This window comes from Python bivittatus, unplaced genomic scaffold, assembly GCF_059951505.1.
Source record: "Python bivittatus isolate LINGU-HERP-01145 unplaced genomic scaffold, Pbiv_v1 ctg000680_np1212, whole genome shotgun sequence".
In the NCBI taxonomy this organism is placed as follows: Eukaryota; Metazoa; Chordata; class Lepidosauria; order Squamata; family Pythonidae; genus Python; species Python bivittatus.
Genome location: NW_028277095.1, coordinates 8,657,446 through 8,781,272, shown reverse-complemented (window position 1 = coordinate 8,781,272; position 123,827 = coordinate 8,657,446). Strand labels below are relative to the sequence as shown.

At 45.8% G+C, this 123,827-nt stretch overlaps 3 protein-coding genes across 3 annotated transcripts; all 3 read left to right on the top strand.

The window, feature by feature from the left end:
• Nucleotides 1-13,230: 13,230 nt before the first annotated feature.
• On the top strand, nt 13,231-73,682 carry ADD2 (adducin 2). Its single transcript, XM_088151972.1, has 15 exons — nt 13,231-13,371; nt 47,432-47,642; nt 49,612-49,747; nt 51,576-51,727; nt 53,675-53,755; nt 54,676-54,825; nt 55,675-55,818; nt 56,026-56,124; nt 59,695-59,871; nt 61,455-61,712; nt 63,166-63,285; nt 64,366-64,455; nt 65,809-65,965; nt 66,216-66,347; nt 71,891-73,682. The coding sequence occupies exons 2-15, from the start codon at nt 47,460-47,462 to the stop codon at nt 72,199-72,201; spliced, it is 2,190 nt and encodes a 729-aa protein (XP_088008098.1). The 5' UTR covers nt 13,231-13,371; nt 47,432-47,459; the 3' UTR covers nt 72,202-73,682.
• A 7,003-nt stretch (nt 73,683-80,685) lies between these two features.
• SNRNP27 (small nuclear ribonucleoprotein U4/U6.U5 subunit 27) lies at nt 80,686-92,879 on the top strand. The gene is made up of 6 exons (XM_088151968.1): nt 80,686-80,790; nt 82,087-82,207; nt 84,081-84,193; nt 85,242-85,321; nt 90,606-90,670; nt 92,540-92,879. Exons 1-6 carry the CDS (start codon nt 80,754-80,756, stop codon nt 92,592-92,594), a joined length of 471 nt encoding a protein of 156 aa, XP_088008094.1. The 5' UTR covers nt 80,686-80,753; the 3' UTR covers nt 92,595-92,879.
• A 2,227-nt stretch (nt 92,880-95,106) lies between these two features.
• On the top strand, nt 95,107-109,011 carry MXD1 (MAX dimerization protein 1). The gene is made up of 6 exons (XM_088151909.1): nt 95,107-95,317; nt 95,620-95,722; nt 99,208-99,237; nt 104,255-104,369; nt 104,789-104,948; nt 105,069-109,011. Exons 1-6 carry the CDS (start codon nt 95,239-95,241, stop codon nt 105,257-105,259), a joined length of 678 nt encoding a protein of 225 aa, XP_088008035.1. The 5' UTR covers nt 95,107-95,238; the 3' UTR covers nt 105,260-109,011.
• The last annotated feature ends 14,816 nt before the right edge of the window (nt 109,012-123,827 follow it).

Here is a 123,827-nt window from a genome sequence, read left to right as displayed (position 1 = left end):
GTTAGCAAGAAAACCTCACCATTTTTTTTTTTTTTTTATGATCCTTGATAGCAGAGAAGGGAGTGATCTTCAGAGGACCTTCACCAAAAATCTCCCTGATGCAAGCATCTGATAACTGAGGAGATATTCTTTTCAGCCTGACGTTCCCGTCATGCTTCTTTTAGATGCTCAGCCCCTCAGTCCAATGAATATTTCCTTCATGCAAATGGCACAATTACGTTTCCTTTAGAAAGGAAAAAGAAGCATGCCAGCCCAGGCAGCGAAGCCCGAGGCTAGTCTAGGACTGGACGTAGGATATGGTGAGGCCGAGCGGCTGGCAGCCGGACTGCTTTCTTGGCCTCTCTTCTGGGGTCTGTGAAGGAAATCCAGCGTTTGTCTCCCCTTTGCTCTGCTGCTGCTGTGGGGAGGGGCATCTAGGTCAGCCTCCTGTGACGGCCCTTTTCCCAACGGGCACAGGGGGCAGGGATGATATGCTGCTTTCCCTGTCCCTGACACGTTTATTCCCACTTACTTCTCTCAGGGGTATGCATTAAGCCTATACATATTGGACGGGGGGAGAAATCAGCAGAGCTGAAACTTAAAAATACTTGTAAGCGAAGTATGAGACGTAAGAAGTACGCTTGCAACCAAGCAGTATGTTTTTTTAAAAAAACAGTTCAAAATAAGAAGGTGATTGAGGCAAAAGTTAGATAGCCTACTCAGTACTGCTTACGGCGCGTTTTTTAAAATGGAATCTTAAGGTGAGAAGGTGAGAAGATCCCCGCGGTGGAATTAGGCCCAGGCTCACCTGGTCCAGCCTTCTGCAGCAGACAAGGGCCAGCCAGCGTGTCTGGAAAGCTCCCGGGTCTGGGCCAGAAGGCAAGAGCGCTCTCTTCTGCCATTCCCAGCAGCCTGCTGCCGGGGATAAACGAGCGACTCGGATCAAATCAAATCTATTACCACCATTGCAACTGCCAGCATAAAGGAGAGAGGGACTTGTGGGATCCTGGGGCTGGAAGGGGCCTTGAAGAACTTCAGACCAGCCCTCTGCCCAGGGTAGGAATCTTCAGCCCATCCCAGACAAAGGGCTGTCCGACGTTTGCTTAAGAACACCTAGTGGTGGAGTTTCCATGACGTAATAGCTCTCACGGTCAGGAAATTTCTCCTTATTTCGAGCTGCATCTCCCCCTGTAACTTGTCCCATCCTCAGGAACTACAGAGATTAAATCAGCATCCTCTTCCTCGACAGTCATCCGCATCAGCAGCTCTTGAGAGCCACCCTTTCTACAACCATCCACGTGCCTGCCATTCTCACAACTCCTGGGAACGATTCCACAGTTTAACTACACACTGCATGAAAAAGTGTTTCCCTCTGAACCCCCCATGCTTAGTTTCAGTGGAAGACCCTGAGATTGTGCGAAAGGGAGGAAACCTTTCAGCCTTTGTTGTCCGTCAGGCATGATTTTAAATGCCTGTCTTGGGTCTCCCCTTCTGAGCTAGAGCCCCAGTTGGGGTAGACTTTCCTTTAAGGAGGGCTGTTTTCAACCCCCTAGTGATTTTGGTTGCTCTTTTTGCACCATTTCTAGCGCTTAGTGTCCTTCTTCAGGTGCAGTGACCAGAACTGAACCCCACGTGTGGTCTCGGTCGACATTGTTATGTCAGCTGTGCTGTTTCCCTTCCCAACGATGCCAAGAATGGCATTTGCCTGGATATGGAGGAAATTCCTCCCTGCCTTGTAGACTCTTTGTGGTCTTTTGGCACTTTCTAATCTTTCCAAGGCTTTTAAAGAACAAGCTTAAACAAATGGCTTTGACAACTTTCATGTGGTTCCTTAATCAGTGCTGCTAATTATATTGTTCTACCTCTATAGGCAGAATAAAACAATTTATCTTTACCTTTATTCCATTTTTTTTCTGTTTGTAGTTACTGTATATTGTATTTTTTTGCTCTGTAGGCCAGCCAGAAAATGTTTTGTGATACCCAAAAGGGTATCTCAAGGAGTAACACATGTAAATTGTCTTTCAGAGGCCCATTTATGAATGAACAGAAGATCTCTTCTTCACCACTGAGCACTTTTGAGTACCCCACTCTACCCACTTTATGTTACTCCCTTCGTTGGCACTTCTTAGGTTTAAATGATAATAAAAGAGCCATATTAAGCATTCTTGTTTTGCATGTGTAGAATCACTGGAGAAAATTCACTGGGGGTGGAAAAGCCTTCAATTTACCTTGAGTTCACTCACTCATATCAAGAAGTTCATGGTCTTCAAAAATGCCCTACTTCTGCTCCCCTCTTGTGTTTACTGGCTGGTGAAGTTTCTGGGGAGGCAACATGTCAGAGGATTTAAGCAAACATTTAGCTTCACCTAATTAGGACCCCACCATTGGCAGCAAGTCAGCGATGGGGGCAGCAAAGCTTACCCCAGTGTGATTTTCTGTCTGGGTGGAAGATTGTCATGAGCAATGGGGAAAGGCCTATTGGAATTCTCCCAACAGCCCTGGGTCAATGGTGGCCTTCCCCAATGTGCAAACTTCCAACTCCCCATGAACCTGTCTAGTCACCTGAGATGGAGATCCTGGATGGGCTTAAGAGGGGCCACAACTGTTGGGAAGTGACTGTGCTCACTGGGAAACTTCTTCCTTAACTGTTCCGGGTGGAAGAGTATCATGAGCAATGGGGAAAGGCCTATTAGAATTCTCCCAACATGTTCATTCATTAGGATTAAGAGTGCCTCTGGGACCTCTCAGCCCAACTTCAAAACAGCCACATGATGCTTCGTTTATGGAATATACTTCTTCCTTTGATATTCTTTGTTTCAAGAAACTTGGGCTCCTGAGGATCTATTAACACCTGGATATATTCTCTTTACTCTGAATGCAGTGCCCAGTACAGAAAAGGGCAGACCATCAGGTGGCCTGTGTTCTGTGGTTTCTGTTAAACTTAATGTCCCAGTATTTATGCTGGAGTCTTGCTCAAACACAGCTCTAGCCCTCCTACTCTGTCTTAATAGTTAATTTACATTTTCCCCCAGTTCGTGGGCATAGAGAAATAAATAAATTATGGGATCAATTTGATACTTACATAAATTTATTATGTTAGTACCCAGACTCTATAATTATAATAGCCAGTGACTTTAACACATGTATTGGCCAATCTGATGACCTTTTGCAAAATTATGTTAAATGGCCAGTGCCCCCTTAAATGGATGTGGGCTACTTACTGGCCAGACAATCTAAAGACCAGCACTGTAACATTGCAGGATTTCGTTTGACCCAACTTGTGGACAGTTTAGATCTAGTGGCGCTGTCAGGGGTGATATAAAAGGGGAGCTTATATTCTGGCCCAAACAGGGCCAGTGTGGTTGATTATATCATGATTTCCCAAAATGTTATTCATCATATAGATGACTTCTATATTGAAACTCGCCCTGATACTGACTACTTTCCAACTAATTTGTCTTTTTGATTCTAAAACAAATCTTGAATCATTAGAAGTAGCCCACTGCCCTGTTGACGTTACAACAAAGGGGTGAGTGCAGAACAAGCGGTCTCAAGGTCTGGCCAAAGTTCCGTCTGGGCTCTTGACCTCAGAGGCCCTGCTTCAAATGCACTCCCAAATCTGCTCAGCTGATTCGTAGGAACAAGTAATGTCACTGTATCACTCAATTGTTGCTAATCTCCAAGTCCCTCGGACAAGATTTTTAACAGCCAGTGGTGTTTATCCACATAAAAGGTCTCAATCATGGTATGAAAATAACTGTATTACGGTTAAAGAGGCTCTCTTAAATGCAATAACTTCCTTTTGCCAGGAAAATTGAGCGCTTCTAAATTACTTAAGAATAAAAAAAAATTATAAAGATCTCTTGAAGATAAAGAAACGGCAGGCTATAAGAGAGAATTAGAGGAATTTAATTTTAGCAGCAAAGCTTAAGAACTCCACTCGGTTCTGGTGCTTAATAAATCAATCTCTTGCAGATAGATGTTTTGGTCCTTTCACACAAATATCTGCAGATACTGTAAATGGGAGGATCATTTCTATAACATCTTTCAGAGGGAATCTGCTGTATTTTCAGATGTGATTCCCTCTTGTGATGACCTCCCAAACTGGCCGCCAGTGTCCATAGCTGAGGTTAAAGATCTTATTGCCCAATTAAAACCAGGTAAAGCATCTGGAGGTGATTTTATCCCCCCAGAATTAATAAGGGAAAATAAAGATTGGTGGGCCCCAGTTTTGGCCACCTTATTCACAAAATTTCCAATATACAAAAATAAAGGAAATAAACTGGACCCTACAAATTATAGACCCATTAGTTTATCAAACACAATAAATAAACTTTATGACAGATTTCTATGTCTAAAATTAGTGGATTGAGTACAAAATGAAAATATTGCTGAAGAACAGGCCGGATTTAGAGAGGAACGATCGACATTAGATCGCTGGTTCTCCACCATTTGGCAGAAAAATACTCTGTACCCCTCGAGGTTCCCTTTTTGTAGCCTTTGTTGGTTTTAAGTCAGCTTTTGACCTAATACCAAGGGAGAGACTGTGGGATAGTCTGAGACCTTCCACTGTTGATAAAAGACCACTCATGCTCATTCAATCGCTTTATTCACAGACCTCCCAGAAAATTAGATGTACTCCTTGGGGACATTTATCTAAAGCAGTCCCAACTTATAGAGGTGTAAGACAAGGTTGCATTTAGCTCCATTACTTTTCAATTTATATCTAAATCCAATAATTCAAGGGCTTGCGGTTCCAGCCCATCACCCACCCATTTGGGCTGATTGTGCGATCCCAGCATTACTGTATGCCGACAATGTAGTTCTTATGTCTCCTTCACAGGTGGGAATGAGAAAAGCACTTACGGCTCTAGCTTTATTTGCACAGAACAAAAGCTATCAACAAACTATCAGAGAGCCACAGTTTTAGGGTTTGCCCAACGTTATCATAGAATTCACAAATGGCAAATAAACAGGATTCAAACTGAACAGGTGCGCACCTATGAATACCTCGGAGTACAGTTCCATGCTTCCTTGTCCTGCACTGCTCATTTTTTCTACCAAGCGAGCGTCGCTCAGTGTACCTCTTCGGCTATTGCAAAACTTTACCATTCAAAAGGAGCCCATTATATCCCTGCAGCTTGCAAAGTCTTTCAAGCCAAGGTGGTCCAGCTTCTCTGTGGGCCTCAAATTTGCTCTTTTGCAGAGCTTAATATTAATTAAATCATTCAAAATAAGTTTATTAGAGCCATACTGATGGTTCCAAAAAGCGTCAAAAATGCCATCCTATGTGTAGAAACAGGTAGTTTCGTTGAACGCTAGGGCATAGTTTCTTCTTCTTACCTTCTGGTTAAAGTTAATTCCTATAGGTTTAGCCCCGTTAGTATTTAGAGATCGCTTTAAATCCTCATGGCTTAAAAAAGCCTTAGATAAAATTCAGTTACTGGGCTTCTCTATGGAACGTCTGTGCTCATTAGGTTTTGATAATGCTAGAACTGCCCTTAAACAACGAATCTGGGATATAGACCTCCAAGCAAACTTAGGTAAGGTGCTACATCCCTGTATGTCTCATTTTCTCCCAAAAGGGTTTGTTGCAACCTCCCATTTATCATCCATTACAATTCTGAAATTTCGTGAGGCCTTCACCTTAGCCAGGATGGACGTTTTGCCTCCAGCTGTCCTTTGTGGCCGTTTTAAGGGCACTCCTAGGCACCTCTGGTTGTGTCCGTGTGGCGATGGCTCAGGAGAAACTCTAAGCCACGCGCTGCTCTGCTGCTCCCTCTATAAGGACTCCAGACAGACCCTTATAGATCCGATCTTGGGGAAGCATCCAGGTAGGAAATGTGATTTCTACTTAATGTTACTTCTTTCAGACAAGGACTCAAAAATATCCGCCCACGTTTTGCGCTGCCATCTGTTCGATACGCCACACCTTTACCTAGGTTTGGAATTTCTTATAATAGTATTTTACTTTGATTTATTTTAGTATTTTTATTCTTATTTTAGACCCTATTATATTTACTGTTTTTCTGTCATATGTATGTATGTATGTATGTATGAAGAATGTAACACTGCCATTATTAGATATTTTGACTGTATCTGGCCTTCGGGCTGTAATAAACTCAATTGATTGACATATGATGAGGAGAGTTCTGTGCCTCCTATCCAAAAAATAGTTTAGAATTATATATTTGACTTAGGCCGAGACAAAAGACATTGATGGCAAATAGGATAATCCGTAAGTTTAGACTCTGTTCCTATTCTTGCTTCAAAAGCTACTTCCATTTTTTTTAATGTATTGCCCCCAAACCACAGAATTGCAGAGTTGGGAGGGGCCGTTTAAAGCAAGAATCCCGGGTGGATGGCTGTCTAGCCTCCGCCTGAACACTGGACAGCAGAAAAAATGTTGGAGAGAAAAAACTAAAGTTAGGAGTACAGCTTTTATTAAAAAAAATATTGTTGAGGCTGTATAAAGCTATCTGTTATCAAAAAAGGGTTATGTGATCAGGAGACAGGGAGATTTAATTATTAGGAAGAAAGAAAAGATTTTTGTTTTTATTCCAAAAGAGCATTTGCCAGTCTGCAAACCAGGCAAATCTATCAAGCAGGCTGGCCACTTGTGTCCACACAGCAAGGAGATCTGGCTCTTCTGAAGGGCTGAACAAGACAATGGTTCCTTGGGTGAAAAGGTGGCTGGACTTTCTAAACAACGGCTGCCCGAAAGAAAGAGGACACAAGAGGAATGGGACTCTGCAAACCAAAAGGCCGCGGGATAGATACTTCCCTCCTGGTTCGCACTGGATGCGCAAACAGCAAAAGATGTTTCGAGCAGGGTCTGCTTGGGCAGAGCAGCATGACTTCTCAAATATGTTTAACATTGCAACCATATTACTAGAAACTCAAACTTGCAAATGAATTATCGCCTCATATGGGTTCCTTTCTGGAAAATTTAAACGAGCGGTAAGCCAATACCTACAGTTTACCACAATAGCTAAATAAAGCTGTGCGAATCTGAAGAAAAATGTACAGCCTGTGTTAAGGCAAATGCTTTTAATGCCATCTACTGGCCATCTCAGAGAAAATAATAAAAAAGACCTGGGAGCTGATTCATTTAGACCAATGTTTCCTAAAGTATGGTCCTAGGACCCTTGGGGGCCCCCCAAGACCCTCTCGGGTCTGTGAAATCAAAATTATTTGCCAGATATTGAAGATATTTGCAAAAGTTGAAAGCAATGTCATTCTTCTCATTATTTTTTTTATTAGTAAAAAAAAATAGGGGTTTTATGTTAATATCTAATGGGTTTAATCTTGTTATTTTTACATGATTCAATAAATAAATATTCTACAAATGTGTCAGTTTTTATTTTTAATATGGTAAATATCGATAAATATAACCCATACAATGAAAAGCTCTTTTGGGATCCTCTCTAATTTTTAAAAATGGGAAGGGGTCCTGAGAGCAAACAGTTTAAGAAACACTGATTTAGACTAATGTAAACTTTTAAACGTAATGAATTATTTCCTGAAATTGATTGATACTTTCAAAATGCATTTTCACCACCAAAAGAAAAAAGTGGAGATTAAAAGAATATTGAAAATCGAACAATAAATTTGGAAGGAAGCCTAAAACTTTGCTCACTGACAATGGACGTGAATGTGCAAGAATAAAAATTGATCAGTTTCTGAAATAATGCAGACTAAAATATGGGAAAACAAATCCATATATCCCAGAACCAAGTGGTGAGGCTGAAAGGAAAAATAACTTTACTGCAAATGGCCAGCACTAGGCTGGCAAAGAAACAGGAATGGCCGCAATGTGCCTGCTAAACAGGCTACGTTGCAGCCAAAAAAGAAAAGTGCGGCGTCTTTGCAGCTGTGGAACGGGATCAAGCCAAAGGCAAAACACGCTGAAGTTTGGGACCCAAGGCCTGCGCCTACGTGCCTAAAGAGGAAAGGAGCCAGTTAAACTGCAGAAGCGAAGAAGGCATCTTTCTAGGGCAGCGTTTCTCAGCCTTGGCAACCTTAAGATGGGTCTTAAAGCTGTTAAGGTTGTTTTAGGGTATGGCTTAGGATAGAAGAGATACTGAATTCTCCCTCCTATCGCAAAGCAAAGACCAATGCCAACGAACTGTCAAGGTTGCGTCTGGGGATCCCGTCAAGGCAGCGACAGAGCAGCATCCTAAGGAGGAAGAAATGCTGAGCCTTGATGCAAGGCTTGCCCCTTGGAACCTCAGAATATGCCAGTGCCAGGCAGTTGTAGCTCTGCAGCTAATATGGGGAGGTTATAATTAACTGTCATGCATAATTGCTTGAATCGCTGTTTTATTCTAGGTCTCTGCTTAGTTATAAGCAGTCTACTACCAGGCTCAGAGGTCAGTGGGGAACTTCAGCCGGAGGTAAGATCCTCAGGCAGTCCTAAGAAAGAGGTGCCACCTAAAAGACTGGCACCCTTAGCCAAAGAGGATGAGACCACATCCTTCCACACAGAGGGGATACAAGACACCGGGAGCAGCGGGGGGAGTGGCTGCAACCTGCAGGAGAGGATGCTAAATCTCTGTGCAAGAATAAAATGTGGGCTCTCAAAGAATTACCAAAAGGGAGAAAATCCATTGGAGGCAAAATGGGTCTTTGCTACCAGGCAAGATGCAGAACGGGACATCCGGTGTCACAAAGCCAGACTAGTCACCAAGACATACTTCCAAAATATAACACAGATGAAACCTTTGCACCAGTAGTGAAGCCCATTTTAGCTAAAACACTCCTCAAGAGGAACGTATGTTCGGCACATAAAAACAGCTTTCTTGGACAGGACATCCACAGAAGCCATATAGATGCAAAAGCCACCAGGATCCAAAGAAAGTCTTGTGTGCAAATGCAAAAGTCTGTTTATTGGCTCAGACAAGGAGCAAACGCTTGGAATGAAAAGCTGAAGCAACTGTTTGATGAGGGACTCACACAGCAAAGCTGATACCAGATGTAGGAACAAGAAATGGACGTATGTTTCAACTTATGTTGAGGGTCTAATTGCGTGTTGGGAGGATGAAAAAGAAAACTAAAGAAATCACAGATCATCTCAACAAAGGAAGAAAGGTAAAACTGCTAGGAATTACCTTTGAATTCAGAATGAGCAAGAAGAATATGGAAGCTTCTTTCTCAGGCAGAAGCATAAAACAAAGGAGCCTAGAGAATGCCTTGGACTGGGCGAAGCCAATGAAAAGGAGACCCGTTTCTTTCGTGGCAAAGAAACTCTACGGGCAACTGCTGCTTTAGGACAGTTGGCGCTCAGCTCTGCACGTACCAATTCATCCCAGCAACAGGAGGGGATCTGGGCGGGCAGACGGGGGACGCGTCACCAGCCCCACCTCCACCACCACCACCACCACCACCTGCGGACTGCAGCCGAGGAGGGGGAAGACACTCAAAGGGAGCTATTGAATATCCCACTACCACCAGGAGGCGGTATGTGTAAGGTCTATCTAAAGTAAAAATACCACACAGGATACATACATACTGTGTAAAATAGAGAAACTCCCCACTCAGGAGGGGGACGGAGGTCAGGTAAAACCTTGGTCGCGAGGCCACAGCACAGCGTCCCCCTCTCTCTGCCCTGGCAGCTGAAGGGAAAGCAGGCTGTATATACTGTGCCAGTCTAAAGGCAGACTCGAAAGCAGGGTCTGGACCCGATTACCCCTTCCCCAAAAAGACTCGTTTTACCCACCTATCTCAGCACTGGCAGTCCCAAACTGGAGTCTCGACTCACAAACAAGCCATTACGAATTGCTCCATTACCCTCAGGATATGCCCAAATTTCCCCCTTGGGGGTCATTACCCCCAGTTTAAGAACCACTGCTCCGAAAGAAACTGCAGATTTAAAATTATTGTTACCTGCAGACAGTAATCCCAGACTCGCGGGCTATATGGGCTATAGATATATACTGTATATAGATATATATACATACTTACACACATACATACACGGGCTATATACAGAGGGCAGAAAATAACCAGCAGAACCCAATTTTATCAGGAAGGAATTGAGTTTGACCAGCATAAAGCAGTCAATGGTTGCCTGGTCATCCACAGAAGTAGATGTATCTGCACTACAAGCTTGCCTAGAGCTGGATTGGCTATGCAAAGAAATGCTCTTGGAATACAGTTACATGTCCGTTTAATTGACATGCTATCTACTCTACATTTAGTTAGCTTACTAATCAGCATACGATGGGATACTTTGTCAAATCCTTTTCTGAAGGTAAGATATATTATGTCTCCAGCACTCCCCTAAGGAAGGTATCTTGTCAAAAAATGAGATGATTAGTTTAGCAAGATTTGTTCTTGACGAATCCATTCCTGACTCTGACTTCTAGTAACTACCACATTGTTTTTAAGGTGCTTAGATCAATTTCTTTATGATCAGAAAAAAAAACCATCTTTAAATCTTTCCAAGGATCAGTGTCAAGTCTGCTGTTTTCTCGACCATTAGCTCTCCCCCTAGTCATTTCCCCAGTTCTCTAGGATTTCTGAAGGATAGTACTGAAAGATTCAGCCAGATCTTCTGGCCCTCAAGGCCGAACTCATTTCAAGTAAAGAGGTAAACTGTGCCCACGTTTCTGCCAACCTGAAGGCTAAATTCTGCCTTTACTGCCTGCTCTTCCCAGTTCCCTGATGGAACCCATCGCTTTCACTCTTTGCTTTCACCCACTCCTGTGAGCCGGAGTGCAATATTCGCTATAAACCCGGTGCCCTAAGTGTGTTAATGCCACGTGTTTCAGGGGGATCCCAGAAATAACGAAGGGGAAAACCTCGAGGAGCTGCCTCTTGCCTACCACGCAGGGTGCCCGTGCTGGGACTTTGAAGCCCTTCGCCCCCGGCAAAATGGTGGAAAGACAGAGAGAATTTCCGCAGCTGAGAGTCGCTGTGTTGGACAACAACGCGGCTGCCCTGCGGACCAAACTGCAGCCATTTCCAAAGGCATTCAGCATGCTCAGCCACAACGTAACTTGTTTTGGGCTTACTGTGATGCACAAATCAGGTCTGGGAATAAAACGGTAGCGTTTGTGGGACCCAAAACACATTTTTTGTCATGCATTTACTGAGCTAAATGGTTTTGGGGACACACACGCCATGTGTTTGCAGTCGCCGGCTTTTCCTGGCTGGGCTGAGCTCTTTCCAAGCAGCAAACTAACCCAAGGCTAGAGCAGGTCTGAAAATAGCAGGAAAACACCCCAGAACCGGCCAAGAGGAATCCCGCTGAGGCCTACGAGCAGCCCCAGTTGGGGAACAGAGCAAAGTCCCGACAGCTGCATCCTGACCCTCGTGCCTGGCTCTGGGGTGCCCACTTAGGCGACCCCGGGAGCCCCTTTGCCACCCTCCACCCCCCTGCAAAAATATGCAAAATGTCTTTGCGTTCCACGGGGTTGAGTGGATGACAGCGGAGCTGGGGCAGGGAAGACCCTCAGTCGGAGGAGTCCCAGTTGCAGCCGAGCCTGGTTTGGACGCCACGCGCAGCCTTGGGATATGCGCAAATTAGCACAACTCGCAGGCCCCAACTACGATTAAAGCTCTCTTCTGTAGCCACGGTTTGACCCACCCTTGGCATTCAGAGGCCACCCTGGTTTAGCACATCATGCAAACGTGCTCACAACCCCTTTGCTTTGCTGGCTTGTTCCTGGCTCGTTCAGTAAACCATGGGTTAGCATGATGAGCCTACGTCAGGTTCCATTTTTCATAGCTGGAAAAATAATTTAGTAATTTACATGTGTTTTGCACGCTGCTGCCCCTCGCACACAGACAGAGGCTGAACGAAGCATGGGTGGGACACACTGAAGCTTTCTCCTAGCCTGGGGGAGCAGCCAAACATACCGGACCTCACCGGCATAGCATTGCTCAGCCCAGCCTCTGGCCCTTTTTTCCAGGGTGACACAAAGTGTAGCAGGATTTTCAAACTAGGTTCTGCAAGAATTTGATCGGGCTCTGTAAAAAACTAAGGCATTTGTAATGTCTTGGTGCGACGTAGTACGTGTGAATCCAACAGAGTTTCTCTGGTCTAGCATTATGCACGAACCAGGCCGTTATCACTTACTAAGTAAACCAGGGTTACTGTAAACCGTGGCTTAGTCAGAGCCATGACCCCCCACAGAATTCTGACTCTCTCTACCGATTCCACAGACAGCTCTTCTCCCTTCCCCGAATTTTCCTTGCAGCGTCACCGGCGGCCTTCTTGTCTGACTGGGTTTGCATGTGCCGCTAAACCCTGGTTTGCTTAACCGCCGTGCGGCGAACGAGCTACGTGGGCTAAGTGGCCACAACCCGCCGGGCGAAATCACAGCCGCGTTACGGTGCCGCCGGGCAGCGGGGGGCCTCCGCTCCGGCCCTTCGGCTCCTCCTGAGGCAGCCGGGCGGGAAAGGCCCGCGCAGCGCCTTCCCTGCGGGAGGCTGTCCGGGCCCGCGTCTCTCTCGCGCTCTCCCCGGATTCTGCTTCGTCTGACGGGGCCCCTCGCCACCGAAGCTGCTTCCGAGGCCGCGGGGCCGCTCCTCAGCTCCTCCTGCGGGCCCCGGCGCTCCTCCGACGCCCTCCGCGCCGGGTCTTCCGCGCCGGCCCCTCGGCTCCCCGGACCGCGCGCCCCACGCAGCAGCGCCTCTCGGCCGGCAGCGGCGGGGCGCGGCGGGGAGGCGCGCCCAGAGCCTGCTCGGCGCCCTCGCCGGGGAGCCGCGCGCGGCGGCGCTCCCGGCCAGCCGGCCCGCCTGCCTCGCGGGTTCGCCGGGCCAGCGGCCGACCCCGAGCCCACCGCAGGCTTCGCGCCGGGCCGGAGGGCGCGATTCCTGCCGCCGGAAGCCGGGGCGGCGGCCCGTCCCCGGCAAGCGAGCGGCGCCCCCGGCCCGGCCCGGCCCCCTCGGCCGCAGGACCCTCCACAGCGCGGGGCGGCGGCGGTGGGTGCCCCGAGACGGCTCGGGCTCCGAGCGCGCCGCCGCCGGGCCCCTCGGCGCCCGCAGCCGCAGCGCCGCGCAGCCCCCCCACCCGCCGCAGGCGACCCGCCCGGCTCCCGCGAGGCTGAGGCGGCTCGACCCTCCGCCGGGCGGGGCCCGCCGCCGCCGCCGCCGCCGCCGCCTGCTGTTGGGGCCGTCTGCCGAGGGGGGCGCCGGCCAGGGGGGAGGCGCCCTTTGTCGCCGCGGCGGGCGGGGCCGCCGGCCGAGGAGCGCGAGGCGGGCCGCGCGCGGGATGCTCTGAGGCGGCCGCTGGGCGGAGCCGGCCCCGCCCCGGCTCGCCGGTGGGCAGCGCAGCCGGCCGCGGCTTCGCCTCGCACCTGCGAGCGAGCGAGCGAGGGAGCGCGCGCGCGTGACCGCGGCTGCCGGCCGCCGTCCGTTCTGCAGCGGCGCCCGTGCGAGCGTGCGGTAGGTCTGCGGGCGGGCGGGCGGGCGGCGCGAGGGCGGGGAGGCGACCGCCGGGGCTGCCGCGCCGCGCCCCGCGACAGAGCCGCAGCCGCGGCGGAGACCCGGCCGCTCCTCCTGCGGCGGCTGCGGCCGGCGCGCGTGCCTGCCCTCGGTCTGGCCGGCCGCGGACCACGCGGCCCGGGGCGGCTCGGCGATCGGCGGCGCCGGCCCCTGCTCCCAACGCTCGGCAACGCGCTGGGTCCTTTCTGGGCGCCGGGAAGCGGCCGGTCGAGGCACCGGTGCCGTCCCAGGGCTCATCGGCCCCCGCCCTCGCTCGGCCCCCTCAAGCCTTTCTTCCTTTTGTCTTCCGCCTCCCCGAGCTGCCCCCCAGGGGGCTGCCCCCCAGATCGCCCGGCCCCGCTTCTCCCCTCCTGGCGGGCGGCGTGAGTCACCATCCCCGGGGGGAGATCTGGACATGCTCCGTGGAGATGTTTTCTCTTTCGGCAGCTTCCCTCCGGAACAAACGAGTCCCCGGGTGGGGTGGGGTGGGGTGGGGTGCGGGCCCCTCTTGCTGTGGTTAGCCAGCGTCAGCACGGGATGGACGTGCTGGGTTATTGGGGCAGAGGCTTGTCAGGGAGGTAGGATTTGCCCCCAAATGTCTACCCCTTCCCGGATCACTCCAGTATTTGTTTTGTGGCTCAGTGTTTGGCCTAGCAGGCTGCGATCCCCAAGGGCAACTCCACACGATGGCTCGCCGCCGCCGGCATTCAGGATGGCATTGTCACTCTGAACGTGGAAGCCCTGATGGCCTTTATCGAACGGTTCGTGCTCTGCTTCTCCGGTCCCACCAGGAGGCTGCCCGCCTCCCTTGCAAAGCCATCAGCCGCATCCCGTGGCAAAGAGTCCATCGGAGTAAGGCTGGCAAGGGACGAATGGATTCCCAGCCCGTTTTGCTGGATGAAGCCCAATATGAGCCTGATGGATAGAAGGAGAGGGAGAAATATCGTCTCCCACTTTCTCCATACCGTTCAGAATTTTATATACTACATTCTCCCTCAAAAACGGTAACTTTTCCTCCCCTTCCACCTTCGGCTTACTGTATTTCAGTAGCCCGTCTCCCTGTGCTATTCCAGCTCTAAGGTGCGCTTCGTGAGATGGGCTACCAGAGCTACGCGCCTGTGATTGCAATGGTGCAGCATATATTTTGGGGGGTCTTGACAGTGCAAGTATTCTTCCCCCAACCATTCTCTTTCATAAAAATTGCCACATGCTGGGGCGGATAAGATCTTTCTTGGATGGTGGAAGGTGACAGATCTGAAGGCGCAATTATTTTGTTGCAGGGTTAACGCTGCTGGAGGGGACGTAGTCTTTCCTTGGGGGGGTGGCTTTTTTGTATTCCATCGGGAGGAGGAGAGCTGTGTAAAAGGGTTCCTCAAGGCAGACTCTCAGCCCTGCCGTCAGACCTCTGCGATGCGTGCAAGAAGAGGTGGTGTCCTCTTGGCTGTTTTCTTGTGCTTCTACGCCCTTGATCAGCCGCCCATCAGTGGAACAACGCATGGCGTGAATAAAAATAAGGGGGGACTCACATCTAGACAAGAGGATAAAACTCTTCATTCCAGCAGTGAAACTTCAAATATAATCCCAAAGAATCTGGGGCTTCCCCATACACTCACTTGATGGAGCCCAAAAATTAATGGAGGCAAAAATGCATCCGTGGAGAAAGGAGAAAGAAATGGAAAATTCAGATAGCCCATGGGGTTTTTGAAGGCCTTCCAGAGGGTATCTGTGTTACTTTTAAGATTATAGACATTCCTGGTATGTGGGTGTGTGTCAAAAAAGTCAACATGGCAGTCGTGCTTCTACAGTTGAAACTCCACCTGCATGCGATGCATGTAAAAAAGAGCAGAGCTTCAATCACACAGTGTGACCATCATTAGCTTGACTTTAGACATCCTGTTTCAGACTTCTCTTACATGGATGGAATGTAACCTGTGTTCGCAGAACATGCAAACCAGGGTTAACTGAATTATAGTCTACTGACTATGTTGCCTGGGTTCACCCTGAGCTCCCGAATAGCAACGGTTTTGCTAGCACGTCGTATACCAACTCAGCCCATCTCCCTTCAGAGAGAGAGCAAGAATACCTTTCTCCCTTGGAACTGACGGTGATGGGGGCTTGACTTTTCCACACCAGGTATCTCAAAGCTTCTAGATAGCTTGGCCCTTTTTAAGATACAGGAGCTGCTGCTGTCATCATGCTGAACAGTTGAGCAGGTCAGATGAAAACATCTGCAGGGATTAAGGTGACTTTTGATCTGTCACTAGTAAAGAAATGCCCTCTTTTTGCTTTCTGGATACAAGTCAATCCTCCATTTTCTGTAGTGCATGAGAGGCAAAGCAATAGCTCCTGTTTGTCTGAAGGCTGCGAGGGCTCACCTGATTTTGTTTCAATGTACACACCTGGATGCAAGCATTAATTCAATTCTATGAGAGGAGCTACAGAGGCATGCCGTAATTAAAGGTTGCCAGGGGACCTGCAGACAGACTTCCTGATGTAAGATACAGGTGGCCTGTTTCTCATCTCTCTCTCTGGCTTTAGAGCTTGACTGTTGGAGTATGAAACACCGCTGTGGTTGACTTTGCCACCTCCTTGCTGTCCGGCCCTTCTTCTCGCTGGTTGGTCCCTTGCTGCCTGGCAAGAGCCAAGAATGTCTTCTCAGCCTCCCTCTTTGGCCTGAACAGTTTCATTTCATGTCTTGCCTGCAGAAACGGTTGCTTAGGCCTTTCCGTCCTTCCACCTCTGTCTCCTTGTCACATCACACTGAATGAAGGAGTGATATTGTGCAATCTCCCTAATTGCACAATATTTCCTTGCTATGATAGGTTTTAGCTCCCAGCACTCTCTGTGTCTTAGAAAAAGCCACATCTCTGTTTCCATGGTTATGTTCAGCTTTAAATACTCGTTGATGCAAGAATGCAACAAACACATGCAGAGCGGTGGGGAGTTTCTGCCTGCAGATGCTTTTAAAGCGTGGTTTCTCTTCCTGAGAGAGGTGGTCCCGTGGTCCTTGCGTTGCCCTCATTCCGTTGAGTCAAAATTATGACCGTTCCATCGGAGAAGTAGGGGAGCCTGCAGAGTCCCCCTTGGAGTGGGATTTTTCCAAAAGGAAATCCGATTTTTAACTCAGTGGGAATACTGGGAGGGTGTCATTCTGAGAACCTGAACACTTGGCAGTGCAGGATCAACAGCAGAAGTTGTGTCTGTGGACATGAAAGGGGGTCCTCCCCCATTCCGTCCCACGTTTCAGCTTTGGCAGCTTCATGCGGAGGGGAGAGAACAGCTCTAGAAGATGGGGGCAAGAGCGGGGTGGCCTTTCCCCCTTTGACTCTGCTTCACACAGCAGAGGAAGCTCAGCTCCTTTCCGCAGCTCCAAGTTCACTTTGGAGCCTGGCCCAGGAGCACGTGGTCAGCAGAGTTAAGACCAGGCTTCTACTTAGGGGCGTGGAATCAGACATCCAAGTTGTGGAAATTTGAAATGTACTTGTTGGAGGAGGCAGGTTTAAGCTCTGCTTAAATTCATGTGCTTGTGGGTTTTTGGCCACTTGAAAGAACAAAATGCCCAAGGCAGCATGGCACTTGGCCCTATTGGGTGGGAATTACAGGATTTATAGTATTTATAGAATTTTATCTCTCACTGCAGTACAGGAGCTATTTTTCCCCACAGCACCAACCCTGTGAGGTTGAAGGGGAAAAAAGTGACCCACATTCTCCCAGGAGGCTGAGGGGAGACTAAACCCAGGAGTCCCCACCGCCGATCCTGCACCTTCACCACTGGACCAACCAAAAAATCAGTTTGCTTTGTTCTGTTTCTTCGCTACATTTACATCCCACTTTCTGTTTTTAGTAGCTCGAGACTGACACAGCACTTCCCACTTTTCCCCGGAACAACAACCTTGTGGGGTGAGTTGGGCTGAAAGCAGTTAGCTTCCATGGCTAAGGATGGACTGGAACCTGGATCTCCCTGGTGCCAGTCCAGCCCCTTCACTCCTGCACCATCCGAGCTCCCTAAATTGTGACCTGCAGTCTCAACACACATCTGGAGAGTGCCAGCTGGGGGGGAGCTGGGCTGATAGCGTGAATGCTGACACCTTTCCCAGAATGTTCAAGATGGCTGTTCTGATCTTCTTTCCACTCACACCATTTTCTCCCCTGAAACAATCCCAATATTATTGGCCTTTCCTGAGCAGCTGCTTCATGATCCTCTCCTATTGTTGTTGGAGGAGACCTGTGTTAGTCTACTGTGGCAAAAAGATTAGGGGGAGTCTGGGGGCTACCAGACTCCTTGATTTTTTTACCCACAGCAGTATATATTTTCTGACTCCCTCCAAAGCATAATGGAGTTGCTGCACAGTGAAGCTGCCCGTGGGTGTGTCAAAGAGGGAGAAGGTGCTTCTTTAACATGGGAACAGTTGAGGACCACAGAAGCCTGTCTCCCTTGTGAACTGGGGATGAAACAAAGGCAATGTCTTGGGGACATGGCAGAAAAAGAGGCGGTCATGGCATATTGGCACCACAGATCCAGGCCAGTGGGGAAGGGCCAGTAGGGAGAAGGCTGCTGAGTTCTGCCCCCCATTTCTGGGGTCGACCTCTCTAGATGCATAGGCTTCCTGGCTCTGTGGTACGATTCCCTGGGGGGCATCCCTGTGTGCATGGGCACTGCCAGGGAGAGGCAGAAATAAAAAGCTGTCTTTAGTAGTGGAAGGAGACCTTTTGCATTAAAAAATCTCTGATTTTGGAAAAATGCTCCAAGCATGGAAGAGTTGTGGTCTGTTAGAGTTGGTAAGAGTGGGTGGAAGTTGCATTCATCTTTTTTCCTCCCCAAGTTAGTTAGTTATTGTATCGTAAGATGCAAATAATAGATTATAGAACAGGGTTCCTCAACCTTGGCAACTTTAAGACGGGTGGACTTCAACTTCCAGAATTCCCCAGCCAGCAAGGAATGCTATAGAATACAGATGTTAGCTTAGTACAGGAGTATTTATGGAATTTAAACTTGAGACTGTTAACACTATAGCAATTTGGATAACTTGCAGCCTTAAAAGATAAGGAAAATAAAAGTTGATAGCAACGTTGACTATGAGGCTGGCTTTCTTTGAGAGGATGATCACGGGCAGTCGCAGACAGTGAGATCTGTGGGTCTTGGTTGCCCTTGTCCAAAGTCCATATCTGGAATGGGGGTTCCTAAACCTTTTGCCATCACTTTTGCCTTTACTGTAATCTTAATGTATGCACCTCCCCTAAAAATCCAAACACCACAATGAATACAAATGAACAATGACACTTTGGGAAAGGTGAATTTATTAACTGAAAGGTTCTTCACACCTCCCCTGGACTCTGTCTGCGCCTCCCAAGGGAGATGCACCTGGCATTTTGGGAAACCACGATCCAGAATCTCATGGCGTGAGAGCAGCACAGCACATCTTTCTGCAAGGGAGAGCACTGCCCTTCACTTCAGGGACCCTGGTACCTACCACAAAGGATAAATTCTGTGGAGGAACGGGCTCCAAGTCACCAACAAGACAGGAGATGCATCTCGTCCTCTGCTTCGTGAGAGGAGGTCTGTCATCCTTCCCCTGGCTGCCTCTTAGCTCCAGGCAGAAATGTCCCTCGTTCCTCTCGCCTGGTTTTCCACTTCGCAAAACCACCAGCCGAGATACAGGAGAGAACAGGCTGTGGAGAGACCCAGGTTCAAATCCACCCTTAGCCAAGGATGCTTCTGGGGGCCTTTGGGTCGTGCTGTCTCTCAGCCCAACCCACCTGGCAGGGCTGTGGTTGTGAGGAAAAGTGGGATGAGGGAGTGCTGTTTGTGCCACCTTATTATTATATTATTATTCATTAGTTTTAGTGTAGCCATCCACTCCAGTGGGCTCCATCTTGAGCTTCTGGAGGAAAGGCCAGATCTATTCTAAGAAAAACATTTAAAAGTAAGTACACAGGAGTTTGGTGCACACGGGTTGTGTCCGGCCTGTTTTAGTCAGCGAACGTGAGTTGAACGTGTCACCATTGCCACTGCAGTGTTGTCAGTGCAGTTGGACTAGAATTCTACTTTATTGAGATAGGCTAAAGGAAATCCGCCTGGATTTGCCCTTCCCTCCCTCTTATACCCCAGGGAGTTGCGGGGAGCCAATCTGAGTCTCTTTCTAATACTTCCCTGCCCCCCTGGGCTTAACGCATGCTTCTTCTGCCCCTGTTGCTGTCCTGACAACTTCTGGATACCTTCTCTAGGGTCATTTCCATGGCTCCCTGCAAGTGCTCAGGAAATGAGAGCAAGAGAACTATAAAACCAGCCACTCATCCCTCCATCTGCTCTGGTCAGGAAGAAAAGCCGAAGGGCAGCTGGCTTCTGGCATCTCTGGATTCAGCCGCACTGCCCCAAAGTTCAGCTTCCTGGGGGCCATTAGAACAGCAGCATCATGGTTGGAAATAGGTGGGAAGTTCTCTGGGTCAGACTTTGGAACCACTTGTGATTCCGCAAGGAGAAGAATTGAGCTGTGCTGGAACCAGGAAAGCCCCACGATCTTTCACACCAGCCTTCCCCAGCATGGGAGGTTCAGTTCGGGCTGAAACGCCCATCAACCCATTCCCTGTAATCGAAGCTTATTGATTGCTTATCCTAATGCCTGGAGTTGCATCCGTCTCTCAGTTGGAGAAAGGGAATTTTGACTCTTTAGAAGTTCAGTCTTTTGTTGGTTCTGCTGTTCTTTACTCAGTTTTTTTTGCATTTTAGTTTTCATTTTGAGTGTAGATTGAAGGCATTGGAAAAGTTATGTGGAAAAAGGAAATTACATGTTGATGCTAGTCAATAAGTTGACTTTCAACTCTGAAAATCCTGTCTTGGAGCTCTTTGGGCATGGCCCCAAAAGTAGACAATTCACATCTTTTATAGAGCCATGGAAATGCTTTGACAAAACTGTCCATTTGAACATTTCTGTTTGATACTTTTTTTTTGCCTTCTCTTTGTCTCTTCTTTTCCTTGAATGGTCAACATAAGAACAGTCTTGTAATGCTGAGAACTTACTGTTATTCTCTCTTTAAGGTAGTCACAGTTCTAGAATAACTGGATTAGAAAGCAAAGACCATTATGTGGAGAATGAGGATTTGCTAGGTATTAAATCTGGGGTGCATAATTGCTGGGGAAGAAATGAGGGCCAGCCCTATCTATTGGCATGTTAGGGACCGGAATTCCAAAAATAGGCAGGTCCGGGACAAAGATGACTCAGTCAATGAAATGTATAATTATTTTTAGATGTAATGTGTAATTAAATATAATTAAATAATAAACGACTTCCCTTTTTGTCACTTGAAAATTTAAAATTAACTTCTGGAGGTATGTGGAGCCACACCCAAAGTTATGTTGTGTTGGTCTTAAATGCTTACAATTTTATTTAGTTTTAATTATTTTACTTAATTAAGTGGGACACATTAATATGTTGTGTTAAGAAGCAAATTGCTGTACATTCTTCAAACTGAAACCTTTTTTCCTCAATACTGATGGCCCAGTCCTCAAACTGGTCATTTGTACATGATGGTAGTATTGACCACTTGTCAGAAACATTGCTGCGAGCTTCTGATCAGGATGGTACAGCAGGAAATATTTGTGAGGAGAAGCTATTACCTCGTGCTTACATGTGGAATCGTCTCTGCTCTTAAGTCCCATGTATTTTGTTGTAAGCTTGTTTACTGAGCCTCATGTTTAATCTTTTTGTACAGCTGTGAAAATGATAGGTGTATTCTATATAATATTAGCTGTTCTAGCTCTGTGACCTTTTCAATCTACTCTTTTTTTTTCTTGGTCTGTGCTCAGTCATTGCTGACCCTGCAGTGACTGCTTGGACGAGTCCTTGCAGTTTTCAAGGCAAGTGTTTCGGAAGTGGTTTGCCAGAGCCTCCTTCCTAGAGCAGAGCCCAGCTGGCGAGCGCGGGAGGCGGGGTTTCCGTTGCTTCGCGCCCTTTTTTTTCGGGCGAGCGCGGTTTCACGTTTACCGGCAACTGCTCCCGACTCCCGTGCAAGGCGCCGCCAGCATTTTTCCTCCCACTGGAGTGAGAGTACCCATTTATCTATTCACGTGAGTTTTCGACCTGTTGGGTTGACAGGAGCTGGGGAGGAAACAGGAGCTCACCCTGTTTAGCGCGAAGGCTGGACTCGAACCGCCAAAGCGTCAGCCATTTCTGGCTGGCAACTTTCAGCGTCATTAAGCCGCTGCGCCACCGCGTCCCCTCAATCTACTCTGCTTCCTACTTATTCCTTGAGCATACAGGCAGGTAGGATTGCATTTGAACTTGCAGGATGCCACCTATCTAGAGCTTTTAAAATTTCCGTAAATATGGTGGAGAATAAATCTGATCTTGGAATCTCAGGAAGGTTGGCTGTGTTTAGTGCTTGGATGGGAAATCCAGAGCTGTAGGCTAGAAAGTTGAGAAAAATGTCCCAGAAGAAAGCGGTGGCTCACCACTGCCATAATACTGCCAAGAAAACAACATGGATGTGCAACTCTGGAGTCAAGGTGAACTTGAGGGGGTTTTTGTCTTTCTATCTTTCTTCTAGACTAGACTAGACTAGACTAGACTAGACTAGACTAGACTAGACTAGACTAGACTAGACAAATTAGAATTTTAATCTGTGGGTAGCTATTTACTGAATCAGTCCTAAAGCTTTAGATAAGTTATTAGACTAAGACTCATCACCTGATACCATAACTGGAATGAGAACCATGGTGGGCAGCTTTTAAAGTCCTTTTGGCTGCTGACCAGTGAAGAAAAGAAGATTCCTAGGTTGGGTTCATCCATTGTGCAAGGTCATAATGTAGTTAATTTGGTCTTGGTTGAGCTTGTTTTATGAACCCAGTTCCTGCTAGCTATAAATTATGGTTTATGCTTAGCATGATGTGTGAACCTAGCCATGTATTGTTTATTTGACAAACCATGTTTAAGCAAACCATGTGTCCAATCCTGTGCTCCTGGGCAAGACCAAGGAGTCAAAAGCTACACAGTCTTAAGTAATATGTCTTCAGTGCTAGTCCGCGGTAAATACAGGTAGTCCTCACTTAATGATTGCTCTGTTTAGCAATCGTTCAAAGTTATGACGGTGCTGAAAAAGTAACTTTATGACCAGTCCTTGCACTTACAACCATCGCAGCATCCCTGTGGTCATGTGATCAAGATTCAGGCACTTTGCAACCAGTGCATGTTTAAGATGGTCACAACATCCCACAGTCATGTGATCGCCATTCACATGCCTTACAGCCAGGCTTCCAACAATCAGAATCGATGGAGAAGCCAGCAGTAATATTGCAAGACATGGTATATGATGTCTCGTTTAACAACCACAGTGGGAAGTGGTGTAGGCCCATCGCAGTCATGTTTCACTTAGTGACCATGTTGGTCCCCCTTGTGGTCACTAAGCAAGGACTACCTGTACGAAGTCTTAGAAGTTGCAAGAGAAAATTCATGAGTTCAGTAAGTCAGAGTCTCTTTGAATGCTTTGAAATGCACCTGGGCTGAGTTGCCGTGTATGAGATCACCTGCCAAGAGACATATACACACCACCCCCACCTCTTGATTGTTTAGGTCTGCTTTGCCTTCCATTCCCAGCCTCCCCATGTCTCACATCATGACTTAGCATGATGTGTGGATCCTGTCTTAGTGCTTATAGATTGAGGACCAGATAATGGAGCTCTTAAAATGTGACCTATGGTGAATTTACTCAATGCATATGGAAGGAATTCCTGTTAAGAGGGCAGGTCTGGTCCTTGTCTGCTGACCAGTGATTGACTCTGGATGTAGTTGCTGAGTTCTTGCGCCAAACGTTCACTCTGCATTTTTTCAATTTCAGTTTGATGAAGGGAAAAGTTTTCAGAGGAGAAGAAAATGTTGATGAAATTCTCATAGGTGGGATGTCATAGCACTTAATGCTAAGACGCCAAGGGATGGGTGTGGATGGCCTGTCTATCTCTGCCCAGGCCTCTCTCTAATGGCCTGCAGCCTCTGCTAGTTTGCCAGACCTCTATGAAATCTGAAGGAAGTTTTCTTCCAATTTTTTTTTTTTAGAACAGGCAACAAGGAAAGACAGGGAGGCTGGAGAGTGTGTGATCTAGCAGAACTCAATACAACAAACTCACTTTCTGCCAGGTCACAACTAGCAGAACATTTTTGAGAAGCTAAAAGATGGGTATTACCTTTGACAGCCCAAGCATATTGCCTGCTGGAGGTTCACCCGTGTTCTTAGGGCAGTAGTGTTGCAGAAACAAAATGCCATTGACTAAAGTGCTAGCAGTGCAAATGTACATGGAATAATATCCAGGTGAGGTCATGATTGGTCAGGTTGGGCTGAAGCATCTTTCGTCTCATGCAAAATTAAGGTGCCTGTAATTTTTTCAAAACACTGGTATTGAAGCCTTAATAGGCGGTTATCAGATGGGTAGAATGGGTTCTCTTAGGAAGACAGTGGATTCCCTGGTTCTCTGGGGCATGTTTGACAGCCTTTATTACTGCAGTTATGGGCTCCAGTTGCTGCTGTGTGTGTGTGTGTAGATGTACAGATCTGTACAGAATAATAGTTTTGTACAATATAATAGTATAAAGTTTAATAAAAATGAACTTTGAGGATTTTCATGGCTCCACAGTTTTGGAGGGATGTGTTTCATAGAATCATAACATTATGGAGTTAGAGGGGATCACAGGCATCATCTGGTCCAACCCTTTGCAATGTGCAGAAAAATCAGTCAAGGCATCCTCAGTAGATCTCTGTTTAGCCTCTTTATAAAAATGTCCAGAAGTGGAAATTTACAACCTCTGTAGGTAAATTCTTCCACTGTTGTACAGATATTATCCAGGTTTTTCCTTATATTGAAATGAAATATAGATAGCTGCAACTTTTACCTCTTATTTCTTATCCTAGTTTCAGTAGCAATGGGAAAAAGTCCCCGAGCATCTTCTCTAGGGCATGCTTGTATGTACTTAAACCCTGGTATCGTGTCTCCCCTCCATCTTCTTTTCTCTAGACTGAACGTGTCCCCAAGTCCCTGTTTTATCTTCCTCACCTTTTCTGAACCTGTTCAAACCTGCCATAATCCTTCTGGAAATGTGCTACCCAGAATCATGCAGAGTACTCCAGGTGTGGGCTCCCCAGTGCAGAGTAGAAGGAATAAGGACTTTTTGCATTTTTGGTAGAGTGATTCTTCTAGAACTGCATCAGTCCTTCTAGAGCTGTCTCACGCTGCTGAGTCACGTTCAGCTTGTTGTCAGGGTCCACACCCAAGTCTTCTCTGCTGTTGTGCTTCCAAGCCATGAATCTCCCATATTGTATATGTGTCCTACATTTTTCTCCCTAAATGTAATTCCTTACATTTCTCCCTTTTGAAGGACACCTTGTTCCTCTCAACCCAGGCTTCTAACCTGCTAGATTAAAATGCAATCTCATTCTGTCATTTTAGCCAGACCTCCCGATTTTGCGTCACCTGCAAATATGATACGCAGCCCATGAATCCTGTAATTCAAGTTGTTAATACATTTGTTGAATAATGCCAAATAATGTATAACATACCTGACTTTGTAAGAAGCCTGCTGGGCTGTCTCCTCTTGAATGGGGAGATTTCTCACTTGTTCCCCTTCAGCAGAGGCACCTCTGCTCTGGCCCTCAGAGGAGATGCTTGCCCAGTTCCCACCCCCAGGAAGGCCATTTCTGCCCCTTCATCTGTCTCTAAAGCCAGGTTTGGAACCTGACCCATCAGTCTGAACAGAATTAAAGCACAGTTGACTTGGCCCTGCGTGACATTTGGGAAAAAGTTTCAGAATCACGTGTTGGACTATGTAACGTGCCTAGTGAACGAGTCAGAAATCTCAGCGACAGTTCCACCTGGAGTCAAGTATCAAACCAATTTTATTTCCTTCTGAGCCACCTGCCTCCCTTAAAAAGTTGCGTTTGCCCTTGCTCTTTAAGTGGTAAATCCAGTCCTGCAGAGGGATGACTTTCTTTGCTTCCTTTTTCTCATCAAATGTGTTTTTTGCAAATGCCAGCCTTGTATCTGTTTTATGCAGCATTAGAACCAGAAACAAAGATGGTGTTGATGAAATGTAATTTCTTGGCAGACGGTACAGTATTTTCATGTGAAAAATGAACAGCTTGAATTTTTATATGATTGCTCCACCCCTTCCATTTCTCCTCTTTTGTCCCCATATTGATCTTTTCCTCCCCTTTGTGCTCAGTCTTTCAATCCCTGTTAATCTGTTTTGATTAGGTCATAATCTAAAGTGCCCTCCCGCCTTTCATGCAGCTGGCATTAAAAGAGGAGTTGCTGCATCCCAGGAAAAAGGCAGAAATCATTAGGAAATGCGATTGCACAACTCCTCACTTAACTGGGTTTGTGAAGAACATCTTCAAGTCTCCCCAGTTTGGCTCCTTGAGTGGGGTACAACATTTTTAGGCTAAAGCAACAAGATTGCTTGATTTCCAGTCCTGTTCATCAACTCAGAAGTAAGTCTCTCTGGATTTAAGGGGATGTATATTTTTGTACATTCTAAGTATGATTTAGAATTGCCCTGTGGAGATACACTTCGAAGTACATTTTCTCTATGTAGCACCTAGGTGGTAGCACCTAACCAACCTTGGCTGATCTGGATGAAATGCCAAGGGAGCAGAACTTACTGGTACTTGGATGGGACACCACTGGGAAATTTCAGACTGAGAAGTAAACAAAAATCTAGAAGAAGGCAGTGGCATCCCATTTCCAGATGGTTGCAGGAAAACTATAGTCATGCTGTGGAGTCACCCAGGTATGGCCAAGAGCTGAGCTCAGTTTGAGAGTGACTTTTGAAATCTCTCTGTCTACTGCAAAAGAAGACTGGTTCCCTGGTAGGAAAATGTAATATGCATATTTAGATGTTTAAACTCTGCACAAATTCCAGCTATTCTAGAACAGGTCTATGCAGTTTTGGATCTGATTCCAAAAGGAACTTTGGAGTGCTCAGGGGCTCAGACGTAGCACCTCTGGGTGTCTCTTTAGGGGATTAGAGATCCATTTGGCTCCCACCCCAATGTTATTCCAAAAATCCTTGAAAACCTGGCTGTCAGACCCAGCCCAAGAACAATGGTGAAACTGTCCAGTTGAGTTCAGTTCCTTTATTTGCTTACACCTTATAGACAGAATCTTGCCAAACTAAATCTATACTACAGCAACTAGTGGATCTACGCTGGGAGATTCTAGGGAGTGGCAACCCTGAACCTCTTACTCTTCCCACACTCCCCCTGCGGACTGTATTGTCTCTTGTCTCCTTTCGCCTGCTGGAATGCGCCCCCTCCTTCCGGATAGCCTTGATCTCCCACATCACTCTCCTCCTCATAGATACATTCCATCACACTGGCTGTTCTCCCAGGCTTTGGGATAGGGTGGTTGTTGAGCCCTGTCAGTTTTCTTTGGTGTTTGGGGTTTGTTTTCTCCAGATGTGGATGGTTTTTTCTTTTTATTTCAATCTTCTCTACTTTTATAAAGTGCAAACCACCTAGAGTCAGTTGGAGTCAGGTGCCCTCTAAACTCAATAAATAAAATCATTATGAGCGGGCCCTGTGGAAAACTATAAACAGATTTCGGCAGGGTTCCTGTCCATTTCATAGCTAGTTCAGAGCTGGGATTTCTATCTGGTTCAGCTTCCCTTCAGGGATAAGCAAAGCTGCCTCTCCTGATGCCATCTTCCCTGCAAGCAGGAAGAATCTCCTCGAGAACCTTGCTCGCCTTTGCCCTGGGTCTTTCTCCTCACCTGAGTCATCTCCTAGCCTTGCAGAGTGATGAACACCCACATAAACCAGTCCTCTGACTTTAACCTTGGCCAAGACTCTATTTTCCATCTGTAGATAGAAGGACCCAGCTGAGAGGTTCCTCTGTCGCTTGCGTCTCTGGAAAGTGCGCCAGGAGCAGACCTTTTCATTACTGCAGATTGAAAGTGAAACGTTTCCCTGTAGCCACAGCTGAGATAACAAGTGCAGCTTCGTGGGCAAGCCAAGATAATGAAATGCCCTTTGCTTGAAATGGTGATGCTGCACTTGGAACAGGACTAGGTAAAAACAGGACAGACTTAAAAGCGCTTGTGGTAATAAAGCAGTCAGCCAGCAGGACTTCTAAGATTGGCCAGCCTTTGGGCCTAAAGTCCATTGGTGGCCTGGGGTTGGACATGGCAGCTGGGACTACAGTTTTCTGGGCTCCTTCTGTTTGGGCCACTTGTGAACCCCCCAGACAGAGCACCTTCTCTTTCTTAGCACCCGGTGCATCAGTCTTCCAGAAGGTTGACACACACGCAATTCCTGTGCTTGAAATTGGCCACCTGAGACACCCCTTCAGTTGCCTTCCCAGCAGGACCTTTCCAGGGGCGCAGTTCTTGGCCTTGGCCCGTGAGAAATGAAGTTCTCTGTGCGCAGCAACCAAGAATACTTACAGAGTCTTTCCACCAAAAGTGTAGAGCAAGAGAATGAAAAGGTTCAGAAATGAAATTGGAGTTCTGTTAAGTATCCCCGTTCCTTATGCTTGCTATTTACTTATTAATTCCATGCCTTCCTTCCAGGAGTTCAAGGTGATAGACCTAAATGTTCTCTCCTCCACTTCCTCCCTCCCTGTGAGGTGGACCAGGCTGAGAGGGAAGAACTGGCCCAAAGCCACTCAAGGGTGTTTCCACGGTTGAGGGAGGACTGGAATCGGGTCCCCCCAGTTGTGGTCTGGCACGTTCCCCGCCACCCCAGCATGCCGCCCTTTTAGCTCTGCTGGCCTTCCCGGCCTGCAGCCCGACTCCCTCGGAGACCTGCCTTCTCACCTGCTTCGCAGCCCAGGGCTTCGTCTCTGGTCCGCAGCTTCCTTGCTGGCATTTTGGGAGGGAGCCCAACCCCAAACTGCTGGAGATGTAATTATTCTGTTGCTTCCTTGGCTTGGCCAAGCCAGGCTCGGCATTTTTCTACTGTTTCAGCACCCTTCTGACACGGTTAGCCCTCGCCGACAAATTAAGGTTTTCTGGGGCTGGCTAATCATTGCAGCTTGGACTGCCTTCTTTCAGGGAGTTCTCTATCCAGGGAGAGAAGGAGCTAAATTTGGATGTGAGAAATCCCCAGAAACAGGGTGAGGCCGTTCCACTGAACCGGAAGGGAAGGGGAGAGAAATAAAAGGCAACCTGTTTCATTGGGAAGACCTCCATTGCAGTTAATCGCGCCTCCAGGAACCACTGCTGTCCTCCTGGTCAGCTCCTGCGGCACTGACGGATGCACACAAAACCATGTTGGACCCATTCGTCCTGCCTAGTTCAGAACCCTGGGCACATTGCAACAAATATTGTGAAAATGGTATCTCTTTAAAAATTGCAAGTGCACCTCAGCCTTCGCACATTAAAAAAATCATCAGCCGACAGAAGCCGCCAAAGAGAAATAAAGATACAGTCAGATGAAAACAGCTCTGGCTTCGTCCTCAGCAGTTTTAGCGAAAAGAAGAGCTGTGGATCCTGAGCGCATGAAGAGGGCTCATCACCATCCTCCTCGGCACCTTGCTGGGTGAAGAGATGTGGCTGCCATGGAGGGCAAGAAGATATTTGATTAGTTGGGCAGCTTTAGCATTCAGGCACGCTCTTTTTCTATTTCTTTTTAGTCTAAGTTGTTTAATTTTATGTACAGTACAGTGAAGACAGTATAAAAGCAAAATACACATAGCCTTCCTTAGCTAAATTATCGAGGAAGCTTGAAGTGCCTGATAGACATTCGTTATGCCTTTGTGGTGCATAATTAATCATTTTAAACCAGGTGGATAGAAATCATCTTCTGCACCTTTGATGTCTCTTTTTGGTCAGCTTTTCCATGAAAGTGGTTTTCCCACATATTTTCCACCATATGGAAATATTCAAATCCTTTCCTGTTTTTCAAGAACTCGCTACTACCTGTCTGGCTGCAGCCAACAAAAAAGCTATCAATTATTTGTGCTCGGCGGGGTCAAGGCCCGCTCTTTTGTCAGGTTGAGGGTTTTAAGCTTTCCTGCCTGTTCTTAACAAGTGTTTGCAGGCTCTTTCCAGATCAGTGGTTGGCTGTGGTATTGCAGAGAAGGGGAGAGGGGAAGAGGTCGCCCAAGAAGCATCGCTGCAGACGCCGTCCCTTTCCCCACGGCAGCGACCAGCCTTGACGTTCTGACCACCCCCTCCTCCTCTGCAAGACGTGGACTTCTGAGCTGCTTTAAAAGAACGGCTGTGATGTCATCACTCTTCCGTGACATCACGTGTGGCCTTCCAGCTGGTTAGGGGAACAAGCTGTGATTCCCCCACCATTGGAAATTGCCCAACCCTGCTGGAGAGCAAGTTCCTCTGTAAACTTACTCTTACAATTTTGGGTCCCCAATGGATGCTCTTCCAGGTTTTCTGCTTCGGCAAAATACAAATATTTTTTGCAACAATGAGTAGTTGATAGTAAACATAGTGTAGATAGATATAGCCGTGCTTGGTGCATACCTGTTGAAATTAGTTGCGCTTAATGCAGTTGAAGCCCCTGTCTGAATTCTGAGTTCTGAATTCTGAGTATGATTATGCCTGGACCCAACCCAATATTTTTCAGAAGATAATGTTATTTTAGTCTGCAGTTACCGTAGACGAAAGACACAATATGTCCTGTCCTTCTCTGTAGCTTTGCTGAAAAAATTGGGAACTATGCAAGAACGTGGACCTGATCCTGCATAGCCTTCCAGAGAGGAGGTTGCATAGGAGATGTTCCCTGAGCAGCATCAGTCCCAGAAACCAAAAAATAAGAATAGAGAGAACTCCTCTGTTTGTAAAGACATCCGTTATTTTCACCCGGTTTTGTTTTTCAGTATTTCCTCAGAGAATTTCTCTAAATTTGGTGATAGTGCATCTGCAATATTCTTTGAACAACATTTTATTGCATCTGTTGTTTTTTTCCAGCTGTCGTTGTATATGAACTGAAACTTTGCAGATTTGGGGTGGGTGGAATTGTGTGTATAATCACCTTAATGTTCCATTTAAGTATTTTGTTATTGTCCTTTACACCAAGCACGTAAAGCAGTTTTTGCAAACTGGCAATCCAAACTCAGAAATCCAACCAGAAAGAAAGCTAGAAAGCAAATCTATTCTGTCTTGTAATTATGGGAGGGTAAATATACTGAACTGAATCTGCAGTTAAAAGTGCTTTTGCTCTAATTATTCTTTGTAGTATTTTAATGACATGAATCCAGTTATATTTTTATTGGGGACCATTTCATCTTCTTGTATGAAGGGTAATATAGAAATAAAATAAACACATGACTTACATCTCTGGAAAAAATGTGAAAGAGGAAAAATTTAAAAGCATCCAAAATACGTATTATGTTGGATTGCAGAGGAAGTGATGTTACTGCCAACATAATCCTTGTTGTGAATTAAATATAATCTAGTTTTCGTTGCTAGCGTTGTGAACTGTTGAATCACACACACGTATACATGTTTTAATTTACCATCAGCTGTTCAGCTCAATTTCCCTCTGAGGCCAATTAAAAATGGAGGGTTTTGTTTTCAACAGATGCCATATAATTAAAGGCGACTGAGAGGTTGGTGTTAGGAGGCGAGAGTCAGATTTCCAGAAGGCTGAGTTAAACAACTGAAAGGAGGTGATGGGCTTTGGGGCTCCAATTCGCTCTTTCTGAATAAGGCTTACCTCGAGCAGATCTCCTGTTACTGCACTCCAGTGCGTATATCAACAGGCAGCTGACCCCACCCTCCCTTGCACTGATGACGTTACCTAGTTGGGTCATGAAACGTCTGCAAGCAAACCACCAGGCTCAGAGAGCCCCAAGGACTGCATAGATCTCTGTCTCAGTTCTTTGGAAGAGCAAATGGTAGAGATTAGAGGACCAGCACATCTCCCTTTCAGAGCACAAGCTCTGGGCTCAACTCAAACCAGTGACCAGGCTTAGACTAAGAAGTGGTTGGGGCTACGGCAAAACTTGAATTTAAATTATTGAATGCATGTGGTTGCTTCCCATATATTCACCATTTTCTCCTTCCTGTTGCATGGGAAATTGGAGTTTATTTAAAATGATGGGCCCTGGGTGAGTACCTCCATGGCTTTATGGGTAGGGGAGAATAGGTTATGTAACCCTCCTAGGAGAGGTTGAAACTAAATACTGTTGTGCAAGTAATAGGAGAACTTAGCATTGAGGGGCTGCAAAAGGTGGGATGAATTCCCATGAAAGCTTCTGCAGTAATAAATGGTCTTGTCTTGAAAATGCCACAAAAGTGTTTTATTTATTTGTTTGTTTTTGCTGTTTCTGCTGCTACTGTTCTATTCCTGTGCTTTTTTATTTGCTGTTCTATATCCCACAGTTCTTTCTGCTGCTTTTCCTCCTTTGGTCACTACAGTGGGGGAAAAAAGCAAAAGAATTTTTAAAAATCAGACAATGTGATTTTCTGGATTTTTTTTCTCATTTTGTATCTCATAGTTGAGGTATACCTATGATGAAAATTACAGGCCTCTCTCATCTTTTTAAGTGGGAGAACTTGCACAATTGGTGGCTGACTAAATACTTTTTTGCCCCACTGTATCTGGGTGTTGATTGCTGGTGAGGAGGTGTTCTGTCTTTTTGTTTCCTTTTTATTGTCATTTTTGAATAGTGTGTAGATGTTGTTTATGTGCCGGTTGATGGCTGCCTGACTGCTAGTTGGTGTTCATGGATGCGCTCTGCTACCCTTCTGTCCTACATAGTGGCTGTTACAGTCCTTACACTGTCTGTTGTAGATGACTCCTGCTTTTTCTTCTTGGGCTACTGGGTCTTTTGGTTTGCTTAAGATGTTTGGAGGGCTTTAGTTGGTTTGTGGGCTACGGAGATGCCATGTGGTTGTAATAGTCTGTTGGTAGTTTCTTTCTGATGTATGGCAGTGCGATCCTTCTCATAGCTTGTGTTGGTTGTGTTGTAGTAGGTTGAGTGGCCAGGCACTTTTTGATAAAGTTGCGTGGATATCCATTTTGTCGGAAGATGATGTATAGGTGGTCTGTTTCCTTTTTCTGCTGTTCTGGGTTGCTGCAGTGCTTTTGCGCTCATTTGAGTAATGTTCTTATGCAGCTCCTCTTGTGGGAGGCTGGGTTGTTGCTTTGGTAATGGAGTCCTTGGTTGACGTGGGTTGTCTTCCGATAGACTTGGGTTTCTAATTTGCTGTTGTTTCCTCTGCTGACGAGGATATCCAGGAAGGGTAGCGTGTTGTCGTTTTCTTCCTCTCTGGAGAATTTTATTCCTTTGAAGATGTTGTTGATGGTTTCATGTGTCTTCTCTAGTTGTTCCTTTTTATTAAAATAAAGGTGTCATCTACATACCGGATCCATACTTTGGGTTGTATGTGTGGAAGTGCTATCGTTTCTAGGCATTGCATTACAGTCTTTGCTATGAGTCCTGAGAGTGGTGATCCCATGGGTGTGCCTCTGTTTTGTTGGTTTATTTGTCTTATAGACAAACTGACAATAGGTAGTGAGGCAGAGGTTGATGAGGTCCATGATTCTGGGTATCTCGATCTTGGTGTATTTGGTTAGGTCAGGTATGTAGTGTAGTCCTGCTGACATGGATTCTTTTGCTACTTCTGGGTTTATGGATGTAAAGAGTGCTGTGGCAACAGATGAGACCATGATTTCATCTTCATCTCTTTGAAACTTTTTTATTTTAAACAACAACAACTTTATCAAAAAGGGCCTGACCACTCAACCTACTACAATACAATCAACACAAACTATGAAAAGGATCACACTGTCATACATCAGAAATGTCTCAGACACAACCAACAGACTATTACAACCACATGACATCTCCGTAGCCCACAACCAACTAAAGCCCTCCAAAACATCTTAAGTAAACGAAAAGACCCAGTAGCCCAAGAAGAAAAAACAGGAGTCAAAAAACAGGAGTCATCTACAACATACAATGTAAGGACTGTAACAGCCACAGGCAGAAGGCTAGCAGAGCGCATCCATGAATGCCAACTAGCAGTCAGAAGACACAAAAACTCCTTAATCTCACAACACATGGACAGACTTAAGCATAGTTTCAACTGGGAAACTGTCAGCATCTTAGACCAAGCTAAATCCAAAAATGTGAGGGAATTCCTGGAAGCTTGGTATTCAGACAAGTCAGCCATCAACAGGCACATAGAGGAAAACAACATCTACACACTATTCAAAAGAGTAAAAAGGAAACAAAAAGACCAGAACATCTCCTCACCAGCAGTCATCACCCAGATAAGCAGAGATTAACACCAGATAATCAAGCAGTAAACAATATCCTAATCAAGGAACTACCAAGAAACCCCACCCCCACCAACAGTGGCAGGGCAAGCCACTGTAGATAAAGAGAGAGCAAACCCCACTCTGTTCTAGCACCGAAGATGTTACAGTACCTAGCTGGATAATGAAACGTCTGCAAGAAAACAACCAAGCTCAGAGAACCTCAAGGACTCCACAGAATGAATGAGGATAGAAGTGCAAAAGTAATGTTTGAAAGAAGAGCAAAGGGATCGAGAGGAAGAGAAAGACCAAGAAAATCACTGTTGGGTGGAATAGATGAAATCCTCAAAAATAGAACGATGAAAAGTTTAAAAAACAATGGCAGTGTGTGAAACAGGGTATGGGCATGGTTGGAAATAAGGACGGTTTCCAGGAACAGAAAGGTGTGTAGAGATAGATTGAGTTGTGTCATGTAGTTTTAGCTACATTTCCTTATTGCGTGTTTTTAATTCATTAGCTCATGATGTCTTCCTCCTTTGCATTTGGTGTAACTCTGCTTATCCAGAAAGGAAATTGTGATAGGCATGTATGTATATGTGCTTTGCTTTCAGAAAGCTTTTAACCTCCTCTGAATTCAATTTTGTGTAATGAAACAATGGCTGTCTCTGGGGCATTATGGGTTGGATTTATGGACAGTCCTGGGGATGGGAGCTGTGGACATGCTTAGACCTTGTCCATTGTGGAAGTGGGCATTTCAGTAAACCGAGTGCTCAGCAATGTTGAATCCTGAGGAGACGCTTGTTTTATTGAGTTACGCTTAATGGAACTCTGAATCGGAAGGTAATAATTCAGTTAAGTTGCTTTTTGTGGTGAAATAGAGATGTGGGACGAGCATGCATGAGTGGGCGTTGAGTACTCCTATTAAAGTTACCTCCTTTTCAGGGGCTTCGTGAAGGAGGGAGTGTCTTCTATCCTAGATCGCCTGTTTTCTTTATTAAAGAAAGTGCAGCACTAGTGTAGTTTTGGATTAGTTGAAATTATCTTCAGTTGAGTCTTTTCTGCTTTTTCAATGTCACATTAAAGAGTCAAGTTGGATAATAATAAAATGTAAAATATTGGATTTAGCAAGGGATTCCTCATAGCATTTACATACTGCATACAGTCTTTATATTTACCATGGCTATAGAATTAATGCCACTAGAGGAATTGCAGGAATAATGACCATAGTGCCCAATTTGCACAGGTGGCGTTGCGATGTATGTAGCTCCAATGGAACACAGAGCTCCAGATATTGGGGAGGGGGCTTGTAGGTTAAGAATACCGCCCCCCTGGGCCCTTGTCATCCCATAATAAGCAGCAGTGTTTTGTGCATCTTCTATTGGTCTAGGTCTGATGGTTGTTGGGTACTGTTTCTCCTTTCCGCCAAGTGTCTGCCCCGCTGGACCCAATCTGAGCATTAACGAGCTCTGGGCCTCCAGTTGCATCTCCTTCCCCAGCAAGTTTGAACACCTGCTCCACCCTTTCATCTCCTTGCTGTATAATCAGATTGCTTGCTTTTCGTATACACTACAAACTGCAATCCAGTGAAAATTATTTAACTGGCCATTTTCCTTTCCTTCCCTTTTCTTCCACAAATGCCTTTGGTCTCCTTTTAAAGTCATTCAGCTGGTTGCTGATCTCCTGCTGTGGAGAATGAATGAATGAATGAATGAATGAATGAATGAATGAATGAATGAATGAATGAATGATATCGTTGATGAATACATGAGTAAACTTTTCCATCCCAAACTCTAATGCCAGTCACTGCCATGGGGCTTTGGTATTGTAGGAGAGTCAAGGGCCCTCTTCTTTTCTACACCACTGATTGATTTTTTAAAAAGTTTTGTTTATTAAGCATTTCAGAGAAGGAGATAAACCCTGAAAAACGAAAGACATATAAAAAGAATAAGACACCAGAGTAGAATAAAAGTACATAAGCATGGGATCAAACATGTGTCATGCAAATGACAGTTTTTCAATATTTTCTTAGCTGTTTATAAAGTTAAGACACATATGGCCTTTTAGAATGGTGTTTTTCAAACTTGGTAATTTTAAGTTGTGTGGACTTCTGGGAGTTGAAGTCCACACATCTTAAAATTGCCAAGTTTGAAAAACGCTCTTTTAGAGTAAGGCCCCAAAGTCACTGTTAAACTTCATTTTTTAAAGTATTTCTCTATTGCCTTTCGGGGTGTCTTGGGGGTCAAAAAAGTCAAGATGGCAGCCCTGCCCCCTTTTTACATGTGCTATGCATGCAGATGCCCTTGCTGCCCTTCTGAAGACTGGCCACCCTGGGCCCCTGCAGCAGTTCTCTCTGGGTTTAGTCTCCTTCCAGTTCTGCCAGGAGGAAAGTGAGGTCCCCGGAAGAGCAGGATGAGCCCCCTTTCCTGTGCAGTCCTTTCTTTCCAAAGCACAGACCCCCGTGGTGTCTCAGGAGGAGTGGCCAACCCAGGTTTCCTCCAATAGACACCTAGTTTAGATCCGAAGATTGGCTTTAGCTGTGGGAGCGCCATGATGGGACCCTCCGTCATATGGTGCCCATAGGAGCAGGGAGCCCCTTTACGCCTGAGTCTCCCCATCGGCAAGCCGCCATGATACCGTCCCCACTCAAGGGGAAGTGACTGTAAAGCTGCATCAGGAATCAGCATCCACCTGAATGATAGCTGCCTGCCACAGCTGACAGTCTTCTCCAAGGCCAGCTGGCAAGACTGCACCTGTGTGATGATCGTGAGGGGGAGTAGTTGGAATGTCACTCTCTGGCAATCCAGAAATGCTGACTTAGTTTTTGGAAGCTAAAGCAGGGAACAGATGAAACATTCACATGCATTTTTTTTTTTTTTTTTTGCTTAGGCGTCGAGTTTTAACCCAGAAAAAAGACGTGCGCATGTGCCTCAAAGAATCAGAAGGAATCTGGGAGCACCGTTTCTGACTCACAAAAGTTTATGCCTTTGAATAACATTTCTTAGTGGGAAAAGGTGCTCCCAGACCTTTTTTTTTATTTTTGGCTGCCGCGGACAAACTCTCCTCCTCTACAGCGCCTCTCGTGCCTCCAGCATCACAGAATTCATCTGCTGTGTTAATGTGAAGCTGGGATGAGAGTTAATGTGCCTGAGATAATGGGTGCTAGGAGAGGAGTGTACATTTTGAATATAAATGATTGATTCAAGGTTAGAAATCCATCCCAGCCCCTGTGATTCGGTAATCTCTCCAGAGAGCAGCTCTTAAATCTGCAAGCAGCCATTCTGCTGCTGTCTCTTCTCCATCCATGGACTCTTAAATGCCAAGTTCGGTGCGGGGATGAAAAGCCGTTCCTGCACAGAGCGATATATCAAAAGTTAATTGTGCCTCTGGAGGCGTGAAGCCCACAGGCTTGCTTTATGCTCTCGGGGCGGGGGGGCTCTTCTGTTGAGTGGCCGCTGCTCCGTTTCTCTTCTTGACGCGTCAGGGTGGTTGGCTACAGGCTCTGAGGAGGAAGGGTTGGTGAAGATGACAGTTAATGCCTGTCTAGGGATTGCTGAAGACTTAGCACAGTCAAGGACGTGAACGACTTTAAAGAATGGACACTGAAATAAAACTCTGTATTGATCCTTGTGGCGCAAATCTTTTCCAGCATTTGCTTCAGTTCTGAGTCACCAGGAGCTGCCTGGACCTAAGGGATGTTTGCTCCCTCAGTGATTTCAGGCTATCGCCCAGGCTCCATGCTGGAAGACAAATCTGGCCCAGCAGCCCTCTGCCCTGAGATCAAGGCATTCAGGCAGATCTGCAGAATGAGAGGGCAGCCGCCGCAGCCGCAGCGTAGGTCAGGCCAAGGCAGGACCCAGGTTGCGATGGGTAGAGGAGGAGCGCCATATCAGCTTGGGAGCTGTCCAGGGTTCCTTGAGGAGCCCTTCATTTGCAGGAAATCTGAGCCGGTCCCTCCCTGGGCCAGAGCCTGATTTTTTTTCTCCTCCAAGAGAACAGAAAGTTAAATGATTTTCTATGCTGTGTGAACTTTGATTTTTATTGTTTATCATCAGCCTGGTTTGCCAGCCTTTGAAGCACCTAGATCCTGTTTAAACAGGTCAACAGAAGGATGTCTGGTTTGTTTCAGTAAAAAAAGCAATTTACCAAAAGACACATTCAGGAAGGCACTGATCCTTCTGAGACACCACTTTTAACACAAAAGACAACACCTGACAAGAGGATTGGGTCCTTTGGCTCCTCTTCCAGGCTTCTACTCCTCTTCCCTCTTCTCTTCCACTGCAGCTTCCAGCAGAACCTTTGTCACTGCAGCCAACACACACTCTGGCTGCTGGTTGAATCACACATAGGTTGGTGGTGGTCTATAACAGCCCCTTGATGGAGACTAAGTCCTACACCTGTGATATGTTGCAGTTCTCTGGATGATTGGAAGATGCTTCAAAGTTACAAAGAAGAAGTTACAAAAAAATTGAAGAATCTATAGGACAGCTTACAGGAGAAGTAAACAAATTAATGATAAAGTGAAAATTTTAGAAAGTAAAACAGAAATAATAAGCAGAGAGATGGAAAAGGATTTAGACAATCTGGCATTACTGGAATTGAGAGAAAAAGAATTCTGCTTGAGACTTAGAGCAGCTCCAGAGGATCTTGGAGAAGACACTCGAGAAAAGGTTGTTCGGTCTTTAACAAACTTTCTGGAATGTGATGAAGATTTATGGAGGCAGAAATTGATAAAGTTTATAGAATCAATATACAATTGGCAGAATTAAGAAATATTAAGGGAAATTCTTGTCCACTTTGTCAGGAAGAAGGCTAGAGATCAAGTTTTGCAGCAGCATTTTACTACCAGGTTGAAGATTAATAATGCAGAAGTGATTGTATTTAAAGAAATCCCTATTAGAATACTGCGTAAATGAAGAGTTTTTGTTTTTTTGTTTTTTTACTGACAAGCTTAAACAGAAAAATATACCATTTCAATGGGACAAATTGGAAGGAGTGATTTTCACTTTTAAGCAACAGAGGTTCAGACTGAATTCAGTCCAGAAAATGAGAATTTCTAGAAAAGATTAAAAGGGAATTGGAAGAAATACAAATGGAAGTGATTGAGGGCCCTAAGCAACAGCCACAACAAGAAACCGAGGAGACCACCACGTTAGGCGCCACAGGGATTGACTTCTCTAAGTTTTTGGCATAAATAAGGATTTTAAATGCCTAATGTGGAATATAAATGGAACAAATGCTCCTCAAAAAAGAAGAAAATTATTTCACTGTTAAAAAAAATGGAAACAAGATGTAGTTTGTCTACAAGAAACGCATATTAGAAAAAAGGATACAAAATATTTGATTTGCAAAAACTTGGATGAAGAATTTATTTCAGTGGGAGCCAAAAAGAGAAATGGAGTTGTTTGGTATATAAACCCCCAGTTACAACCAGAACTGATACTGACTGATGATTATGACAGATATGTGGGGGTGGAAGCTACTTTGCATGGGGCCAAGTAGAATTTATGCTCCAAACGAGGATAAAGTAACATTTTACAAAGGACTTATGGATAAACTAATGGACTTACCATATGAAAATTGGTGTTTTATGGGAGACTGGAATGGGGTAATCTGTCCACAAAAAGACAGAACCTCTGAGAAAGATATTAAAACAACACAAGGTAAATTACCATAAATGATGGATGAATGAATGATGTTTAGAGCTTGTAGATGCATGGAGATACAAAAATGGTGATGCAAAAGAATATACCTATTTTTCTGAAAGACACAGATCTTTTTCAAGAACTGATACGTTTTGGATATCTAAGAATTCGGCTACTAGTGTTCACAAAGTAGACAAATGCCAAATACTTTTTCAGATCACAACCCAGTGACTTTAGCATTTAAAAGAAAAATTAATTCTTTCAGATGGAGGTTAAACAAAATGTTACAGAAAGAAACAGTAATGGAAGTTTGCAAAAAGAAGTTTAAAGAATTTTTTGTCAATCTTAATAAAGGTACAGACATAAGAATGGTTTGGGATGCAAGTAAAGCTTTTATAAGGGAACATTTCATACAACATAATAGCAAACTCGGAGAGAGAGAGAAAACACAAGCCATTTTAAATGAGAAAGGAACAAAAGAAGAAGAATTAAAGAAATCCCCAAAACAGAAAATTGTTTCACAACAAATTAAACTACAACAGCAGCTGTCCATGTTAACAGTAAGAGAAATAGCGGTAAAAATGAATTGTGCAAAACAAAAGAATTTTGAATTTGCAAATAAACTAGGGCAATGGTTGACATACAAATTGAGGAAAGAAAAAGGGAGGAAAATGACATTAAAATTAAAAGAAACACAATAACAGATACAAAATATTCATAATAAAAATCCAAATATACAAAATCCATAATAAAGATGCAAAAATATTTTATCAATATTATTCTAAATTATATAAAGGAAAAGAAGTTTCCCTGACAAAGGTTGATGAATATTTAAAGAAAATTTACCGAGGATTCATTTTAAAGAAACAAAATTTACTGAGAAAAACAGAAACAATTAATGAATGGACCTATAACAATAAGGGAAGTTTGTAAAGCTATAAAAAAGGTCAAAATAGGGAAAGCGCCTGGACCAGATGGGTTACCAGCCTCTTATTATAAACATTTTGAAGATGGATTATTGCAAAACAGGATGGATTCGTTTTACAGGCTGGAAACATCTGAAACACAAGCCTGACAAAGATTTAAAAATGCCAGAGACATGACAGGTCAACGTATCTGGTGAAAGTTCAGGTCTTTGCAGAAACCAAAAGGCTGCGAGGGGAGTCTTCTGCCCGGGAGTAGAAGCCAGACGCCCTAGAGGTGGTCCTCTCGGGCATCCTGTGGCCAGCTCGGTTTCAAGTTCATCACAGACTACTTGCTGGGGAATGTAAGTTGAGCCTCTATGTCCAAAGCGTGTTGCAATCCTTTAACGCTCCTGAGACATCTGGCCGTCGGCTGCAGAGGGCCTGACTGGCCTGACTTTTGCCAGATGGGACTGGGATGATCTAGCAGCTCTCCTGGCTTGCAAAGCTTTTAGTCGTGAACTGGCTGAGCCGCTTGTAGAAAGCAGCACTTTAGGTCTAAGCCTAAATGAAGCCAAAATCTCTTACCGGGTTGTCAGAGGAGAGCCTCATTGGTCTATGGCAGCCAAACATCAGAAGGAGTCTAGTACTACTTTTCAAACTCCTGATTGCTGGCATCGAAGGTTTAAAAGATGAAGCGAAAGCATTTGTCAAGCAGGGGGTCAAGGTTTCCAGGGAAAAATACACTGCGCGTGCAAGGATCGGTTGTCCCAAAGGCTGCTCCAGCACCTGTGTGCTCTCAGGCCTGCAAGCTACCAGCCTCAGCATCAGGTCTGAGTTGTGTCTGCTGCTCCTGCTCCTGCTCCTGCTCCTGCTCCTGATGTCAGAGGTGCAACCCTTACGTCCAGGAAAAGAAGTCTTGAACGTTGCCTTCCCCAGGCTGGCCCCCTCCAGAGACCTTGGAGCTGCCCTGGTTGGAGAATTCTCCGCACATCTGAAGGTGGCCAGTTTGGGGAAGGTTGCCTTAGCACCGTGTTTCCTTTGTATCTTGTTTGCTGAGCAGCACCAAGACGTTTTCAGAAAACGCAGAGGAGGGAAGAGGCTTCTTTTCCTAGATGAAGATGAGGCACCTGCTGCTTACAGATCAGCCAGCTGCCCTGGGGAAATGCCTCCTATACAAAAGGCTGGCAGAGGGGATCCAGGAAGGATGCTGGACAGATGGAAAGAGCTGATCTGTCTATCTAACAGCTAATCTCTCAGTGACTTCATGGCCTTTGCATGAAATAGCATCCCTTATTCCAGATGGGTTATATCTTGAAATATTTGATGCTTTTGGCATTGCAAAACTGAGCCCTTCATTTCATCCCATTTTTCCCTTCCTAGATTGATAGGCAATCAGGATCCAGCAGATCCCATTTGATTTTTCTTGAGTTTTGTTCACAATCCAGTCTCTTCACTTGCTCTGCAGTGATAGCTCTAGTCATGTGATCAACATAATGTCTTTGTTTTTCTTGCCTGAAGTGCCATTAAGAACCCTGAGCGTATTCACTTACAATAGACCAAGCAAGTACGATGACAAAGCATGTATTTGCTTTGAATTGCCACTGACATAATCTGTATCATTCTTGAATATTTGCAGCTTCTTTTGCAAACATTAGGAGAAAAATCTTACCAACTGCAAAGGGAAAAGGCAGAAGACCAGTAGGCTTCTGGCTTGCAGGATCTACATCTCGGCCTCCATATGGTTCATCCCTTGGTTCACTGGCCAGAACTTCATGCTAGATAATGGCTCTGCACTCTCCAAGAGTGAAAATCCACCCGCTTCATCTGTGGATGGGCGCAGCCCACTGGGAACCCCTGTCTGGTCTCAGAAGGGCTTGTCAAGAAACAAGCAGTTCTTGCAGATTTCAGAGGGGCACCAGAATTAGGATTTGTGCAGGCTTCGTTTTGACTCCTGAAGGCGGTGCACTTTTGTATTGGTAAGTCACCCTCGAAGGGTAGGATGAGACTGCGTCAAAAGCCCTCCAGATATTTTGGCCTATGACTTCAGCAGCTCTAGCTGATACAGTCAGAGGTTATGGAAGTTATAATTCAAAAGGAAGGTGCTAGCTTGGAATCAAAGGGGAGAAACTTTCTCAACCTAAAGGGCACATTTCCTTAGTAGGAGACGTAGCTGCATCAAAGATAGGCGGGTCAAAGCAAAATGTGGGCATAGAGAGAGTCCATTGAGAAACCAATAGGTACTTGTGACTGGACTGGACTGACTGGACTGGATCTGACTAGACCAGGACATAGAATCCTAGCATTGGAAGGGGTCCCTGAGGCCATCCAATCCAACCCAACTCCTGTTCTGCACAGGAGTCCCAATTCAAGCATCTCCGGCCTCTGCATGAGCACCTCCAGTGAAGGGGAGCCCACTGCCTCTCTGGGTCAGTAGTTTCGCTGTCAAGCTGCTCTCATGCTAGAAATGTTTTTCTTAACATTCAGTCTTCCTGAAACTAGAATAAATTATTTCAGGTCTTGCAGTTTGCAACAATGGAAAATAGGACTTGACCTTCTTCTGTGTGACATACTTCAGGTATTTGAAGGACTATCGTAACCTCCCACTCCTCCCATCTTCTCTCTTTAAAGCTCAATCTCCTGTATTCTTTCAAATTGTCTTCTTCATAGGAGTTAATTTCCAGCTTCCTGATCATCCTCTATGCTGTTCTCTGAACTGTTCCAATTTCAGTCCTTCCCAAATTGGAGGGGGCAGGACTGGACACCAGGACTTGAGGCAGAGTCTGACCAATGCAGAATCTGGTCATCTGACATTTCACGTGTTCTCCAGGATTTCTTAGAAGTAGGCTTGACTTGGTGGTTTAAAGGCTTGATTTGGAGATTTCTGGATTGGTTTGGAGCCACTGAAGTGGAGAATGACAGTATGTCCAGGATTGCAGCGAGTGACTTATTTTTGCTAACCAAAATCTTTGGAGAACAAACGTGTGTATGCCTGCAAATTTCAGTAAAGACATTTTCCAATCCTTCCCAAATTTCAGAGTCCCTGGTCAGGGAATTCTGAGTAATATTTCAGGAGCCAACCCTATAAAATCTATTTGAAACATCTCACTATACTTTAAGTTCCTGCCATTTGCAAGGAAGGTTAATAATTGAACAAGTTTTAACCCAATTTAATTTCAGGATGTACCTTTAACGCAGAAATGGATGACATTTTATCCGGCGAGGGCTGTGTCCCATCCAGGATGATCCTCTCTGGGATTGTGCACTACCAACTTCACAGCAAGACCCAACACCAGCATCCTTGGCTTATCTCCATAAGCTAAGCAGAGCTGATTAATGCTTGGATGGGAGACCACTAGGAAATGCAGGAGCTGTAGGCTTGAGTGGGAACTTAAAAAAACACCCAGAAGGCGACCACAACGAGGCACTTTCGTATTGTTGCCAAAAAAAACTGTCCGTGAAGCTGCCAGGAGCTGAGGTCTGGCAGCGCTGCAGGTGGCTTGAAGTGAGGGGTGGGTGGGTGAGGCCAGGGGTGCCAGTCGGCGGGCTTCCATTCTTCCATGCTCTACACTCTTTTTTCCCTTATGCCGTCTCCTTTCCATTCCTTCTTTCTCCTGAGTTTCAAGATGAAGAGGTTTAAAGTGATTGCTCACAGAGGCCTTTTGAAATGGCCCTGAGGCTGCCAAAAATTAGCCCAGGGCTACGAAATAACTCCGGAGCACTGGCTGCTTGGCCCTGCTGTAAAAAAAAAGTAGATGCGAGCACAGTTACTAAACTGGAAGAGTTAACCCCAGACAGTGCAAGTGCTCAGTCGTGGAAAGACAGCGCAGCAATTGCTCTGGTGGAAGCTCTAGGAGTCGGGGGCTGTTGTGACGTCCGAAGTGCCCCTCCCTCTCTCCCACCCTCCCCTTGTTCTTTCCCGCGAGCCTTTTGGGTGCTGTGAGCGTCTGCACAGAGGTTTTGCCACCTTGTACGGTCCGGTATTTTAAAAATACTTCTGTTTTGGCAGTGGAAAGATTTTGTTTCAAAAAAAGTGTCATGTTGATACTTGTTTCTCTACCTGTATTTTCTCCTTTGCTTTTAGAGTAGAAGGAATGCTTTGCACATGTAGACATAGACAGGGGTAAATATAGTTCCTAAATGCTCATATGCCAGCCCTGATTCTGGAGAAGAAAAGAGCGCAAAACCATTTTCTAGTTTCTAGCAAATCAGGTTGAGTTGTTGCTCTTGCAGGACAATTCCATTCTTTTTATTGGGGGGGGGAGGTAATTCATCATAAATTAATCAGACTTATCAGAGCTCAGGGCGCCTGTTGTTGTTGCAAATAGCAGCTTTTTTTCATTGTTAGAAAATGCAGACATTCCTGTCTAATGACAGAAGTCAAAAAGTGCTGCTGTGTGAACATTTCTGGCAGCTTTGCTGGCTTGTTAAAATGTGAAGGGATTTAAAATGGTATAAAATGCTGGCATAGATTAACAACTCCCCACGTTACCCAGGACTGTAGGCAACCACAGGGTGTCTGGCCTGGCCATGGCTTGCTCTGGAGCCCTGTGTCTATGTGCCCCCTTCTGAAGCCACCTTCTGAGATGCTGAAGAGTTGGGGTACCATTCCTTCTCCCTGGGGAAGGCATGGGGGTCTCTTACATGCTGCCTCTTTCTCTTGATCCCTGCCTGACACCTAGAGATGCACTCATGTCCCTACAGACATGTCCCCAAGCCCTCTCCCTCCTTCCCTTCCAGGCTCTTTCAAGGGTGATTCTCAGAAGAGTTTCATGAAATCAGATGAACGTCTTGTCCTGACATCAGTCAACACCCAGGGCAGGCGGCAGCTCGCCCACCCTCCGGTATCCAGAAGTTCCTCCATCAGTGGGGCAGAACGATGGCCAAGATCCTTGGGCCATCTGGATTATTGGATTCTGATCTGGAATGGGAGCCCCCAGTCCTTGCCTTGCAAAAGTAAGAGCCAAAGCATTTCTCCTGGGGCAGATGTGGCTCCCCAGACCCACCTCCAGACCCTCTCTCTTCTGGCCTCATGCTCCTCAGCCAGGGCCTCCCCTTCCTCAACATGTCATCCTGGGGTTCACACTTAGAAGAGGGCAGGTTCAGAAAGACTTAAAATAAATCTGTGACACAGCAAATTCTCTGGCTGAAAGGAAGTCTTTTCTAGCTTCCAACTTACTTTAACACCAGTCTTTATTTTTACGTGGTTGGTACATCTGGGTAACTAGGCAACAGGAACAATGCCTCCATCTTTGGAGAGTGGGAGGCAGCAGAAGCAATTCTGTCCGGGAGGGGTAGGGAGAATTACCAGCTGGGGCCCTGGGTGATGGGGAAGGGGAGAAGCTCATTGTTGGATTTCAAGATCCCTGAAAAAGACTTCCTGGCACCCAAATACCACCTTGGGCTACATCTTGGGCTCGGGATTATGGGGTGCATCTAGAGGGTACCGAATGCATGCCATCCAGAGTGAGAGGGCAAAGGGGGGATTGTCAAATGAATGTAAAACGCGGTTGCTTTCCATGGGCTTTGTGGGGCACCAGCTTGGTCCTCTTCCTCCTCTGAGGACGCCATTGCCTCCAGGCCATTGCAAATGCTTGGTTCCTGATTTGCCCAGCATAAAATAAATGGTTATGTGGCCTATAGCATTTTTCTGAGAACCTGCCTTATGTTAAGTTTGGTTCCCTGGAAAGATTCTTCATCCCGGGAGGCAACCCAGTTAACAAAAATCTGGACTCACGGGCAGGATCCTTGCTCAGATTTCTGCTGGAAGTAAGAGAGGCACAGAGATAACTGTCTCTCTCCATGGTTAAAATTACATACTATTAGCTCCATGGAAGAGGAAGAATTAAGTGTGTAATTTATATGAGGCTTTCTGTTAACCTGCTGGCATTATAGAGCCGCATTCATTTGTGACGCAGGCAGAAAGGGGCTTTGCTTTCTGGAATCCTGGAGCTGTAAACCGTCTTTCAAGGGCTACATAGCTCCCCAGGGGACCCGGGAGATTTTACAATGGCTCTCTTATTAATTTTATCCCCTCCTGTTTTGTGTGTTTTTATAGTTTTTTGTATGTAGCTGTTTTTATGTATTTATTTTTTTAATTGTTGTACGCCGCCCAGAGTCACCTTGTGTGAGATGGGCGGCTATATAAATCTGATAAATAAACAAATAAGTAGTTTGTTCTTTTGTTATTAATTGCTAAAGTCCTGGGGCAGGGGGAGGAATTGGAAAAAAATCAATCCTTGGAAAATGATGTTTCCTAGAAACAAAGCTGTAACTCAGAAAGAAAGATGCATTAGAACTGATGCTGAGTCTCTCCTGCTACTCAGCCCCATCCTGATGTCTCACACCTCCAAACTGGGGAAAGCAATGTAGGGGTTGTTTACATATTGTTTCCCCATAGAAGGGTGTGGAAGATCAGAGGCTGTCATGAGGCGACAGCGATAGGAAAAAATTAACTGATTTGGGGTTTCTGGGAGTTACATTTTTAAAAAGCTGCAAATTGATTTTTATTTTGTTTTGCTTCTGATCTTGTGTTCTCTGGGAACTCTGTTCTTGCTATGCTTTGTTGGTTTAAGCTTCACATTTGCATTATGCTAGTTGACCGGAGCCTGATTTCAGCCAGAGGCATAGAATATAAAGGTCTCTCTTCAGATAATCAGCAAAACTGGTGGGTGTTGGAAACAGGAGGTTGGTGCAGAGCAGCCTTCAATCTAAACAAGCTGAGCTGTTTAGGGGCCTCAGTTGTGAAGGATAATGTTGAGATTGAGGGGTTCTTGCTGACCTTCAACATCCCAGGAAGCTAAAATAGGTCTATGGTGAAATTCCTACCAGAACCCTGCGTGCCCATCTCACCCATCATACAAGAGATACATCTCCAGTAACACTAGATTTGGGCAAGTGGTCTAACACACGGAGGGGAGAATAAAGGGAAGGGACTGAGAGCGAAATGGCACTACTTTGCCCTCCTGCATCCCCCACAGGACTCTGAAGAGAGAGGAATGGAGCACCCTTGCTAGGAGTAGGGAACATTATCTCTAAGCAGGATTGCACTTTTCCCTAAACAAATAAACACACTTGTTTTATTGAAAATGGATTTTTCCCCAGCTACCAAATCTGTTTATCAATTTACATGGTCTTGCACACTGGTAATGGTTTTGGTAAATGTTAATACATGAGGGGAAATTGAGGGCTGAGCTGCACATTTGATTTCCTCTAATAATGCGCTTGAATATCAGGCAGCGTAATGAATTTGGCCTTTGCATTTCCTTGCAGCTCCCCAAAGTTGACCGTCAGTTCGAAAATGAGTGACGAAACCATCCCCGAGGAGGTCTCCTCTCTCCCCGCCCAAAGTCAGCATTACTTTGACCGATTCTCAGAAGACGATCCTGAGTACCTGCGCATCAGGAACATGGCTGCAGACCTGCGCCAGGACTTCAACCTGATGGAGCAGAAGAAGAGAGTCACCATGATTCTGCAGAGCCCCGTGAGTAGACCCCGCTGGAGAGAGACTAACTGCTGACGAGCTGGGGTTGGAGGAGGACCTTGGCAATGGGATTAAGTGAGTCTCCCTGATCTTCAGGGAGGGCTGGATGATGTGTGCTGGACTGGGGCTGCCCAAAAGTTAGGGTCTGAAGATTCCTCTTCCGATTGAATCCCCAGCTAATATCTCCCAGGTCTCTGCACTGGGTTTAGATCCTGTGAAGGAGGAAGCAGAACAGATGCTCTTCATTCTGCTGCAGTCCACCTGTGGGGATGCTGTTCCTACAGAGGACTGAGACAGCACATCAGCCCTCAACCAGAAGCTCCCCAGATGAGCGCTTTGGGCCAGAGCCACAGCTGGTTTCCAAGGGTGCACAGCAGGCTCTCTTCTCTTGCTTTGGGCTAATGGTTGTCTGGCCCTAGCAAGGGTGGTTTTTGCAGGACTGAACAAGAAACCAGAGAGGTGAAGGGAAGGGAGGTGGAAATAACTGTTCTTCCTCTTCCTTGGCTAGTGCAGCTCTCATGGCTTTGCCCTACTTCCTTGTGGCTTTCTTTCCAATGATCTGTCACAGGATTCCTGGTGATTGCTGGGAGCTTTTGGGTGCAGACACTGGGTTAGGTGCTTGGCAGGATCACCAGCCTTGTTGCTGGCCCAGGGAACAGACAGTGGCTGCTGTGCAAGAGAGGTACTACAGAGGGTAGAGCAGGACTTGTTGGTAGAGCTCCAACAGGTGTGCAGTAAGTGAGCAAGAGATTTTGATTCCAGCTATGCTTCCAGATGGAAGATTCCTGAAGTTAGAGCCAAAATGCATTTTCCTGCTTGTAAGATTTTATGGAAAATAAGACAGAAGTCATGATAGGAAAATTTGGGAGGAGAGTTCTAGTGGAGAAGGATGTTGTCAGGATCCCCTATAAAGTTCCATGCTCAAGGCAAAGGGATTGCACAATAAAGGCCTTGGCTGGAACACACACACACACACACTTGGTTGTTTAACTGTAACAACAAAAATGGTATTAATAGAGGTGAATATGTGAAGCTCAGAGTTGAACTGTGGAGTCCTTGGGGTTCTCTGAGCTTGGTTCTTTTCTTGCAAACGTTTCATAACCCGGCTAGGTAACATCTTCAGTGCTGGAATGGGATGGAGTTTGCTCTCTGTTTATATACTGTGGTATGCCCTGCCAGTGTTGGGGGGCGGGGTTGTTTTGTTCCTCTGGTAGTTCCTTGATTAGGGTAGTGTTCACTGTTTGCTTGTGTGCCTGGTGGTAATCTTTGCTTATCTGGGTGATGTTCACTGGTGAGGAGATGTTCTGGCCTTTTGTTTTCTTTTCTATTGTCTCTTTTGAATAGTGTGTAGATGCTGTTTATCTCTATGTGTCTGTTGACTGCTGCCTTGTCTGAATACCAAGCTTCCAAGAATTCTTTGCATTTTTGGATTTAGCGATCAATAGAAAGAAAAGAACCAAGCTCAGAGAACCCCAAGGACCCCACAAAAATGGTATTCCACCATCCCCTGCAACATCAGCCTAACCAAGAAAGCTTGGGAGAAAACCAGGAGTGGATATTCTATGAAAGGACTTTGGACTCAATGTGGTCCTAGAGAGAATGTAAGGATCTCTGATCTATAGTAATTCTTCTAGATGCAGTGTGTGACCCATGGGGTGCCTTAAAAAAAATATTGTGGCATCTTACAAAAACAAACAAATGTTATAGCAGCTATATGAGAAGAGGAAGCCACTATCACAATTCAGCCTAGAGGTGATGGACTTCAAGATCATATTAAGGTAAATTTCAGTGGTTACTGAAGCTCCTTTGTTCAAAAATGGCCACTTCCATATCACAGATGAGTATCTGGAAGATGCTGAAGTGTTCTCCTCCTGATTTCTGAATGTCAACATGACAAATGCACCTGAATTGTACCACCCCTTAAAATCCTGTTTTGGCAGTTTGGAGAGAGATTCTGTGATGTTTTCAGTCTTTCAGGGAGGAGCTGGAGAGTCTCATCCAAGAGCAGATGAAGAAAGGAAACAACTCCAACATCTGGGCCCTTCAGCAGATTGCCGAGTTCATGGCCAGCACTGCTCCCTCCGTCTTCCCTACTTCACCCTTGAGTACGTTGGTATCCGATCGAGGGTCTTTGGGTCATGCTGGGGTTTCTGAGCAGATGCTCCTCCTCCTCCTCCATTCCATTTCTTTCCTCTTCCAGCTTGTCCCCTGAAGTTCTGTAGAGTCAGATTGGCCGAGCTCTGATTTTCCATCTGTACTGTTCCCCCACCTGGCTTTCCCTGCCCACCATTTTTGAGTGGGCTCTCTCTTGTGATGGAATGCAATAGAGTACCAGGTTCTCAGGAAGAAGGGAGCGCGTTCCAGAAGGGAAAGCGGGGAGACAAGAGCAGCACAGTCCGGAGCAGGAGTGTGGGAAGAGGAAGAGACTTAAGATAGCCGCTCCCTAGATTCTCCCAGGGCGTATCTGTTAGGTTAGCATAGTACGGATTTAGTCTGGCAAGATTCTGTCTGTATGGTGTAAGCAATAAAGAACTGAACTTGGCTGGACTGTCTCCCTGTTGTTCTTGGGCTGGGCCTGACACTCTTAAGCTTGTGTGGATGACTACAGCTGGATTGTTCTTCTAGAGTTTAATTCTGCTGATGTCTGGATTTTATGCCCAGACCTCTCCTGGGTCTCCAGGTTACAACGAGATCACACTTTTGGCTGACACTCCTCCTTGGTGGCTTTCTGTCCTTTGAAGGTCTAGGGGTAAAAATTCTCAGCAGATGGTGGGGTGCAGTGAAGACACGGTCGCCATCGGGCAACATGGGTCTCCGTTACAGCAAGTTCTGGGCTACAAACCCTCTTCCTGGCTTGTGCGGTAAGAGCCAGAGTCTCTTGCTGTGGTTGCCTCCTTTGGTGAGTGCATGCTGCTAATCTGGTTGTGGAAAAGAAGCTGGTCCGTTACCAGCATCATCTTAAGTAAATAGAGAAATTCAGAACACCCTACAATTTCATCTTCCAGTATATGCTCTAGTCCTATCTAACAGCAACATTATTATGCTGAGAAATGACATCAGAATTGAGTACGTCTAGCATCATTTGGCAGGGAGTTCCATAGTCAAGGAGATGGAACAGCCACTGAGAAGCCACTGAGAACCCCCACCCCTGTTGGTGTCAAGAGGGACTCTGAGAGTGACAAATTAAGATAATGGTCTCTCCTGAAGGTCTTACACTGGGTAATGCAGGAGATGGTGGCCTTTTCAATAATCTGCTCCCAGGTTATACAAAGCTTTTTCATCATTGTCCAGATTATGTCCAGAACGGGTCAGCCTTTAAGCGGCTGCGAAAAGGAGCCCCTTGGTCCTTTTGCTCCCCCTGGTCAGTAGTCCTGTTACAGCACTCAGCGTCCTCTGAATCCCTGGACCCTCTCCAAAGGCAGGCCCACACACAGGAGACCACAGTAGTCCAAACGGGATGTTAACCAGCTGTGTGTTGTCATGGTCAGATCAGATCTCTCTAGAAACAGGAGCTGCTAGCAGACTTGTGAATACCTTACAGCAGTGTTTCTCAACCTTGGCAGCTTTAAGATGTGTGGACTTCAACTCCCAGAATTCCCCAGCCAGCATGCCAAGGTCGCCAAGGTTGAGAAACACTACCTTACAATATAAAGGAGCATACTGTTTGAAGAATTATCTTCAACAAAAAGAAAACATCTTCTTAAATCACTGAATATGCTCTCTGAACACCCAGAGTTTTGCAAGCAACTGCAAGGGGGTTGCATCTCTGATGGAAACTGAAGCAAGAACAGGCAGGAAAGAAGTGTCCATTTCTTGAGCAGTGGTGGAGCGAGCCCATTGAGTTAGTAGCCCACCCCAAAGCTTTCAGGTCTTGCCTTGCCATGTTACTCAGTTCTGTTTTCTAGCAACTCTATGCTTGATTTTCTCTTGCAGACCTTTCCACAGTGACACCTATCAATGACCTCCATGGCACTGACTCTGTGTCGCTGGCCAAAGGGGAGAGGCTCATGCGCTGCAAAGTTGGCAGTGTCTATCGGCTGTTGGACCTTTACGGCTGGGCACAGCTCAGTGGCACCTCAGTCACGGTGAGTCATCCAATCCTCCTCTCTCCTGGCCCAGCCTTGCTGAGTGCCGCCTTTGTTATACGTCAGAATAAAACTGGGTTTCTTTTATTTTTCTTTTAATGAGAAAGTACTTTGGCCTCAAAGTAAGCAACTATCTTTTAGAAGGCCAATGTGGTGACCTCTTAGGATGCAGAGAAATGCAATAGCAAGCAGTGGAATGAACAGATAATTTGTTGGGGATTTGTCATGAGTCATTAGGCTTGGCAGAACAGGGAAAACCATATTTGAGCTATAAGTCCATCTTCCAAGTTAGCCTGGGCAATAGCAGTGCTAGCTGGCATAAAGGAATTTGTAGCTTAATACATCTGGAGGACACCAGGTTGGGGAAGCAGCGTATTTTTAACGGCCAATCCTTGTTGCCACAATCCATTCTCCCCCTGCTCTTGGAAAGTAACCAGTTTTCTCTCTTAGCTCCCTAAACAAAAAAATATGTAGGACAGTCTGTCCACCAGAAGACTGATGGGTGGTAAAGTATGTCCTTTGGCCAAGGCAAATGTAGGCATGGCTGCACCACTAGAGGGCTGGAGATGTGCTTGGTCCTTTGTCCTGGAGAAGTTTCTTGTATTGGTTGGGGTAGGGCTTAAGCAAAAGTGGTTTGAGGAGCCCTTGTCAGATGGCCTCTTCCCTTCATGGGTCTTTGTGGTCATCAAACATCTTCCATCATGCCTCTTGGGCACTGCCTCGAAAAGCAGACTTTTTAGCAGTTCCATAAGCTGCTTAAGGTGGAAGTCTTTCATAGAGTGCTTAGTGACTAGTTAATTTCACTTGCCACCAGTTTTTAATCTCAGTTTAATTGCCACGTTCCATTTTGTCTTATATTTTGGTTATATTATTTTATTTATATGTTTGTTTGTTTGTTGGATTTTGAGCCTGCCCAGCTCCAGAAAGACTCTGGGTGACTTGCAATATTTAAAAGAATACATGATTTAAAAGGAGCATGACCATCTGGACAAAACCACATAAATAACCTAAAAGAAATTGCCAGGAGCTCCACAAACACCCTAACTCCAGGCCTGGGAACAGAGCCAGATCTTAAGAGACTTCTGGAAGATTTGAAGGCTAGGAGCTGCATGTATCTCTGGGGGGATGCTGTTCCAGAGGGCAAGTGCTGTGACAGAGAAGATGTGCTTCCTCAGTCCTGCAAGGTGACATTTAACTGAAGGGGCCAGAGTACATCCACTCTACCCATCATACTAAAAAGGCAGAAACAGTTGGAGACAGGCAGTCCCTCAAATAACCAGGCCTGAAGGTTATCGAAGGGTGATGACCAGCACCTTCAGTTGCACCTGGAAGTCAAGTGGTAACCAGTACAACTTGTGAAGCAGCAATGACATATGGGCGCAACTAGAAGCACCCACTGCTGTTCAAGCTGTTGCATTTTGAACCAGCTGTGGCTTCCAGATAGTCTTCAAGGGCAGCCCCACATAGACCATGTTGCAGTAGTCCAATTATGAGGTGACCAGGTCATGAGCAACTGTCTGAAGGACCTGTTTGAATAATAATTATTCTTACTTCTTTTCCTCCTCTTCCTTGTTTATAATTTTGATTTAAATTTTGTTCACTGTGGACATAATTGATCAGTTATGATTAATCGATTGCATGTTTTTATTGGATTGTAAACTGCTTTGAGTCTTCATTGATTCTGCAGTATGCAAATTGAATGAATGAATGTCATGGAATAACCAGTTCCTGGAAGTCCTGGGGATCAGTGGCTCTTAGTCCTGATGGCAGTGTCTCTGAAGCAGTCTCTGAAGGCCCTCTGCTGGGAGATGAGTGGGCTTCCTAGGGCAATTGGTTGGCCACTGCAAGAACAGACTGCTGGATCCCCTCCAGCAGGGCACAGCTTATGTTCTTGATCAGTGAATGAGGAGAGAAAGACCCGAAATTAACCCTTCCTTCCTTTCACAGCTGAGAGTCAGCAAAGAGCAGGAACATTTCCTGGTTTGTCCCGAGGGCCTTTCCTGTCACGAAGTTACAGCATCCAGCTTGGTGAGCATGCAAGACTCTTGGGTCCAGCTCTGCTTCAGGGACTGCAGATTGCAGCTTTGCAACCAGCTGTGTTTTCTCGCTCACAGCAATCATTAAGAGCAGCCTTTCCAGAATGAAAGTGCTCGTCATGAGAAACGGGGGCAGGGGGACAAAATCCCCCGCTGGAATTCACAGAGCGTTCTCACTTGTAATTCCATAGGCAGGCTGCCCCTGAAAGACAGGTGCGCAGTAGTACAATGATATCATCAGGCACAGGTGAATTATTCCACCCATCAGAGACCTGTTTTGGATGGCAGACTCATGTTCCATATCCCTAGAGTTCTGTCCTGAACGGATCTCGCTGTACATGTGCCAGGGAGAAAGAAGAGAAATGGTGTTCCTCTAGCAAAGGAGCGTTTGGGCCAATTCAGGTTTTGCTTTTGTGACACAAATGTATTGATTTCATTTTACCATATTTATAGCCTACCCCAGTCCTGGGACCTGGGCAGGATATAACAGTTATAGGCAAAGAAGGACAGCATCTAACCTGAGAAGCCATATCCCACAGAGGAGCCATGAGAAAGGCGCCTAAGGGCACATTCTTCTGGGAACAGGCAGACCCAGGGGAGGGACTCATACAGAGATGCAAGGGGTAGCCTCTGCTAGAGGAGAGGAGCTCTGCTGTGCTCTGCTGTGCTCTGCATGGAGACACACTGGGTGCACCAAAAATTATCAAAAGCAGGCAAGCCCAGAGGAGTGGCACAGGCTGACGTTTCTGTAAGCTTGAAAAGAATTTGGAATCCCAGGATCTTCTCCCCACTTTGGGATTCATTGCTCCCCTTCCCCACTGACTGAAGAAAGCTGCTCCAGAGCCAGCCGAGGAGAGTGCCGCCTTCTTATCTGATGTCCCACCCTGCTTTCCATCCCCCTTTGCTCCACAGATTAAAGTGAATATCCTGGGGAAGGTGGTGGAGCAAGGCAGCACCAGCTTTTCAGTCGACGCCCAGGGATTCAGCCTGCACTCGGCCATCTATGCGGCTCGGCCTGACGTGAGATGTGTCATCCACCTGCACACACCAGCCACAACTGCAGTAAGCAGGGACGCCCATCTTTCTGACAGAACACTGAGAGCTTCAGGTTGATTTATGGAAGAGGCTGGCAGGCATTTCTGCTCCTTCTCAGAGGTGTTGCACAAGCAGATTGAGGGACAGAGAGGTGACTCCCCACCCCATTTCCATTCAACTCTGGACTCCTCCAGGCCCTCTGGATGCAACTCTCACAACTGCTGGATGGTTCACACATTGTATTATGCTGTGATATGTTTTGTTTTGTGTGGGTTGAGCGTGTTGTGATAGTCAGCAAAGGTTAAGCAAACCATGGCTTAATTCAGTGTGTGAACCTAGACTTTGAGGTCATCCCATAGCTGGCCTACAAGTTCTTTGCATAGGGTGTCATGGAAGCAGCCCAAGGCAAAAGAAATAATTGGACTCCTGTAAGGTGATGTTAAGAGGGAAACAAAGCAATGAACCTGGAGGGGAAACAGACTGGAAACCCAGGAAGACCATGGGAAGAAGCCATAAATGGTGCAGACACCTCATGGGTGGGATGTTGAAGAGAGCTGAAGCAACTTGTTTTAGCTTTCCTTCCATGAATAAGTAATCTTGGTGCTTATGAAAGCAGGTGTCCTTCATCAGCCCATGTCTTTAGTGTAGCTTTTCTCAATCGTCTGTCCTCCAGGTATGTAGGGGCTGCATGTCTGAGTCAGTTTGGTCAACAGCTCTGTTTGCACCTTGTAGGATATTGTAATCTAAAAAAAATGGATGACAGCTTCATTCTAGATAGTTTGGGGTGAATCTTCTATTTGAACTGGAAAGGCATACAAAGTGTGTAGAGGGTTTTTTCTGCATAGCTGAAAGATCTTTGCTTTACTTCCTTCACAGGTCTCTGCAATGAAACAGGGTCTCTTGCCAATTTCCCATGATGCACTGCTGGCAGGTGATATGGTGTATTTTGACTTCAATGGTGAAATGGAGGGAGAGGCAGACAGAATTGAGTTGCAGAAATGTCTTGGACCCACCTGCAAGGTTAGGCTTGAGAGATGTTGTTTGACTTTGAATGTAATCTTGGACTTCAACTAAATCTCTGCGCAGACTGGCCCATGGAATTTATACTTCCTTGGATTAGAACATGAGAGTGGTTCAGAACTGAGAAGAATGCAACAGGGTAAATAAAGATTTCATAATCTTTAGCTATTTATATTGGAACCATTGTCTTGCTGTTTCTTTGAGCAGGTTTTAGTGCTCAGGAATCATGGCCTGGTGGCTCTTGGAGATACAGTGGAAGAAGCGTTCTATAAGGTCTTCCATTTGCAGGCTGCTTGTGAAGTCCAGGTGAGCTCCAGAACAACGAAAAATGTACATGCCTTCTGCCTTGCTTTGCATCACAGGCAAGGCTCATTCTGTAGAACTAGACAGAATAAAATGGGGAAATGACATAATTCAGTTAAGAAGGAGATGCTAGCAAAAATAGTATGCTGGAATGGAATTTTCCTCCTCACTCCCCTCTCCTTAGCGTGTAAAAACACTGTAGTCAAAAACACATTGCTTGGAGGGAGAAGGGCGGTAGAAATGTGTAAAACACAATTTGTGTTTTCCACTTAGTTATGGGAAACATTTTTCTAGAATGCTATTTTTGGTGACATTCTCACCTTGATGGTAATTTGCAGCTCCCCCAGAACCATGTTTCCTTGCTTAAGTGTGGACTACCTGTATGCCTTGTCATACATGACAACATTGTCCCTCCCTCCCTCCCTCCCTCCCTCCCATAACTCCAAACTATCTCAAATAAGAAATATATACGGTGCTTGTTACAAAATGGGTTAATTAATAATACTGAGAACATATCAACTTATCAATAATTTATCATTGTTATAGTTTTTGAATTGGCAGAAAACAATACTACATAAAATGTGTTGCCCCCACTGGCAATTCACATCATGCCATAGGCACCTTGCCAGCTAATAGTGCTGTCTTTACGTTGTACAGAGTATGTTAAGAACGGTGGTTGGTTTCTTTGTTTCTTTCTCCTCTCGCTTAATATCCCCACTTGGCAGAAAACATTCACTAATCATTCTCCTTAACGTGGTCTGGGGAGAAAACAAATGTTAACAGATTATCAGATTGTGGATTTAAACTTGCTCTTTAAATGTGCAAGTTGTTCTGCAAGGGTGCCTTTAAAGAGTGCCTGACTATCATCAGATACTCTCAAATGGGTTAAGTGCTATTCTAGAAAAGTGCTAACCCCATGCTCTGAAGCCATAGAGTTGTGCCATAAAGCAGCAGCAGCAGCAGCAGCAGCACAGAGAGAGAGAGACGATTGTCTCGCCTTACTGTGCAGCCCTTTGCTCTGAATTGTTGCAGGCTTAAGGGAGATTCTCTAAAAGTGGTGTGAATTCCCCATTTCAAATTATAGCTTTAATCTGAACTAATTTGGAAAACTCCAAGCTGGTCCACCATAATTCTTTTAGCCCATTTCCATTTGCAGTATTTTAACCTTTATAGTTATATAGTTAGTACTGCTTTTTTAGAAAAATGCCACCTGGGGAAGATCTTGTGTTGAAACCTATAAAGGTGCCCCTGGGAACAGATGGTGGGACACAGGTTACAAGGGAGTAGGGTTAGATAACAGGTATCAGAGCTGAGCTTCTTGGTTGGCCCACAGCTGGGTGAGAGTGCTCTTCCAAGCGCCTCCTTCCAATGAAGCTTGAACGGGTTTCGGGAAAAATATCAGGGGGAGGCATTTTTTTGTCTACTGACAGACGTACTGTTTTGGTTTTTTGCCCCCAGCCCCTAGCAGTCACCCCAGAATGGGTGGGACTGAGATATGCAGAGCCTTTTTGTTTGGATGGGATAACAGAAAACATGTTGCTCCTTCCTTAAATTGTCACCATCGTGGTTTTAAAAATGCGTTGCCAAATATCATAATTTTGCTATCAAGTTCTAGCAGCATGACTTGGAAGGCTCTGGGAGCTCCAAGGGACCCACCCATTGCAGTGCCCCCCTTAATAATAACTGATAGACCTAAGCAGCCTAGTCCATTTCCTTGCAGATGTGTTTGCCTTTCTTTGCTAAATCACACAATAAATCACAACAGGATTCTAAAGAATAGGAAACGGAGTCCAAACCGATTAGAGATCCTTCATGTATTGATTAAAGACCCATGACTGGAGTACTTCCTCTGTGCCTCTCCTGCTTCCTGGCACTTGGAATAGCATCAGGGGCTTGTTCTGCCGAGGAACTGCATGGACCAGATCCACCCTTCTGCCATGACTTCTCTCCCACCTTTGCAAACAGGCAAGACTGCAAGAGGCTGCAGAGGGAAGATGAAAGGACCATTTTGCAAAGGGCCAAGACCCCCTGCCACATTGGCTGCTGGTGGGGGCAGGAGGAGAGTGGCGGTGTGGGATGTAAGAGACCTTTCCCTCTTGCTGGTGCAACTGCATTCCACTTGTTAGAGGCTGGATTCCCGGGTCATGCAGGGTCAGAATTTGCCGCTTCCAAGGAGAGCTCAACTCTGGCATTTCTCAACTGAGAATGGTGGAGAAAAAGAGAGGGAGCTGTCCTGTTTCTTTCTTTCTTCAGGGGTAATGCCCCAGTGAAGTTCCATGTGAACACACCTGTGGACACTCCAACTTTGCTTTCGAGCACAACCTCAGCTCCTCAGAGCCTTGGCTGCAAAGCAGGGGTGGCAGGTCTCAGGTGATAGAAAACTCTGGGCCCTTGCTTTTTTCCCGGCATGCTTATTTGTGTTTTGTTTCTTGAGTTTTCTTTTCTGATGGGAGAAAGGATGCTCTCCCTTTCTCCCAGCGAGCTCCGGGAGATTGCAAGACAGACTTGACGTTGAGATTGTCTTGGGGAAGAACACTTCCAGGGGGAATTGCAGAAGCATCTCACCCTTTTTAAAACATCCAAACTGCATCTCATGCTGATCCCCACCCCCCCTTGCACCTGCCACTATTCCCTTTAGGAGTAAACCTCCCACTTCCCCTAGCTGTCATTCTTCCCCAAGACAATCTCAAAACTGGTTTGCTTTCCTAGAGAGCCAGCCCCCCCACCTCTAGGACACCCCCCCACCTCACTCCTGAAGGTGAAATGTTACTTCTGTGGGAGGAAATAATCACACACCCCCCAAAACTCACCCTGTCTCACCTGTCTTCTGGCTCTGCCAACACTTCACACAACCAAGGAGCCCAAGCAATTCCAATTTTAAGATTTGAGATGAGTCTGCCCATTTGAAATGTGTATTAAACTTGTGATTTTAAAATGTCACATTCAACATTTGAATGTCAGAATTCGGAATTTTGCAAATTTGGAAATATTCCCTTCTGTTCTAGTCCTTTCTAGCAGTTTCACTGAACTTCTAACTCTGTTCCAGTCGCTGCTTTGACCACCGGGTCTGTGACCTTTGCCTAACCCTCTTATCCCAAGAAGTCCTTGGTAACACTCCTGTTGACTTAGACTGGGCTGCTCAGAAGCCCTTTCAAGGAAACCCTCCCTGGGACTTTGATTTGCTGTGCTAGAATGTAATCACGCAAATCCATCACCTTAACTTCTCTGTATTTTTCATTTCCATGACTATAAAGTGACACAGAAAGGGGCCTGCTTTTCTTGATGAAAAAATATTTTAAAGCATGTACATGACTTGAAGTAGGAGTCCTTATTCTATTTTGAGAAATGACATTCAGTATTGCCATGACCAAATGGGTCTTTGAAGCATGGCCAGAGCCTGCAAAGCATGGCTGGGGATGTCAGGAGGTGGTGCACAGAAAACGATGCTTCTTCAGGCTGCCTTCAACACCATGCTCTGCCTGGGCACAGAAGGCAGATCCTAGTAACCTCAGAGGCCATGTGCTGTTTTCTCCTATGCATCTCAAGTTCTCTTTTGTCGTCTGCTTCCTTTAGGTCGCTGCCTTGTCTAGTGCTGGTGGACCCGAGCATCTCATCCTCTTGGAAGGGGAGAAACACAGGCCCCATGACGTTGGTCTGGTCCGATGGGCTGGCAGCACCTTTGGGCCTATGCAGAAGAGCCGCCTGGGAGAGCACGAATTTGAAGCGCTAATGAGGATGCTGGACAATCTAGTAGGTTTGCGAGCAGAGAAGCTCTCATAATACATTCCTTGACCTCGTCATAAAATTGGCATTCTTCCTATTTGTAAATCACTGGTGGGTCTTTGGAGGGAAAGAGGCAAACTTGAACAGGGGAGTTTTGGGATGCTTCTGCTGGCCCATCAGATGGCTGCTGGCTATTAAAAAAAAAGAGTTGAACGATTCCAGCCTGACATCTGCACCAGCATGACCTATTGAGGGACCACATTAAATACATCCATCAGATCTGCCCCCGAAACACTCTTGCAGGATTAGAGCCATGTGCAGTTCAGGGCTCGATGCTGTCTGCCAGGATCCCTGTGAAGTTCCAGAGCCCACCCCACCCCACCCCACCCCCAGCTCTTTTTCTTTTTAGTGGTGTTTTAAAAATTGAAAGGGTTTTGCAAGGGAAAATTGGTACAGGTAGTCCTCGTTTAGCGACCACAATTGGGACCGGCAGCTCTGTCATTAAGCAAAGTAGCTGCTAAGTAGGAAATCACGTGACTACAACTGTGCTTTCCTTTTTCCCCACTCCCCTGCCCTTTGGAATGCTCACCCCAGCGTTGGGATAATTAATAAGGGAATCAATATTTGCATGTACATTCATTGGAGAGGAAGGGATTACAAGAGAGTTAAACAGGCACACAATGGGGAATACACATCGAAAGGAATGAGGTGATGCCGGCAGCAGTGAGTGCACTCAACATATAGCTGGAGTATTTCCCATTGTGTGCCTGCTTACTCTCTTGTAATCCCTTCCTCTCCAATCTCCCTAATCTGCAGAGGAGAGAGGGGACAGGAAAAAACAGGTCAGGCATAGGAGAGATTGCCTACAGAATTCTTCCCCCCACGTTGCAGATTGGAGAGATTAGAGAGGAAGGGATTACAAAAGAGTAAGCAAGCACACAATGGAGAATGGTTGGTTTGTGTGATGCGCTCGCAGCTCCCAGCCCTGAGCACACTCAGTGCTGCTGGTGCCGCTGCATTGCTTTCAATGTACATTCCCCATTATGTGCCTGCTTACCCTCTTGTAATCTCTTCCTCTATAATCTCTCTGCTCTGCAAGGGGGAGAAAAACAACAGGTCAAGCACAGGACAACACGTACTGACTATAATGGCGATCACATGACTGAAGGACACTGCAAAGGTCGTAAATGTGGGCATTGGTCATAAAGTTATTTTTTTCAGCACTGCCATAACTTTGAATGGTCGCTGAATGAGGCGGTTGCTAAGCAAGCTCTACTTAAATCTTGCAGAGACTTAAGGCTCCTTTAATCCCTTCAGTCTCTTTCAAAAATGCCTCCTGGCCTCCCCAGCCTTCAGAATGCAAGCCTTGATGTGCTCCACAAAGCCCAAAGTTGTTGAGACAACAGATGTGGCCCACACACACATCTATGTATAGGAATGCAAGCCCAAGAAGGCTTAATGAATGGGAGGCATTTCAGGACTTTTCAAAACTTCAGTCCCATTCCAGATCCTGGAGTTTGCGTGAGCTTGTTCCCAGGCAGATTTGCAGAAGACAAGCAGCCTCTCTCTATGAGTAGCAACACGGGGTGAACCCCCTTTCTTCTTTCCAGGGCTACCGGACTGGCTACACCTACCGTTACCCATTCGTCCAGGAGAAAATCAAGCACAAGAGTGAGGTGGAGATCCCAGCCACTGTCACCGCCTTTGTCTTCGAAGAGGAGGCTGGCCCCATCTCTACCCTCCGCCAGTATGCCCAGAAGCAGCAGAAAGAAAAGACCCGTTGGCTGAACACCCCCAACACCTACCTACGTGTGAATGTTGCTGAGGACAGCCAAGGAAGTGCTGGTGGCCAGAGAACCAAAGCCACGGTTAGAAGGGTGCTGAGCAGAGATGCAGGCATAGCTGTGAAGTGGGCATCTCCTTGCAGCATGTGCACAGCAGAGAAGGATGGCAGTGCAAGAGCACCCATCCCGCTGGTTACCATAGAAATCGGGGGGAGCCAGACTATTGAATCATCTTGCAGGGAGCAGATCTAGGAGCACCACAGTAGTCCAGATTGGCAAATATCTAGGAATGTGGGAATCAGGAAGGCAAGCTCAGGTGAAAAGCCAGCAGAGATGAGAGAGCTTTCAGCACGGTGCCAGTTAACTGCGGGGAAGAAATCTCAGGACTGGGCAATTTGGGAACTTGTGGGTCATCTTGACAGCAAGGCACAGGCCTGGGGAAAGTTTAGAAGTAGAATCTTCTAAGACATGGTAGAGGCATTTCACTCTTGGCCTGGCAGGTCCTTCACTGATGTCACCGATGCTAGTTGTTTCAAGAGAAGAAGGCCTCATTCTGAAGATCCAGAAGCCTCTTAGATGGGACCCTCATCCCCTGCATAAAAAACGGCCTTTCCAAGATTGCTGGATGGTGCCTGGCTTTAAATCAAGTTCATCCCAGCCAGCTGTAGTATCATAGTCAAGGAGCAGGAGCAGAAGAGGGCTCAGTTGCCTGCCTTCCACCTTGTAGGCTTCCTAGAGGCACTTGGTGGGTGCCAGAGTAGAGCATGTTCCCAGCTGGGGAAGCCACTACAACGAAGCCACTGGGATTGACTCAGATCTGTGGCCAAGACGCCTTGGAAGGAAGAACTAGAATAGAGCAGCCGTTGGAGAGTTTGGACATAGGAGAGCTAGAGGTCAAATGCTGGTGCATGGGGGCTGCAGAGGACCCAAGCCCCAGGGGCCAGAGAAGCTGAATGGAAGGTCAGAAAGCTGGAAGGCAAGGGACAAGGATGAGTTGATAGTTCCTGCCTTGAGTAAAATGTACAAACAAAAGATGGTATTTTCCTACTGGAATTACTAATGCAGTTGTAGAATCTGCCTTCTCCCCTGAAAATCTCATCAGAGAAACATTTAGCAAAACCTGTGTTTCTGATTAGATTTGACCTGATGCCTTGATTTCTACCCCATGCTAGTTGCCTGACCACATTAACCAGTACTGAGCATTGTCTGGGTCAATAAAGGGCCATTCCAGTGGAGGAAGGAAGCCAGGACATGTGAGGAGGCCAGAGGAGGGATTCCATGGTCAAGGTGCCGCCTTGGTTCCTTCTCATGGTCTACAGCCCTCTGACTGGGAGCAGAGCAGAGTTAGCCGTCTAGGGTTGCTTGGCATTATGTGCCAGGCTCTTTTGTAGAGCTCTAGCAAAAGCTGACTCGACTGGCTTGTGTTCCGAGGTCCGGACTGCTCAGTGGATTCCCACGGCTGCTCCTTTGTCCATCCTCTGGAGAGGTCCCTTCACCCTTCTTCAGACAGCCTTTGTTTTGTTTCCATTCTCCCTAGTGGATGAAAGCGGACGACGTGGAGAAGTCCAGTAGTGGAATGCCAATCCGAATTGAAAACCCAAACCAATTTGTGCCTCTCTACACAGACCCGCAAGAAGTCCTGGAGATGAGGAACAAGGTACGCCGAGGTTTGGCTCTCCCAGCTGCTGTCTGAGACGGCCCCTCCTCGGGTCTCTGCCCTAGAGCCGGAGCTTCGCTCAGGGCTTCCTGGACAGAGAAGAGACTGCGACGTGGCCTGTAGATTGCTGGTGTTGTAGGGATGAGGTCTGGCCCCACCTAGCCCTGAAGGCCACTAGGTTACTTGATTCAATCCGCATTGCGCAGCTGAGCCTACCTCTCAGGGTTGAGGTGAATGTGGTGGTTCTAATGGAGAAGGAACAAGCTATGCCTCTCTGAGCTTCTGAGAAGTAGACCAATGTAACCATGGCTAATTAAGCTAATCCCCAGCATTCCCTGGGGATTTACTAAGCATGCTTTAAATTGGTAGACTAAATGCACTCTCCAGTTTTGAAATTTGCATTACGGTCCAATGTTTTGCTGCAGGCAAAGGCCCTTTTGAGCTGGGCTTTATTTTCAGCCCTCTGTGTCACGACTTGCCCGGCATCTGCGAGAGGAGAAAGGGGAGAACCGTGTCATGCGCATCGTAGTGCAGATGACACTAACCATGTCATTTGTGTCTTGACATTATGCTACAGCTGATGCAGATGACATGATTGGCACGATGGCATCATGACACCTGGCTTGCACAGGGTGCCATGCGCTGCTGTGTGGTGTGTGCATTAGAGCAGCCTTTGTCCACCTTACAGTGATGGGGAACAGTCTGCCCCCCACCATTTTCTCTCCTCCTCTTGTTCTGGGGGTGAACTGTTTACAGGGGAGACACACACACACACACCTGCCTCTATCTTCGACCTTGGAAGGCCTCTGGGCGAGGCACAACAGAGACTTGGGGATGGTTTGGAGGTGGTCTCTCCTGGGCTGCTGGGCAGACCCATTTCCCCCGTATCCCCTTTTCCTCGGAATGGGGGTGCCGAGCGGCCTCCCCTGCCCAAAGGAAGGAAAGCAGCAGGTGAAGCCTCTCTTTGCCTGCTGGAGGCACCTGCCTCCGTCTTCCTTCACTTTCGAGCCAGGAGGGTAACCAGCGGGCTGTTCCTGCTCGGCTCCTCCCGCCATGAAGGGCCCATCTGTCTCCCTGCAGATCCGAGAACAGAACCGCCAGGAGGTGAAATCGGCCGGACCCCAGTCCCAGCTGCTGGCCAGCGTGATTGCAGAGCAGAGCAGGAGCCCGGTAGGCTTCCCTGGTGCTGGCATCGGGGCAACGGACTTGGCCTGGCAGGGACCTGGCTCCGAGGCTGGGTCCAAGCTGTGCTCTCGCATCCCCCTTCAGCTCCAGCCATGGAGAGCAGAAACAGCCAACACCCCAGATGTGTAGAATGGCGGGGCTGGAGGCAGTGCGGCCCTGACTGGACTTGAATCTCCAGCCTAGCAGGCTCAGCTCTGGGCTCCGGGCCCAAGTGGGGGAGGCTCTTCCACACCCATTCTTGGTGCCGCCCCCAGAAGGACTCACATTCCGTCCCCCTCCGTGACCCTGGTACATTCCAAGGGCCAAATCAGAGTTTTTCCGATTCTGCTCTGGTTTGCCTAGAACCCAGCAAGCAGGACCTTCTCTTGCAAGGCTGGGACTCTGAGCATCTGGCTCCTACCGCTTTGCTCTGGCTTCCCCAGGCCTCCCAGCCCCTGGGCTGAGGCAAACCCTCTGCTGGCCCCTCACTTGGCTGAAGACAGGTAGGGCACTTTTCTGGGTGAACCCCATTTTCATCCTTGTAATTAGAGTCACAAGCCCTATTTTTAAAAAGTCACCAGGCCTCATTTGCAGCAGGTGTGAACTCTTGCCTTGCCCAGCCTCTGCGCTGAAGCCAATCATCACACACACACACACACACAGTGTAAGCTACCGCCACAGTTAACACTATTGTGAAAAGAGCCTCCTTGCAAATATGCTATTGTGCTGTCTTTCCAGCATGTCCTCCTTCTAGCATTTTTAACAACAAAAAAGAATGGCACCATCATGGCGGGGGTCTCCCCCCCATAACACCCCCCCGCTTTTTTTTCCAAACTTCCCAGAGAGCATCACCCGACTGCCAGAGTGGAGGACTGTGCGCACTAGGGGCTTATTTCCTTTTACTTCTGTATCAGACAGGAATCAAGTGGGTTTTTACTCCAGGAGCAGCAGCAGCAGAGGCTGCTTGACTTGGACGCTCTCGTGGAAGAGCTGGCAGAAACATTGGTTGGCTCGTGAGATTCCCTGCCAACTTTCAGCCTTTGAAGTCGGCAAAAGTGAGGGACTGAGGGCCACGCGGGTGCCCACAGGCGCTTGCAGCCTTCGGCTGAATGGCAAAAGCAGCATTGCAGCAGTGCCTCACCACCCTCACGCCTTTCGCCCACACGGGCAGTGTTGGGGCACATGTACAAAAGGGGTGAGGTTTACTCTGCATTGCTGCTTTCCTCACTGCGTGCACCCACTCAGCTGCACAAACATGCCACAAATGCTTTGAGAAGGCTGGTTTCAGACTGCGTTGTGGGGAGTTGTGGAATGAAAGCTGCCGTGAGATAGTTACACATGATTTCTCCACTGCTGCAGTCTACTGAGAGCCATTTGGCTGATGGAGAGATGAAGGACGTATCCCGCGTGGAGGCCTCTCCTGAGCCCGAGACCCCCAACCCCTTCAGCCAGCTAACTGACCAGGAACTGGAGGAGTATAAGAAAGAGGTGGAACGAAAGAAGCTGGATCTTGACGGTAAATGTCCTGGTGTCGTGGCTACTGAGGACTGGAAACTTGAGAAGCCTGAAGGACTGCAATGAATGCAGTAGAGACGATTAAACTCAGCCACCAAGCTCTCTCATCAGCTCAGAGAAACAAGGGAGCGTTTTTAGGGTGTCCAGAAAGTCTCAGGAGAGACTGCTATTCCATTGTTCTCAAGTGATGCCATCTTTGTGTCCAGTCCAAGTTGCACATCTTTCTTCTCTTTTCTGCCCTCTCCACCCAGGTGAGAAGAAGGACATAGGCCCTGAGGAGGAAGTGACGTCCCCTGAAGAATCCACAGTTACCCCTACAGAACAGAGCCCCACAAAGCCTGGGGCAAGGAGCCCCTCCAGGTCCCCTTCCAAGGCTTCGGAAGGTAGGTGAGCCTTTGCAGTGAAAGCATCCTGTTGCCGTCTCCATGGCACTCACTGACGCAAGACGAGGGACAGTCACTGGCTTGGATGGGATTTTAAAAAATCATAAAGAGAGATTCATCTCTGGATATTGGTCTGACAGCTAACTAGATGCAGGGGATGAGCCACAGAGAACCCCCTGGCTGGCCACTGTTGGAAACAGAATGATGGCTTAGATGGCCCCATTTTTTATGATTGCCAACGGGAAGCCCTGCTACAATAGATCCCCAGAACTGGTTGAGCGGGAACCCGGGGCGTCCTTGTGTGGGTCAGAAATATCAAGATGGTGCCTTCAGTCATGAGAGCTGTGGCTGCCACCTTGACTTTTGAACATTCCCTTTTTTTTAATTATAGCAATTTTATTAAAAATTACAAATACAACAGTAAAAATTAATACAAACTAAAAAAAAATACTGTAAAAAGAAAAGGTAGAAGGTGCAGAAATGAAGAAAATAGAAAAAGAATATATTAAAGAAAAAACCCTCCCCCTCCATCACAACAAATATAAACAATTTTAGTAACTTATCGCCTCCTCTTAAAATACAGCAAATGATCTCTTCTTCCCATATCCCATCTCTTATCTATAAACAAATCCATAAAGCATCGCTATTTCAGTCCTGATGTCAGCAAAAGTCCATTAAGGGTTACCAGAAATAACAACATATCTATCTTAATCTTGATCAAATAAACCAACTTTATATTCCTTCCTTTCCCTTCTAACAACCTTAATTTGTTTAATTAGTTCCAAAATCTTATTCAACTTTATCTGGACCCTTACTCCATTTGTAACTATCTAAAATCAAAGTTTTAATCACCCTTGTGTTGTTTATTCAAAAAAAAAATTTTTTTAAGTCCTTAAACTTGTAGTTAAAAGTTCTTTTGCTAAGGATTGCAGGAAACTTGCCCAGTGCTGTAAAGCTGTCAATCCAAAGGTTCCCAGTAGCTGCAAAGTAGTTAACAAGCAATTTCTGAAAGTGATTAGAAAAGGAAGAATGCGAATCTGGTGTCCTTAAAGGCACCAACCATGGGTTGAGCAAGATGGCTATTCTCTCATTTTCCAGAGCTCAAAATCCACTGGAGACCGCTGTCTTGCAGTCTCCTCGCGAGAAACAGCTGTCTGGAGCACTTGTGGGTGATCTCAAGTCCTCTCCTTGTGCACAGGAATTACGAAGAGCTGGTCTACCCGCCAGCTCTTCATTCAACTGCAGTCATTGGCTCCGCTTTTTGCAGAGCCGTCTTCAGTTCACCATTTCTTCCCTGGAAGTCAACTTTCTGGATAATTCTCCAAGGAATCATTACTCCTGGAGATCAGTTTCAAGAATTTCTATAAATTTAAACAGATCAATGAAATTTTAGCTTCCTAAGAAGACAAAAGGAGATAGAATGCAAACAAACCAAGGAGTGGAGGTCAAAAACCGTGTTGGAATCATCTGCCCCTTTTCTAGCCCTCGTCTGCTGGGTGGCTTTTTCCTGTCAATGGAAATTTGTCTCACACCAGAAGCAAAACCCACCCCGCCCTGCAGTCGTGCATAGCCTCTTCCTTCTTGCACAAAATGTCAGGGCTGTTGACGGGAATGAGGACAACCTGCATCACAGAAAATAATAACAGTCTTTAGCTCTTCCCCGCCATCTTGACCGGTCCTTATTTTACCCCCGAGCAGCAGGATTTGCACATTGCTCTAAGGTCTCGGAAGTCTTGTTTCCTTCGGATTAACGTGATATGGAGTCTAGGGTTAGGGCAAGGTCCCAGACTCTGTAGGCCAGTGTTGTCCAAACTTGGCCACTTTAAGATGAGTGGACTTCAACTCCCAGAATTCCCCAGCCAGCCATGAAGTCCACTCATCTTAAAGTGGCCAAGTTTGGACAACACTGCTCTAGGCCTTTAGACAAATTTGGAATTTTGAGGGTGTGTTTTGATGGCTGCCATGGTGAGGGTGATACCCTACAAAACATCCCTTTCCTAGAATGCACACCGGTGAGGTTATTTCACACACCCCTTTCTAGCTTCCTAGAATGCTCCTGACCACCTCAGTTCATCAGGGCATTCCTGGAAGTAGCAAGGATGAAGGAGATCCGGCTTTGCTTTGGAGAAGCCAGCTAAACCTGCTGTAACTCATTTCTAGAAAATTAAAAGATCCAAATTTTTAAAAGGTGGAGTGTGCAGGTGGCCTGACGGGCACTAAGAGAGTATATCTCCTCTGGTACCCCAGAAGTACAGCTGAGGGTGCTGTCTGCCTCCAACCCAGTGTGGCTTATTCAACCAACCCTGTATTCAGCCTGTAAAGCAGGGTTTCTCGGCCTTGGCAATTTTAAGATGTGTGGACTTCAACTCCCAGAATTCTAGCTGGGGAATTCTGGGGGTTGAAGTCCACACATCTTAAAGTTGCCAAGGTTGAGAAACTCTGCTTTAAAGTGTTCCAGATTCCTGACTCATATTTCTAAGCTCTGGAGAAGAGCTCAGCTTAGATGTCTGGTAGAAGCCATAGGGGTGTCACAAACTTCATATGAAATGTCACTTGGCCCATCTATGGATGCCCACATTGCTCAGCACAACAGGCCTCCTGGAAGTCTCCCCCAAATGTATAGGCAAGGGGCTGGTCCTCCAAGTTCTGCAGGAGAAGGAGAAGCTCTTCAGCCTTTCTTAAGCTAATGATAAAGCCTCAGCAGAGTTCCCTCGATAGCTTCCCTTGGGGTTGTTTGTTGCAGGGGGAAACAGTTCCTGGCTAGAGAAGCATTCCACCAATGACGGAATATTCATCCCCACCCCTTTGGGATCTGTCCCTAAAGGAGTGCAAGAGCACCACCCTCCACTCAAGAGAAGTTTGCCAAATTCTCTTGTCTTTCAGAAGAAATTTGGAAAACTAATTCCTTCTTTGGACTGAATGAGAACCAGCAGTAAAAGATGGAGAATTTTCCTGCTGGTCATTGCTCATCCAGAGAAAGACTATGGATTGGGGACGCCATTGGCCAGGAACTGGGGAAGTTCAGCCATCCCTCTGCATTTCCTTGCCTCTTAGGGTTGGACATGTGACCCTAGAAAGCCCCTGGTCTGTGTGACTCTGTTGCTCCTTCAGGCGGGAGGGGGGGTTGTGTTAGTGCGTGTGTCTCTTTCTCTCCCTCTCTGCTTGCCATTGTCTGATTCTGCCGCATTGTGTTTGGTGTGTTTGTCTCCACAACGTCTCCCTTTCTCTTTCCATGTGTTGCTTTCATCCAAGGAGTTACTTCTGGTTCTGAATACTTGTCACTTTAGTAAGTATAGAGAGGCTGCTTTCTCCCTTTCCAGCTACCTCCATGGGGAGGGAGGGGGGATGCTCCATGCTCACCCATCTTTGGGCTGAGCAACTCCTCTTGTTGCTGGAGCCATAAAGTTCTCTGGGAAGATGGATGCCCCCAGTCCTAGATTGGGGTGTGTGATGATCACTGGTAGAGACTTACCTTGGCATGCAGGAAGCTTGCAAAAGATTTTAGGGGGAGGATGGCCTCGGTCAAATGTTCTGGAGACCTGCAGCAAGAGGAAGGAGATAGGCTCCAGGTGAACTCATGTGACATTCCCCCGCCCAGCACCTTCCGGAAGTATTGAGCCTGCAACTCCTAGAATTTCTAGTTAGCCTGATTGAAGTCTTCAAACATCTGGAGGGCACCAGGTTGAGGAAAACTGATCTAACAGTCCCACCTGGGCACTCCTCCTGTATGAACCCATTACTTGCTAGGTGAACTGCCTGTAATGATGGGTGTTCTTCCCAGATGTTTCTCTTTTCATCTTTTAAAAATGCTTATGCAGTTCCGTGACTGACAGAGGGAGAAGGAACCAGCTGCAAGGGCTCCCCAGTTCAAGGACACCTGGAACAGCAGCCTAGTTCTGTCCTGGACTTCACCAAACCTCAGACCAGTTGCAGATCTATTGAGATAGTTTCCTGCCTAAATTGAGCGATGGAGAGCCTGACGTGGGTGGGGAGAGACATTCTCTCCTAATCGTGCAAGCTTCCTGAATGTTTGCAGTGAGTTTATGTGCGGCATTGTTCTGTGGGCCATCAGTAATCAGTATAACACGTCTTAGGTTCTAGGTAGAAACCAGTTGCTATTGCATAGCTCTAAGGCTTCAAGTTTAGAAGCCTTGCATCTGCTGGGACCTGAGCAGATGGTTTCAGGCAAAGCAGTCTCAGCCCCCACCTTTTTTTTTTCAATCGTGTCTGATTCTTGGAGACTGCCTGGACAAGTCTCTGCAGTTTTCTTGGCAAGGTTTTTCGGAAGTGGTTTGCCCTTGCCTCCTTCCTAGGGCTGAGAGAAAGTGACTGGCCCAAGGTCACCCAGCTGGCTTTGTGCCTAGGCCTAGCCCCCATTAGCAGTAGGATACTCACCTTCTTGTCAGTGAATTCAGTGTACGTACAGCAGCATGAACCCCTGGGAGCACTAATGAAATCCCATGCACAGCTTGAGGCCTCAAGAACACACAATGGCATCCCCCCCGCAAGGTATGGGCATAGCAAAAATGGCTGCCAAGTTGTAACATCTCATGTTTATGAAATACATGGAAGCTCTCATTGGATTTGATTTGAGTCACATCTAGTTTGTGATCCAGGCTCCACCTAGTGCGTTGTCCTGTACACCCCTGTTTCGGAAACGCAGCCTCCCGATAACCCCTCAAACCCAAACCCAGCCCTCCCTGGGGGGATATGTTGGGAGGTGGAGATTCTCCGGGCAGAAACCAACCGGGCAGGAATAACGGGAGAAAGGTTCTAAGAAGGGGGGCCAGCTTCATCCACCACAGGGCAGAACTGACAGGAGTATCTGCGGCCTCAGGAGATAATGAAAGGGTTTGACCGGGCGTGGAGCGTCCAGAACGCTTCCAGCCAGGGGAAGTCTGGCCCCTTCCCTTCCGTCCAGGCAACCTAATTTAAACAGTAAGTGCTCTTGCTGACATCTTGACTCGGTTCCCTGGATGAAGTACATCCTGCTTTCCAGAGGCTTTGTTGATCTCTCCATTCGACCCCAGGCTCCCCCAAACAGCTGCCCTGCGGGTCCAGTGGGCTCTTTCCCTGTCATCCGCTGAGTGGGAGGAGCATTGTCAAACCCATTCCAAGGGCACCAGGTTGGGGAGGCCAGTTCTAGCCTGTTCTGTGTTGTATTTCATCCCATCCAGACCAGCGGGGCCCATGGGGCAATGGGGAGGCTTAAAAGTCAAGATGATAGTTGGACCCCAGGATCAGAGCCTTGCTCCTTTTTACATGTGTTTGTGCAATGCAGACACCATCTTGACTTTTTTAAAGCCCTCCCCCTCTGCCGAAGATATCGCTGCTCCAGGCATAGCTTTTTCCATCCCCCTTCTCTTCTTAGCAACCCTGAAAGCCTAGGAGAGGCCCAGGGTCTCAAGGATCTGACTAGGATCTCCCGCCTCTGTCTTCTGGGCTTGCAGTGCTGTGTTCTCTGTGCCCAGCTCCATCTCTTCGGAGAAATCCAAGATGCTTGGAGTAAATGCTCAGCTCTCCTTTCTTTTTCTTTTGCAAAGGCGGGAAGAAATCGGGCGGCAGCCGGGTGCCTGCTGATCCTGCCGCAGCTGACAAGGCCGAGCCAGAGGCGGTGGTGGTCAACGGGAAGGAGGACGACCAAACTGTTGAGGAGCACCTCAGCAAGGGCATCAGCCAGCTGACCACCAACACAGACACCACTGAGGGCCCAAAGGACAAAACCGAGTCGGTCACCAGTGGGCCTGTGACCCCCGAAGGGTCCCCTTCCAAGTCTCCTTCCAAGAAGAAGAAGAAATTCCGGGCCCCCTCCTTTCTGAAAAAAAGCAAAAAGAAAGAGAAGGCAGAATCCTGAGGTCTTCCCTTTTCCCCCCACACACCGCCTCTTCTTCTCTCCTTGTCTCCCCTTCCTCTTCTCGCCTTCTGCTGCTCCCTCCAATCTTGCTGCAACACCACGAGGATAGTGGAGAAAACTTACCCTGGCAATGGCACGTCTTTCGGAAATACCCCAAAGAGGAACACAGCCTCAAATGGCATTCCTCTTGGAGGTGTCTTTCTTGTTGAGCCCTTGGGGAAGACAAGAAGCATCTAAGACATCTTCCTTCTTTCACTAAAGTCTGTGAATCCACCGATAGAGCCGCGCTGGAGAAAAATATTCTGGCATGTTAAGCTCAGTGTGGGAGGGAGACGGTGCATTTCATGTAACCGTTAGCCACTTCTCCTCTGTTGCTCTCTTGCACGAAGGCATCAAGCCGTGGAGTGCTGTTCCAAGGGCTTCTTGAAGATGCACGGGTGGTCCTGAAGCAGGAGGTGGCCTGCACCCACGGGGGCCTGGGGTGATTTTTACACTTGTTAAATGGTCACATCTTCACTGACGAAAATTGCTCTGAACTTCAGAAGTATCATGACATTTTCACCGCAGCACAGCTGCTAGAGAAACCTAAAATTTATCGTGGGGCATCTGACCAGGGAGCCTTCAAGCACCATCAGTCTCCTCTATCTCCAACAGGGTGACCCCAAATGCCTTCGGAGAATCGGGTGTTGTACTGTTAAGCGGTGCACGATTGGTGCATGACACCTCAGTGGTCCCACAGAGCCAGAGGTGGCAGAGGACAGTTGCCGTTCTGTGGGATAGCAGGGAGGGTGCAATCTTCTGGAGGCCTCCTGTGAGCAACTCCCCTGGAAACGATGGACAGAAGCAAATCTGTGTGAGTGAATTAGGTGTGAAAAGAAAACACAGCACGTTCCACGCGTGCTGGCAACCAGTTGGATTTCTGCACTCAAACGTCTTGAATTAGTGCGGATTCCGAGGTACAAGATTGGCCTTCCCAGCTTGTCATCTACAACTGAGAAAGATGGGAATTGGGATACAATACAAACAGAAGGTGCCAGATTAGGCAGCAGTTTATCTGCGAGTCCCTTGCCACACGGCCCATTTTCAAGCTCAAAAAGTTCTGTCTCGGGCCCGCTGCTGAGTCTCTTCTGACATCAAAAGGGAAACGTGGATCCCCACTCCAGAGACCCGTCTCGCAGTGGGACAGGAAAACAAACCTCTCTGAAGTTCACCTCACCTGCATTGCATCTTGCTATTACTCCATATCAGTCACATAAGTGCTTCTATGTCCATCTGGAATATTAAGAGCAAAGAACACACGTGCACGCCCACACTTGCACACATGCACTCACACTGCCAGGAATAACTCATGTAATAGCAATGAGTACTACTGAAATTGCAATGGATAAAGCTTGTAGAAATAATTTCTCACTGCACTGTTAAAGAATATTGTCATGCGTAAGTTATTTACTGAAGTGATGATAAAGTTTGCTGCGATCGTATACTGCTTTAAAGAATATGTATTCTGTGCAGAAATGGCCTTTCGCTGCTTCCAGTAGAAGTGACCTGGTGTTCTAGCACGACGATGCGGATTTTTACCTGGGGCTTCCCATTGTGCGTCCGGCTTGATGGCACCGGTGAGCAGAGCCAGCCTGGGGTCTTGAGGTGGCAGAAAGATTGTCCTTGAAAACTATTCAAAATCTTCAAGCAGAGGCGTCACATAGCCTTGATTTCTTTAGCTAGTCTGGAGCAGAGGGCTCAATCTTTTTGCCCCAGTGGGGATTTTGGAAGGATGCTGTGTGTGCTTCACAAAACGGCCGTCACGGTGGGCACGGCCAGTCAGTTGGTGAGCTTTTCTCCATCAGCCCTCACCAATCCCTTCAACTGCTTTCTGTCGTCCCAGCCTTCCTTGGTCTCCCTCACCTACCCAAGCAGGGGGGCTCACTTCCAGACAAAGGCTGGGCTCCAGCCACCCCCCATTTTTGTTTCCCTTCTATTTCAAGAGGAAAAGCGGCATAAAGATCATGCAGGATTCTGAACCCACATTGCCGGAGATCAACCTCCCATTTTGCCTTGTTTTGTACTCTAAAAATAAGGCGAGGGAGGAAGCCTGGTAAATTCGTGGGCACACTGGGGACGCTCAGTGCCATATGCAGATTGCCCTCTTCAAACGGGGACTTTGGGAGAAGTGAGTGGGATTTAGCCAACGCAGAAAAAGCGAGAGTTCCCCATCATTCTTGTTGCAGACCCTAATTGCTCACACACAGACGGACTCTGCAGCAAGAAACCTCCATGGGGTGAGTGAATGGATGGGTGAAATGATCCACCTCCCCAGCCCCCCAAAAGCTGTATTTAGATTGCCCTGTTGGAAACAGCTTTTCCATTTTTTTAAAACAAGTTTTTTTCTAGAAACTCCTAAGAGTGACATCGCCTTGACTTGTTTCCAGGCCACTTCCAGCAAAGCTGCTGAATTATTTGCAAGTTAGGAGCAGCCTGTCACTCTGAGAACTGTGCAGTTCCAGAAAGAGATCTTCCCCTAGAACTGGTTCACAGCAGTACTTGAAATAGGATGCTGAAGACAAGGCAGGTGGCCGCCTGCTTTCAGATACCTTATTCCAAGGTGCTAAAAAAAAAAAAATACAACTTAGTGACGTTAAAGTGGAAACTAACATTATCATCTGGGAAAGGAAGCGTTGCTCCTTTTGAACAAATTGTGCCACTCATATTCTTGCAGTAAGGGGTTTTAAATGTTTCCCACAACACTTCTGTTTCTCCAGAGTGTGTGGAAGATGAACAGCCTCCTGCAACATAAGCAAGTTTTACAGACCATGTTTTATGCCTTGAGTTCAGTGTCACCCAAGGGTGCTGAATAGCTGAAGATTAAAAATGAGCAAAGGAAGAGGCTAGTGGGTGCCACAGATAGAGGAACTTTCATTGCCGCAGGATTGGGTCACGCCACTGCGAGAGGTTGCCTTTTTTAAAGGACCAGGCAGCGGAAGGGAACCTCCACAGAAAGAGATTTCTCCTGAGCAGCAAATGCTGAAGACAGAAAAGGAGGAATGCCACCAGCTCCGTGCCCTCCTTTGAGTTTGTCGTGATGCATTGGCTGCAAACGAGTGGGTAGCCCACTTGAGCCCAGTTCAGCATGGCTTTTGTCATAAGTTCTTATACAATGGGGTTTACTTACCTAAAAATTTACAAATCCGCGTAGGGATAGGATGTCCTGAGATACATTCCATGATAAAACACAGGGCAGCTTAGCTCTCCAGGTCAGCGTATGCTTCCTGAAAAGGAACTAGTTCACCTGAGGCAGCAAAGATGCCGATGTTACTCCTGTTCTTTCATATGTGTGCTTGTGCAAACATATGTGCAGGCAAAAAGGTTCAATGCAATTTGGCGGTGAAAGAGCTAACCCCCCTTCTGCTTGAACTCGACATAGGAGCAAATTTTTCCTTGTATTTCAAAACTTAAATTGGTGCTTTGCAAAGAACAGCTTGTTTCTCTTATAACAAGGACCAAATTCCCTCTTTCTCAGTAGGAAATTGAGAAGTAACTAATTCAGAATATGCAAAGTAAGCAACTGGAGATGTTTAGCAAATAAAAAGCATCTCTGTATTTTGGTGCTTCTGCAGACCAGCCAATCCTGTTAAGCAATTCAATCATATACATGTGCAGAGAATCCTTTTAGGGAGGGGCAGAGATGGCTTTGCGTTGCCCACCTGCGTACGCTCCTTGTGTTTCAGACACGCTCCTTAGGAGCCTGTGCGCTTCTGGCCAGCTCGCCAGCTCTGCAGATTGAGTAACTGCTGCTTGAGCCCTTCAGCGGGTTTGGGCACCTGGCTGTGCACACCAAGAATCAAACCCATTGTGCCATTAAAGGGGAGAGGATGGCGGCCACTGGTTGAGAAATCATTACACTTAGTAAGCCTATTTTTCTAAAGCAACCTCTGCACTCCTTTCGGATTTTCTGGCTTCAGTGGGATCTCCAGAGATGGAACAGCTCAGGCAGTGTGAGTGACACACAATCCAGTGGGAAGTTTTGTGTGTCAGTGCAGCAGCTGAGCAAATGCTATCAAAAGCCCCAGGTTTTACTGCCAAGCAGTCTGGCGAACAACCACCCTGGCTGAAATGGTGGAGAGTGAATGCCAGACCAACCTAAACACCAGGGACTCTGATGCTCTTAAATGAACCAGGGGTCTGGCACAGCCCTTAGTCTTGTCATCGGGCTTAAGCAAAACTGAGTTCACTGAAAACAGAAAAACGGCACATAAATCAAGCAAGTAAATAAACGACTTGCTGGATTGTCCCCTGACCAATAGAGGGATCAAGACTGTTCTTTGGATTTTCTGACTTGGGCTCCACAATTTCTTGTGTCAGTTCGGGCCTGTATCTCTGGGCAGCAGCAATCTTTTCATGCTGCCTTTGAATAAACCAGATGAATGTGTTTTCTTCATTATCATTATCAAGCGATGGTAAAGTGGATGCTGCAAAAATGCAAAGCCTTAAGATGCAATCCTTTTCCTGATAGCTGCCTGCGACAAACATTCTCGCAATTGCCCAGGCAACGTGGTTGCCTTCTGTGGCTTTTACAGAGGTCAGTGGAGTCGGAGGCTAAACAAGGCTGGTGCTAAATAAGGGTAGCTATGCTGGGAGAATAGAACTAGCTTCTGGAAGTTTTTTTTTCCCCTCTCATTTGGTAGCAGGCTTGCAATGCATGCGCTCTAAGAAACAGTATAGATAAGCTACAAATTGAAAGATGGTGGGGAGATTAAAATCTGAGAGGTAATCACATTAAGTCTTATTCATAGCCAACTGAAAACTCTTCTGCTTAAAACAACTCAAAACCAGAATACGAGGTTACAGCTCCTTGCCTGGATCTTTCCATATTCTTACCAGTTGTGCTGTCATTTTGATACAGTAGTCTCCCTCAATTTATGTCTCCAAATCAGTTGGATGTCAATTCCCAGTCTTTTGCATAATTTCTCAAAGCAAAAAATCTGGCTAAATAGTCAACATTGCCTATAATATCTGAAAATTTTAAAAATCCAATTAGACACCCAAATTGTGTGGCACTCCCTTCCTCAAGCATCATCTACACTAAATAAGTTCCTGGTGAATTATACCCCTTTGAAAATAACAAGCATTTAAATGTGTAATTAAATACTAAACCCCTCCCCTCCCCTTTATAGGGCTTGGAAGAGGTATTTAAGTTAGAGAAAAAGACTGCTATCCTCACCATGTAATTACATGTCAACTTAGCAATTATTTATAAGCGCACATCTGTTCCTAGAAGCATTTATTTCATGTTAGCGGGAAGGACTATGCAAGTGTGTAAGTTTGAAATAACTTTAATTACTGCTGCATTATGCAGCTGACTGACAGCATTCACTTTAATCCAGAAAAGGTGGGTGGTGTTTCTCAAGCAAAGCAGGGACAGAAAAGAGTTGTCTTTTCCAAGGGGTTGACAGTAGAAGAACTTTTTATCCAAGTAAGGAATCCCAGATGAAAAAGCAATGCTTTTTGTCTCTTGTTCACATTGGAACTTAAACTAGGAGCCTCCATCAGGGACTCATAGCTTGGGCCTCTTCCATCTTCTAAAGAGATGCTTTCCAGCCATCAACACCTGTTCTTGCTCTCAAATGAACTTGGTGCTGATGGAACCATCTATGAGGACTTGACCGCTGATCTGGAAATGTGCAATGGGCAACGGTGGGCAGGAGGCACAGGCCACTCATGAGAGAGGCATGATGATGGCCTATATATGGGTTTTAGCAACACCTGACAAATGTGTTGCTAAAATCATGTGCCCCAAATCACTCTTTACAGCTGTAAAACGTGTGATTGCAGAATATACATATTTTGAGGTAAAGCTAATCATCTCAAGGATATTGAAACACTGAATTTGCAAAAACAGCACACCGTGTTTCTAAAACAAAGAAAAGGCAGTGATAGGTTTGCTGTCTGATTCTCAGTTATTCTGTGGACCAGCTCTCTCTACATTTTCCAATCTTGTACAGCTAACAAGCATCAAACCAGAACTACTGGTAGATCTATCTTTCTGTAGCAGGCAGTTCATTCTTGGATCGCATTGTTCAGCTCCTTTGCAGTTTACCTCAACTGTTAAGCAAGCCACAGCATACTGACATTAAGAGCAGGCTGAATCAGAACTGGTCTCAAGTCCTTGGATGTCCATCAAATTGAGTTCAACCCCTGGCTCCGCTCAAGTGATCTTTCATGAAGAAGTAGAAAAAGTGGCCCAGAGAGTTACAGGAGTCGGTGGGCAACACATTCTAGCTCTGACAAGGGCAGGAACACCCTGAAGGTCTTTCACCCGCCCCCACCCCACCCCCCAATTATCAGGCAGAGACCCAGGTCAGCCAGAAGCAAATGTAATAATAATACAGTGTGTGTCAAGTGAGCTGCAAAAATTTAAATGTCTGTGTCTGACAATCGTTGCTTCAAAGTGCTATTTAATGTTGCCCTCTGTAAATAAAGCCCCCATGTTTGGCCTTTGACTGACATCGTGAAGTCCACCTTTGGCGTTTTGTTATCAAACAATCACTTGTGCAACTCAAGATTCCTCTCTCCATCTGTTACTCCAAAAAACCACGTATTTTTCTTTCTGTACAATGACACTTCTTGAGAAAATTAGATTGGCAACTTGTTTCTTGATGGTTTGTGTTCCTTGGCAATTTCGTATCTTCCTTTTTGTACTGTACTTTGTTTCCACACACTGGAGTATTTGCTGTCTTCAAAAGAATTTGGTGCGTTAGCAGCTGAGCCCTTCCCAACGGTGCCGCTTCGCCATTCTGCTGTTGCTGCTGCATGTTCCTCCTCGCAGGCGACGGTACACATTCTTCTGCTTGGCCACTTAATGGTAGTAAAGCAACGTTACTCTTCTGCCAAGGTGGTGGTGGCTGCCCCCAGGCTCCAAAAGTTGAGGCCAAACAAATACTGCTGAATGTCTGAATAAGAGACTTCTTTAAAAAGCTTTTCGTCTCATCTGATTGTTCTAAAAAGAAAAAAAAAAGCATATACCAATAAACTTTCACCAGAATACCAAATTGTTTTGGAAATTTCTGTTTTTCATATGAGCCAGCACAAGGCATTTAACCAGCACAAGCTAAAATATCAGGCCCACAAAAGTCTATTTTGAAAGACTACTGGTGGAAATTCCATTCTCCAGATTATTTTTCTCAGCAGTGGAATGTTGGGTGGGCTAGGTAGTAAATTAAATTCTACTAGTACTTTCCAGCTACAAAATGGATAACTATTTCTAAGGGGGAAAAAAACTTTTAAAAATGCTGAATACGTTGATAACTCGCTATTTTGAGCGCATTATCTACTCTTGCTAGAAATGTTCTAACCTATGAACATGGCCCCACACCCTGCTGCACCTCTTGGCCGTTGTGTCAGCAACACCTCTGATCATTTGGGATCAAGGGAGGTGACAACAGGACCTGAAACCATCCCCACATTGAACTCCAGCATTTGCCCCATGGCAGCTGGATAGGCGTTTCCCCAGGAGGTGACTTGCGTGTCTGCTGGAAACTTTAAACTTCAGTTTCCACCAGCTGTGGCCAAGGTGGTCAATGAAAAGGCTGTACAGGAGCCAAGTCGTCGCCCAAAGATTGAGAGTTTCTAGTGGTATCAAGTTCCACCTGTGAAAATCCAGAAAAACCAGCTGATCATCCTGGGAAAACTAAAGTGTGGATGCCGGGGCTCTCCTCCCAAGACATCCTTTGGGGCTTTGGTGGAAAGAGGCATTAACTGAGAGCCAGTTTGGTACAGCAGTCAAGGTTTTGGCCTAGAAACCAGAAGATGGTGAGGTCTGGACCTGCCTTAGACATGAAAGCCGGCTGGTGGACTTTGGACCAGTCCCTCTCTCAGCCCAACTCACCTCACAGGGTGGTGGTTGTGGGGAAAAGCAGATGAGGAAGGAGTATTATCCATGTTCACCGCCTTGAGTTATATATATGGTGACCATGTTTTCTTGGAAAAAATTGACAAATCTGAAAGAGGCTCATAAGGATAAAAAAAATTTTTTTAATTGTTATAACTTTGCTTTACAAAGGAAAATTCAAGAGCAAGACCAAGACAATTTTTACAAAAACGCATATCCTAATAAAGGACAGCTTTCTGAAATAAAGGACTGTCCTTTATAATAAAAGGCATACGGTCACTGTAGTTATATATTACCAAGGCGGGATAAAATAATAATATGAGAATCAGCCATCCCCAAACGGCGCCCTCCAAACACCTAAAACCTTAATTCCCACCAAACTCAGCCCAAAGTCATGCGCGCTGGGAATTAGGGCCGCTGAGGTCCCAGCTGGAGGTTCTGCCTCTGCCCAGCCAAGCCCACGGGCCGCGGGGTTTACTTCTGACCAAACCCGCCGCAGCTCCCGCCCCGCAAAACTCAGACGCGCGGACTAATTCCCCCGCCGGAACTTCCGGCGCGGAGGCTGTTTCTCCCCGGAGCCGCAAGAGGAGCGGGCTGCCTCACCGGAAGTTCCGGGGAGCAGACGCCGGAAGCGCGTTTCGCCTCGGCCGGGCGCGGGGAAGGAGTCGTGATGGGCCGCAGTCGTTCTAGGTCGCCCCCGCGGAGGGGTGAGCCTCGCGGGCAGCCCTATAAAAATTGGAGGTGGGGGGCGGTTCCTCTGGGGACCCCTCTAGAGTCGCCTTTTTGCAGGCCTTTGGCTTCTCGGGCTTCTTCCCTCCGCTGAGCGGGAGGACGCCCTTGAGACCATCTAGTCCACCCCCTGCTTAAGGCAGGATCCGCATTCAGGCACCCCAGAGGGATGCTTGAACCCATCTAGAGATGGGGAACCCACCACCCCTGAGGGAATTGGATGTAGCGTCGGAGAGCATTTGGCGGGAACGCGCCTTCCTGTCGCTGATTATGTGCCCTGCCGTTTGGCGGTCAGACCCCTCCTTCGAATGCTTCCGCATCCCTCCTCAGTTCTTCTCAAGGCCGCTCTGGGCTGGAGAAAACGAAATGCTTCTTTGCCCCCGAGAGGCTTCTGATTGTAGGACGGGGGGTGGGGGGTAGAATACACGGCCCTTTGTTTTCGTCTGGCGCAGCAGAGCCGTTCTATTGTCCCTCACCCTTGATTTAAGGTTTAAATCAACATAAATTTGATTGAAATCTCTTGAAGATAGGCATGTTCCTGCAATTTTCATGTGAAAGTTACTAAGTCCTATGTAATACTAAAATCAAGTTGTGTTAGCTTTACTATCAAAGGCTGCCTTGCTTTCTTCTCTAAGCTGATCCAGGGTTATGACCAATATTTTTTTTCCAGCATCATGAAGGTCTGTTGCCATCAATTTTTAAGGGAAAGTTGCAGGATATAGAGTGGTTTAAATGACACATCACGATTGATAGGAAAATATCTTTTGTGTTCTTCCCTCCAAGATGTCTTGGTTCCATATTCAAAGCAAGACAAATTGGAATTCACTCTGTATGCTACTGTAAGTTTCACAGAAGAAGAGTAGAATAAAAGCATAGAACTCAGTTTTTAAAAAAAATTGTTTAGCTTTGGAGCAGCCTGTAAAGCACAGGTGCACAATCAGGGACCTTTTGCTAAGCTTTAGGAACAGACCCATTTTCTTAACTGTCTGCGGAGTTGTTATTCTGAAAGTGGCCTTGGATGTGCCATTTAAAAGTCAAATGGGGCCTTTGGCTTGAAAGTGTTGCATATCCCTGCTGTTAAGAGTTTGTTATATTTTATAATTTTTGTAATGGTTTAAGAGCATAATCTAGGAAAGATTATGGAAGAAATGTATTTGTAGGACCAAATTTGCTTAAGTTTTGATGGTATTTTGGGTGTGATGTGTTTAGGAGAAACATCCCTCTTCCCTGATCCAGGTGACTTATTGCATCTGTTGTTTTGCTCTGTAAAAAAGAACGTCGGCGTTCCAGATCCACCTCACGTGAAAGAGAGAGGAGGCGACGGGAGCGATCAAGATCGCGGGAGAGAGACAGGAGGAGAAGCCGTTCTCGTTCTCCACATAGACGACGATCCAGGTGAGGAAGTGACATCGGGTAGTAGCCAACTACGTCTTTGGCTAACGTATTCCATAAATACTAGGCAGCTTAAATAAGGAGAATAGCCCTGCCCATTACCAGTGTTGTGGGAAATGATAACTGAGCACAATTATTTACTTCACCTAATGTAAATTTTGAAAAAGAACATCAAAATAAATGCTTCTAAATAAATCCTTTATCTGTCTAAAGAAACTTTAGGGATTGCACAGCCCCATTCAGGTTATTCTACCAATTATTTTTAAAAAGAGAAAAGGAGGGAAAGAGCGGGGAAGTGGCATCACATCTTGGCCATTAAGCTTTTCTGTCCCTTCTTTTTTGTTTTTGACTGCTCTCCCTTCCATCACCAGCAAGAGTCTGCTTTGTGTTGTTTGAAGAAGATAGTGGAGAAATATTCAAATTAAGGCCTGAGCACCATTTTAGAGAAATATGGTTCTGGAGTAGCCAGAGATTCCAAGAAGAAAGCTGTATCCTTGGATGTGATTTGTAGCCAGACGCAAAAGCCTTTTCTGTGTGCAAAATATACATACAAGGTGATCACATCTGGCTTTAGACACAGTGTCCTGTTACCAGCCCCCAACAGTCCTCCTTATTCTCCCCTATCTATTGTATGATTACTGTTTTTCTAATATCTGTTCACTTATTAAATTGTAATTTAATTGGAAATTTTTGCTTGGTATCATGGCTACCAATTTACTGTACTGTTGATTATAAGGGTTTTGGTGAATCCTGATAGTATAGCTAACTGATATTTATCATTGCCCACAAATAGGTCTGACAACTAAAAGGGATAGGATAATTTATAACAAGATGATTATTTTAATATTAATTACAACATACAGAGTTTAGTTCTACAAGGATGCTATATTTTTGCTAGTTATTTTTCCATATCATTTTATACATAGAAATGCATATCATGCTATTTTATATTGTACTATGTTGTCTTATAGTTTACATAGTATTAATATAAATTACGTATGAAATAATCTATAGAGCTTAGTGATACAATTGTACAACTTTGGGTTAGTAATTCTAATTTTTATGTATTTTACCTTAGCTTTCAGGCTAGACTGTCCATACTGGAATGACTGTAAATTTTTATAGTTCTCATGTTATTTTATGCTGGTCAGGGACTGAAGTAAAAGTTTTATTTAATTACTACATCCTCCTTGTCTGTATGTCTCACCAGGTGGCAGAACAGGGCTGACCTTGTCTGAACTCGAAGCTGATCAGAGTAGAGCCTGTTTAGGGTATGGGTGGGAGATCAGAGAATAGTCTGGCTAGATTGGGATGTTGAAAAGCGTCCCCAAGGAAGGCACTAGGCAAAGTACTTGCATGTTATTGCCAAGAAAACCATCTGTCTGTGTCCTCACTGAGAACCAAACTCCACCTGAGCACATCTTTATGTAGCTCTATAGCAGTGAGTGTGTGAACTCACACGGATTGGGCTTGAGCTGAGATCCCTGTCCTGATACTCAGCGGGTGTCTATGCAACAATCTCTAGCCCTCAGTGTAATCTGGCTTTCAGATTATGAGGATTAAACAGACGCGATATGTGCTATCTCAGGCCTCCCCAAGAAGGACTGCATGTGTGTGACAGACAGGCTGATTGAGCTGCTGTGTCTGGCTCCTTTCTTTTTCCTGCCGCATCCTTACACAAAAGGGAAAAAACAGTGATAGTTGTCTATGAGGATACAGTTATACTTCTAGCATGCATCTGTTGCATCTTTTTTAACACCCCTTTCCTAGTTATTTGCAAATAATGAAAATACTCTTCGTTTTGTCTCATAATACAAATACATCTCATAATTTTCTTTGCTGTTAAAGTGAAACCTGCGCTGGTTTGACATTATAGATCTCCTCGGCGGCATAGATCTAGTTCTGCTTCTCCTTCCCGGCAGAAAGAAAGGCGAGATGATGAGAAGAAGGAGAGCAAAGATGTCAAAGGCAAAGAGCGACAAATCACAGGTAACGAGACAGATGGCATTCCTTGCTGTTGTGATCCGGGTTTCCACGCTCTGCTTTGCACACTGGAATTATATAAGGACAGGGATCCCTTTGAGCAATGTATATTGGACAATTTGATCATTTCCTGCTTTGAGAGAGGAGAGCACCTGCCTGCCTCTTTACTGAAAGCTAATTCTTAATGCCTTATACTTAAGCCTTAAAAGCTTTCCACATCATTCTTTATCTTTTATGATAAAGCTGTGTTTGTTTCCAGTGCATATTCCTCTCTGATTACTGGTTATGGGATAGTATACTTTTTGAGCACTTTTCTGAAAATATTTTGTTCAGAATTGCAGGACTACATGTATAGGGTAAAAACCATTTGCAACATAAACAGAAAGATATGAATTGATAAAACGAGAAACAAAATAGTAGCCATATAACACATTGGACCTAGTGCAATAACTTCTGAGTTTATGGGGGACTCTATCGGGGGATCAGTTTCCTGAGGAAGAGGAAAATATGCTTGTGGGGATTAGACCAGTGAATGACTGTTTTTATATATGTGTTGTTTTATTGGATTATTGTACACTACCCAGAGTCACCTTTGGTGAGATGGGCAGCCATATAAATTTTATTAATAAATAAATAAATAATAAATGCTTTTCTAGACCATACCCATAATAGTGTTAAAAGTTAACTAGGAGAATCTAACTGGATGTACCCAGGAAATGGGCAATGCCTCTTTAAATGAGGACTTATTCCCCATCCTTGAATGAGACAGTGGTGTGACCTTTTTGGAGAAGACTCTCCCCAGATCTTGCAGTTCAGGCCCAATTGCTATATCCCTTTTTTGGACGAGGCCATGGTGAGACTGGTGGCCATCCAGCTATAAGCCTAGCTATAACAAAGGAAAACCCTTGGTTGCCCTGATTTTTGAGACTAGAATTTGCTGCTGTGTTGATGCTCCTGGATCTTTCAGGAACATTTAATATCCTTGATGTTAGATATTGCTCAGGTTGGGAATGAGATATTTTATCTCCCTGTCATGTCCTGTTGTCTTGTGCAGAAGAAGATCTGGAAGGCAAAACAGAAGAAGAAATTGAAATGATGAAAATGATGGGGTTTGCATCATTTGACTCCACAAAGGCAAGCAGATTTTTTTCTTAATTTTTAAAATGTGTATATAAGCTACAACTGCTGTTAAAGTGGCAAGCTTCACGGATATCTGCACTGCGGTTCACAGGAGCACTGTGGTTATGCAATGTGGTGGTGAGTGCTGAATCCAACTTTTGAGAAACTCTGCTATGCTTTACAAAAAGAGCAAACCATTCTTTTTGCAAAGAGATGTTTGCATGTGTTGTTTGAGCAATACCTCTGAGTTATCACAAGCTATAAAGTCTGATGAATCCATTTCCATGTAGTTAAAGATACCCTTAAATTAACGTGCAAAATGTAAGGGGAGGAGGACCAAGAAGTACGATAAAGGAAAAGAAACTCTTCTTATCATATATGCATTTTCTCTAAGCACAGAACTTGAAGTTCCTCAACAGAGATCCTCTTTAATGTACAGTTGGCCAGAAGAGAGCAGCTCCTTTTCTGCAGCTTATTGTTTTCCCATAGATATGAAGCAAAATGAGCCTGCTATGATTAATGTATCTGTTTTGCTTTAGAACTGTACAGCAACAAAAAGTGAGACCCAAAAGGCTCTCTGATGTTGTCACTCTATCATTCCCATGCTCTTGAAGACCAAAATGAAAGAAATTACTCATCCATGGCTCCCTGACCAAAGGGAGGTAGTCCTTCCCCAACTGTAGCACACCAATCAAAAGGTATATTGGTGTAGTAATTTTGCAGGGCTGCCTGGTCAGCCTGTCAGCTTTAAAACATTCTAAAAGGGACAGACCGTGGGACTGTCACAGAGAATTTACACACTGGTGAGAAGTCACTGTGAGTGTCTTTGACTATATAGAAATTCCTAGTAGCTATGTTTTTGGACAACTTCAGAATTTATTGCTTCCTGGACAGTGATCACCACGCATTAACTTAAACCTGTTTGAAGTTATTTGTGGAGAATCTATTCCAACCCAATTTAAACACATATCTTCTCATATTACGTGACTGAGAAACATAAATTCCTGTCTTACAAGGACCTCAAACTTCACCCATCTTTTACAGATCTGAGCTTTCATGACTGCAAACCTAGCAGGCCAGGATACTCTAATTGCCCACAAGGAACTCCTGGGTTTGTTAACAATATTTCAATAACTATGATTGATTGATTATTTGCCACCAAGTTAGTGTCGACTCTTAAGATAGATTGTGTCCAGGAAGATCTGTCCCCAACCTGGTCCTTCAGGTCTTCCAAGGGTGCACCCATTGCTGCTGTAATTGGTGTGCCTTGCTGCTGGTCATCCTCTTCTCTTTCCTTCCACCTTTGCCAGCATTAGAGCCTTCTCTAGAGAGCTCAGACTTCATGTAGTGGGTCCAAAGTAAGATAATCTGAGCCTGGTCATTTGTGCCTCAAGTGAGAACTCTGGGTTGATATGTTTAATAATCCACTTGTTTTCTTGGCTGTTCACAGTATTCTCAGGAGTCTTCTCCAATACCAGAGTAGTTCAGAGTTCAAAGTTCATCAATACTTTTCCTATCCTCCAGGTGCAGGGTCCACTTTTTTTTTTTTTGGATCAACTGAATGTTGATCCATTGGTTGCGCAGGAATTGACCGACTGGCTTGTTGCCCAAGTCTGACATGGGCTAAGAGAGTGGGACTGGCCCAAAGTCACCCAGCCAGCTTTCATGCCTAAGGCGGGACTAGAACTCACAATCTCCTGCTTTCTAGCTTGATGCCTTAACCACTAGACCAAACTGGCTTTCTATATGTCAAATTAAAATATGACATCTAGAATCCAAATCTGGGATCTGGCACAATTCCAAATATAGAATTATAGTACAGAAATGGTTTCCAAATAAGATTGAATTGTACATCAGGTTGAGTTGAATAACAAGAAATTATTCTTAGAGATCAAGGCATATTCCCACATTTAATTAGCCATTCTTCCATAGAGGGCATCCAAATTGTTTATTGCATTTCCAGCTATTTAGGGAAAAGGAGTTACTCACTGTAGTAATCATGACTGGAGTAATGTACTAGCAACCAAACCACTTATACCAATTCTCTCTAAGTATTATGTTTGAGGTAAACTTAATATTCTTGGCCATTGAAATTCCCACTGTATTTTGCATCCGTTTATTTATTCAATCTTTGACTTGGTCAGGTCTAAATCATATTTCACTAATAGATTAGAAAATGTGCCCAGTAAATGTTCAGTAATGAATTATAAGATTTTCAAATTCAGTCAAATTCAGTCTCAATATTCCCCCTTGTTTTCATAATTCTCTGTTTCCTATGCTGCATATTTGAAAGTTTTGGAACCAATTGAGTGTGGAAGAGCACTGTGTAGCCAATGATATGAGAGATCTAAATTTTGTCCAGTTAATAATAATATCTGAACAGATTATTGCTTCTCCATTGAGCAAATTTCTTAGTGCTTTTTTCATCATAAAAGTAGACATTCAGTAAGGAAGCAAGAGGGGAGAAGTCTGGACTTAATTCTTTTGCTGAATTTATCCCAAACATTCAGTAAGTTGCTTAATATTAAATGGTCTCCAGAATAGTTTATTTCTGTGTATATCAATCCAAATATATCTAGGCAGCCCCTGTGGAAGGTCTGCCCTGTCCATTAAGGTGACGGTGTCATAAAGAAATATAATCCATTCTGAAATCCATATTAGGCAGCTGTCATGATAGTACAATTTGAAATTTGGAGCCCCCTTGTTCTTTTGAATTTTGCAAGTTCTTGGATTTAACCCTTGGCCTTTTGTTAGATCATATGCAGTTCATTTCTTGTCTATGCCAGTTGTTTAATGCCTTATTCTCAGTAGGAACTGGAATAATTTGATATAGAAAATTTAGTCTTAGTAAAATATTCATTTTGATAGCTGCAGTTCATCGGGGCCAAGATAGGTAACATTTCTTCCAACTAGAAATCATATATTTCCAGTTTGGTAAATAATTGTTCTTGAATAATGTTTTATTGTAGAGATTGCAAATAAATGTTGATAACACAACATTTATGGTTTTCTCTAACATACCCAAAAAGCTTACCAAGATAGTTAATGAACAGTATATAGAGAAGTTGATGTGCTTTAAATATTAGAGGGTTTCCATAGTCCAGGTAGTAACTGTGTTACTCATAATGTCCAAAAGAGTGATCTCTTCCCAGCTACAATTAAGCTTTTGGTTGTTAAACCCCTAGCTTGTATGTTCTTCAGTGCAAAATTTGAACAGATATGAGACCACCCAGTTAAATTTTTTGAGAATGCCATTTCAGATAAAGACCAGGGCATGGATCAGTGTCTTCAGCTTATGGCTACAGAGGATTTTCCTTCCACAGGCCAACTTCTTTAATACTTGCTGATAAGCATGCAACCAGTTGGAATTGTGAGGTTTGAAGTAATGACCTCAGAGATCATTTAGTCCAGCCACCCACTTGGTGCAGGGTTTGATAAAGCAGTTCAGAAGATGGCTGCCTAACCTCTGCTTGAAGGTTTTCAGTGAAAAGGAAACACACCACATCATGAAGCAGCCTATTCCACCATCAGCAGCTCTTATCGCCAGGAATTCATCTTCATATCCAACCCGAATCTACTTCCCTGTACTTTCAGCCCATTGCTTCTGGTTCTGTCTTTATTTGTCTCATCCCTAGTATAGAATATATAAATTGCTGTAGTCCTTTGAACTGCATATTTCAGAACACAGTTACCAGTTTGCTTCTGGTGCTGGTTATCATCTTTAAAGCCCTACAGAGCTCAGAACCTAAAAAAGGACCACCTCCCAATGGTTTCTGCCTAGCCAATAAGACAGGCTAAGGGTAAGCTCTCCCTTCTGATCCTTTCTCTTAACAATTGTCAGCTTCAGGAGCCCTGGAGTCCAACCTTCTCAGTTGCAGTCTCCCTTCTTTAGAACAGCATACCTCCCAAGATCAGGTTAGCTCCCACCTTCTTAAGTTTTAAGGAAGCCCTTCAAACATGGCTTTTCCAGAGATTCCAAGAACTTTGGGAATGAGTGTGCAGACTCTGACACCCTGGGTGGTTGGGACTGTTGTGAGTTGTGGCTTTTGTTTAATGCCCCGATTGTCGGTGGATTCCCCTGCTCTTTTACCATTCTCCCTATCACTTGCCTGGAAGGGAAAACTGGCAGAGCCCTTATCAGTTTCTCCTGGTTCAAAAAAGGGAGGGGCCACACCACTGCACTCCCTGAACTTGTTTTTAAAAAATGGCCAGCTTTTCACCATTCCACCGGTGAGCTTGGGTTCAGCTTTTCACTGTTCCACTTATTTAAAAAATGCCCAGATGAAACAAAATAGTGAACCTCTGAAACATCTCCTGGTCAAGGTCCCATCAGAAGGGGAAGGCAGCCCAGGACACAGTGATGCTGGAGGGCAGGAGCCCATGGCTGAAGGAGAGGGAGCCTCCCAGAGTGCCACAGGTGCAAAGTAGCCAGCTGGAGGGGAGGCGTTTGCTGGCAGTAAAATGAAGTGCACCAGGCGAACAGGCAGCAGCAGCGCTTGTGTTGGCACAAGGTAGTGAGTACTAGAAGGTGGGTGGAGGTTGCCTTTTGGTCATGCCTTCCTGCCTTTGAGAGTCAGTAGCCCATAATCATGTTGGGCAACTTGGTCATGCATCATCGTCATCACTTATGAAATTCATATGCCACCTGACTCCCAGTCACTCAGAGTGGTAAGATGCAGATCAGCTTTTAGTTGTTTTGAATGCCAGGACTGAATTGAGTTACTTCCCCCTCTCAATAGTGGCATCTGTTAAAAAGCAAGGTGGCAGATGCAGTGTCATGGTCCAGCTTTAGTACGTGGGCAGATGGCGTCATCCATCCGCAGATTCCTTTACTAGAGAGAGATTCCATACTTGGCATGCAAAGGTTCCTTGCTAGCAATGCCTTGTTGTGGGAAAAGTGATCAGAAGGTGAGTCGCTTGAGAACAATTAGACTCACTTGGCTTCGTAGCAGGGTTAGCAGAGTTCCAAAAAGTAAAATATTAAAAAAAGGAACACAAAATGGAACTAGATTTCTTAAAACATAGCAATGTAATTACATTATTATTCTGCCTTTCCTCTGAGGCTTATAAGCAAATTCTTCTCCTGCCTTCCCATTCTTCTGTGGCTTCTGGGTAGTCTGCAAACCTGCTCCTGAGTCTGAGAACTGGGAGTAATGTGGAATGAAACATGTTGGGCCGCCAACGGAGGAAGAAATTGGTGAGAGAAGAAACCTTCGGATTCAAGTTTCTCTTTTCCTTCAGCCAAGTGTTGCCACCCTTTTGGTTGTTTGAAAGTAACTGTTTTTTCTTTGTCTTACAGGGCAAGAAAGTAGAAGGATCTGTAAACGCTTATGCTGTAAATGTCTCACAGAAACGGAAATACAGGTTGGCATTTATCCCCTTGCACAGATTGGCCTGTGAGCACAGGAGCTCCTGGCCCCTCCTAAGTCAAAGGGTGGAGCGCTTGCTCAGCATCACTTGATTCACATAATCCTTGCAAAAATTGCTTTGTGTTCCTTCTTACTCTTTTTAGAAACAAAATGTTTCTGACTTTATGAAAGGCGTTGGAGAATTCCCTAATCGTTTACTTTGCTCCAGAACAGCTAGGTGTAGTGGTTAAGGTGTTCAAGTAGGAGTGGGGAGACCCAGATTCTAGTCTGCACTCAACTACAGAGGCTCCCTGGAGGACTTTGTGGTTGTTCCTCCCTCCCAGCCAAACCTACATTACAGGGCTGTTATTGTGGGAAGGAATGCTAGGTGTGCTGTCTTGAGTTCCTGAATGAAAGTCTAATAAATTATACCTGCTAATATTAATTGATTTAAGATTAATGACTGGCGTGGGTCTTCCGGGCTGTGTGGCCGTGTTCTGGAAGTTCTGTTTCCTAACGTTTCGCCAGCATCTGTGACCGACATCTTCAGAGGGCAGGAGCACAGACAGGAGCAGTTCCCTCTGTGCCCCTGCAACTGCTCCTGTCTGTGCTCCTGCCCTCTGAAGATGCCGGTCACAGATGCTGGTGAAACGTTAGGAAACAAAACTTCCAGAACACGGCCACGCAGCCCGGAAGACCCACGCCAGCCATCGTATTCCGGCCGTAAAAGCCTTCAACAATTTAAGATTAACTTTGTGTGTCTTCCACTGAATCAGATGAAATTGCTCCATGGTGAAAATTAGTCTGTGAAGCTGGCCCAAACATCTTTGCCTAAGAAAAGCCAGAGGAAAACTCCCTTCCCCAAGTCAAAATTTCTAGTATCCCAGGCTGATGAAGCTATTTTGGCACCTAAACACAGAAAATCCCCCAAGCTCCTTTATCCTTCCTTGTATTGATCTGCCCCAATCTGTGGGTCCCTTTTATTTGGCATGTTAGATCTATGGGTTGCTTTTCTGGCAGAAGCACTCACAAGCAGAGGGATAGATGTGCATCATAACATCCCACACGGGTGTCCGCAGGGGGTGGTTAAAATGGCAAGAGGGTGGCCAAAACAGTGTGATTGAAGCTTCATATGTGATATACACAGAAAACGGGTAGAGCTTTGATCACACCATCATGGCAGCTTCTTACTTTTATGATCACACCCTGCGGACACACAGACAAAAGGGGCAGAGTTTGTGTTGCAACAGCACAACACTGTTTTTGTCATTTTGATGAAAGTCTTCCATCTGGCAGACCCTTCTGTATTGTGGCAAGTGGGATCTGTAACAAAATATCCTGGCATGCAGGGTTCTAACTGTGCCCAGCCCCAAGACAGTTTATTCCATTTGTGTTTCCCTGTTCTCTGTTTTCCACCCAGTAGTGATCAGCTTAATATGGCCACCAGCCAGCTTGGAGCCTTTATTTGGTTATTTGGAAGTGGAGTTGTCTCCTTGATCTATCTGAATGTTTTTTTATATTTCCTGCAATTTAATATTCCCTCAAACCTACTGGTATATCTGTCTTGTGCACTGTGGTGCTCTTTCAGATTCTGCTTAAATCATCTCTTCTGTGTGTGTGTGTGTGTGTGTGTGGGAGGTGGGGGAGGGAGAAGTTTTTTGTGGTTTGGGGTTTTTTTTTTAATTGAAATTATGTCTGTTAAGCATATCAGGCTTAACACACCTATTTTGTTTCTTTTGAGAATGTTGACTTTGTTTCTCAAATAAAAACCCATTTTAAAAAATGCATGGCTTACTGATATATGAGCAGTGCCTAGTTAAATTTGGATTAAACATTGGATGGATACTGTGGAAAACTTTGCTTACATTTGTTTCTCTTGTTGCAGGCAGTACATGAACAGAAAAGGCGGATTCAATAGGCCCCTGGATTTTATTGCCTGATCTCTCTGCAGTTGTTACAGATAAAAAAAAACTCCTTCATTCTAGTCCCTTCTGTGTGGCTAAGAGGTTCCATCTTCTCACCCAAAAAGGGAATCATTTTTGCGGAAAATTCCTTGAAGCTACATTTCCTAGGCTGAGATGGTAATTTTTTTTCTCTTGAATGTGTGTTTTGCACAAAATGCTTTCTCTGATGTTGCTATTCCACATTTGTATGTTTCTGCTTTTAAATATTGTCAGTTAAATTAAAAAAGGAACATCTTGATTGTCTCCTTGAGTAAACTTGAAGTAGATTGACTTTTTCCTAAAACACAGGATGCAAAAGTTGATGGGTAATGCTTTGATTCCTAAAATATGTTGATGTCTACAGAAATTAAGTTTTACATTGTTGGATTCTTTTCTAAGCAGTACCTGGAAGACAGCTGGCTCTTAGCACAATGATATCTAACCCGGACACTTTTTCTTGTGCCCTCATTCTGCAGCCAGAGCCTGTATTTCAGAGCCTGTATTCTTTGTCTCTGTCCAGCAGAGGGCACCCAGACCAGCATGTGGTTGACTTAAGAACTCAATTAATTCCCTTGTTTGCTTGCATCATATCCTTAATTTCTTCCAGTGATTCACTGGTATTGTTTGGGGTATTTGATTTGCATAATTGCATCCCTGTGAGTTTGGTGTAGAATTTAAGAATAATGATGGAAATCCAGCAGTAAGACTGTGACAGATAAAAGGTTTCTAACTTGGGAGGATGAAAACCACGATATCACAATCCAGACAGAAGCTGCACAACGCTTATGCCATGGTGAGGGATCTGCTTTTTAGGTGTCTGTGGTGGGTGCTGTTGACAGAGGAGAATGTGGACTGACTTTTTTCTTCAAAGGCATAACCCAAGCCTATCCTTGGTGCTGCAATTGCAAGCATGCCTAATCAGGAGGAAAGTGTTTGGGATTTAATAGGATTTAATTCTGGGTAGAAACGGGACTTCCTTTTTGTGCTGTTATTGAATAGTATGGTTTGCTTCAGTAATTAATTCAGCAGAGGTATAATCCAGATTAAAATCAGATGCTCAGCTTCCTTTGACCTAGAATGGTAATGGGATTTACTCCACCCACACTCAAGTTCATCTCAGACAAACCTAGAGGCCAACAGATATAAAGGTTATGAACAGACAACAGCCTACATAAGAAGTTCAGGGTGTTGTTTTGGCTACTGGAATGTGAAGAATTGCTGAAGGTAATTTTGTATGGGTGCTTTTACTTCCATTAAAACCTCTCAAGTTTTCTTCTTACTTTCTGTTATGTCATAAAAATAAAGCAGCCTGGTGAGAATCACGCTTTAAAATGGGATGAGCTTGCACGTAAAACCACCTTGAGAAAACCTGGGAACCGATGTAGCTGGGAGTTCCAGTTGTGCAATTATTTTAGCACCCATAGAACGATATATTTATAATAAATGTCATATTAATATTATTTATAGCAATGTAAATATGATGTAGTTTATATCAATATATTGTTTTTTGGTTTTACATATTGCATTCCCATGATGGTGGTCTTAATCTCGGTTTGCCCCCCTCCTTTTACTCAGGGGGGCAGTGGGGAGCACGGCCAGGCCGAGGCCCATCCATACATCCTCTCCTTCGCTGCTTGCACACAGCTGCATGTGCTCCTCTGCTAAATACCAGCAGGCCCATTTTCACACCAAGCAGGGTAGTGATTTCATGCTGAAGGCTTCCCTGGGATCAGAGGAACACTTCTGGGCTAATTTAGGACAGTGTTTTTCAAACTTGGCAGGTTTAAGATGTGTGGACTTCAACTCCCAGAATTCCCCAGCCAGCATGCTTTAAGATGGGAGTTGAAGTCCTGCAGTTCCGGATTGCACCGTGGTCGGTCCTTATTGCACCAAGTTCCAGGCCAGGCAACCGACGGCCGCTTTCAAGAGGCGCCTCGGCTTTGCTGGCCGCCCGCGCTGCAGGAACGGGAGGCGAGCAATGCGCATGCTCTCCGCAGGCCCGATGTTGACTTCCCTTCTGCTTGGGCGGGGCCGTAGAAGAAACGCGTGGCCAGTGGGCGGGGCCAACCCCTGAAAGCAACACAATAAGACACTAGGCAGGGCGGCTGGGGCCGTCGACCAACCCGAAGGCTGAACGGAGTTACGGGAACTGTGTAGGCCTATGAGAGCCGCCTCGGGGCGTTGCTCCGCCAAGGCTGGCCAATGGGACTTCCTTTTCGGGGACAGCAGAATAGCGATGGAATCGCCGAAGGGGGCGTCATTCTGGGGCCCGGCCAATCAGGCGCTACGATTATCGTGGTGAAGCACCTCCCGGCGACTGAGCCAAGAGAGCAAGGCGGGCCAATGCCTGAGGAAGCCAATGAGGGGGCGGTGCTGCTTGGTTTTTCTGTTTCGCGAAGGGCCAATCAGAGAAGCGGGGCAGCGGAAGCGGCGCCTGCCGCCCAATCGCGGGCGCGCTGGGCGGGCAGGGGGCCGGGCTGCGGTCGCAGGGGGCGGGCTTGGCTGGCCGAGTCTGTCAGGCAGAGGTGGGGTAAACACAGACGGGCGCTGGGGCGGCGGAGGCTTCGCGGAGGAGCCAGCGAGCGAAAGAGCGAGAGGGAGAGCCGGCCAGCCCGGCGCGGCGACGCGACGCGGGCGCAAAATGGCGACCGCCGGGCAGGTGTGCGAGAACATCCAGATGCTGCTGGAGGCGGCCGAGTTCCTGGAGCGCCGCGAGCGAGGTAGGCCGCCTGGGGCCCCCGGGAACAAAGCGCCTCCGGCGGGAGGCCCCGCGGCCTGCCCCGCGGCCTCCCGCCCGCTCCCCCCGAGGAGAGAGGCCCCGCGGCCTCCGCCCCCGCGGGTCCGCGTCGGGCGCCAGGCGCTGCGGGCCTGCGCGCGTCGCGGCCCGGCACGCACGGCCCGGGCGCAACGGCCCGGCCCGGCCCGGCCCGGCCCGCGAGGGCCCGAGACAAAGGAGGCGCGGCGGGCGGCCGGGCGGTCTCGGCTCCCTAACCCTGGAGGCAACGCCGGTTTTTCCCCCCAGAAGCCGAGCACGGCTACGCCTCCATGCTGCCCTACAGCGCGAAGGAGAGGGAGGCCTTGAAGCGGAGGAACAAGTCCAAGAGGAGCGGCGGCGGCAGCAGCAGGTAATGGAGAGGCCGGCCAGGGTGAGCCCCGCCGGAGCCCGAACGGCGCCTGCGTTAGACTTGCCCCCCTTCCAGGCGGCGAGCCAGAACAACAGTCCTGCGAGGTGGCTGGCCCGGAGTCACCCGCCCGCGCCGAGGCGGCGCTGGAGCTCAGGCTCCCCGGTTCCTGGCCTGGTGCCTTTACCCGCACACCGGACTGGCTCTTAGTTGACTGCGTGGAGAAGCCCGCGCAGTTTCCAGGCAGCGCTTTTGAGGTCCTGCAGCCTGCCTGCGCTGGCCGCCTCCTCCCTGGGCTGGGCTGGGCTGGGCGGGGGACCGGCCCAGAGTCACCCGGCTGGCTTCGGCCGCCTGGTTTCTAGCCCAGCGCCTTCAGCCAACCGGCTCTCTGCATATCGTGGTCCCCAAGATATTGGTCTTAATTAAAGCCTTAATCGAGGTCCAGCTTCCGTGCGGTGCAGGCGATCAGATAGCTGACGCCTCCCCATTGCACTTTTGTGTCTTCCCAGTTGTGTATTAACCAGCGTAGACTGATGGGTTGGCGTGTCTGAAAATATGTTGTGTCAAAACAAAACCCAACTTCCTCCTTCCTGTTGATGTTTTCAGTAGGCTATGATGAGATCTCTTTTCAGTGTGAGTGCTTTGTGTTATGCTTCTTGAAACACCATTTCAGAAAAAGGTATTCGATGAACTTGAGCTCACACACATTTATTAGAAATATCACATACTTATTATATGCATAATTTAATATTTATTTAGCTTCCTGGAATCAGGGTGATTTTTCGAAGTACTTGAATCTTCCTTGGTAATGAATTCTGAAAGCATGTTAAAAATGAAATCTATAATTTATTAAGTTATTGAAAAAGGAGGATTTACTTTTGGGGAAAAAATGCTTGGGATTCTTTTATGGTAGTGCTAACATACTTAGTACCTCTTTGATCTTTTCTATCCTGTGCCTAGTACTACATGGGTGAATTCTCACAACACATTAAATTCAGGGTAGCAAAACCCAATTGCTGTGCTCATGTGACGTACCATCCTCAAACAAATAAAGCTTATTAGACCTCACTCTGATACACTCATTCACTCTAGGACAAAGGACAGGGTTTGCATGAGATGTTAAACCCCAAACCACTCAACCAACATTTGGCCTACTTCAGCGTGTTGTAAACCAAAGTTGGTTTCTAATTTGGTGCTGCTAGGCTCACTGATCATATTTGCTTCCAGAGCTATTCCTACTTTGTCTTCTCCAACTAACCAGCCATCTGCTAAGCAGGAAGGAAGCAACTGAGAAGCTGATCTTACTGAGAAGAGACTTTAACTTCTTCCCACCTAGTCATTCCTAGTGAGACAGCTTTTTCCTTACTGTTGGAATCCATGAACAAACAATGATCATGAGTGGGAGGAGGTTTTGTGGTCCCGCCCATGAGACACAAGGCTTCTCATAACAAAAGATTGGCCATTCCTACAATATATCATGTTCAATTTTAAAACTCTCATACCTCGCAAGATTCACTAGAGCATTTATATCTTGCACTTGTTTTTATTTGTTTTAAGCACTCAGAATTGTTTAAGTAAGGCTGCCATGTATGAGCTGCAAAAATCTGGACGATAACTGGATGGCAACAGAGAGTTAAAGATTTATTTAACTGTTCACTTCCATCTAATAAGTGGCTGGATTTTTGTAGCTATATGTTTTTTTTGTATGATATCTCTGGACAATGACTCTGGGCAATATACCAAATGTAAATAATAAATAATAATAATACAGTTAATGATTATAATACAAAGTAACCAAACCTTTTTGGTACTAATGACTCTATGCTAATCAGTCCCCTGTGGCCTTCCAGAAGAGCCACATTTTTAAAAGCCTTACATTAAAGTTCTTCCTAGATCACATTAATTGTCGTAGAGTTAACATCTTGAGACAGCTGGAAACCTGTGGAATTCTTTTTTTAGCAGGATAAAGCACTGGAATTTAATTCCTCCAAATCAGTTCAGTGAACTAAGAAGCAAATTTACCCTTTGTTTAGGGGTTTTCTTTTAGAGATCACAACCTAGCAGTTAAAGCTAGTTTCAGTTTCATTTGCAAATCTGAGGACAAGCTTCATTCAAGCTGCCTCTGTTTTGTGACACGGCTAAAGAATAGCAAAGCAAGTTAAAGCTTTGTCTAGTCACCCTCTGTGTCAGTGGTTAGTGGTGTAAAGATGAGTACATGATGTTTTCTGTCATTTGAGAATGGCACAGGAAGTGGAGGATGAAGTTTCAGGGTTAACCCTCTGTCTTGTATCTCTCCCCTTATCTCACTCTTATTTGAAACATACTCGAGATCCAGTTTTTCAGAGAAGTACATCCCTTTTACTTTATCTGTGTGAAATTATGCAAGACCGTGTGCGGGCTAAGGCTGAAATGTGTTGTTCTGAAGTCTTTTGATAAAACTAACCATTTAGACTTTTTATTTAAGCTTATAGGCTGTGTTAATACAAGAGCCTTAACCAGAATAGTTACAAACTTGGTAGCTTAACGTAAAGTAAAATACTATCCTACAAAACTAGGAACAGTTTGGTAGTTTTCGGGTGATTTGGATATGTGGGAAAAGTCAAAATTCCAGCCAGCATGGTTAATGACCAGGCATTGTGGGGATAGGCTGCTTCTATTCCTCAGGAACCTTAGGAAATTCAGGGACTTGTTCAGGTGGCCTTGAGAAAAGGTTTAACTACATAATAATTATTCAGTCACCATTGCCTATAAGCAGCAGCACAGATTAAATCTTGAGAGGCATTTAGCATAGTGAGGTAATTTCTGCAGTAAGTTTCAGTGATATGTTAGTAGCATACCTTCATTAATAATAGTAATTAGCTAAAGTCATTCAAAGAAAAATAGTTTATTCATGAGATGGTTTTTCAATTAATAATAGAATTTTAAGAATAAATGCCGGGAGGCTATGGAGTGGTTCAGTTCTACCATGACAATCTAAGATAGTAAGAAAAGTTTGTGCACTTAATTTGTCATTTGGAATGTTGTAAATTCAGAGACTTAGAATATTACAAGTCTTGCTAAGTTTATCCTTTTTTATATGAATACTAAATCGAGTAATGGGATATTGCAATTGAAGGGAGGGTTTAATATAGCTGGAGTACCCAATGTGACCCTTAACAGTTGTATGATTTTGTAGGAGTAATAAGAGTCAGTGTGGTATAGTCTTAAGGTGTTGGACTAGCACTGGAGAAACCCCCAGTCTCAGTGGATAATTTTGGGTGAGTCACCCTCCCTCAGCCCAGCCAACCTCATACAGTGGTTCTTGTGGGGAAACAAGGGAGGGAAAAGTGTCATCTATACCATTATGGTCTCCTGAACAAAAGGCAGGATATAAATGAAATAAATATTAGCAGTAGCAGGTTAGTAGAATTTATTATGTATGTTTAGTTTTTATTAATGCATGTTTATTCCATAGCTGCTAAGTAATTGTCTTCTCTTTTCTCTTTAAGATCAACACATAATGAAATGGAGAAGAACAGGTAAGTGTTCAGAAACAGTTTACATTTTAATCCTAGAAATGTATTCCACTTAAACTGTAGCATACCGTGTTGAAGCAAATTATAACAGTGTAAATCTAGTTTTTCTGGCTGATGATTTCCACTGTGTAGAATTGACAATTGTTTATGTCGCTAAATGAAAAAGCCTTAATCCTTTGCAATATTGAATGTTGCTTCTTTTGAAATGGGCTATTTATTCTGCATATTCTGTCACTGGAAACAGAACAGAAATGGTCAAACCAGACTCTGTCATTCAGCCTTTATTATGTTGAAAGTACTGTATACAGAGGAGAAGAAGAGAAGGATCCAGTAGCAGTTAATTCTAGCCATGATCTGATGAACTCTATTCTGTGCTAAAGTGGCATGATGTCAGAATTTCAGTCTGTGTTTCCCACTGACATAGTGGATCCCACACCACAGGAAATAGTTTCTGGTTTGACTGTTCCTGCTACTCAAAGAAACTGACACTCACTTATATATTCAAGTCTGGAGCATGGCTCTTCAGGAACAGAACCATGTTTACTATTGTAAACCAGCTTAGCATTCCTATATAAAATTGTTCCTGTGTGTTGGCTGGTACAAATAGGCATCTAAACTAAAATTTAAGTCTCCCAGCTTGGTGACATAAGTCTCTTGTCAGAATGTGTTTGCTTAAGATTACTTCCTGGATTGCTAGATGAGAATATGAACATTAGAGCAGCTGGGTAGTAGATATTTATTTAACACTTACCACAAATACAAACTCATACGCTTCTACTAAAGTTCCTTGAAGCCAGAATGTAAGATTCATAATGTGTATGTTTACTGGAATATGGCTTTTTCCTGAAGCTGTTCTGAGTCTTTTTATCAAACTTGTTGGAGGTAGGTTGGGGTAGAAATCAATACCTAATTTAGAATATTGCAGATGATCATGAAAATAAAGCAGCAAAACCTGAGCAGTATGAAACACTTCAGAATCACGGAGGATAAAAGCCCAGTAGCTGCTGCCACCACTCACTGCTGCGTATCAGGCCTGGCACAACTGGCTGCACCTCTTTCAGTCTGGAGAATACAGACGCGGGGTCATCTTGGTGGGCTTCCTGGCTGGGGCGGACCACTGAGGGAACAGAACATTAGATAGACGGCCTGGGTTTTTATCCAATAAAGCTTGCAGTCCTTATGTTTATTTTTCTTTAGAAAGTTTTGTTTTCAAATTCATTTTGTTTCTAATACAAAAATAAAATAATAGGGAGAGGAAATGTTTTACTCCAAATTTGTGTCACAACACTTAAGGTGAGTTAACCAACTATTATTAGTATTAATCTGAGTTGTATCTGCAACTTTTAATTATAGGAATTTGAGTGTGTTTCGTGCTTGGCAGTTCATTCTTTCCATTATTGTTGGCATGAACTAGATTTCCAGCAAAAACATTTCACAGATGGTCCACTTTTATCTCTGAAGGATCTTTTCATTTACAGTTTTAGGGATCTTGTTAATAAAATTTTCTAATTTAAACATTAAGTTACTTCTGCTTACTCCAAGTTGAACATGTAGTAAAGTATGAGTTATAAAGCACTTTTTGCAGAAATCTTCATTAATTATTAGTAAACTACTTCCCCCAGCATTTATTGAGTAATTACATTAAGTAAAGCCCAGTTGTTTAAATAGTAATATCATGACCCAATAAAATAACTTCTGAACTTCAATTCCAACTGATGCAGCCTGATCTCAAATTCACTTCTTCTGTCCAGGATGGAATTAAGCACTTCTTTCATTTTCTCCCATAGAAGCAGTGGGAATTAAGAGCCTAAGTTATGCTTCATTGTGCCTTGTGCATTTATAGCACATCTACAAATGGAAACGTTCTTTTTTTGTCAAGAGTGCTTTCAACACACCTGAATTAACAAAATTTGAGATTAAGAAATGTCATTGATGCTCTTGAAGTATAACACCCTCATGAGATGCTCTATTTGTTTCTTATAATTGTTAAAAAGAAACACTGCCTGTGGGGTTTGGTGTCATGTGAACAGTGTGACAGAAGACAATATCTCTGTCTGGTTTTGTCAGAACTCTCGATAAAGCAAGGTGTGACACCAGCCTCTTCTTGAAGCTTACTTCAGATTGCTCTGTACTAAGAATAAGCAACTTGGCTAATTTAATTAATCATATTTATAGATCATGGAGTCACAAAGGATTCTCTGGATTACAAGAAGGACTTATAAACTTTAAAATATAATCCAGAATTCAAAACAGTGGAGGGCTGAGGTGACTGTTTTAGATTTGAAACTTCGTACTGCTGTTAGTATTTAAGTAAAATAACTTGGCATGAAAGAATTTATATCTCCCTGTTATCTTTTAATATTTAGCATTTAAAATTTGTGCATCTCTGGGTAGAACTCTGAATTGATTCAGGCCCTATAATAGCTAGCTAAACTACTTCTAGCTAGCTTGTCTAGAACAGAGGCAAAGTTATTTTGAAAATATTCAGCCTACAGAAATGAGATGGTAAAGGAAAATGTGGGATTTCTATCTTTAGAAATAAGGTTTCTAAAAAGCATGCTTAAACATTGAACAACTTTTAACATTGGAAGGGTTGGTCATATTTAATCTTACTTAACATGTTCGCCAACACTGGTTCTATAGCAGAGCTTGTTTTGCTCAGTAAATTTAAACCATTTATCAGTGACAAATATTTCAGCCCCTATGTGCCATTCTGCCGCATCTAGTACTAGCAGAAATTAGATAAATGAGTGACGTTTTGTTGACAAGAATACTAAGCTTTTATCCTGATGCAGATTAGCTACACTGTGCCTGTTCATGATTGCAGTCTGGCTCCCAGTGCGTCTTGGTTTTCTGGAAAGCATCTGTCTGGTGATGGCCAGTCTACGAAACAGTCGTGTTGTATAGCAACTACCTCTCGATGTCCTTTAGAAACATGACAGCCCCATCTCTTTACCTGTGGCTTCCCTTTGTAGATGCCATGTATGATTTTTCCCCCTTCCTCTGATATATTGTAAGCTTTCACTGATGTAAATCAGACAGCAAAGTATTTCTGTTAGGAGTATATTGTCCTAGTATTTCCCTTGAATATATTAAATGCCTCTAAGAATACACAGTGCTCTTCTTTCCCACTTTCCCCAACTCTCTACTCTCCAAACTAAAGAAATAGTTGTACAGCGTAACACCTCTATCAGCCCAGTCCCTGGGCTTCTAGCTTTTAATATTAAATATTAAACCCTTCCCCCTCATAAGTAGTTGCCATACACTAGTAATCACATACAGAAACATCCAGCCCTGCTCTGCACCCAGTTATTTTCATAAAGGTACATTTTCCCTGCAATTCTTCCCACAGTTTAGATTAACTTGTTTACATTGATTACTACAGGAGCCGAGCATAAACCAGTAAAACTGTTTTTCAGTTAGATGACATCAACAAACAAATCCTCTACAGAATTTAATTCCATATATTTTTGCCAACAGCTGTTCCTTGCAGCAGTTTTGTTCTTCATAAGCTATTTTTTAAAATCACATTTATCTTAATAAGTTCTGGATAGAATAGAGGGGTGGAATGGATTGGAATAAAACTTTCCTTCTCCCATATGTTGGTGAAGAGAGAAAGACATGACCAAGAAATAGAAAGGGGTGTGTCCAGATCAAATGCAGGGCTGAAGTTCTCACTTTGCTCATTAGAGAAAATGTTGCCCGTTTGTAAGAGGACCAAGTATCAAAACTGCTGGTTGGATCCTGCTCCCAGAATTAAGCTTACGCTTCTCCTTGAGATTGTGGCAGCCTGTTTACAGGGAAGGGCATCACATTTCTGCCATATCCATCTAAGTATGATCACTAGCATGGAAAATAAAACAACCAACTGTTCTTTAATCAGTGAAACATAACTTCATGTTAACATGTAGATTAAAATTTCTTTTGTATATTACTAACTGTAATATTATATAACCATTGGGTCATAATGCTCATGTAACAAATTTTCAAGAATAATGCTTGTTGGCAAAAGGAAATAAGGCTCAAAAGTGATAAACTAGAGAGTGCTCAGTTTTCAATTTAGTAGCAAAATGGTGGTGATAAACATCAGCGTTCGGGTTTGGGTATTATTTATTGGAAGAGAAGTAAAGCAATTGTTCATGGGATGAGCTGGTGGTTCACATGAACAGGTCTCCTGCAGTCTTTTGCATCTTTAGTTAATAAAATATCAGGTACAGGACAGGAAGAGTCTTGCTTGAGATGTTAGAAAGCTGTCACTGGTTGGAATATTAGGGGAATAGGGTTTTTTCCTGGCTGAGGGCCAAATTTGTTTTCATTTCAAATATTTAATAATTTGATTAAAATAGATTAAAAATAACAATTTGGGAACAACTTTTAAAGGTATTTGTAGAACCACATATCCCTCTGGAGTTTCAGCACCCCTGCAATGCTAGATGGACAGTGGGATGGACAGGAACATCCAGATATTGTATAATAGAGTCCCATCCACTGAAAATGTGTACAATTTTTAAGAGACAAACTCTATCATCTTTAATTTCAGAATTCTAAAACTAAACTTTGGTTTTATTAAACAGAATCTCAAGAGAGCTGCTCTGCTACATGCAACAATATAGGCAAATGTACATCTTTAGTGTTTAGCTGCTCTGATTAAAATGCATGCTTTGGTCAGTCCATCACTGGTCATCAACAGATTTTGCTGCATGATTGGATAAGATAGAGCTGGGGTTTATGGGCGTTAATTAAAACGTGAGTTCATGTACTGGTGTGTAGTTATACACTGCTTATGTTTCCTTGATGTATGAAAAGCCTTAAATTAAGATTGAACTTGTGGCTTGTGTTATGCCAGAGTACATCTGAACAGTTTGTATTCCTAGATTTATTGTCTTGGAATGGCATGAAATAATTACAGATCTGTAGCTGGGTTCTGTGAATGTCCATCCTAGATATGTGTTAATAAAATATGGAAGTGCCCACAAAAAGTATTTCCAATAATGTTAATGTACATAATTTTGGTTAACAGGCGTGCTCATCTGCGATTGTGTCTGGAGAAGCTTAAAGGGCTGGTGCCTCTTGGACCGGAATCCAGTAGACATACTACATTGAGTTTACTAACAAAAGCTAAATTGCACATAAAGGTGAGTTAAAACTAGCATGCTAACAATGGAGAAGAGGCGTTGAAAGCTTCAGAATTGCCCTTTGGTGGTGAATGTGTTTGCAATAAATACTTTTCCAGCACATCATTTCTGTCAGAAAAAAAAACTGTTCTGTTTAACATTTCAGTTAAAATTAATATCACATTTGATGAGCACATTCAGACTGTAAGCCTTGGAGTAGATTTTTAAGTAGATAATGACAAGCTTGGTACAAAAGATTTTCAGCATACTTCAGAAAAGATGTGAAAACAAAAATAGAAGTTATCATGGAAAGAGAACAACAGATCATTGCTAAAACTAGTTAGCTCCCTTGAACTAGCTTCATCCTCCCAAAGAGCTGTTCGCTTTCACATGGAGCGCTTAATATGCGGGGACCCAGCACTGCCTGTTTTCTTCCACAGAAACTTGAAGATTATGACAGAAAAGCAATACACCAAATAGATCAGTTGCAGCGAGAACAGCGGCATCTGAAAAGGCAGCTGGAGAAACTGGGTATTGAGCGTATACGAATGGACAGTATAGGATCAACAGTTTCTTCGGAACGGTCAGATTCAGACAGAGGTGAGGAAGTGCTGATCTTTCCCAGTGTTTGCCTTTGTGTGTGTATGTGCTTTGGAGTTCCAGCATGAGCTGCTGTGTCAAATGCTCTGCTGAATTGCCTGACGTTGCTTTCTGTTGCAGAAGAAATTGATGTGGATGTGGAAAGCACAGACTATCTCACAGGGGACCTCGACTGGAGCAGCAGCAGCAGCCCAAGTGACTCAGACGAGAGAGGGAGCTTGCAAAGCGTCTGCAGCGACGAGGGTTATTCGAGTGCCGGCATTAAGAGAATAAAGCTGCAGAACAATCTTAAGGCCTGCCTCAGCCTATAAGGAGCCGGTAGCTTCCCCTCCCTTCCCCCATCCACTGCTGTTTCCTTCTTGGATTTCGCTAGGTAGTATGTTGGACCGCTCCACAATTCTCTTGCACGTAAACTTCTTGTACCATCAACATTACCAAAATCTGCTTTGCCTAAGTCTGAAAACAGTGCATAGGGTTGTGGGTTACACGTTCCGCTCTGGAGCACACGTCTGATGGCATCCACTAGCTTCTCTTTTCTGTCCCTAAATTCATCTCTGTGAGACTGAACATTCCAACCAGATTTCTGAGCACCCAGAATATTGTTGCACTAATAGCAACATACGTGTTTTTGGCCTGTGCTGCAGTTGCCAGTATTCTGGATGAAGCTTTTCACCGTGAGGGTAGGAGGGCCGATGGCGATCAACAAAAGCCAGACTAGTTTTCAAGCATGGCCTCTGCAGAAGGAACCCTACTTTTTTGTCATCCATCGTGTAACAGTGGCAGGCAGAGGTTGAAACACCATATGCTTGTTAGGGAATTGTGCAGTGCGTCTTTCCAGTCACTGTTAAGAAATTGTTCTGAAATGTCCCAAGTCATTATATTAATAAAGTGGCCAACCCTGAGGTTGGCAATAGGGTTGAGAAAGGTAACTAAGAGACTAGACTAAGTTTGGCAGAAAAAGAGCCGGCTGAGTAGAATTGTGCTGGAGGCTCTCATTGGGAGTTGGGGGGTGGTTTTCTCTTTGAGCTGACTATCCTGGTAGGATGCCTTCAGTTCAGTGCATCTCAATATTTTCATGTCAGATGACCAAATACTACGCTTGTGCAATCTTGATTATGTCGTCTTTGCATTGACAGCTGCACGTTCTTTTTGTTGCTAGCAGCTCTTCAGGCTGCTGAGTCCTGCTTTTTGTCTCTGGGACAATTCTTTCTACCTCAGAGAGATGAACAAAGCTGATCTCAACCCCTTTAGCACAAATGAATTATGATGCCTCATTTGTATACTTGGTTCCAGTCCGACCTGTTTCCTTAAAAATTCAGCAATAACCGAGTGACAAAGTTAGCTGTGCTAGCTTTGAATTAATGACTGAGGAGACTGCATCAAAGTAATTCTGTGGTGCCCTCTTGGCATTCTAGCACTTCTTTACCTGTTTAAATTATTTGGTAGCCCTCCCAATGTGGTGTGTGTGGTTTTGGATTTTGGATGTTGAGACTTTTTTCTGCCCCCTTTTCACCCTGTTTCTGCACTCCCAACATCTGCAGCATTCTTCGTTTAAGCTAAGTAGAGCACACGCAAATGTACATAATGTGGTCTATAAATAGTATTTATTCATTTTTATATCAACCTAATGTACTATTCTTATGATTTTGTGCTTTTATAGATGATTAGGAAACTTTGTATGTCAAGGTCTAATGAACTTTCCTTTTCCCCTTCTTTTTGCTTTGAACTGCCCACTTCATCAGCTCCCAATGACTTTTAACAATGATTCTTTGTATGCAGCTAGCTGTCCCCCAGCACTTAAAGACTATTGGAGAGACAGTCAAGCAACTTCCTGTCACTTCACTCTCAAAGGGCTATGTGGCGTGTTGCGCTTCACTGTGTATTCCACGTTTTCTTTTATCTACTATACCAGATATCGAAACAAATAATATGAAAATGGGTTGATTTTAAGAAACTCAGTTTTTGAGATGGGAAGTGGGGCTAGTGGATGGCTAAAGATCTCCAAAGTTCATTACTTGGGGTGTGCTGTCTTGAAACAAAACAAAATAGAAGGAACAAGAGCTGGAATTCTCAGAAGTCCAGCTGACTTGCACTGAACTCCTCCTTGCTGGAGACTTTCTTGCATCTATCTAGGAGCTGGCTTGCATCTAGGAGTCCATGCTGAAAACCCTTCAGAGACTGAGCTCCCAACCTGCAATCTTTAAAGAAGTTGAGTAGCTGCACTTTGAAGTCCCTTGATTCCAATAGGTTTCTTGCCAGAGATCTTTGAGTTTCTCTATTTGTTAATGAACTGCATAAAACTCTCTCTCAAATTCAGCTCCATGTTGTCACCTTAGAGTTCCAAGTAGCTTTTCGTTTGGAGGGTGTTTGATAGGGTAAATTTAAATTACACATTTGTGTATTTTTCTTTAGAAGTAACAAAACTTACTGTGGTTTTTTTTTATTGTGCCTTTCGTGAGTTACTGGGCACAGTCGACTTTCAACCTCTCCTGGCCAGGGGCACTCCCCCTCTAAGTAAATGGGAGCAGCAGATATATCCATAGTGGACTTGAGAAAAGAAATTTTGAAGGGTTGCAACCATTCTCTTCTTTAGTAAAGTATTTTGGAGTTTTATTTTATTGTCCTTATTGTGAACCAGTAATTGATCTTTGCACTGTCTGGATGTGGTCCTTTCAAAATGTGGGTGGTACAGAAAATACTTAACTCCATAAATGATGCACTAATTTCAAAAGCTAAATTAAAGAGATCTGTGGTGTTTCAAAAACATCTAAATGAATAAATGAATTGTCCTAGAGGCTTCAAGGACCCCTTCCAGTGTCTTGGTGAGGACTGGTCTTGGCAGCTCCACGCTTCAGTGGCCCCCGTGGTCCATCCTTGAGACAGCTGCCCCATTGCATGCAGGCTCCATAACAGCACCCAGGAGGGTTGCGTAGTCCTGTGCCATGTTTTTCAGTAGCAGCGTAGCTGTGGGTGAATCACCACACCAGGCGCCCTGTCAAGTGAGATGAGCTGAAGTTCCCTACGCTGCCAGGGTGGCATGGAACAGTCACGCAAATAGCGGGGACTCCACTGCCCTGATAATGTGTAAACTAGGCCATGGAAATGTAGCATTCTGGTGTGGCCAGCCTTTCTGTCGTATTCACTGATCCACCAGCATTATTATGTAATAAGCTGCAGAAAATTAATTTTGTAGATCGTTAATGGGGAGCTGTGTTTCTGTGTCTGTGTTTACAGCTGGAAGTTGTGTGTGTGTTTAAAAGGTCACACTAAACGCTGAAGCACTGAGCAACTTTTTTGCAGACAGTAAATCCAGGGGACACTTGATCGGAAGTGAAAATTGAGAATTTGTGCTCTTATTCATCAAAAATAGACATGGCTGTCAGGGTGACAATCTGAAGTATCCCAAAAGTATTGTCTTTACCTGGTGAATCTTTTCCTGAGTGTTGAACACCCAGAAATTTTATTACTGTGTATTTTTTTAACAAAGCAGAGCTTTCAAGGTGCTGATAGTCACATCTTATGAACTTTTTTCCAGGGTTTGTGTGAATACCTGTTTTTGATTCAGATTCAAATTCAAAGCACTTATTTGAAATGTGTAATTAGGTGCCACAAACATGCTCACCTTCTTGCAAGGTTGCAGAGCTCTGGGCATTAGCAGGGTGTGCACTGCCAACTGCCATTTTAGCACTTTGTTCTCTCTTCCCAGGTGCCCATAATCCATCTTGCTTCTCTTCAGAACTAAATTTCTGCAATGGAGTTTACAAACACAGCCCGGAGGAGAGAGCCCTGTGTTCTCTGGGAGGGATGAAGGGGGGGAGGGTTTATTTTTTAAGTGCTCACTGCCTAATTAAATGTTGGCATCTGATTTACAGCAATATAATGGGACTCAGAGTCCTCCTTTCGCCCCCTTGGTCACAAATTCAGGTTTTGACACTTACTGTATTGGGATGAATACTGCTTTTGATATCTAGTTATGCATTTGCTCCCCAATTATCAATTTGCATCCTTGGAATTTTTTTCCCCCTTTCCTGTTAGCGCAAGTGGCTTTTTTCTGTTAGGGTTACCTGAAATTCATTGTACAGCTATGTGAATCAGTGATGCTTTTGGTTTGAAGGAATAGCTGTCCCAAATGATTGAGCAGAAGAAATTTCTTTTTATGCTACAAAATGTAATTATCAAGATTATTTTAGCAAACCTCTTTATTTGAACTGTATTGCCTGGTTGAAAGACACTTAAAAGTCTGTTTTGCCCTGGCCGCCATCTGCTCGATGTTTGTTGAAACTAGCTCTTCCCTCCTAAAATACCCCAAAGTTTGACTCGCTTGGGGCATTTGGCTTTATTTTTGTACTGTTCTTTTTTTATTTATCGAGGAACGTGCATCAAGTCGGTGCTCCGAACAACACTTGCAGTTTTGAACTTTTGAATTTAGTTTTGGAGTCTTCCAAATTATAATGCAGGCTAAGCAGGGAGCAGCAAAGGGGGAAGGGGGTGAGGATTCCGTTTCCAAATGTAAATACCACATCATTACAAATCCTGTGTCAAGACCATATAATGGTGCTTTTTATTACAGTTAGCACATGCATTTTTAGAAACTACATGTTTTAGACAACCTTGCTGTGTATATGTATACTTCTGTATTGTTCAACTGTTAGAAAATAAATTATTTCATTATTAAAATGTGTTCTAGTATTGATGTTTTGCTTGAAAAGATTTTACTCATTTACTTTGAAATTATTCCACTTATTCAGCTCTTTTAGGGAGACCTTCACAATTTGTCAGGAGCAAGTTGCAGGCTGTCTAGGGGCTTCACCCTGCCCCCAGACCCGACTCTTACAGAGCAGCCCCTGTTAGATTGGGGAGCCCACTCCTCCCAATCATTCAGGGCTCCCTCCCTTGATGGCTCAGGAGAAACAGGAAAGGCAAAGCTGGGGCTGTGGAAGCTGCCTGTGTTGTGAAAGCCCAGGGAGCCCGCATCTGTGCAGGAGAGGCCAGATGAGAAGGGCTTGCGCTGCTGGTGGTTACAAGGGGAGAGGCCCTGGTGCACTCCTCCCTGGAGAGTCCATTGGGAGCATCGTTTGCGCACCCAAGCGGGGGTGGGGGAGGGGTCTGCCTGCTCTGCAGAGGCTCCCCGTCTGAGCTGTGAGTTCTGGACAGGGAGCATGCGCTTGAATTCCTTGGGTGTTTTGTTTGTGCCCTGCTCTTCCTCATTAACAGCCTTGTTTTCCTTGCAGAGCAAGGAGGTGGGTGTGCTTTGCCCATGGGCTGTTTCTGGGGTGCTGGTCTGGTGAGGGTGGTGCAGTGGGTGGTGCTGGCCAGGGATCTGTGGCATGAGTGGGATGGGTGCAGTCACAAAGGGAGATGGTGCTTGGATTGCTGCTCCCTTTGAGATTCTGTGGCGTGGAGCTCAGGGTGGCAAAAGTGTGTTCGAAACCAAGCAATTATCTACTTTTTCAAGCAGCTTCTTTTCTTTCCTTTATGCCTTCCTGCTTTGTTTTTCTTCTTTCTTTTCTAATATTTATAAACAACAACAAATAAAACAGTGGAGACCTTAGTATTAAGCTTAAGATATATATCATACTGTGTGCAAAATAATGCATTTTGCAATTGCCTATCAATGCTACACTCAGCTCTAAATGTATAATTTAAGCAGCCTTATGCTCATTAACATTTCAGAAACTATAGTTAATAATGATATAAACCTTTTTTTCTTATCTTTAAAGGGTTATCTAAATCATAGTGCTAACAATCTCTAGTTAATACTGTATAAATATCATAACCAAATAATACAATGTTTTACATGCATCTTATAACACAATAAAACAAGATTGAAGAAGAAGAATGTGTGCGTGGGGCTCTGATTTTTGACTCAGTTATCTTGCTGGGTACTCCCAGAGCCAACAGTAAGGGAAGTTAACTGGGTTAGTAGCTAACTGGGTCAACTGTTGTGGGAACAGGACTATAATCAGCGAGTCTGTTCCCCAATTTTCTAGTGGCATTTTGGAAGTTGTGTGCCAGGCCTTGAGTTTGTCTGCTCTAGCAATTGATGTTCCGCAATGGGAAATAACCTCTGTAACCCCCAGGGCTGGTAGAGTTTTTTAAAATTAATATTGTGTTTTTAAGAAAAATACAAAGGAAGAGTAAAGGACAAAGTAAATTAAATAGGAAATTTACAAGCATCATAGGATTAGGTTAATATTTTCAATATTTCATTGATTACTTTTAAATGAATGTACTATATTGTTGGAAAACTCCATTGTTAATATAAATCACTTTCCAAAATTGTTGAGCTTTATACTGTTGCCACCAAATATGGAAAAATAATCCAAACTGATCATTCCATTTCCATCAATTTTGGGAGAATGAACTACCCCTTTTAGCACGCAAAGTACTGTATCACCAGCAAAACATACCAGCAAATGTAATGCTTTTCTTCCATTGAAATTCCCCTTGTTGCATATAAATTATTGTATCTAAATTCTACATTCATTTTATCATGCAGTCAAACCATTTACTTGGTTTCTGAGTCATATTTCACCAACAGCTTAAAAATACGGCCCAGTGAATGCTCCAAATTTTGGTAATAAGGTTTACAAATTCAGTCAAATCTCCAAGTGTTCCCCCTAAATCAGTGAAATTGTCCATCTCATTGCTGATCAATCTCTCCAATTTATGAGTGATTACTGGAGTCTTGTTTTCACCTTGTCAGTTCACCACTATTTGCCTCTGCCATTCAGATGGCCTTTCTGAAAATATCAGCTCAGTCACTAGAATTTGTCTGTTTTTCTGCAGGGAAGACAAGTGAAACAGATGAAACCCTCTGCTTTTGCACAAGTTTCTTGGCATCGTTTGCTAGCCTGCCGATGCTCTTGGTCTTGGCAGAACCTTCTAGTTGCGCTTGGGTGATCATGATTTTAAGCACCCTCCAGGCATGCAGGAGAATAATGATCCCACTGACTTCCCATTTCAAATTCTACCATTATCATTGTTCAAAAGTTTCCTTCCTAACTTTTTTGTATGTATGTACGCATGTGAAAAATTAACCTGCTAGCACAGTGATTGTTATTTCCATTTGATTCAACCAACTATAAACTTCAAATATCTTACACCAGACCTGGGCTGGTGTTCTGAGGAGTTTCTCTGATTAGTTCCCTGAACAATCTTTCTATCACATGGTCGTTTAGAATTACTGAGTTTTGTTATGGGTGTGCATTTATCAATTTTTATATGAGAATAGCTGATGTTTCCTATTGCTGCAATGTTTGCATCTCAAACTCGCCAAGGTCTTGGAATATCATTCGTAGCAGTTCCTCTGTTAAGATTATGCTGGGGAACCAGGATATTAAACTGGTTGAAGTGGGGCTAGCAAAGTCAGGCTCCCTCATCCCACCCTACTTCACAGTGTTGCAAATAAATGAGACGAGACCCCCATGCACGATGCCTTGAATTCTCAAGAAAAGGATGAGCCATAAATGCAATAAAAGAATAATGCTTTCTTGGTTGTGCCACATTTCCAACCACATTTCTATCCAGAGACGACCTGATCACATTAGTTTTTTCTGCTCTTCGCTCTGCTAGAAAATGGGGCATGTTAAGTTTTCTAGCATTAAAACTGACTTTATGTTTCCCTGTGGTCCTTCCTTCCTCCACCCCCACCCCACGCAGTTTGGGAATGGACGTGCTCCGCCTCCTATAAAAAAGGCTGGATCAGTCCATCTGGCAAAGAGAAAACTTAACCTCCTGGACATAGATGAAATAGGCTATGAAGGTCAACATCTGAGCAAACTTTGCCGAACTTATTTTCCACAACCTGCAGTGCTAAAACTGTTTGAGCATTCAGAAGATTCCAACCAGGCCATGCCCTAGGTATCCACAGAATGAACTGCTTGAAGTGTGGCTTTAGCTCATGATGGATAGGTTTGTCCTGTCTCCTAGGGTATGGCTGGTAAGTAAGCTGGTGATCTGGGCCAAAAGTCAGTAAACGGTCCAAAGTTCCTTCACAGATTGTCAAGCAGGCAGCCGGACCAAAGACAGATACTGACTCCGAAAGCGGAATCCAGAAATCAAGACACAGGTAACAAGCAGGTTAGGCAGTGGGCATAATCCAGTTCCAGAGGCAGAGGGAGTCCAAAGTCAACCAAGAGTCAAATCCAGGGCAGTATCGCAGGAACAACAAAGTCCAGAGCTGGTAGCCAACACTTTTTCTCTGCACTTTTGGTCTGGAAAGGGTTCTGTAACCTTGGGAACTCCATCCCACTCCTTAGCTGCCAGCTATCAAACCCCTCTGAAAAGGTGGCTACTCAAGCAAGCCCCTTCTTCTCAGGAGAGCTGTCTTCAGGCAAGTGCATCGCCTCAAGGCCTGCAGAGCAACCGGGTCCAAGTCCTAGACTCTCCTCTGACTCTGGCCTTCCCGTCTGATTGTAGACCTGCTGGTGGCCAAGTTGGATTCAGAGTTTCTCCACCTCCACTGCTTCTACAGACTTCAAAGGCAAGGCTGGCATGGGCCATGTCTGAGAAAGAGCACTCCAGGCTGATGGTGGGATTAGATATATATTAGCCAAGTTTGTCCAACAAACTTAACTTGGTCAATTAAAGTTGTACTGGCTTGGCTAGGTTTTGTACATTAGGGTCCATGTATTAGTTTATAATTCAGCAGTATGTTGGGTTAGTGTTAATTCCATGGTCAAGAGTGTTGTGGAAACCAGCCAATGTGTTACCAAGGTTTCTTTCAGCTTCCCACTGGGCCATAATCCAAGATGCCCTGAACTGCTCAGAAAAGCTCCAACACTTGGGCTGGGAGGACCCAAAGGAGAACAATTGCTCTTTCACTACCACTACCCCAGTCAATAATGAGCTTTCACTCCAATTACTTTTTTCTCCATTTGAACTGTCATTTAAGCTAGAAAATCCCCAAGAGCTTTCTGGAATCCATTGGGATCCCTTAGCCCCCAGGGGATGGACCATCAGTAATTTTCAGCAGGAAATCCTCTGACTACAATAAGGTAATAGATGTAAGAACTCCTGCCTACAGACCATTATCTCCCTGCTCTGTCCATCTGCTACAAATGCTGGATTGATGATATGTTTGGAAGACCTTGTGGTGGTCATGAAATCATCACCCCAAGCACGGCCATTGCAGAGGACCATTGTTCTGAGAGAGCTTAGTGCCAAATCCAAGCCCACCTTCATTCTCTCAGGTAGGAGAACCCCCGACACCATGCCTGGCAGAGCCAGAGTCCCCAGGGCAACAAAGGGACCTTGGGACCGGTGCTTGATGACAGGAGAAAAAGCTTTGAGGCCGAGTTCACACAGCAGGCTTAGACTAGTATTGCATGAACCTCTTTTCTGCATTTCTGCAGTACAGTGATTAAAAGGCCTTGCATTTGCACAGTATGCTAGGCCATAAAAACACCCAAAGTTAAAATTAACCAAGCTCAGCATACTGCATGAACTTGATTTATAACTAACCTGGTTAAGTGTGTTGTGTGACTCCAGCCATAGGCTCCAGCATGTCCCCTTTTTTGACTCTCCTCTATTCTGATGCTCAACTGAATTTCTAGAAGGTCGTAGCTGGGAAGACTCCTTCCTTCCTTCCAGCTACCCAACCCAGGTCTCCATTCACACACCAAGTTGCCCTTTTCCCACCTTGATCAAGAAGGAACATCTTGCTCACCAACCTGGCCTTTAATGCCAGCAGAGCAGAGAGTCCTAACAAAAACAGTGGCATAGAAATGAGTTTGTTTTGATTACAGCATTGAACCATGGTAATGGAGCATTGCAGACGTAAGTCCTAAATTCAGTGGGATGCCAGGAATCTGTTCGTAGGATGATAGTTCGAGTATATTTTGGTATTCCCCCCCTGCAAATATTTCATTTCAAATCTTCACTTTTCTTTGTTTCCCTGCTCTATTTTTAGATTGTAAGCCCCTTGGGGAAGAAACTTAAGAAACCTGTTCTTAAGTGTGATGTACACATGGGTGGCACTAGATAAATATAATTTACCTACTAGCAAATCTGTTTGAGATGCTTATACAGTATAGAAAATTAATGTTGGATGCTTGTTTGGTGTGGTGTGGTGTGGTGTGTGGTGTATCACCTGGCAGTGGAATGAATATGCTTCATCAGGTGCCGCTAGGCTGAAGGCACCAGAAGAGGTTCCCCCAACCTTCCCGGGTGCTGCTCTCCAACCCTTGGCTTCCTCTGCCCTCCCCTCCTGCGCCTCCTGCTCGGTCTGCAGGGAAACCTCCCCACACCCCGGGAATGTTGGGAAGAGTCCAAGGGGCGACCCACAGACACCAGGAGCCAGCCTGCAGTTGGGAGGAAATGCAGTCTGGCCTGCCCAGCCAGTCGGTCAAAAGAGGCGGGGAGAGTCCTCCCATCACCATTCATTTATTTGCTTGTTCGGTTCCTTGTTTTCATGCGTGGGGAGGGATATGTTTCACGGGGACCATCTCAAAAGAGAAGACGTCAGGGGCGTCCAGCTAAGATGCAGCAAATAAGGGCTGGGGAACTCTCGGCGCCCCAAGAGAGAGTCTCTGTCCCATGGAATGCAGCAAGAGAGTGCCTGCTGCAACCCAGGATGAGTGGCTGATCTAGCCTCTACCCCACCAAGCTGAAGTCTGCTGTAAATGTTGCCCTCCTTTGTTCACATGGCTTCTGAGGACTGATCTGCCCTTAGAGAGGGAGGGATGACATTTTCTTTCAAGACTCTCCCAGAAAGCCTGGGATTCTAATTTGCAGTTACAGTATTAAATTTAATAATAATTTAATTCCCAGCAACTCTGGGCAGTTATCATCCAGGGATTCTCATGCAGACATCTTCAAGAAGGATAAACCAGGCTGAGCTGTGCCTTCAATGATCATTTGGAGGAAGTGCCTTCTGGGCCCAAAGTGTGGTGAGGCTGATTTTATCCTGACCCAGCACGTGGGGCTCTGCAGGAAGAATCCGGGGACAAGGGCCGTCAGTGCTGAGTTTTGGAAAGATCCCCCCTCACCCGCAACCATTTTTGCCTGCTGAGCGGAGGTCACGGCTGGGGCTGGGGAGAAAGCAGAGCTCTGGTGCTCGGTAGAAAGCAGCTTTGGCGGGGCAGGGGGGGAGGAATTTTGATTTTTCTGTTGGATCCTTCTGAACACAGGTAGAAGGGGAAATCTGCACAGCGTGTCGGCTTTATGGCTCTCTCCTTAGGCAAACTCATAGCTCATTCCACGGCTGCAAGCACGGCAGAGTCTCCTTCCAGGAGTTTTGTTCCAAAGGCAGTTGCGAGGCTTGAATCCTTGCCCAGAATCCTGGATGTTGGCAAGCCAGCCATTTTTCCATTGCAGAAGCTGGAGCAAAACATCCCAGTTACAAAGAGCCCGTTTGTGCAGAGCATTCTTGGTTTCCTTTAGAGTAAGAGGTGGCCTTTTGACCAACGCTTTTCTCCCGGATCCAGAGACACGTGCAGGAAGAAGGAGGCTGCCACAGGCCACGGGCTCGCTTTGTTCCTGCCACCGGCCACAGCTGAGGGGTGGGGAGCCTTGGGCCCCCTGCACAGCACTGCAGAGATTACGCCGGATCCACTGAGTAGAAGCTGCGGTTCAGGAAGTGTTGGAAGGCTGCAGGTTCCCCATCCCCGAACGCCCAGCCTGCAAGGCTCAGCTCTGGGTCCCTTTCCTGCTGCCCTGTGGTCAGTCCACCTGTTTTTCTTCCTGCTTGCAGAATGCAGGTGGCCAAGTCCGCCCTGTGGCCTCCTCCTGGTGGGTGTTTCACCGAGTGCGTAAAGTGCTCAAACTGGAGGCTTAACCCGGTGAAGGAAGTTGTCAGCCAGAGGAGAAAGGGGCAGTGGCCCAAGCCTGTCCTAAATGCTTTCCATCCATTTCCAGACACACACGCACACACACACACACACACACACACACACCGGTCACCATTTCCCGCAGGGCAGGTGGTAAAGCAGCAGCAACTTAAATCCTCTGTGCTTTTTCTGGGGTTGGGGGAGAGATTAAAGCTGGGCCCACGCACTTTGGGTCTAGCGATTCCCAGTTGAGTTTCATGGCTTTTGTATTGGGACGGATTTCTGTGCTTGTTCTGGGTGGAGGGTCTAGAATGACATCCAATGGTACATCTGCTATAGAGAAGAACGGGCAGGAGTGCTGCAAATGGCCCCTGGAGCTCCTGGGGGAAAGGCAGGATTTAACCAGAGAATAAATGAGTAACACAAGCTATCAATCTAATTTTGATTCCTGCACCAAGCAAGGGAGGCTAAATACCCCTTCCAACTCTGCAGTTCTGTCATACTTTTCCAGGTGATTCTCGTTGCTCTGTGGATGCCTGGAAGAAATGGCCGTTCTTTCGCAGGAGATTAAAGTAGGGAATTTCTCCAGACCTTGAGGATGTCCCGGTCCCCTTCCACCCCCCAGTCTGGCTCCAGTTCTGTTGGCCTCCATCACCTAATTCCATGGTTTGGAGGAGGATGGACGCTATCAGTGCTGAATGTCAAAACGGCAGAGTCTTATGGCTCTTGAAAGCTTGGCCTCAGCCCTCTTGGACTACCCTTAACCCGTAGAGTCTCCAAAAGCTTGCCCTAGTCCATGAATTAGCTGGCAGCTTGCCCCAAGACTTTTGCTTGGGTGTATCCAAGCACGCAGGTTGACTCTGTGGTCCTGGAGATTCTCTGCTGGCCCGGTGGGAAGGCCTTCCAGAGCGCACTAAGAGTGCCAGCCTCCCATGTGCAGGAACTGACCCAGATCAGGTATGTCCTGCATGGAAGAAGTCAGCAGGAGCAAAGAAGCCAAGAGGAGGAGCTCCGGAGCCCCCAAGGTGCCCAGAAAAACTAGCAAGTGACTGTTCAGAGAGGGCCCTTTCAAGGTTGAGATGGTCACAGCATGAGAGGGTTCCCTTTCACTGCCAACAAAACTGGGCTGCAAGTGGGAATCCAAGGTCAACTCCAACTCCTTTCATCAAAAGCTCCCTTTGTCCGCAAGAGAGTTCCAGCAGAATGGGAGCCAGAGCAAGTTTAATTTTAATCCAGGGCCAAAACGTGGTTCTGTCTGCCAAAATGCTGGGATATGTGTCGTGTGCTGAGTGCCTTTCAGCATGTACTCAGATTTTGCCTGGGAGCGTGGACGCACACACACACACACACACACTCATGCACACAAACATGCTGGCAGACAGACCGATTCCCACTGGTAGTGCCAGCTGTGAGTCCTGATACTGTCTTCACTGCCCATCTTGGCCAACTGCTCTTGGCAGGGCAAGCCTCAGGGTGGGATCTCGCCTTCCTCAGGAGGGATGAACCCTTCATGGCCCTCCTTTGCCCACCCTTGGGATAATGAACAGGAATTATCAGCCGGTGGCAACTCACAGAAAGGGAGATGCATCCTTTAATACCAGTAAGAGAGATCTGGGGGTATAACTGGTTTTGATTTGGGTCGAGACACCCTGAGAGGATGTCCGCAGGCATTCCTTCTGGATCCTGCCCGACTCCCTGCCACCCTTGATTGTAGGTTTGTTAGATTCTTCTCATAAAAGAACGGGATGCCAGTCGCTGCAAAGCAAGGGCGTGATCACAAGCACCAGCTGTGTTTCCAACAAGGTGTTTGGCCCCTCCAGAATCCCCAGAGCACTGGGAGTAAAAAGAACGGTCGGGACGGTCCTCAAGGCCTCGGCTTGGCAGGGTGGCCCTCGGGCTGGAAAAGCGGGGGGGGGGGCTCTAGGCAGCCTCTGTGGAGAAGCAGGGAGACCTGCTCCAGCCACGCTGGCCCACGGGAAAAGCGGGGGCTTTGTCACCGGCCGCACCCTCCCATGGCAGCCGGTTTGAGGGGATCCCTGCAAGATGCTCTCCAAATGCCAAATGGAGCACCGCAAAGGCTGTGAGATTCTGGGTTATTTATTCAATGCATCTGCATGTCAAGGATTTTTACAAAAATAAAATGCCACTAATGTGAAAAAAGAGCCATTAGGATGAGCAATAAAGGAGCTGCAATTCTAAAATTCCCCAGCTGCAGACCTGCATCTGCTGGTTGGCCGGTTGAACAATGGTGCAAACAGCTGGCGCTGGGGAGGGGGAGGAAGGGAGGGCTGTCCAAAAGAAGCCGTGATGGAGGGAGGCTTGGAGAGGAGCCACAGCCCTTGGCACGGCCTGCTCGCAGGGCTTGGGGCTTGAAACACGGCCCCTACGGCAGAGTTCAAAAACGCCCCGGAAGGCCCAGGGTGCATGCTAGCCCCACTGCACCCAAGGCTGCCACGCTGGGGGGCAGAAAGCACTCTGGGCTCTGAGGAAGCCCCTCAGATAGTGAAAGAGCCCCCCCAGCCTAGCCAGGGGTGGAAGGTGGGGGCAGAAAAGAGGAAGGGGCCTGATCTGGGGTGCAGAGAACAAGGCTGCAGCAAGACAGCGTGTGATGTTTGGGGGTCCTCTAGCACTGCTCCGGAAGTTTGCAGGAAACCAATTTCCTCCCCCCAGCAGGGAAGAGAAGCAACTGGGAGCGGCCAGCAGATTCCTGGGGAAAGGGGGGGCCCCTGGAAGAGCCGACTTCCAGTCCTTGCCCTGCTGTGGTCGGGCACCGGTTGACTCCAAAGGAGGAGGGGGCACCCCTCCCTCCTCCCTGGGCTGCTTCGCTGCTCAGAGTCCTGCACTTGGGCTACGAAAATGTGGGCGACCCCTTGGTGGCACTAGAGAGAGGCAGCCATCGGCTTGTCTGGTATTTTGCCACCCAGGAATTATGGCCCTGCCCCACGCCCTCAGCCTGGTTGGAGGCATGGGGAAAGGCGTGGGCGGCCAGGTCCCTCTGCCTGCAGATCCCAAGGTCGGGGTGGGGCACAGGGAGGGTTCCAAAGGGCCAGGATGACAGGCAAGAGCATGGGATCAAAGTCCTGCAGGTACAAAAGGGGCAGCTGGTGGGCCCGGCTGCCCTGCCTCCCTCCGCCACATGCTCTCCTGAATGTGACAAAGGCAGATGGGACCCCAGGTGATGCTTCTGGGTAGGGGTCTTGCTGTCTTCCCCCGAGAGACCCGACGGGCTCCAGCTTGTCATCCCTCCAATCAGCTCTTGAAGCAGGAGACGCTCTGCCTTCATGATGACCATCGCCGTTACGGTCACCATCCGTGCCAGCAGCCTCTACGCTGCAGTTGGAGTAGAGCTCATTACAGGCAAAGGATGCCTGATGCCTACACTTAATGCCCCCCCCCTTCAATTTGCTAATATGAAGATGGGCCCACTGCTCTTTATTTCCATTCCTAGCCTAGTCCCAAATCTGTGGGAACTTATTTATTTAATTTATTTATATTTCAAATTTAGATACCGCCCATCTCACAAAAAAGTGACTCTGGGCGGTTGCTCAAGGCCAGAGAGATCTCTTTCAGATCTCCCCATTCAGAGGAAGGCCCAGCCATGGATTCATTGCCCAGCATGCCAAGTCAGATTTCAAACCTGCACCACCCCCAGGGACCTGGTTTGCCCCATTTGCCACCTCCATCTTCAGCCTGAGTTTGAACTGTGAACTTCACCACCACACCACGTGGCCCGATCTGGGGACCTTGGAAACATCCCTCCTGCCCCTCCTGTTATGGGCCATGAAAGCCTGCATGTTCATTAGTGGCGATGTGGTTGGTCCTAATGAAGGTCTCTTCTAACTAAAGATTTTGCAGGGACGTTCTTCAAACACGCACCAGGGCTTTCTTGTGACCCACTGGACCAGGTGGGATCATCTGGGCAGTGCCAGGCACAGAGTCAGTGCTGGCAGCGCTGTGGGGACTGCCTTAGTTGCTGACGGAACTAGCTGAACTCCCGTGGATCATCTCTGAAAAAAAACTTGGGGAAGAGGGAAGCGCCATGGGAAAGGAGGAAAACGAACGTCTCCATCTTTGAAACTTGGAAAAAAGGAGGATCCAGGAAACAAATCAGCTGGCCATAGGCGGCTGGAAAGTTTTGCTGGAAGCCCCTGTAAATCATCGCGGTGATTGGCAGAGGTCAGCATGAAGCAGAACAAATCTTCCTAGATTAGACATACCTGATTTTTGAAGAGGCAACTTCCCTAACAGGTTGTGGAGATATTATAGACGCAATACATCCAAGCGTTGGACAGCGTATCTCATGACATGCTGATTAATAGGCTAGTGAAATGTGGGCTGGAAAGCCTCCATCATGAAGTAAATCCAGATCTGGCTCCAAAACAGTATTTAAGGAGTGCTCGTCAACGATTCCTCGCTGAGGAATGGGAGACAGGTATCAAGCGGGGTGAGAGGCTGTTTGGTGTGGTGGTTAAAGGCACCAGCTAGAAACTGGGCGACTCTGAGTTCCAGTCCCACGTAAAGCATGAAAACCAGCTGGGGGACCTGGGCCCAGTCCCTCTCTCTCGGTCCCAGGGCAAAAAATGTTGCCAAGGAAACTGCATGGACTTGTCCATGTATTGACAGCCAGTTTGATCTAGTGGTGAACACGCTGGACTAGAAACCAAGAGACCCTGAGTTCCAGTCCTGCCCTAGGCATGAAGCCAGCTGGGTGACCCTGGGCCGGTCCATCCCTCTCGGCCCAGGACGAAGACGGGGCAAACCACTTCCGGAATCTCGCCAAGAAAACTGCAGGGACCCGTCCGTGTAGTCGCCAGGAGTCAAGGCTGACTCAAGGCGCAAAAAAGAAAAAACAGAGCAAGAACAAAGCCCCTAACTTCAAGTGGGGTATCACAAGGGTTAGCGCTGGGTCTGCTCCTCTTCAATTTCAGCTCCCGCACTGACCAAGGGGTTGGACCTGGTGGCCAAAATGGCAGCCTCTGACTCTAGGAGGACAAGCTAGCATTTGTCCCGTCCCTCCCGCTCCCCCCTTGCGCTGGGCTTTCAGGCTGCTGCCATTTGGAGGGGCAGAACAAGTGGGGCAGCCTCAAGGGCGCAGGAGACGCCCTGCGCCCTTGAAGGGAGCCTGTTCCTCCCCGCCTGATAAGCCGCAGCCCAACCCAGAGCCCCGTCAGAAGGGGCTGGAAGGAAGCACCACGCGGCCCTCGGACCCCCAGGGGCTGCAAAGCGTTTTAAGCCAGAACAAAATGCAAAACGGAACACGTAACACGTCCCGAAAGAAAAGATACAGCGCAAAGATTGTTCAAACACACAACCCTAATTATAGCATATGGCCAGATCCTATCCTGAAACGTATCATTCCAAAAAATCTTTTCAGAAAAGAGGGCAGGCTTGTTTATGGGATGCGCTGGGCGGAACTGGGTATGCAAAACTTATTTACTTATCTTTGCTCTCCTGCAAATGGCTCATTAAGCTAAGTTAAGGTTCCCTCCACAGCTAAACTGGCTTGAAACCGGGCTTCAGAATAAAGAGTCGGTGCCCGTCGGGCAGCAGCAGGAAGTGTCTGTTCTGCAGGCTGCAGCTGAGCAGCCCCACCTCGCTGCCTCCCTCTCTGCCACGTGCACCACGGGGCGCCGTCTGCCGTGGCTCCAGTCCCGGGCATTTCGGGATCGGGCTTCTTCTTGACCGGGGTGTCACGGCCTCGGGGACCCAGGAAGCTGCACTGAATGGGGCCGAGCTCCGCGCCGGCCGGGTGCGCCGTCTCCAGTGGGGCTGAGCAGAAAGCAAAGCACCTCCTTCACGAAGGGGCCCAGATCCACTTTTTACTGCCTGCAATGAACACGAACCAAACAAAGCACAAAATGCAGCCCAGCGCGTGAGCAAACAAAGAAAAGGAAAGAACCAACCGAGTGGCTGCCAGATTCGCACAGCCCGCCGGAGAGAGGTTGTGCCCCCCCCCCCCCATTGGCTCCGCATGTCCTGTGAACCGGGCCGTGGCGTAAAGCTCTCTTAGGACTGACTGGTTGGGCATAGTTACATTGCGCATGCAGCCTTTATTATAAAGGACAGTCCTTTATTTCAGAAAGCTGTCCTTTGGATGCATTTATTTTTCAAAAACTCACTTTTGTCCTTCCTTTTGGTCATTTCACTTTAACCGTACAAATGGATTCCTCTTAATGCACAGTCTTTTACATTCACATGGAAAATATGGAAATTGAATAGTCTTTTTAAAATACATTTACGTATATTGTTTGATTTTAGATATTTTTATTAGAATATGCGCTTTTGTAAAGTTTTTCTTGGTTTTGCTCTTGAATCTTCCTTTGTAAGGCAAAGTTAAAAACATAGACAATTAAAACATTTTATGGCTGGTGTGGGTCTTCCGGGCTGTGTGGCCGTGTTCGTGAAGTTTTGTTTCCTAACGTTTTATCCTTATGAACCTCTTTCAGATTTGCCCCTTTTTCAGGTCTGCCCTTTGTTTCTTCCAAGAACAGATGGTCACCGTAGGCATCGTGCTAACCCAGATTTAGAGTGACAGGCCCAGCCTACACGATCAACTCCTCGCCCCATGTTCTACTGGCTGGTTGAGTATCATGTACAGAGATAAACATCCCTTAGAATGCCTTACATAATGTTCCATCCTTGTTCACGCTCATGTCGCCAGTCTGGGCTGGCCTGAACGGGCTCCTCACCCGGGCTGCTCCCTGTCCTCGGGCAAACTGATTCCGCTGGGTCGGCTGTCTGAGCAGCCCACCATTGCAGCTTCTCGGCCGACCGACCGACCGAGAGAGGTTGACAGCCTCTCCCAGCTGGACCGCTGCCCTCCCTCAGCTGAACTCCGCTGTTGTCAGCCCAGCTTCAGCCCAGCCTGCGAGGTTGGCCAGGAGCAGCTCTGCTCTGGGCACAGGGTCTCTGCAGAGGGGAGCGCGGAGGACAGGCACACGCATGCGGGCGCTGCAACACGGCAGGGGCGATGACCTGACTGGGTCTTCAAGGGCAACGTTGGTTGTCCTTCTCCAAACTCTCTCAGAAGGCCAGGGGACCCAGGTCTTGAGGGTGGGTCTTATGCAGCTGAACCTCCTGGTGGCCTGTGCTCAGCCAAGCAGACCGT

Bases quoted from the DNA above. Each gene is read 5' to 3' on its own strand.
- SNRNP27 (XM_088151968.1), top strand. From the start codon at position 80,754: ATGGGCCGCAGTCGTTCTAGGTCGCCCCCGCGGAGGG. The intron at 82,208-84,080 runs GTGAGGAAGTGA...TTGACATTATAG, and splicing joins CCACATAGACGACGATCCAG to ATCTCCTCGGCGGCATAGAT. The intron at 85,322-90,605 runs GCAAGCAGATTT...TTTGTCTTACAG, and splicing joins CATCATTTGACTCCACAAAG to GGCAAGAAAGTAGAAGGATC.
- ADD2 (XM_088151972.1), top strand. From the start codon at position 47,460: ATGAGTGACGAAACCATCCCCGAGGAGGTCTCCTCTCTCCCCGCCCAA. The intron at 47,643-49,611 runs GTGAGTAGACCC...TGATGTTTTCAG, and splicing joins CCATGATTCTGCAGAGCCCC to TCTTTCAGGGAGGAGCTGGA. The intron at 56,125-59,694 runs GTGAGCTCCAGA...TGCTTCCTTTAG, and splicing joins AGGCTGCTTGTGAAGTCCAG to GTCGCTGCCTTGTCTAGTGC.
- MXD1 (XM_088151909.1), top strand. From the start codon at position 95,239: ATGGCGACCGCCGGGCAGGTGTGCGAGAACATCCAGATGCTGCTGGAG. The intron at 95,723-99,207 runs GTAATGGAGAGG...TTTCTCTTTAAG, and splicing joins AGCGGCGGCGGCAGCAGCAG to ATCAACACATAATGAAATGG. The intron at 104,949-105,068 runs GTGAGGAAGTGC...TTTCTGTTGCAG, and splicing joins ACGGTCAGATTCAGACAGAG to AAGAAATTGATGTGGATGTG.